At 47.5% G+C, this 144,179-nt stretch overlaps 2 protein-coding genes across 3 annotated transcripts in view; both read right to left on the reverse strand.

Annotated features, from left to right (window-relative positions):
* Positions 1-5,939: 5,939 nt before the first annotated feature.
* Positions 5,940-91,895, reverse strand: LOC134351199 (alpha-tectorin-like). The gene is made up of 14 exons (XM_063057310.1): positions 90,549-91,895; positions 50,675-50,734; positions 29,702-29,838; positions 22,406-22,536; positions 20,631-20,912; positions 19,916-20,053; positions 19,204-19,363; positions 16,426-16,835; positions 15,475-16,045; positions 12,477-12,676; positions 10,563-10,943; positions 9,559-9,833; positions 7,466-7,734; positions 5,940-5,968 (listed from the first exon to the last, which is right to left on the reverse strand). Exons 1-14 carry the CDS (start codon positions 91,817-91,819, stop codon positions 5,940-5,942), a joined length of 4,314 nt encoding a protein of 1,437 aa, XP_062913380.1. The 5' UTR covers positions 91,820-91,895.
* A 2,108-nt stretch (positions 91,896-94,003) lies between these two features.
* The window catches only part of lsr (lipolysis stimulated lipoprotein receptor), a 70,448-nt gene continuing 20,272 nt past the window's right edge, over positions 94,004-144,179 (reverse strand). Inside the window, exons 2-10 of one of the 2 annotated variants that reach the window (XM_063056705.1) lie at positions 133,715-134,056; positions 118,902-119,021; positions 116,218-116,274; positions 115,123-115,269; positions 114,293-114,472; positions 107,441-107,494; positions 104,404-104,532; positions 98,200-98,876; positions 94,004-97,245 (exon numbers count right to left, since the gene is read on the reverse strand). In XM_063056705.1, coding sequence (XP_062912775.1) covers positions 97,210-97,245; positions 98,200-98,876; positions 104,404-104,532; positions 107,441-107,494; positions 114,293-114,472; positions 115,123-115,269; positions 116,218-116,274; positions 118,902-119,021; positions 133,715-134,056 — 1,742 coding nt within the window. In that variant the 3' untranslated portion in view covers positions 94,004-97,209. The remainder of the gene's footprint in view (positions 97,246-98,199; positions 98,877-104,403; positions 104,533-107,440; positions 107,495-114,292; positions 114,473-115,122; positions 115,270-116,217; positions 116,275-118,901; positions 119,022-133,714; positions 134,057-144,179) is intronic. The other variant, XM_063056706.1, reaches the window with a different exon arrangement.

Genomic DNA, 144,179 nt, shown 5'->3' on the forward strand with positions numbered 1-144,179 from the left:
TCACCACCTGGTACAGAAGCTCCCGAGCACAGGATCGCAAGAGGCTGCAGTGTGGTGAGGTGAAGACCCAGCTATCTCGATCAGGAGCACTGCCCCTCAACCACCGGGGACTCTTCGACAGGAGGTGTTTCAAGAAGACAGGATCCATCACTCAGTGTAAGAAATGCCCTCTTCTCATTACTAGAGAAAGTCCCACACTCAATGGTTTAGGAACAATTTCTTCCCTATCACCATCAAGTTTCGGCTGCTTCCTAAACACTTAGATCACTCTTCCTCTTTTGCACTATTTACGTATTTACAGGGTTGAAAGGTCAAATGCTAGAGGGCACGCATTTAAGGTGAGACGTGGTAAGATAATTGAGATGTGAGGAGCAAGTTTTTTTTTATGCGAGGTTGGTGTGTGCCTGGAATGTACTACCAGGAGTGCTGGAAGTGTTATTTAGATAAATAAGCGCATGAATGTGTTGAAGTAAAAGGAACCTGCCAGTACGCTATGGGATAAAGGGCAGGAGGTGGATAACCAGAGGGACACAGCAGCGGGTGAGGGGAGGCAGAAGAATGAGAGAAATCAACGGGGGAATTGGAATTTGCTGTTGGAATTGGTTTATTGTCATCACGTGTCCCAAGATATAGTGAAAAGCTTGTCTTGCATACTGTTCATACAGATAAGGTCATTACTCAGTACATTGGGGTAGAACAAGGTAAAACAATAACAGACTGCAGAATAAAGTGTTACAATTACAGACAAAGTGCAGTGCAGGTGAATGATAAAGTGCAAGATCATAACAAGATAGATTGTGAGGCTAAGAGTCCAATTCGTTGCATTTGGGAACTATTCTATAACAGCAAGATGGAAGCTGCCTTTGAGGCTCAGGTGTACTCTTAGGCTTTTGTATCTTCTTTCCCAGTGGGAGAGGGAAGAAGAGGGAGTGTGCGTGATCTGGGGCTGGGTGGTCAGCTGGATGCTTTACCAAGGCAGTGGGGAGCATAGACAGAGTGAAGCTGATTTCTGTGATGTGCTGAGTTGTGTCCATGATTCTTTGGACGTTTCTTGCGGTTATGGTCAGAGCAGTTGCCATCGCAAGCCGTGATGCATTCAGATAGGATGCTGGCATGGGACATCGATAAACGTTGGTATAAGGTATCAGGGACATGCCAGATTTCTTTTTGTAAAGACAACCGCAGAAGGACTAGTATATAAAAGCAAGGATGTACAGCTTAGGCTTTATAAGGCGCTGGTCAGACTGCATTTGGGAGTTAGTACTTTGATAAAAATTGGTAAGGGTGGACGGGGACATGCCAGATTTCTCCAGCCTGGGTCTGACATCATTGTGGCAGTAGAGGAGGCTATGGACAGGCATGTTGGTGTGGGAATGGCATATGGAATTGAAATTATGGCTACCGGGATCAATATATAATTGGTATGTAATTACCTTGAGCTTCGAGCTGCAGGATCTTTGATGGCTGTTGAAAGTGAACATAGTCCTCCCGTGGCTGAGACTGGCCTTGCAGTTGGGATCATTCAGGTGAAGAGATTGAGCCACCCACCCATCGCTGAATAAAAGGCAGCGTGCGAATGAGATGCTGCTGTTGGAGCCACTGCAGGTTAGCTTGTAGTCTGCAAAAGGAAGGCCATTTCCGTCAGTAACTGAGGATTGACAGGGTCAGTTTCCTGGGGAGTAAACAACACCAATAGCCTGCCCAGGTACAAACAGGTCTACACCATGAACAGTAAAGTTCACCAACACTTCCAATCCTTCAAGGGGGTAAAGATATTTGACATGCCCTATTAAACCTCTGAAATGTTTATCGATGAGGGTTCTTATTAATGGATACCGCCTTCCTGAGGCATCACCTCTTAAAGATGTTCTGGATGTTATCACTGCACCATGAATGGATGTGTCATGTCTTGTACTGCAATTGCCCTTCCCATAACCACAAGAGACTGCAGAGAGCTGTGGACACAGCTCAGCACATCACGGAAACCAGCCTCCCCTCCATGGACTCTGTCTACATTTTTCACTGCCTCGGTTAAGCAACCAGCATGATCAAAGACCCACCCACCCTGGAAACTCTCTCTTCTTCCCCCTCCCATCAGGCAGAAGACACAAAAGCCTGAAAGCACAAACCACCAGCTCAAGGACACCTTCTGCCCCGCTGTTACTGGACCATTAAATGGTTCACTAGTTTAATGAGTTGCACTCTTGATCTTGCAATCTACCTTATTGTGACCTTGGACGTTATTGTTTATGTGTAGTAGATAGTATATTGACTGGCTGCATCACAGCCTGGTATGGAAACACCAATGCCCTTGAATGGCTCGATCATCAGGCTTTTGAACGAAAGGGCATAACTTCACTCATCTTCACTTGCCTCATCATTGAAATGTACTAACAACCAATGGGCCCACTTACCAGGACTCTGCATCTCATGTTCTTGATATGGATGTTTTTATTTATCTATCTATCAATTAATCTGTCTATTTGTTTGTTTTATTCACTCATTCATCCATCAATTAATCTATGTATTTGTTGATTGATTGATAAATGTTGTCTTTTGCACAATGATTGAATGCCCAAGTTGATGAGATCTTTCATTGATTCTGTTATGTCTAATATTCTATTATCAATGTATTGAGTCTACCCGCAAGAAAATTAATCTCAAGGTTATATATGTTGACATACGTACTTAGATAATAATTTTACTTTGAACTTTGAAACCAGTGTATGACCAGAATACAAAATCAAGGATGTACTGCTGAGAATTTATAAGGCACAGGCTTGACCACATTTGGAATATTGTGAACAGTTTTAGGCCCCGTATCCAAGGAAGAATGTACTGACATTGGATAGGGTCCAGAAGAGGTCTACAAGAAGGATCACCGAGAAAAGCTTAATTATGAGGAGCGTTTGATGTCTTTGGGGGTTTACTTGATGGAGATCACAAGGATGGGGAAGGGGGTCTATCTTATTGAGACTGTCTGATAGTGGAAGTCCTAGATAGAGTGGACGTTGAGGTGATTTTTCCATCTCTATGATGCCACAGCATCAGAGTCTCTAGAACTAAGATGAGGTGGAATTTCTTCAGCCAGCAGGTGGTGAATCGGTGCAATTTGTTCCAAATTTGCGTGTATTTAAGGTGAACATTTTTAGATTTTTGATCGGTAGGGAGTCTTGAGGGTTATGGAGGGAAGGAGGGAGAGTGGAGTTGAAAAAAAATGTTTGAATGGCAGACTCAACGGGCTAAATGGTTCAATTCTTCTCCTAAACCTCACATTTCACCTGTGCATGCATGCACTTTGCTCTTTACACTAAAATGGGCTTTATTTCTTGTTCTAATTGTGTTCTTTCTTCGAAAAATATTGTTTAATTTATGCCTAGTTTGTAATTTTTTCTGAACGCCGCTTCCAATGTCTTTAATTTTAATTTAACTCTGGGGTTATATGATTTCACTGCACACGTGCCTGACAATACAGTAGACTTTGACTTTGACAGCCTGGTATCGCAGAGAGTTACAGGTTCAGCCACCTCCATCATTATTGAGGACATCTTCAAGTGGCTGTGTCTCAAGAAGGCGGCACCCATGGTCGAGTACCCTCGCCCTCTGGAACATGCTCTCCTATTATTAACATAATAAGGGAGGAAGCAGATGAGCCTGAAAATTCACTCTCAATGAATCAGGTACAGCTTCATCCCTTCCGCCATTAGATTCCTGAACAGTCCATGAATACTACGGTATCTTGCTCTTCCTCTTTCATACTAATTATCTTTTGCTACTTGCAGCATTTTTGTGTCTTGCACTGTACTGTTGCCGCAAAACAACAAATTTCACAGCGTAGGAATGTCAGAGATAATTAATGTGATTAACATTCTCGCTACTTCCAGAGTAACGTGTACCCTATTGGCCTCCATCAGCCTTGTAGTACTTGCTGTAATAAATAAACATAATTGCAAACTTATCAGCTGTTCGATAGCGAACAAATCTAATTCAGGAAGAAGAGTTTGCTCTATTACCGTAAGTGGTGTGATTGGCGATATTGGTTGTCGTATTACAGAAGCAGCCATAATTGCCTCCTCGCTCTCCACACCACTCTTCAGCCGTGCATTCCTGATCTCTGCATGGATTGGTTATCGCTGAGGAAAATACCAGTGCGTTAGTTCACCGCGAGAATCAAATCTTAGTGGATCTACACACACAGACATTGAACATTGACACAAACCTGGCTAAATAGTCTACCCCTCCCCGCTCGCCCCCCGTGGGTCGTGGGGTGATACACAAGGTTACGTAGAACTTTAAACACTGTTGCACAGAGTCAGAGGGACAGCGGGGTATATTACCCTGACAGCAGCATCACAGGTATTAAAGGTTAGACCACACTTGGAGAATTGTGTTCAGTTCTGACCATCTCATTTTAGGAAGGATGCGGAAGTTTTCGAGAGGGGGAAGACGAGTTTTACCAGGACACTGCTATGATTAGAGAACATGTCTTAGGAGGAAAGGTAAAGCAAACTAGGCTTTTCTCTTTGGAATGAAGAAGGATGTGAGGAGACGAAATAGGGGTGGCTAAGGTTATGGGGGCACAGATGAATAGACAGCCAGGGACATTTTCCAGAGTGACACTGGCTAATACCAGGGGGCATTCCTTTTAAGGCAAGTGAGGAATATTTAGGGGAGATGACCGAAGAGTGGGCTTTTACACCGAGAGAGGTAAATGCATGAAACACACTGCTGGAGTGTAGTAGAGGCAGATACATTAAGGACATTTAAGGGCCTCTTAGGTAGGGATATGAATGAAAAGAAAAATGAAGGACTACGTGGGAGGGGATGGTTATACAGACTGTGCAGTAGGTTAAAAAGTCGGCACAACATTGTCTTATGAGGATAGATTGAGCGAGCTAGGGCTTTTCTTTTTGAAGTGAAGGAAGATGAGAGGCTACTTTATGGAGGTGTACAAGATAAGAGGGATCAATAGAGTAGAGAGCCAGAGACATTTTTTCCAATACAAGGGGGCATAATTTTAAGGTGTCTGGAGGTGGGGGTGTGGGGAAGATGTCAGAGGCAATTCAAACGTAAGTTTTTTTGCAGAGAGTAGTGTGTGTGTGGAACACACTGCCAGCATAGCGGTAGTAGATGAAAATACTCAGGAGATATTGAAGAGACTCTCAGATAGGCAGATGAATTATAGGAAATGGAGGGCTATATAGGAGGGAAGTGTTAGATTGATCTTCGGCTAGGTTAAAAGGCCAGCACGCATCATGGGCCAAAGGGCCTGTACAGAGCTGTTGATTCCTAGGTGTGTAGGGGAATGAAGAGTGGCTAAAATGGGGTGGATAATACCATGAGGGGAATAGGCAGGGTGAGGGCATCGTCTTTTCCCCTCATTCGGGAAAATCAAGAACTAGAAGGCAGAGGTTCAGGGTGGAATGGGAAAGATTTAATAGGACCATTTTACTGAAAGGGCAGCTTAGATGTGCAGTGAGCTGCAAGTGAAAGTGATTAGGGCAGGTATAATAACAATTTTAAAAAGACGTTTGGAAAGGTAAACGGATAGGAAAGGTTTGAAGGGATATAGACCAAATGCAGGAAAATGAAACTAGCTTGGACTGGACACCGTGGTTGGCATGGATTGGTGGGGCTGAGGGGCCTGTTTCCTCTAACTCGATGAGAAACTGAATGAGCGGAGCTTGCTCAGCCAACAGAGGCTGGGTCTGTCCTTCCTGAAGGCTGAAGGGGGGACTTAATCGAGGCATAATAGGTCACCAAAGGCAGATCAGATTTAGTAACCTTCTTTCCAGAGCAGAGATGGCTAAAGGTTTAGGGTGAGCATAGGCCGGTTTGGAGGAATCTGTTTTTATAATCCCTCCCTCACCAGACGGTGTTTGGGATCTGGGAAACCCTGCCTGAGCACCAGTGCTTCCCAGCACCCCTTCATTCACTGTTCAGAGTAAACTCTTCACCATCCTCTGACCTACATGAGAACATGAGAAAATCTGACTGAATGGTGCCACGACAACAATCTCTCACTCAATGTCAGCAAAACCAAAGTGCTGATTGTTGACAACATGAGGAGGAAGTCGGAGGCCCATGAGGCAGTCCTCATTAGGGGATCAGAGGTGGAAAGGGTCAGTAACTCTAAGTTGTTTGGCATTATCATTTCAGATATCTGTCCTGGAACCACCACATAAATGCCATCAAAAAGAAGGCACGACAATATCTCTATTGTCTTAGAAGTTTACGTAGATTCAGCTTGTTACTTAAAAGTTTCGCAAACTTCCATAGATACACAGTGGAGAGTATCCTGACTGGCTGCGTCACAGCTGGTACAGAAACACCAATGCCCAGGATCAGAAAAGTACACTGATTTTGTTCATTTACTAATCAATCAAAAGCACGCATACCTGGATGAATTCCTCCATCGATAACTATTAGGAACTAGTACACAATTTTATAGCGCTGTAGCAGTATTGGGAGTGTTCTAATTGACTCCATATTTCATTTAAATACATAATATATTACTCAGTTAAATGGTAGTTTGTCTTTTTATACCATTTTAATTATTTCTATGAAACTTCAGCTAATAAAGACAGATGCTTAATTGATCTAAAACGTACTGGTCCTGATGTTCCCCAATGAACTAGAATCCTTTGTATTGTCATTTGAATTTTTTTGTATTTGCACACTTTGTCATCTCTTGCACATTGGTTCTTTGCCAGTCTTTATTTATGTCCAACTTTTCATAAATTCCATTGTATTTCTTTTTATATAAATGCTTGCAAGAAATTGAATCTCATGGTGGTATATACATACTTTGGTAAGAAGGACCTGCCCAAAGTCCAGGGAATTTTGGTAAATTATCACAAATATATCTATTACAACTACTGCCAATTCTTTCAGTGTCCTTAAATGTATCCCACCAGGACCAGCGGACATGTCTACCAGTTTGTTGATCACTACACTCTTTAGTGTCAATGACTGTATCGAGGTCCTCACTTCCCATTGCAGCCCTAAAATCTCCCTTTGTCATGTTCGACGTGTCTTTGTGAAAACTAACAGAAAATGGTCACTCAAGGCCTCAGCGATATCCACATAAACTATTATAAATTACCCCTTCTCATCTTACAAGTTCCTACGTCCACGTAAGCAACCTTTTCCGTTTTATACAATTACCAAAACTTGTACTGTCCTTTTTTTATATTTTGCGTTACTTTACTTAGATAATCATTCTTCTGTTTCTTTATTGATCTCTTTATGGTTCTTTCTTTCTTTATAAAGTCTTCCTAATCTTTCAGTTTCCCACTAACTTGCTCTGGAACTAAGGTCACCCTGACCAAAATAAAATTGAGAAGAATTCCTCCCAAGACCCCTTGCACCTGAAGTTATGCCCCCTGATACCACACACTTCTTTCATGTGGCGGGAGACTTTCTAGAATATAGGAATGAACAAAAATATATTTGTAGTTCTTACGGCAAATTCTGGGATTGCGCCAGGCGGGAATATGCACCCCCTCGAGGATGCATCCTTTCTCGTAAGTGGTGATGGCTCTGCAAAGCCGTGTACCATTCGTGCCATGGAGGCACAGGTCGTACACACAGGACTTGTAAAAGTTCTCAGGGTCCAGATGACGGTGACAGGCAGTGAAGGGTCCGGCGATGTCGAGGATGATGGAGCACAGGGACTCAAAAGAGGGAGACTGGGGGCACCGAAGTTCGGTCATGTTGGAGTTATCTTCACATCTACAGGAGAACAGAATTCAGTGCATGGCAGGCCAGTTATGGTAGGAGGCCATTTTGTCTGCGTGTGACCCGTTCCCCCGTGAGATTGTGTGTGTGCAGGAGGGGTACCCCATGTGTGTGTGAGCGATTGACAGAAGGAGACAGAGAGATAGAGAGAGAGAGAGAGAGAGACAGACAGACAGACAGAGACAGAGACAGACAGAGAGAGAGAGAGAGAGAGAGAGAGAGATCCCCTCCAGTGGTGGGTCAAAGGACCTGTTTCTGTGCTGTACAACTTGATGCATCTGATACTCAGTGATGCTAATCCCATTTCCTTCACCTTCACATTCTCATCCGCTGTTGCCACCAAACCCTTCCCCTCCACCTCCAAGAGTCTCCCCTCGCCCAGACTCCAGCTGGAAATTTACAGTGATTGGTTAATCCTCTGAGCCCGGATCTCTAGGTTGTGGGACAGAACCGCCTCCTCCAGGAAGCAGTTAAGCAGTTACACAGATTGCGGGGGTGGTAAAGAATGTAGACAACAGGCTTGTCTTTATTAGTCAGTGAATGTAGGTATAAAACTCTGGTCTAGAGTATCGCATTCAGTTCTGGTCACCATAGTACAGGAAGGATGTTGAGGATTCGAAGAGGATGCAGAAGAGGTTGCCCAGGATGCTATTTGTATCAGAGGGTATGAACTATAAGGAGTATTTGGACTAACCTCGGTTGTTTTCTCTGTAGGGGCCGAGGCTGGGGGAGAGCGGATGGAAGTTTATGAGATTACGAGAGAGGTAGAAAGAGTAGACAAGTAGAATGGTTTCCTACAATCTAGAAATATCTAATATCAGAGGATATGCATTTAAGGTGAGAGGGGGAAAGTTGAAAGGAGGTGTGCGGGGTAAATTAAACTGCACTCAGCCCCTCTTACACAATGTCCATATCCCTGTATATTCATGTGTGTCTCTCTCTAAGAGCCTTGTAAATGCACCTATCGTATCAGCCTTCACCAACCCCCTCCCCCCAGCAACGCATTCCAGGCCCCCACCACTCTCATTGACCCACACAATTGCTTTGAACTTCCCCCTGCTCACCTTAAATGTATGCCCTCTAGTATTAGATATTTCAACCCTGAGGAGAAAGAAACCACCAGTCTACTCCTTCTATGCCTCTCATCATCTTATAGACTACTATCAGGCCTCTGCCACTCCAGAGAAGACAATAGGGCGGGGAAGAGAGTGTTTGGCACTCTTCCTTCATCACTCCAGGCACTGAGTACAGGAGATGGGACATCAATCTACAACCTATACAAGATGTTGGTGGGACAGCACGGAGTACTGTACAGTATGCAGTTCTTGCCACCCAGCTATGGGAAGAATGCCATTAGACTGGGGAGGGTGCAGGAACGACTCACAGGGATGTTACCAGTGACGGAAGGCTGGACAGGCTGGGACTGTTTTCCTGGAGTGAAGGGTGCTGAGGGGTGACCTGATAGAGGTTTATAAACCATGAGGGGGAAAGATAAGGTGGATGGTCACAGTATTCCCCTGGGGTCGGGGAATCTAAAACCAGGGGGCAAGACGGGAAGGGGAAGATTTAAACGTACAGGTTTCTACAGACGACGAATGGAGGAAGTGTCAGAACCAGGTACAACAAAGATCTTCAGAAGATATTTGGACAAGTACTTGGACAGGAAAAGTTCAGAGGGATTGATCGTGGAGTGGGTTAGTAGGTTGACTCAACACTGTGGGCCGAATGGCCTATCCTGGCTGTTCTGCTCCATGTTCTAAGATGCTTTCCCTCAGCGAATGGGACTGTATAAACAAGTGTTCTGCAAGCCGTTCCCACCTCTGAGAGCTGTTGGTGATTCCCCAGGCGTAGCCGGGCTCGCTGCCATTTCTGGAAGGCTCCAGATCATCATCAGAAGGATCGTCATTCCAGTTGCCACACATCCCACGCAGGAGGCCGGCGTAGGACGGCCCCACCTTCACAAAGATGGTCCCCTCCCCGTCGAAACGCACTTCCAGCTGGGACGCTGTGACTGCTATGACATCACCACCCACACTGGATACGCGGGCGAGGGAGGGGCTGGTGAAGGGGAGAGAGATGAGTGCCCCGTTCATCTAAGAGGAAAAGCAAAGTGAGAAGTTAGTTTGGTTGTCCACTTGATAGCATTCTGTCTTCCTCCACACCGTCCCATCACTCACGCTCGAGGTCAGACACAGAGTAAAGATCCCTCGACAATGTCCCATCACACACTACCGGGGTCAGGCACAGAGTAAAGCTCCCTCCACACTGTCCCATCGCATACTCCTGGCATCAGATGCAGAGTGAGGCTCCTTCCACACCGTCCCATCAATTTTGAGTTTATTGTCTGATGCTCAAGCCTATGTGTGCACAGGTGCAAAGAAAAACTTGCTTGCCGCAGCATCACAGGCACTGAGCGTCGGAGACACAACATTCACAAGCACGGCAGTATAAAGGTCAGCGCAGCATTTTACAGTACCAGCCTCACTGATCGTGGTCCAGTTCACGCCGCTGTCTGTGAGGAGTTTTCACTTTTCCCCATGACCGCATGGGTTTCCTCATGGTGCTCTGGTTCCTCCCACAGTAACCAAAGGGTTGGTAAGTTGTGGGCATCCTATGTTGACACCAGAAGTTTGCAACACTTGCGGGCTGCATTCCGCTGCACAATACTCTATGCAATTACTACTACACTCCATGACAGTCACTATTCCGGTCTATGCTACTGACTCCCCTCCTCTCCACCTCCTACTGTACGCTGCTCACTGAACTGACTACGCTACTCGCCGCGTTGCTTGGCTCTTCGTGGTTCATCCCTCGCCACTCACCGTCGGCGGCCTTCCCCTTTCAAGTACGAAGTCGGCGCCCACCAGCTGGACCTTGACACGGGTGACCCCCTCTGCCATCTCGCCCTCCTGCCACTTCTCCGCCGTCACTCGAAACCAGGGGGCGGAGGAATTGCACCAGACCTCGGCCAGCGTGTGTGTGCAGTAACCCCGGAGGCGGGTCGGTCGACCGTCGAAGGTGAGGAGGTGGGCACCTCCACCTGTGACGGTGCAGAGGGCCTGGGCGGTAAAGCAGCCCCTCCTGCCCCCGCGAATGGTGCACACCTCCCCGGCCCCGCAGCCCAAGGGGACGCACTGGACCCTTCTTCCCTGCGAGCACTGGCACACCTCCTCACACTCTGGAGACACCCTTCGCTCTCCCAACTGCAAATAACAGAGAGACATTAGTTCCTGGCTGAGGGACAGCCACTGTAACAGTGTGTAAAGACACTGGCTCGAATCTCCGGAATACAGGTTCGATTCCAACCTCCTGCTCTGCGTGGCAGAGTATTTATGTGCAAATTAGAATATGTGTGTGCATTAGAGACAGTGTGTTTATGTGTCTGTGTGTGCGTGTGTGTGTGTGGGTGTGTGTGTGTGTGTGTGTGTGTGTGTCTGTGTCTGTGTGTGTGCGCGCTTGTGCGTGAGAGAGAGACTGAGAGAGACGCATGGAGATAATGCACGTGTTTATGCATGTTAGAGACCATGTGTGCGAAACACAGTTTGGGAGTGAGGAAACTGCATACGTGTAACAACTCACACAAAATGCTGGAGAAACTCCAGAGGCCAGGCAAAAGAGTAAAAGAGTTGACGTTTCTGGCCCAGACCTCGTCGACTGTTTACACTTTTCCATAGATGTTGCTTGGTCTGCTGAGTTCCTCCAGCATTTTGTGTGTTGTTTTGGATTTCCAGCATCTGCAGATTTTCTCGGGTTTGTATACGTGTATGTGCTGGTGAAATAGGTAATGTGTGTGTACTTTAGATACAGTACATGAGAGAGACAGACAGATCGGGACAGAGACAGATTCAGAGAGCCAGAGCAATTGAGAGAGCGAGAGAGGGCCAGAGAGAGCCAACGAGACGACACAGTGCCAGAGCGATAGAGAGCCAAAAAAAGCCGAGAGCGAGAGCGCCACAAAGAGCCGAGAGCGAGAGCGCCAGAAAGAGCCGACAGCCAGAGAGCCAGAGAGAGCCGAGAGTGAGAGAGCCAGAAAGAACCAGAGAGCGAGAGAGACAGAGAGCTCTACACAGAGCCAGAGCGAGAGAGCCAGAAAGTGCGAGAGAGCATGACGTAGAGCCAGAGCGAGAGAGAGACAGAGCGACAGAGAGCGTGACACGGAGCCAGAGTGAGATAGCCAGAAAAAGCCAGAGAACGGGAGAGACAGAGTGTGTGACGCACAGCCAGAGCGAGAGGAAGCCCGAAAGTGCCAGATAGCGGATGCATTGCCAGAGCGAGAGAGCCAGAAAGTGCGAGAGAGCGTGACGCAGAGCCAGAGCGAGAGAGAGAGCGCCAGAGAGGCGACACAGGGCCAGAGAGAGAGCGCGCGACGCAGAGCGAAGGAGGGAGAGAGCTAGGGGGGAGCGAGAACGGGAGGGGGGAGAGCGAGCGACAGAGGGAGAGTGCGCGCACCACACGGAGGAGATGGAGGGGGAGAGCGCGCGCACCACACGGAGTGAGCGGGAGGGGGAGAGCGCGCGAGCCACACGGAGCGAGACAGCGAGAGCGCGAGATATAGAGATAGAGATAGAGACGTAAAGCCAGAGCGAGCGAGAGAGGTAGACAGCGAGACGCTGAGCCACTGTAAGCGAGAGAGCACGAATGAGTATGTAAATGTGTGCGGAAAAGCTCGCAGCATTGGGCCACAGTGGATCACGGGCCCAGTTGTGGGTAAGACCGCGACGAGACTGAGCTCTTGCCTTCATGTAGACACCGTGATGTAAACAGCCGCAGCGATCCGGGAGGACGCATTCGCTCCCGTCGCGGATGTAGCCGTGATCACAGAAGCACCCTTCCGAGCACGACTCGTTGCAGTGTAAAGCGAGGGAACTGAAGACACAATCCCGGCCGCACTCATTCCCACACGCCTCATAGTGACTGTTGGCTGGACACCGGATGCCTGGAAGAGAGAACGACAGAATAATCCTCGCCAACGCTCTGCGCAATGCTCTCAAACCTTCTCTACAAGACTCTGTACATTTTGCTGCCTCGGTGAAGCCAGGAAAGCTTGCCGTACCCCTGCTTCCCCCGGAAACTAAAGAAATTCAGCGTGTTCCCGATACCCCTCCCCCCGATTTATTACCATCATCCATAGAAAGTACACCGCGTGAGGCGGGGTCTTTGACTTATTGGCTGTTTTTCCAAGGCAGCGAGGTAACCATGCGCTATGAAAAACTTACTTGCAGTAACATCACAGGCACCTGTCAGCATCAGATAAACCATATTCACAAGAAAAAACATATATTCTACAAGGAAGAACACAATTAGAACAACAAAAGTCCATTGTAGTGCAAAGTTGATATACTGAGGCGGTGATTAGGGGTTGTGCCGGTTGGTTCAGGAACCGAATTGTTGAAGGGAAGTAGCTGTTCATGAACCTGGTGATGTGGGACTTCAGGCGTCTGTATCTCCTGCCCGATGGTAATTGAGAGAAGATGGCGTCGCCCGGATGGTGGGGATCTTTGATGACGGATGTTGCCTTCTCAGGTGGGACATTCGGGGGCTGAGGCGTGACCTGACAGAAGTTTATAAAGTCACGAGGGGTTCTGGATCAACAAAGCAAGGTCCCCTTGTGACTTATCTAATGCCTTTCTGAAAACCATATTACCAAATATGGTACCCCTATGCCATATCTGGTTTTTCCAAGGCATTTGATAAGATACCCCATGCAAGGCTTATTGAGAAAGTAAGGAGCCATGGGATCCAAGCGGACCTTGCTTTGTTGATCCAGAACTGGCTTGCACACAGAAGGCAAAGAGTGGTTATAGACTGGTCAAATTCTGCATGGAGGTTGGTGATCAGTGGTGTGTCTCAGGGATCTGTTCGGGGACCCCTATTCTTTGTGATTTTTATAAATGACCTGGATGAGGAAGTGGAGGGATGGATTAGTAAATTTGCTGATGACACAAAGGTTGGGGGTGTTGCGGATAGTGTGGAGGGCTGTCAAAGGTTACATCACGACATTCATTGGAAACAAAACTGGGCTGAGAAGTGGCAGGTGGAGTTCAACCCAGATAAGTGTGAGGTGGTTCATTTTGGTGGGTCAAATATGATGGCAAAATATAGTATGAATGGTAAGACTCTTGGAAGTGTGGAGGATCAGAGGGATCTTGGGGTCCAAGTCCATAGGACACTCAAAGCTGCTGCGCAGGTTGACTGTGTGGTTAAGAAGGCATACGCTGTATTGGCATTCATCAACCATGGGATTGAGTTCAAGTGCCGAGAGGTAATGTTACAGCTATATAGGACCTTGGTCAGACCCCGCTTGGAGTACTATGCTCGGTTCTGGTCATCTCACTACAGGAAGGATGTGGAAACTATAGTAAGGGTGCAGAGGAGATTTACAAGGATGTTGCCTGGATTGGAAAACATGCCTTATGAGAATAGGTTGAGAGAACTTGGGCCTTTTCTCCTTGGAGCGATGGAGGATGAGTGATGACCTGATAGAGGATAAGATGATGAGAGGCAATGATCATGAGGATAGTCAGAGGCTTAATCCCAGGGCTGAAATAGCTAACACAAGAGGGCACAGTTTTAAAGTGCTTGGAAGTAGGTACAGAGGAGTTGTCGGGAGTAAGTTGTTTTTTTTTTAAACGCAGAGAGTGATGAGTGCGTGGAATAAGCTGCCGGCGACGGTGGTGATGTGGATGCGATAGGGTCTTTTAAGAGACTCCTGGATAGGTACATGAACGTTAGAAAAATAGAGTGCTATGGGTAACCCGAGGTTTTTTCTAAAGTACATGTTCGGCACAGCATTGTGGGCCGAAGGGCCTGTATTGTGCTGTTGGTTGCCCATGTTTCTAACAATCCCTCGCGAGACATTCCACCCATTCCAGAGATTAGTTCGTTGTGACCCCAGTCTTATCCTGGTAACACGAGATCTTGAGGGATCCAGGGAGAGCTGGCTAATTAGATCCCGATTGCTCAGTGGTAGGAAGCAGAGGGTGCTGGTTGTTTCTTGGACTGGAAGCCCAGGACTGATGGTGTTCAGCGCTCGATGTTGTGACTATCTACTTCAGTGTTTGTCATTGTGATCGACATTATTAATTTGTAGAAGGCACGATACATGAATTTGCGGATGACACCACAACAGGCAGTTTCGTTGACAGCAAAGGTGGTCATCAGGATTTACAAGATTGACTGCGTAAGTGGGCTGAGAAAGAGCAAGTAAAGTTTAATTCGGGTAAGTGTGAGGTTTTGCTTTTTGGGGAGACAAAGGAGCGGGAAGGGTTTTCACAGTAAACGTTAAGGTCCTGGAGAGCGGTGTAGAACGCAGGGACCAAGAAGTACAGGTACATTGGTCCCTAAAAATGATGACACAGGTAGACAGGGCAGCGAAGAAGCCGGTTAGCACGCTGCTTTCATCAGCCAGGGCTCTGAGTAGAGGAGTTGAATGTAAGATGTTGTTGCGGCCATGTTAGAAATGTTGTACTCACCCTATTGTAGGACAGATGTCATTAATATGGAAAGGAATCAGATGAGATTTACGAGGATGTTGCCGGGACTCGAAGACCTGAGATATGGGAGAGGTTGGGCAGGTTGGGACTTCATTCATTGGATCGTAGAAACTCAGGAAACTCTTATAAACCGAGCATAGATGGGGTATACGCATAAAGTTCCCGACCCCCAGGGCTGGAGAGTCAAGAACTAGAGGGCTTCGCGCTTGAGACCGTGGTATTTCCGACAGGCGGAACCTACCGCAGAATGTCTCGGTCCTCCAGGGCTCTGGCCTCATCCCGACTGAGCGGCAAGCCTCTGCATAGCTGGAGAGAGCCTGGCAGAGGGAGGCCTCCAGGCCGCCGGTGGCGCATAGGTCATAGACGCAGCTCTGCTCGAAATCCCGAGGGTTGATAGCGGCATGGCAGAGTCGGAAGGGCCCGGCCTGGGCTCCGAGGAGGCCGCAGGAGGACGGCAAGGAGTAGCGCTCCGCCTCGGGGCAGACTCCGCACCTACCGGTGCAGGAGTCCCGGCATACGTCCCCTCCGCTACCGCCGTCCGCCCTCCAACTGGCCCCGAATATCCCCAGCGAGGTCGTAAGGTTCCCGCTGCGGGTGCGCATGTCGTCGGAGGGGTCCCCGTTCATGTTCCCGCACATCCCACAGACGGCTCCGTGATAGGATCCGGGCAGGGTGATCGATGCGCGGTGGAATCCATCGTAGGTCACGGTCAGTCCGAAGTCCGCTGTCGCCCTCATAGTGAATCCGTCCGTCTGGACTTGGAGTCGGCCGTCCTCGAGGAAGACCGGGACGGAACTGCGGGTCCCGTTCACCTGCAAGAAAATCGTCAGGGCTGTATCAGTCCCAAGACAAATCGCACAGCCCCGCATCAGTCCCAAGACAAATCCAACAGCCCCGAATCAGTCCCAAGACAAATCCCACAGCCCCGCACCAGTCCCTCAACTCATCGCACTGCCTCCTTCTCTCCCACAGCACTGTCAGTCCCTAAACCATGCCCATTGCCCACGCTCTCCCCATAGCCTTATCAGTCAGCCCTGAACCTAATCCCACTGTCCCATTTCAAACCGCAAACATTCAATCCCAATCTAATCACAATCACTCTCCGCCGAGTGAGCGTCCGGCATCAGGACGAATTCCACCTATTTCAAGCCAAAGTTAATTGAATAAAACAATTATTCTCCCGCCGATTTACCAGGACGTAGTCGGCAGTCCCCTTGAGCAGGATAACTTCAGTTCCGTAGACCAGGAGACGGACGAGTCTCACCCACGATACGGCCTCGCTCCCGCGGTTCTCGTTCTCTCCCTCCACCCTGTAGTAGGTCAGGTTGGACAGATCATCACACAGCTCGGACAGGACATAGGTGCACGTCCCCTGGAAGTGGATGACCCTCTGGTCGAAGGTGTAGTAGTGGGGGTCTCCGTAAACGTTGCAGGTCTTCATCGAGACTGGGCGACAGGCGTGGAATGGTGGAGCAGGGACGCAGATTTCGACCGCGCCGCACGATTCAGAAACACACGTTAGCGACCCCTCCGAGGAACATTTACATTTGGTTTGGCAGCTTCCATTGACCCACACTGTCTGATTTTCCCGAATGTACTTTCCTGTGGAAATATTTAATGCGTTACACACTTACTCCGGAGCAACCCCTCAGGTTAACAGGAATCAGAATCCGGTTTATTGTCATTGACATATGACACGAAATTTGTTGCTTTGATTTCTGAATGCTTCGTGAACCCATAAACACTGCCGAGATATTTCTCTTTTGCACTATCCAACTTCTCTGTCGGTCTCTTTATCTATCCAACTATTTATCCATCTATCTATCTGTTTGATTTATTTATTTATGTACAGTATGTATTTAGTCCATATTTATTTATTCATTCTCTAATTTAGTTGTTTATTGTAACGTATAGTACGTTTAAGTACTGCACTGTACGGCTGCAACAGAACAAGATTTTTCACAACGTATGTCAGTGATTTAAAAAAAACTGATTTTGATTCTAATTTTTTGCAGGAGGGGTGCTTTACAATCTCCTCCCTTTCAGGATTGAGGGCAATATTGAACATCAGAACAGCGAAACGCTTCTACTGCTGTTGCCTTGCGTTCCGTACTTTACCCTCCAGCCTGCAGCCTTTTGATTCCTACCACTGATTGATTTTGGGTCCAATTCTACACCTTCCCTTCATTCATGTTCCTCGAGTTATAGAACCATAGAAAAACACAGCACAGAAACAGGCCCATCGACTTATCTTAACCATGTCGAACCATTTAAACTGTCCACTCGCATCAACCTGGACCGACACCAGAGCCCTCCATACCCCTACATCCAGACTTCTCAAATTGACATGCACCGTTTGCGCTGGTATCTCGTTACCTTCTGGGTGAAGAAGTTTCCTCCCATGTTCCCCTTAAACTTTTCACCTTTATCCCTTAACCCACGACCTCTAGTTGCAGTGCCACAACCTCAGTGAAAAAAGACGGCTTGCATTCACCGTATTTATACCCCTAATAATTTTGTATATCTCTATCAAATCTCCCCTCAATCTTATACGTTCCAAGGTTTCAAGTCCAAACCTTGTACAATCTTTCCTTATAATTCATGTCAACCAGACCCAGTAATATACTTGTAAATGTTCTCTGTACTCTTTCATCCTTATTAACACCTTTTCTGTAGGTAGGTGGCCAAAACTACACACAATACTCCAAACTAGGCCTCATTGTTGTCTTATACAACTTCACCATAACATCCCATCTCCTGTAAGCAATACATTGATTTATGAAAGCAAATTTGCCTCTTAACGATCCTATCTGTCTGTGATGCCATTTTCAGCGATCTAATCTATCTAAGCTTCTCTTAAATATTATAATTGAACACGCACCTACGACTTCCACTGGCAGCTTATTACACACTCACACCTCCCTCTTAGTGAAGAAGTTCTCCTTTAGATTCCCCTTAATCTTAAGTATTTTACTTTAACGGATAACATCTAGTTCTGCACGCACTCACCCTATCTATACCCCTCAAACTTTATACACGTCTATTCAAGCTCTACCCCCTCACCCCGCCATTCTCCCGCACTCCAGCGAATAAAGTCCTAACCTGCTCAGCTGTCTGTGTAACTCCAATCCTCATGTCCCGGCAATATCCTTGTAAATTTTCTCTGCATTCCTTCAAGCTTATTTCAATTTTCTTGCAGACCAAGACCCTCATTCAAGCCAGCTCCACATGCCAGCGTTTGGCCCACATTCCTCAACACCTTTCCTATCCGTGTACCTGTCCGAGTGTCTTTTGAACTGTTGTCAATGTACCTGCCTCAGCAACTTCCTCTGGCAGCTAGTTCCACATATGGACCACCCCCTAAGTGAAAAATGCCCTCAAATTCCTGTTATTTTTTCTCCCCTCTCACGGTAAATCTGTGCTCTCTGTTCTTGTTTCCCCAGCTCTGGGGAAAAGACTGTTTATTCACCATATCTATAACCTCATGGTTTTATACTCCGCTATACGATCACTTTCCAGTGTCCTACACTCCAATAAATAAAGTCCGAGGTTGTCAAACCTGTTCCTATATCTCAGTTCCCCGGGTGCTGACAACATCCGTGTAAATCTTTTCTGCGCTTTTTCCAGTTTAGTAAGTGTTCATACGATCTATGCTCGTCGTGAGTTTAACATCACGATAAGATCGCCCCTTAGGCTCAATCGCTATCAGATTAATATCAAATTAAAAGCCCATTGAAGCATAATTAAGTTGATATAATCAGTTCAGAGTGTATCTGTGACCACAAGAGCAAGAAATGGGACTTAATTGCAAATTATATTCTCCGCAAACTAGAAATCGGGCGCTGGGGGTGGGGGGTGGTGGAGGGGAAGAGAGAGAGATAGGAGAGAGTGGAAGTGTGTGTGACAGGAAGAGAGCTATTCTAATTAAAAGCACTGGTTTAATTCACTAATTTAATTGAATATTCCTTACCATTATATATACAACCCCCGAGTGCTTCGAATGCATCCGTCCTGAAGACCCACCGACCAGGTTCGTCCACGTTGCTAGTTGTCTCGATATCGATGATCTCTGACGTCTGGGACCCAGGAATCGTGAAGAATCTCGTGGAGTCCCCGCTGTTGAAGCCAGCCTGTTTGGGGATGGGGTGGGGTGGTGTTGGGGCGGGGGGAAGACATTAACTCCGACAATCCGTTATCGCGGATTCCTTTATCTTGAAACCTGCCGGAACCCCACTTCACGCTCGCTTTAAACTCACCGAGAACCCGTTTCCTGCTCGCATTTAACCCAACGGGAACCCGTTTGACGCGATGGAGTGGACGGGATAATTTGTTTCTTATAGTGCGGGAGTCTACCAAGAGCGGGCACAGCCTCAAAATAGAAGGTCGTCTCTTCAGAACAGATGTGAGGAGGAATTTCTTTAGCTATTGGACGGTGAATCTGTGGAAGTCATTGGCACGGGCGGCTGTGGAGGCTAAGTCATTGGGTATACAGTATTTAAAGCGAGGTTGATAGGTTCTTGAGTAGTAAGAGTGTCAATGGTAAAGGGCAGAACAGAGGAGAATGAGTTCTGAGGGACAATAGAGCAGCGACGATGGAATGGCGGAGCTTACTCCATGAGCCTCATGGCCCAATTCTGCTTCAATGCCTTACTGTCCCGCTTTCCTATTCTGATCACATATACCTGTGCTGGGGTCCCGCCAAGTCCAGTCGACGCGTTGCCACCACTCGCTGTTCCGGTAGTCCATTCAATATTCCCGTAGTTAAAGATGATAAATGATTGTAACCCATCGGTAATCAGGACCGCCTGGAAACTGTTCACCTACAATGTAAAAATAGTCTCACTGTGACGCCAAGTGTGAAAGGGCGGCGAAGATTCGATATTACATAGGAGAGAATAGCTGCAGATGCTGGAAATCTAAGCAACACAGACAAAATGCTGGAGGAATTCAGCAGGCCAGGTACGATCTATGGATAAGAGTAACCGGTCGAACTTTACTGATGTCCTGATGAAGGTCTCGGCACGAAACTTCCCGAAAATCTTTTCCATCGATGCTGTCTGGCCTGCTGAATACCTGCGATATTACATAGACGTATTACACTCAGAAACAGTTTTAATTCACAATTTTTTAATCTAATGCGGTAGTATAACATCGAGGTTAAATCAGTGAGGGCAGGAAACGGGGTCGGGTGGGTTTCACGGGAGCAGGAATCGGAGTCTCCGTGTGTTCAAAGGGAGCGAGAAACAAGGTCTCAGCTGGTTTTAGGTTTAAGGGGGCGAGGAACATCAAGAAATAAACTGCTTGACGAATAATTGAGTTCTCAAATGGCACGAGACCGGATTATTGGAAATGGATCTCAGAACCCATACTGGGTATTCGAATGTACTGAATGAATACCTTGGAGGACTGGGAGCCATAGTAAGTAACGTTATCCCAAGTAGCCACAAACACCCAGCGGGCTTGAAATTCGAGTCCGGGTGAGTACTTGCGGACGTCCGCGGTGGCCCGTTGCAGTAACGCTTCCTCGGTACTCTCGCGATAGTAGATGTTACCTCGCAGGGTATTGTCTACATCTGCCCAGAACGGGGCAATGAAGGCGCGCCCATCCGGTAGTGGGAATGTGGTAGAGGTGTACTGGCTCACGGGCACGACAAAGGAGATGACACCGTTGTTGTTGACCTGTGGGGTTTAGCATTAGTAGCATTAATCGGTGCAGCATACCCCACGCCTTACCACAGAGGGTAAGAACGGTTCCAGGGCCGACAGTTCATTCAATTCCCCGCAAACACAGACATTTCTCGACCCGCTGAGGTCCTCCGGATTGTTTGTTGCTCCAGATTCCACCCCCATATTCTCTCTCTTGTCTCTTTTCAGAGTCACTTTGTAACAGAATCGAGCTATTCGCACCATCAAGCCTCCTCCGCCATTCCATCGTGGCTGATTTATTATCCTCGTCAACCCCACTGACTGAACAAGAACCTATCAGCCTCCGCTTTAAATGACTTAACCTCCTCAGCTGTCTGTGGCGCGATTTCCACAGATTCACAGCCCTCTGGCTTAAAAAAAATTCCTAAATTATGTTTTCAATGGACGTCCCTCAATTCTGATGCTGTGTCCTCTGTTGTTAGACTCCCCCATTATGGGAAACAGCCTCTCTACATTCCACTCTCTTTGGGCCTTTCACTTTTCGACAGGTTTCAATGAGACCCCCTCTCATTTTTCTAAACTCCAGCGAGTACAGGCCCAGAGCCATCAAACGTTCCTCATACGTTAACCCTTTCACACCCAGCATCATTCCCGTGAACCTCCTCGGGCCCTCTCCAATACCAGCGTATCTTTTCTTAGATAAGGGGTCAAAAACTGCTCACAATGCTCCAAGTGCAGTCTGAAAAATGTCTTATAAAGCCTCAGTATTAAACACTTGCTCTTATATTCTATCCTCTTGAAATAAATGTTAATATTGCATTTGCCTTCTTCACCACTGACTCAATTTACAAGTTAACTTTTAGGGAATGCAGCACAAGGACTCCCAGGTGTCTTTGCAGTTCTGATTTCTGATTTTTCTCCCCATTTAGAAAACAGTCTACGTTTTTATTCCTTCTACCAAAGTGCATGACCATGCACTTCCCAATACGATATAGCAGCTGTCTTTTCTTCGTCCATTCTCCGATATTATTTCAATCCTTCTGCAGACTCCCTGCTTTCTCAACACCACCGACCCCTCCACCTATCCTTGTATCATCCTCAGTTTTGGCTACAAAATCGTCAATTCCATTATCTTAACCATTGGCACATATCATGAAAAGAAGCAATCGCTACACCAACCCTGTGGCTGTGCTGAACTAATTAAATTGGCATCTCAATGCCTAACTAAAGTAATCCTGCCTGCCAAGACAATACCCATATCTTTCCATTCTCTGCACAATTATCGACCTATCGAGGAGCCACTTAAATGCCTTTACATATTTGCCTCCACCACCATTCCTGGCAACACATTCCATCCACCCACTACTCTGTGTGTTAAACATTTGCCCCCACATCTCCCATGAAACTACCCCTTCTCACTTTAGAAACAGGCCCTCTACCCTGGGGAATAGATACTGTCTGTTCGACTCCATCTATGCCTCACCAGGGAGAAGCCGCCTCATCCCAAAACCCACCAGTGCACTTACATACAAGGAGTCGTAGGATCTTTCAAAGAATGGGAACGATGTTGAGATAGATATGCTTGGGGAGCTTCCATCATCGCTGACTGGAGTGGTGATATCGCCACTACCGTTACCAAATGGGTAGAACAAATCGCCTGTAAAATATTGAGTTCACCATTGCAGAAATAGGCAGCATTAAAATTATTCTTGAGTATGACATAAGAATCAGCCAGTGTAATCAAAGACCCCAGCCACCCCAGATGTTCTCTGTTCTCCCCACTCCCATTGGGAAGAAGACACGAGTACTTGAAAACATGTACCACCTAGCTCAACGACAGCTTCTACTCCACTGTTATGAAACTATTAAATGGTTCCTTAGTGCAATAAAATGGACTCTCAGCCTCACAATGTCTTCTTCTCATGGCCTTTGCACCTTATTGTCTGCACTGTGCTTTCTCTGTCGCTGCTAAACTTTGTTCTGCATTCAGTGACCACTTTACTTCGTTCTACCTCAAGGCACTGTTTAATGTGAAGACCAGCTAGCTGAGATTCTCACTGACATCTTCAGCATCTCCCTGAGCAGCGCCGTCGTTCCTACGTGCTTCAAGGCCACCACTATCGTCCCCGTGCCGAAGAAGCCTTCAGTGTCCTGTCTCAACAACTACCGTCCCGTCGCACTCACATCCAGCATCATGAAGTGTTTCGAGAGGCTCGTCATGAGGCACATCAAGACCCTGCTGCCCCCCTCACTGGCCCCCCTGCAGATCGCGTACCGTCCCAACCGCTCAACAGACGACGCCATTGCCATCACCCTCCACCTGGCCCAAACCACCTGGACAGAAAATAGACGTACGTTCGAATGGGTTCATAGACTTCAGTTCAGCATTCAACACAATCATTCCTCAGAAACTGATTGGAAAGCTGAGCCTACTGGGCCTGAACACCTCCCTCTGCAACTGGATCCTAGACTTCCTGACTGGGAGACCTCAGTCAGTCCGATCGGAAGCAGCATCTCCAACATCATCACACTGAGCACAGGGGCTCCCAGGGCTGTGTACTCAGTCCACTGCTGTTCACTCTGCTGACCCACGACTGTGCTGCAACACACAGCTCGAACCACATCATCAAGTTCACCGATGACACGACCGTGGTGGGTCTCATCAGCAAGAACAATGAGTCAGCATACAGAGAGGAGGTGCAGCGGCTAATGGCTGGTACAGAGCCAACAACCTGTCTCTGAATGTGAACGAAACAAAAGAGATGGTTGTTGACTTCAGGAGGACACAGAACGACCACTTTCCGCTGATCATCAACGACTCCTCCGTAGAGATCGTTAAGAGCACCAGATTTCTTGGTGTTCACCTGGTGGAGAATCTCACGGGCTCCCTCAACACCAGCTCCATAGCAAAGAAAGCCCAGCAGCGTCTCTACTTTCTGCGAAGGCTGAGAAAAGTCCATCTCCCAGCCCCATCCTCACCACATTCTACAGAGGTTGTATTGAGAGCATCCTGAGCAGCTGCATCACTGCCTGGTTCGGAAATTGCACCATCTCGGATCACAAGACCCTGCAGCGGATAGTGAGGTCAGCTGAGAAGATCATCGGGGTCTCTCTTCCCGCCATTACAGACATTTACACCACACGCTGCATCCATAAAGCAAACAGCATTATGAAGGACCCCACGCACCCCTCATACAAACTCTTCTCCCTCCCGCCATCTGGAAAAAGGCACCGAAGTATTCATGCTCTCACGACCAGACTATGTAACAGTTTCTTCCCCCAAGCCATCAGACTTCTCAATACCCAGAGCCTGGACTGACACCAACCTACTGCCTGCTACTGTGCCTGTTGTCTTGTTTATTATTTATTGTAATGCCTGCACTGTTTTGTGCACTTTATGCAGTCCTAGTCTAGTAGTCCAGTACTCTGTAGTCTAGTGGAGTTTTATGTTGTTTTACGTAGTTCAGTGTAGTTTTTGTATTGTTCATGTAGAACCATGGTCCTGAAAAACGTCTCGTTTTTACTGTGTACTGTACCAGCAGTTATGGTCGAAATGACAATAAAAAGTGACTTGACTTAACTTGACTAATGATCTGATCTGTGTGGACTTTACGCAAGATACATCTCGATACATGTGACAAGAATATTCCAATTCCAGTTCGTCTGGTAGCTCATTCCATATACTCACACCCTCTCTGTGAAAAACATCCCCTTTAAGTTTCACCCTCTGCCCTCTAGTTTTGTATTCCTCTACCCTGAGGTAAACAACTGTGAGTCCTATCTATAAACCCGGTAATGCGTATTGGTTAATTAATGTCACGTGTGACCTGTTATAATAAAAAAAACTTTGTTTTGCATGCCATCCATACAGATCATTTCATTGCAATGGTGCATTGAGGGAAAAACGAATAAAGTGTTACATTTACGAAGAAATTGCTGTGCTGGTCAACAATAAGATGCAAGATCATAACGAGGTAGATTGTGAGGTTAAGAGTCCATCTTATCATATGAGGGAACTATTTAATAGTCTTATCACCATGGGGTAGAAGCTGTCCTTGATCCTGGTGATACATGCTTTCAGGCTTTTGCGCTTTTGGCCCAATGGGAGAGGGGAGAAGAAAGAATGTCGAGGATCGCTGGTATCTTTGATTGTAGAACACAGAACAGTACATCACAGCAAAGGCCCTTCATCCCATGATGTTGTGTGACCTGTATAAACCCACTCCACATTCAATCGATCCCTTCCTTCCTATAGAGCCCACAACCCGGCAGTTTTCTATCATTCATGTGCCTATCTAAGATTTTCTTAAATGTCCCCAATGTACCTGCCTCTACCACCACCCCAGGTACTGCATTCCTCACACCCACTACTTTGTGTAAAATACCTACCACCGATATCCCGCCAAACATTCCAACACTGTCCTTGAACATGTACAAGAAACCTTACCCTGTACATCCCCACTTATTTATTGGCCTCTGGTGACCTGGGGAAAAACATGTTGGCTCTCCGTTCGATCCATGCCTCTCCTAATTTTATACACCTCTATCAAATGCCTCTTAACTTTTGTCATTTCATAAAGAAAAGACCCATCTTATTCAATGCAATGCACTCAAAATGTGTGGGAACTCAACAGGCCAGGCAGCGTCTATGGAAAACAGTCACCAGTCGACGCTCTGGGCCGAGACCCTTCAACAGGACTGGAAAAAGAGACGGGAAGTCAGAATAAGAAGGCTGGGAAGGGGGGTGAGTGGAGAGTACAAGGTAGTAGGTGATATGTGAAACCAGGAGATGGAGAGCGGGTGAAGTAAAGAGCTGGGAAGTTGTTTCATGAAAGAGAAAAAGGACCGGAGGCGGGAGAATCTGATAAGATTGGGTAAAAGACCATGCCAGAAAGAGAACCGGGACAAGCTCCAGAGGGAGGCGATGGGTTCGTGCCATCAGATTGGAGGCTACCCTGATGAAATATAAGGTCTTGCTCCTCCAGTCTGAGTGTGGCCTCATTGCGGTAGTAGAGGAGGCCATGGACTGACACGTTGGAATGGGATTGGGAAGTAGAATTGAAATGGGTGTCTACCGGACAATCCTGCTTATTCTGATGGATGGAGTGTAGGTACTCAGTGAGTGATCTCCATATCTGTGTCAGGTCTCACCAATAACTCAAGAGGCCATGATGGGAGCACCGGATACAGTGGATCACTACAGCAGATTCACAGGTGAAGTGTCGCTTCACCTGGAAGGACTGTTTGGGGCCCTGAATGGTCGTGAGGGAGGTGGTGTAGGACTAGGTGTGGCACTTGTGCCTTTGCAGAGATACATTCCAGGAGGGAGATCGATGGGGAGGGACAAGTGGACAATGGAGTCATGTAGGAAAGCAGAAAGTGTAAGGGGAGGGAAAGATGTGCTGGTGGTGGGACTCCATTGGAGATGGTGGAAGTTACAGAGAATTCTGTGCCGCATGCGGAGGCTGGTGGGGTGGTAGGTGAGGACAAGATCCCATTCACTGGCGTAGCATTTGGAGAATGGGGTACGTTTGCAGATGTACGCGAAATGGAAGAGATGCGGGTGAGGGCAGCCTTGGTGGTGGAGGAAAGAATAACTCTTTCTTTGAAGAAGGAGGACATCTCATTAGTTCTGAAATGAAAAGCCTCTTCCTGAGAGCAGATGCGGTAGAGACAGAGGAAGACAAGTGACAGGGAGGGAAGAGGCATAGTCCAGGTAGCTGTGAGAGTCAGGGTGTATAAAAGATAGCAATAGATAGACAGTCTCCAGAGATAGAGACAGACAGATGGAGAAAGGGGAAGGAGATGTCGAAAATGGACCAGGTAGATTTGAGGGCAGGGTGGGAGTTGATGAAGTCGACTGGCTGAGCATTGATGCAGGAGGCAGCATCAATGCAGTTGTCGATGTAGTGTAGGAAGAGTTCGGGAGTGATACTAGTGTAGGCTCGGAACATGGACGGTTCCACCCACCTTGTTCAATGTTTCTTCACTGAGGCAGTGAGATTGTCACTCCTCAACTTCCTTTCCTCCAGGGAAAACGGTCCCTGTCTATCTATCATTTCCTTGTACCTCAAGCCTTCCAGTCCCGGGAACATCCTCGCGAGTCTTTCCTGTATCATCTGCAGTTTTATGACATCCTCCTGTAGTTGGGCGACCAGAACCTAACACAATACTTCCTGCAGTCTCCTGATGTCTTGTGCAACTGTAACACAACGTCCCAACCCCTTTTCGTATTGCTCTGACCAGAATAACAAACGTTCTTTTCACCGCCCTGTCCACCTGTGTCACTACTTTTAGGGAAGCTTTATCTATCTCTCTTTCTTTGATTCTATCTAGTATTAAATACATATCTGCCCAGAAATGTCAGCACTCTTTTTCTGCATAGGGAGAGGCTCTTGGCCCATCAAATCTGTGCTGACAATTTTAGTCAAGGCATTCAGTTAAAGAGTAAGAACATTGCGTTACAGCCTTATAAAACAGTAGTTAGGTCACATTTGGGGCATTGCATTTAGTTACGGTCGCCCATAAACAGGAAGGATGTAAAGGTTTTGGAGAGAGTGCAGAAGAGTTTCATCAGGATGCTGCCTGGTTAGGAGGGCATGAGGTATAAGGAGAGGTTGGACAAACTTGTGTTGTTCCCTCTGGAGCAGAAGAGGCTGAGGGGAGATCTGAAAGAGGTTTATAAGATAATGAGAGGCATAGATTAGAGAGATGGTATCTAATACTAGAGGATGTGTGTTTAAGTTGGCGGGGGGGGGAGTTCAAAGGAGATGTGCGGGGCAAGTTTTCTTACACAGAGAGTGGTGGATACCTGTAATATGCTGCCTGAGGTGATGGTGGAGGCAGATATGATAGGGGTGTTTAAGAGACTCTTAGCTAAGCACATGAATGTGTAGGGAATGGAGGGATATCGACATTGTGTAGACAGAAGGGATTAGTTCTGTTAGTTTGGCAGAACATTGTGGGCTGAAGGGCTGTAATGTTTTATGTTTTATGTACAGTTATCACGTGGAGTGATTTTGTGTGCTTTTAACTCTTACCATGGTAGTTCATAGTTAGCCCGATACTATTACAGTTCAGGGTGTCGGAGTTCAGAGTTCAATTACGGCATCCTCTATAAGGAGTTTCTACATTCTCCCTGTGTATGTGTGGGATTCCTCCAGGCGCTCCAGTTTTCTCCCACAGCCCAAAAATGAGTACTGGTTAGTAGGTTAATTAGTCAATAACCTACTAACCAGCAAATTATCCAATGATTAGACTAGGTTTGATGTTTGACTTGTAGGGCTGGAAGGACCTGTTCCTCGCTTTATCGCTAAGTAAATAAATAAATCTTATTATTGTCTTATGGACACCTGTAACATCTCGTCGAGGAGTACAGAGTATAATATGGGCAAACACGATTAGCGTGTTTGCAGCAAATATGATTATAATTGTTGTTGCAGGTTTGTCTGGATAGTGTGTTTTGAGATGGGATTCACAAAGCTGAGATCAAGGAGATAACTAGAATCAATTCTTCTTGCGTTCGATGTGGAAATTACAGCTCGTGTCATCTGCAGCCAAGCATGAAAGGGAAGTGGCCCAGAATGGCAATTCAAACACTCAGCAGTGCCGGGGTCAAGGTCACGGTCAAGTTTATTGTCAGGTGCACAAGTACACGTGTGCACTGGTGCAAAGTAAAACTTGCTTGCAACAGCATCACATATGCGGAGCATCAGATGGACAACATTCACAGGGAAAACATGAATTTGTACAAAAACACAACCTTACAAAAAAAAGAACACAAAACGAAAATAAGAGTCTAATTATAGTACAAAATGCTACTCCTGTTGCCGTACTGAGGTAGTGATTAGGGTTGTTCTGGTTGGTTCAAGAAGCAAATGTTTGACGGTAAATAGCTGTTCCTGGACCTGGTGGTGCATGGGCTTCAAGCTCATGTACCTGCGGAGAAAGGAGGACTCAGCTCAATATATCAGGGGTACATCCCGCTGCACCATCAGTTGTTTCCACAGGAGATATTGCATTAAAACGGCAACGAAATGTATCAGCTATCACAGAGTGAAGCAAATTCAATGGGCTGAATGGCCTACTTCTGCTGCTATGTTTTATTAATATCCATCATTAAGTATCCTCACCATCTGGTCTAGGCCATGCCATCTTCATACAGGTCCCACTGGCAGGAGGTACAGAAGCCTGAAGTCCCATACCACCAGGTTCAAGAACAGCTCCTTCCCTTCAACCAACCATTCGGTTCTTGAACCATCGGGCACACCCCTAATCACTACCTAAGTATAATAACACTGGAACCACAAAGGGCTTCGCTGTTTTGTTCTGTTTCTGTTCTTTCTTACAACAATTGTGCATAATTTATGTTTGATTTCGTTTTTTTCTTCTTGTGAATGTTGTGTCTCTGATGCTCTGTGTCTGTGATGCTGCTACAAGTACGTTTACTATTGCACCTGCGCACACGTGGACTTGTTCATCTGACAATAAACTCCAATTCAACTTTAAAAGTTCAAAGAAATTTTATCATCAAAGTGCATTTGCTTTACCATATATTGTATAACCCCGAGATTCAATAAATCTAATAACCATAACAGAATTAATGAAGGATCGCACCCAACAGAGCGGACAATCAATATGCAAAATATAACAAACTGCGCATATACAAAAGGAAAAAACAATAATATTAATAATAAATAAATAAGCAATAAATATCGATTATATGCTGTGAAGAGTCCTTGAAAGTGAGTCCATAGGTTGTGGGAACAGTTCCGTGATGCTTTAAAATGGCAAAGTTCATCCTTCCAACCTATACACAATACGCGGGTGGGCCTGACGCAGGTGGTGAAGATGTCGGAGGACGGACAGGTCGATGTAGGATCGGGGCACGGAGTTGAAAAGGTGTATAACGGAGAGCTCCGGATAACCGCTGCGCTCAGAGCGTAGGCGCCCAACAAACCTCGCAAAGGAAGACAAGATAATAATTTGCAACGACTTACCCAAAGAGCACACTGTTAAAGCTACCTCCGATAGGAAAACTGTGATGGAGATGGAAACGCGCATTAGACAGATGCGGGAGTTGTTTCTAAGTAGGCAGTGTCATGGAGTTGTATAGAACGATAACAAACCCCTCAGACTATCGAGTCCACGGCATCCATCAGACTCACATTGACGTCAATGCCATTTCATTACCCTTGAATCCCACCGACCCGTAGGGGGGTGTCGGCTGTTCACAGTAGCAGATTAAACCTATTCGTCTATTTTAGGTAGATGGGCGGAAACAGCAGCTCCCGAGTCGAACACTCGAAATCTCCCTCTTCTTCTCCCTCCCCTCTTCCTCTCCCACTCCCTCCCCCCGCCCTCGCACCCTCCCTCTTCCCCTCTCCCTCCTTCTCCTTCTTCCCCCTCTTTCCCTGTCATAAGTACACACACACACACACACACACACACACACACACACACACTGGTGAAGGTTGAGATCCAACCCGCGTCTCTAGATCTTGGATCTAATAGAAAAGATATCCGCGTTCACTTCATGTTTAGTAACAGTGGCCTGCACAGTAATATCATATTTGGCAAATCTTCTTGTTCCAAACACTCACCGTAACATATTAGCAACAGTCTTCCTGACTGGATTCCCATGGTGAAGCTAAACAAGGAAATAGATCATAGATATATTAACTATCACTAAAACTCCACAACAATGCATAAATCTTCTACAGAAATCAACAGAGTGCAGGTCTTTACTAAAGGAGGAAATAGTAACATTGTTTAAATGTCACAAGTGAAGCCCAATGAGATATTCCATGGGATGAGCTTTTGTCATGACATTGAGTGGGGTTGGTTTGGCTCTGATACAGGGTTGTTTGGGGATTGACACAGGGCTCGGGGACTGATACTGCCCACTTCACTCTATCAGTAGGGCTGAAGGCCCTGTTTCTGTGCAGTGTGATACACCCTGCCCTGTCCGTTGAAGATCTGCAATGTTTCAGTATGGTCACTCCCTGTTCTTCTAAACTCCAAAACAAGTAGATTGAATTTCATTTGCCCCTGGAGCTAGGACTACCCTTTTAATGAAGAAATTAGTTCCGTAATGCTTTCCTAGACTGCAGTCAACATCATATTATTGTTAAATAAGAGTAATGGTACTATGCCCCAGATGGGACCTTACTAAATGCTACACAGCTATAACATTGCCATGGTGATTTCATGAGAAAAAGGAGGAATAGTAGAAGAGAACAATTCATAAGGAGATTGTTAGCCCGATCTTAAACTGGGGTAAAACTGAGATCCAATTACAACAATGGTATTTTGGGATTACTTGATACAATCCGATGCTAAGATACAGATGCTTGTATATAATTATTCCTAAATTATATTACTTGGTAGAACACAGAACAGTACAGAACAGGAACATGCCCTTCAGCCCAATGTCTGTGCTGATCATGAGGGTGAATTGAATTAAATCTCTTCTGCCCACATGTGATCCATTTCCTTCTGTTCCCTACACATTCCTGTGTCTGCCTAACAGCCTCTTAAATGCCTCTGATTTATTTGAATTGGTAAATTGGTTTATTATTTGGTAAATTTCTTCCACCATCATCTCTGCCAAAGCATTCCAGGCACCCACCACCTGCTGTGTAAAAAACATGCCCATACATTTCCTTTGAATTTCCCCCCTATCACCTTAGATGCATGCTCTCTAGTATTAAATATTCTGACCTTGGGAAAAAAAATACGACTGACTACTCTATCTCTACTTCTCATTATCTTACACAGCTTTGAAGCTTTGGACACTACCTCATTTTTTTAATATACAGTATTTCTGTTTTTGCACATTTTTAATAATCTATTCAATATTCATAATTGATTTACTTATTTATTTATTATTATGTTTTATTTTATTTTTTTTTCTCTCTCTGCTATATTATGTATTGCATTGATGTGCTGCTAAGTTAACAAATTTCACGTCAGATGCCAGTGATAATGAACCTGATTCTGATTCTGAAGCTCCATCACATCTCCCCTCAGCCTCTGCTACTCAAGGATGACAGCCCTGTTTGTCCAACCTCTCCTAATTACTCAGGCCCTTTAAACCAGGCATCATACTGGTGAACCTCTCCCAGACTTTCTCCAAACTCTCCATATCCTTCCAGTAATAGAGTGACCAGAACTGCAGACAATATAATGTATGATGCGTTAGCCTTCATCAGTTAGGGGATTGAATTCATCACCCATGAAGTAATGTTGCAGATTTATTATTCTGTTGGACCACACTTGGAGTACTGTGTTCACTTCTGGTTGCCACATTATAGGAAGGATTTGAACGCTTTAGAGAGGTTGCAGAGGAGATTTACCAGGATGCTGCCTGAATTTAAGTGCATGCCTAATGAGGAAAGATAGAGTAAGCTAGGGCTTTTCTCTTTGGAGTGAAGGAGGATGAGAGGTGAAGTGATAAAGCATATAAGATGATGAGAGGCATGGAGAGAGTGGACAGCCAGCACTCTCTTTGTAAAAAAAAAACTTGTTCCATACATCTCATTTGAACTTACCTCCTTCCCCTCACCTTAAACCCAAAGCAGAAATGGCTACTACTAAATGATGTTAGTTTAAGGTGACTGGAAGAAAGTACAGGGGAAATGTCAGAGGTGTCTTTTCTTTTACACAGAGAGTGGTGAATCATGGAACACATTTCTGGGCCTGATGGTAAAGGCAGACACATTGGGGACATTTAAGAAACTCTTAGATAGGCAAGAAAGAAAGTAAAATGGAGGGTTATGTGGGAAAGGTTAGACTGATCTAATGATTGGTACAACATTCTGGGCCAAAGGGCCTGTACTCTGCCATACTGTTCTCTGTTCTAATACTCCAGGGGAAGCCCAAACAGAGTTTTATACAGCTGCAGCGTGTCTTCCTGAGTCTTGTACCCAACGCTCCAACCCAGCAAACCCTTTTTGCTGTTGGACTCCGGCCATATTATTTGCCAAGGGAAATCTCACATGCAACTGTGGTTGTTGGGTACATTGCTCCCTCTGCCAACCCAAAGTCAGCGTGTAACATCAAATACACCGTCATAGCCAGATTACAAACCCAGCACCTGAGTGCCCTCATTACCATCTCGGGTGACTTCAACCATGTTACCATGGCTAGAACACTGCCCAACTTCACGCAGTATGTGAGCTGTACAACCAAAGGGGAGAGGACTCTGGATTTGATGTATGCTAATGTTAAGGATGCATACAGCTCCTCTCCCCTCCCCCCACTGGGAAGGTCAGATCACAACCTGGTGCATCTAAAACCCTGCTACGTGCCTCTGGTGAAGAGTAAACCTGCAACCTCGAGGACAGTGAGAAAATGGTCAGAGGAGGCTTATGAGGCACTCCAGGGTTGTGTTGAGGTGACAGACTGGCAGGCACTCTGTGAGCCACATGGAGAGGATATTGATGGGCTCACAGAGTGCATCACTGATTACATCGACTTCTGTGTGGACTGCAATGTTCCGACAAGAACTATCCTTTGTTATTCAAACAACAAGCCATGGGTAACAAAGGACATCAAGGACATCCTGAACGCTAAAAAGAGGGTGTTTAGAGACGGAAATAGGGAGGAGCTGAGGGCAATACAGAGGGACCTGAAAGCCAGGATCAGGGAGGCTAAAGACAGGTACAGGAGGAAGCTTGAGTGGAAACTCCAGCAGAACAACATGAGAGAGGTCTGGAGGGGGATGAGGACCATCACTGGGTTCCAGCAAACTAGAAACAGAGCAGCTGAAGGCAGTGTGGACAGGGCCAAATAACTTAACCTGTTCTTTAACAGATTTGACATTGTGGCCCCTGCCCATCCCCCACATGAGCCATCTGTTGTTGGCCCCCAACCAACACATATTCCACTCTCCCTTCCTACCCCTCCTCACAGTCCCCCACACTGCTCTCATGACCATACCCCTTTCCCACACGAAACCACCACGGTGGGGTTCACAGCTGAACAGGTGAGAAGACAGCTGAAACGTCTCAACCCAAGCAAGGCTGCAGGGCCGGATGGTGTCAGTACCAGGGTGTTCAAAGCCTGTGCCCCTCAGCTATGTGGAGTACTTCGCCATGTATTCAACCTGAGCCTGAGGCTCCGGAGGGTTCCTGTGCTGTGGAAGATGTCCTGCCTCGTCCCTGTGCCGAAGACGCCACGCCCCAGTGTCCTCAATGACTACAGACAGGTGGCATTGACCTCCCACATCATGAAGACCCTGGAGAGACTTGTTCTGGAGCTGCTCCGGCCTATGGTCAGGACACACTTAGAGCCCCTCCAGTTTACCTACCAACCCCGACTAGGAGTTGAGGATGCCATTGTCTACCTGCTGAACCGTGTCTATGCCCACCTGGACAATCCAGCGAGTACTGTGAGGGTCATGTTTTTTGACTTCTCCAGTGCGTGCAACAACATCTGCCCTGCTCTGCTGGGGGAGAAGCTGACAGCGATGCAGGTGGATGCTTCCCTGGTATCATGGATTCTTGTTTACCTGACTGGCGGACCACAGTACGTGTGCTTGCAACACTGTGTGTCCGACAAAGTGATCAGCAGCACTGGGGCTCCACAGGGGACTGTCTTGTCTCATTTTCTCTTCACCATTTACACCTCGGACTTCAACTACTGCACAGAGTCTTGTCATCTTCAGAAGCTTTCCAATGACTCTGCCATAGTTGGAAGCATCAGCAAGGGAGATGAGGCTGAGTTCAGGGCTACGGTAGGAAACTTTGTCGCATGATGTGAGCAGAATTATCTGCAGCTTAATGTGAAAAAGACTAAGGAGCTGGTGGTAGACCTGAGGAGAGCTAAGGTACAGGTGACCCCTGTTCCATCCAAGGGGTCAGTGTGGACATGGTGGAGGATTACAAATACCTGGGGATACGAATTGACAATAAACTGGACTGGTCAAAGAACACTGAGGCTGTCTACAAGAAGGGTCAGAGCTGACTCTATTTCCTGAGGAGACTGAGGTCCTTTAACATCTGCCGGATGATGCTGAGGATGTTCTACGATTCTGTGGTGGCCAGTGCTATCATGTTTGCTGTTGTGTGCTGGGGCAGCAGGCTGAGGGTAGCAGACACCAACAGAATCAACAAACTCATTCATAAGGCCAGTGATGTTGTGAGGATGGAACTGGACTCTCTCACGGTGGTGTCTGAAAAGAGGATGCTATCCAAGTTGCATGCCATCTTGGACAATGTCTCCCATCCACTACATAATGTACTGGGTGGGCACAGGAGTATATTCAGCCAGAGACTCATTCCACCGAGATGCAACACAGAACATCATAGGAAGTCATTCCTGCCTGTGGCCATCAAACTTTTTTCAACTCCTCCCTTGGAGGGTCAGACACCCTGAGCCAATAGGCTGGTCCTGGACTTATTTCCTGGCATAATTTACATATTACTATTTAACTATTTATGGTTTTATTCCTATTTATTATTTATGGTGCAACTGTAACAAAAACCAATTTCCCCCTGGATCAATAAAGTATGACTATGACTATGACTATGAAAGCAAGCTTCTGTATCACCATTTCTAATTGTGTGGCCACTTACAGAGTGGACCTGGGCCCGAATCTCTCACTGTCTTACTGCGTGTCAGTGGGAACTCAACCCCATCTCCTGCCAGTAAAACAATCCACCACCTTCTTTTTGAATCTTGGTGATGTTGGAGATAATGTTGTCCAGGAAGATTTTTGAAATTCAAGAACAAGGCACAAATCTCATTGTTGTGGCTATTTTATTCAATGTTCATCGAAGTAGTGGTTAACCAGTGCCACTTTGAACAGTGAGTAGTGCAAAGACAAAGCAGGCAAGCAGGAATGAAAAGTAAGGCCAGCAACAAAGAAACTGGCGATTGTGTCAGAAAAACTCAGCAACGCCTCTACTTCCTCAGGAGGGTAAAAAAGGACACGGCCCCCACAGATGGAGACCATGTGTCATGAAGTTTCACCAAAACCTTTACTTCCTCAGGAGTTTAAAGAAATTGGCCAGGTCCTCTTCGAAGCCTACCATATTTATCAATACACCATAGAAAGCGTTCTGTCCGGATGCATCACGGCTTGGTATGGCAACTGTCCTGCCCATGACCCCAAGAAATTGTAGAGAGTTGTAGGCACAACTCAACACTTCAGGGAAACCAGACTCATCTCCATCGGCTGTCTACTCTTCCCACTGCCTCAATGAAGCAGACAGCATAATCAAAGACACAACCCACCCTGGACATTCTCTCTTCTCTCCTCTCCCTTCGGGCAGAAGATACCAAAGTCTGGAAGTCTATACTACCAAGTTCAATGGCAGCTTCTCACCTGCTCTTATCAGACATTTGAATGAATCTCTTGAATGATAAAATTAGACTCTTGACCTCACAATTTACCTTGTTATGATCTTGCACCTTACTGTTTACCTGCACTGCACTTTCTCTGTAACTGGTACACTTTATTCTGCATCCTGTTATTGTTTTACCTTGTTCTACTTCGATGCACTGTGTAATGATTAGACAAGCTTTTCATTGTATCTTTAGTACATAAAGATACCCTTAGTAATAAATCAGTTCAAATTCCAATTTATAGGCATGCCAGGTGTATCTCAGCCTCCTCTGCTCCAGAGAAAACAACCCATTTTTGTCCACCCTCTCGTTATAGCTCATACCTTCTAATCCAAGCAGCATCCTGGTGAACACCTTCTGCACCCTGTCCAAAGCTTCCACACTCTTTGTGTAATGGGGTGACCAAATCTGCACAATGTACTCCAAGTTTTCTAAAGCTGCAATGTGACTGCCTGATTCTTCTATACTCTATGCTCCAACCAATGAGAAGCCTTTTATCTAATTATCTGCATTTAGAGAAGCCTTCTATATGCCTTCTTTACCACCCTGTCTACTTGAAACTTGGTACACAGGACAATAATAAACCAGCACCAGTCTATTGCAAACTAGTTTCAGCAGGTTAGATAAGGGAGCCTTCCCTCATAGGAATAGTCTTGGCAAATACTGCCTTGACATGTCAAGCTTGCAGATAAAGAAATTTGAAAATCTACAGAATAACGACAGCCAGACAGTTTTATTCTATAGGCAGATAATCAAGCATAAAGAAGCTGACACTGCACTTTCCCTGTTTCTCTGCAGCTATTGAACTTTATTCTGCTATTATTTTACTGATGCAGCCACACCCGCAGTCTATTTCATTAGGAGCTTGCGGAGATTTGGCATGTCTCCAAAGACCAGCAATTTCTACAGAAGTATGGCACAGAGCATTCTGACTGGCTGCATCTCTGCATAGTATGGAGGCTCCAATTTATAGGATCGCAAATGGTTGTGGAAGTTGACATCTGAACCAGGTACAACCCTTCCCACAATTGAGGACAACTCCAAAAGGCAGTACCTCACTATGAACCCTCAACATCTGAGACATGCCCAGTTCACCTCAGTAACATCAGGGAGGAGGTACAGGAGCCTGAAGACCAACACTCAACGATTCCGCGACAGCTTCTTCCCCTACACCATCAGATTTCTGAATGGTGCATGAAACCATGAACACTGCCTCACTATTCACTTTTGCACTATTTATTTTTGTAGCTTATAGTTTTATTATGTCTTGCACTGTACTGCTGCTGCAGAACACTAGATTTCATGACATGTATCAGTGATAATAAACCAGATTCCGATTCTGACAATTTTTTCACTGTACCTCGGTACCTGCGACAATAACACACCAATTCCTATTCCAATTTAAAATGACAAGAAAAGTATGATTTAAGTAACAACTAAAACCTTATTTCAATAAAGGCAAGTATTAAGAAATGTAGTAACTGATTGATACAATAGCAAAGGTCAACAGTTGGTTTATCACCAGTGCTCTTCCCCAGTAGCAACACATTCAACGTTCAAAGCACAAAGTAAATTTTATCATCAAAATACACACATATCACCATATTAACCATGAAATTTTCTCATGCGCATACTCAACAAATATATAGAATAGTAACTATAACAGAATCAATAAAAGACCACCCAGCTAGGGCATTCAATCAAAGTGCAGAAGACAACAAACAGCAAATGCAAAAAGAAGAAAAAATAATATAAATGAAAGAGCAAGGAGAATTGAGAATATTCCAGAACAGTGCCCTGCATGACTGGGAACCCATGCCTCTTATTCCGTGGAGTTGGCAGACAGATTACCTTCTCAGGCCTCAGTTGGTCTCCAAGATAAAGGATGCACATGGTGTTCCTGATGACCAAGGTTCCCATATAAGCTATCTCCATTTGGCCATATTTGGCCAATACCCTTCTAAACCTTTCCCATCAATGTACCTGTCAAGGTGTGTATTAAATGTTATTATTGTACCTGCCTCAACCATGTCCTTACACATCATAACACCCTTTGTAAAAATGTTGCTTATCAGGTTCCTGTTAAATATTCCCACTCTCATCTTAAACCAATTCCTTCTGATTCTTGATTCTACAACTCTGGGGAAAGGACTGTGTGCATTCACCCTATCTCTGCCCCTTATAATTCCTCACATCCTCTAAGATCACCTCTCAGTGTCCTGTGATCTAAGGAATAAAGTCCTAGCCTATCCACATTCTCCCTGTAACTCAGCCCCTCTTGTACAGGCAATTTCCTTGAGAAACTGTTTTGCATTCTTTCCAGTTTAATAACATAGGTACTTTCCCCAAGCAGTAAGGCTGATCAGCAACCCCACCCCACCACCACTACTTTATTTCTTACTGTCTGAGTCACCCTATGTACAGACACACCTGTGCCGAGCATTATGTACCTATGTAGATAAACTATCTTATGTATTCATATCTATTCTTCTTTCATTATTGTGTTTGTTATCTGATTGTGTTATTTTTGTGCTGCAGATCCAGAGCAACATTCTTTCATTGTCCTATATGTCTATGTACTGGAAATGACCGTAATCAATCTTGAGTCCCGGAATTTAACATAACACTATGGGAGATACACCCTTGTGTGTTGACATTTTAACCTATGTAAGATTATCCTACCTCTTGCGTTCCTGGTGACTCATGCCTCTTATTCCGCAGAGCTGGCAGACAGATTACGTTCTCAGGCCTCAGTTGTTCTCCAAGATAAAGGATGCACATGGTTATCCTGATGACCAAGGTTCCCATATAAGCTATCTCTATTTGGCCATATTTGGCCAATACCCTTCTAAACCTCTCCTATCAATGTACCCGTCAAGGTGCGTGTTAAACACTGTTATTGTACCTGCCTCAACCACGTCCTTACACATCATACCACACTTTGTAAAAATGTTGCTTATCAGGTTCCTGTTACATATTTCCACTCTCATCTTAAACCAATTCATTCTGATTCTTCATTCTACCACTTTGGATAAAGGACTTTGTGCATTCACCTTTATAATTCCCTACATCTCTAGAAGATCACCTCTCGGTGTCCTGTGATCTGAAGAATAAAGTCCTAGCCTATCCACATTCTCCCTGTAACTCAGCCCCTCTTGTACAGGCAATTTCCTTGAGAAACTGTTTTGCATTCTTTCTAGTTTAATAACATAGGTACTTTCCCCAAGCCATAAGACTGATTAACAACCCCACCCCACCACCACTACTTTATCGTTTACTATCTGAGTCACCCTATGTACAGACACACCTGTGCCGAGCATTATGTACCTATGTAGATAAACTATCTTATGTATTCATATCTATTCTTCTTTCATTATTGTGTTTGTTATCTGATTGTGTTATTTTTGTGCTGCAGATCCAGAGCAACATTCTTTCATTGTCCTTTATGCCTATGTACTGGAAATGACCATAATCAATCTTTAATCCTGAAGCTAGAATGTAGCATTACAGCACAGTATGCATTCTTGTGTGTGGATGATTTAACCTATGCAAGATTATTCTAACCCCCCCCCTTCAACATCATTCCTCAGCAGGGTGTCAAGATCTGAACAGCATTCTCCAAGTGTTGACCCACATAGAGCGTTCTGTAGAATCACAACATGATCTCTCAGCATTCGTACTCATTTCCCTGTCTGTTGGAGGCTGACATGGCTAGCAAGACGTTGTGGGCTGAAAGGCCTGTTGTTGTGCTACGTTTATTAATGTTCGAGATGTTCGAAGTCCTCACTACCTTGTTTAAATCACAGACATCTCAAACTGCTCTTCTGGAATACTCCTTTAATATATTCAGGTCTGGCATTTTGCAAGAATCTATTGCCCCTCTCACCGTGCCCACTGGAGATGGTGGAGTCAGCTGTCTCAATCCTCACAGCACCACAGTCCATGTAGGAAAGGGATTCCCACGGAGCTGATAGAGTTTGGGGATAGCCTGCTCGTGGTGGTGTAGTACCACTACAAAGGCAAGCAGTGTGACCTGTAGTGACTGATCAATACGATGGCATGGAGATCAATAGATGGCTTCACATTAGTGATCTACTCCAGCAGTAACACATTCAAAGGTCAAAGTTCAAAGTAAATTTTAATCCAAATACATATGCGTCACCATATTAACCGTGAAATTCATTTTCTTGTGGGCATACTCAACAAAGCTATAGAATAGTAACTATAACAGGATCAATGAAAGACGGTCCAACCATAAACCAAGATTCCCATCGAAGTTAGCTCTATATGACCCAATTTGACCTATATCCTTTAAAATCTTTTTCTTCCTTGTACCTGTTAAAGTGCCTTTTAAATGTGATTGTAGCTGCCTCAAACAATTCTTTGAACAAACATACGACCACTTGTAAAAGTGTTGCCATCAGGTTTATATTCAATCTTAAGCATCACATCAAAATGCAGGAGGAACTCAGCAGGTAAGGCAGCATCTGTGGCAAAGAGCAAACTATAGGTGTTTTGGACTGATACCTTCATCAGGGCTGGAAAGCAAGAAGAGAAGTCAGAGTAAGAAGCTGGGGTTGGGAGTGGGGAAGAAATGCAAGCTGCAGGTGATAGGTGAAACGGGGGTGCAGTGGGTGAAGTAAAGAGCTGAGAAGTTGATTGGTGAATGAGACAAAAGGCTAGAGAAGTGGAAATCTGATAGGAGAGGACAGAATATCATGTAAGAGAGGGAAGGGGAAGAGGCACCAGAAGGAGGTGATGGACAGGTATGGGGATAAAGAGAAACAGGAAAATAGGAATGGAGAATGGAGAAGGAGTGGGGTGGGGGGGATAATTACCAGAAGTTCAAGAAATGGATGTTACTCAGATGGAATACAAGGTGTTTCTCATTCAACCTGAGTGTGACCTCATCACAGGAGTAGAGTAAGCCATGGACAGACATGCTGGTATGGGGATGGGAAGTAGAAGTGAAAGAGCTGGCCACTGGGAAACTCTGATGTTTGATGTGGATGGAGCAAAAGTCCTTGGAAAGGCAGTCTCCCAATCTATTTCATGTCTCAGTATTAAACAGGAGGCCACACTAGGCGCACTGGACACAGTAGGTGACTCCAACAGATGTGCAGGTGAAGTGTTGCCTCACTTGGAAGGATTTTTTTGGCCCTCAATGGTAGTGCGGGGGGAGGTGTAAGGGCAGGTAAGGCACCTGTTCTGCTCGTGAGCATATGTTGCAGGAGGGAGATCAGTGGGAGGGACAAGTGGACCAGGGTGTTGTGTAGGGGATAATAACTGTGGAAAGCAGAAAGTGGGGAGGGGGAGTTGTCTTTGGTTGTGAGATCCCATTGGAGATGAAGGAAGTTGTGGAGAATTATCTGCTGGATGCAGAGTCTAGTAGGTTGGTAGGTGAGGCCATGAGGAATATTCTCCCTGCTGTGGTGGCAGAAGGATGGTGTGTGGGCAAATATGTAAAAAATGGAAAAGATTAGGGTGAGGGCAGCATTGATGGACAAGAAAAGCAAGCCCTTTTCTTTAAAGAAAGAAGACATCTCAGTAGTTCTGGATTGAGAAGCCCCACTCTGAGGACAGTTCCGTTGGAAACGGAGGAACTGAGTGAAGAATCTGGCATTTGTACATGTGACAGGGTAGGAAAGGGTATAGTCCAGGTAGCTGTGAGAGTCAGTGGGTTTATAAAAGATATCAGTATATCAGCTGTCTCCTGAGTCCAGAGTCAGAGAGATCAAGGAAAAGGAGAGAGGTGATGAAATGGACCAAGTAAATCTGAGGGCAAGGTGGATGTTGGACTCAAAGTTCATGAAGTTGATAAGCTCAGCGTGGCTGCAGGACACAGCATCAATGCACTGATCAATGTAGCGCAGGAAGAGTTGGGGTGTGATTCTGTTGTAGGCTTGGAATTTGGACTTTTCCACGTATCTGATGAAAAGGCCTGCAATGCTGGGGCCCATGTGAGTGCCCATCCCTACACCTTAGAAGGAGGTAAGGTGAGCCAAAGGAGAAATTATGGAGGCTGAGGACCAGTTCCACCAGGTGGAGGAGAGTGGTGGTGGAGGGGATCTGGTTTTGGTCTATTGTCCATATACAAGCCGAGCGCATTTATGACCTCCTGATGGGTGATAGAGGTGTATAGGTTCTGGACATATGTAGTGAAAAGGAGATGATCAGGGCCAGGGGACCTAAAGTAATTGTAAAGACCAGGAGTCTGTGAAGTGTCTCGCATATAGGTAGGAAGGGACTGATCCAGGGTTAATAAAACAGAATCGAAGTATCAGGTATGCAGACGCAAGTTCGGAGCAGGAGCAGGCAGAAACAATGAGTTTACTGAAACAAATAGGTTTTGGCACCTTGGGTAGGAGGTAGAACTGGGAGGTGTAAGTTGAGGAAGCTATGCAGTTGGTGGCAGTGGATGAGAGATCCCCAGAGTCAGTAAGGTCAGTGATGGTACAGCAGACAATGGCCAGGTGCTCCTTAGTGGGTCTTACAAATCTTTCTCTTCTCATCTTGAACTGTGATCTCTGGTTTTTGATTCCCCAGCACTGGGGAAAGGACTGTGTGCATTCACCCTATGTCAGCCCTGCATAATTTTCTACATCTCTATCCAATCACCTCTCAATGTCTAATGCTCTAAAGGATGAAGTCCTGGCCTTTCAACACTTCCCCTTAAACTCGGCTCCTATTGTCCTGGCAATTTGCTTGAGAAACTGTTTTGCATTCTTTCTAGTTTAATAACATAGGTACTTCCCCCAAGCATTAAGACCGATCAACAACCCCACCCCACCACGACTACTTTATCGTTTACTGTCAGAGTCAATGTATGTATAGACACACCTGTGCTGAGCATAATGTACCTATGTCGATAAAACTATCTTATGTATTCATATTTATTCTTCTTTCATTATTCTGTTTGTTATCTGACTGTGTTATTTTTGTGCTGCAGATCCAGAGCAACATTCTTTCATTCTCCTTTATGCCTATGTACTGGGAATGACAGGAATCAATCTTGAGTCCCGAAATTTAACATGACACTATGGGAGATACACCCTTGTGTGTTGACATTTTAACCTATGTAAGATTATCCTATCCCTTGCGTTCCTGGTGACTCATGCCCCTTATTCCGCAGAGCTAGCAGACAGATTACGTTCTCAGGCCTCAGTTGTTCTCCAAGATAGAGGATGCACATGGTTATCCTGATGACCAAGGTTCCCATATAAGCTATCTCTATTTGGCCATATTTGGCCAATACCCTTCTAAACCTCTCCTATCAATGTACCTGTCAAGGTGTGTGTTAAACGCTGTTATTGTACCTGCCACGTCCTTACACATCATACCACACTTTGTAAAAATGTTGCTTATCAGGTTCCTGTTACATATTTCCACTCTCATCTTAAACCAATTCATTCTGATTCTTGATTCTACCACTCTGGGGAAAGGACTTTGTGCATTCACCCTTATAATTCTCTACATCTCTAGCAAATCACCTCTCGGTGTCCTGTGATCTGAGGAATAAAGTCCTAGCCTATCCACATTCTCCCTGTAACTCAGCCCCTCTTGTACAGGCAATTTCCTTGAGAACCTGTTTTGCATTCTTTCTAGTTTAATAACATAGGTACTTTCCCCAAGCCATAAGACTGATTAACAACCCCACCCCACCACCACTACTTTATCGTTTGCTGTCTGAGTCACCCTATGTACAGACACACCTGTGCCGAGCATTATGTACCTATGTAGATAAACTATCTTATGTATTCATATCTATTCTTCTTTCATTATTGTGTTTGTTATCTGATTGTGTTATTTTTGTGCTGCAGATCCAGAGCAACATTCTTTCATTGTCCTTTATGCCTATGTACTGGAAATGACCATAATCAATCTTGAATCCTGAAGCTAGAATGTAGCGTTACAGCACAGTATGCATTCTTGTGTGTGGATGATTTAACCTATGCAAGATTATTCTAACCCTCCCCTTCAACATCATTCCTCAGCAGGGTGTCAAGATCTGAACAGCATTCTCCAAGTGTTGACCCACATAGAGCGTTCTGTAGAATCACAACATGATCTCTCAGCATTCGTACTCATTTCCCTGTCTGTTGGAGGCTGACATGGCTAGCACAGACATTGTGGGCTGAAAGGCCTGTTGTTGTGCTACGTTTATTAATGTTCGAGATGTTCGAAGTTCTCGCTACCTTGTTTAAATCACAAACATCTCAAACTGCTCTTCTGGAATACTCCTTTAATATATTCAGGTCTGGCATTTTGCAAGAATCTATTGCCCCTCTCACCGTGCCCACTGGAGATGGTGGAGTCAGCTGTCTCAATCCTCACAGCACCACAGTCCGTGTAGGAAAGGAATTCCCACGGAGCTGATAGAGTTTGGGGATAGCCTGCTCGTGGTGGTGTAGTACCACTACAAAGGCAAGCAGTGTGACCTGTAGTAACTGATCAATACAATAGCATGGAGATCAATAGATGGCTTCACATTAGTGATCTACTCCAGCAGTAACACACTCAAAGGTCAAAGTTCAAAGTAAGTTTTAATCCAAATACATATGCATCACCATATTAACTGTGAAATTCATTTTCTTGTGGGTATACTCAACAAAGCTATAGAATAGTAACTATAACAGGATCAATGAAAGACGGTCCAACCATAAACTAAGATTCCCATCGAAGTTAGCTCTATATGACCCAATTTGACCTATATCCTTTAAAATCTTTTTCTTCCTTGTACCTGTTAAAATGCCTTTTAAATGTGATTGTAGCTGCCTCAAACAATTCTTTGAACAAACATACGACCACTTGTAAAAGTGTTGCCATCAGGTTTATATTCAATCTTAAGCATCACATCAAAATGCAGGAGGAACTCAGCAGGTAAGGCAGCATCTGTGGGAAAGAGCAAACTATAGGTGTTTTGGACTGATACCTTCATCAGGGCTGGAAAGCAAAAAGAGAAGTCAGAGTAAGAAGCTGGGGTTGGGAGTGGGGAAGAAATGCAAGTTGCAGGTGATAGGTGAAACGGGGGGCAGTGAGTGAAGTAAAGAGCTGAGAAGCTGATTGGTGAATGAGACAAAAGGCTAGAGAAGTGGAAATCTGATAGGAGAGGACAGAATATCATGTAAGAGAGGGAAGGGGAAGAGGCACCAGAAGGAGGTGATGGGCAGGTATGGGGATAAAGAGAAACAGGAAAATAGGAATGGAGAATGGAGAAGGAGTGGGGTGGGGGTATAATTACCAGAAGTTCAAGAAATGGATGTTACCCAGATGGAATACAAGATGTTTCTCATTCAACCTGAGTGTGACATCATCACAGCAGTAGAGTAAGCCATGGACAGACATGCTGGTATGGGGATGGGAAGTAGAAGTGAAAGAGCTGGCCACTGGGAAACTCTGATGTTTGATGTGGATGGAGCAAAAGTCCTTGGAAAGGCAGTCTCCCAATCTATTTCATGTCTCAGTATTATACAGGAGGCCACACTAGGCGCACTGGACACAGTAGGTAACTCCAACAGATGTGCAGGTGAAGTGTTGCCTCACCTGGAAGGATTTTTTTGGCCCTCAATGGTAGTGAGGGGGGAGGTGTAAGGGCAGGTAAGGCACTTGTTCTGCTCGTGAGCATATGTTACAGGAGGGAGGACAAGTGGACCAGGGTGTTGTGTAGGGGATAATAACTGTGGAAAGCAGAAAGTGAGGAGTGTTTGGTTGTGAGATCCCGTTGGAGATGAAGGAAGTTGTGGAGAATTATCTGCTGGATGCAGAGTCTAGTAGGTTGGTAGGTGAGGACATGAGGAATCTTCTCCCTGGTGTGGTGGCAGAAGGATGGTGTGTGGGCAAATATGTAAAAAATGGAAAAGATTAGGGTGAGGGCAGCATTGATGGACAAGAAAAGCAAGCCCTTTTCTTTAAAGAAAGAAGACATCTCAGTAGTTCTGGATTGAGAAGCCCCACTCTGAGAGCAGTTCCGTCAGAAATGGAGGAAGTAGGTGAAGGAACTGGAATTTGCACAAGTAACAGGGTGGGAAGGGGTGTAGTTCAGGTAGCTGTGAAAGTCAGTGGGTTTGTAATAGACAACAGTAGATAAACTGTCTCCAGACATCGAGATTGAGAAAAAGGGGGTGGTGTTGGAAATGGACCGAGGAAAGTTGAGGACAGGGTGGGAGTTGGAGTTAAAGTTGATGAAGTGGATAAGTTCAGCATGGGCGCAGGAAGCAGCTCCAATGCAGTCATGAGTGCAGTGCATAAAGAGTTGGGGAGTGATGCTGGTGTAGGTTTGGATTATGGACTGTTCCATGTATCTGATGAAAAGGCCTGCAAAGCTGTCGCCCATGTGAGCGCCCATGCCGACACCTTTGGTTTGAAGGATGTGGAAGGAGCCAGAGGAGTAATTATTGAGCGTGAGGACTAGTTCCACCAGGAGGAGGAGAAAGGTGACGGAGAGGAACTGGTTTTAGTTTGTTGTTCAGGAAGAAAAAGAGGGCTTTTAGGACCTCCTGATGGGTGATGGATGTTTATAGGGACTGGTCATGCACAGTTAAAATGAGAATCAGTGCCGGGGAACTTAAAGTCATTGTAAAGACCAAGAGTGTGTGAAGTGTCTCGCATATAGGTAGGAAGGGAGTGAACCAGGGTTAATAAAACAGAGTTGAGGTATCAGGTATGCAGACACAAGTTCGGAGCAGGAGCAGGCAGAAACAATGGGTTTACTGAAACAAATAGTTTCAGGCATCTTGTGTAGGAGGTAGAACTGGGAGGTGCAAGTTAAGGAAACTATGTGTTGGTGGCAGTGGATGAGAGATCCCCAGAGTCAATAATGTCAGTGATGGTAAAGCGGACAGTGGCCAGGTGCTCCTTAATGGGTCCTACAAATCTTTCCCTTCTCATCTTGAACTGTGACCTCTGGTTTTTGATTCCCCAGCACTGGGGAAAGGACTGTGTGCATTCACCTTATGTCAGCCCTGCATAATTTTCTGCATCTTGATCGAATCACCTCTCAATGTCCTATGCTGTAAAGGATAAAGTCCTGGCCTTTCCAGACTTTCCCTATAACTCAGCTCCTATTGTCCTGGCGACATCCCTGAGAAGCTTCTCTGCATTATTTCTAGTTTAATATAGTTACTTTCCCCAAGCAGTAAGATTGATCAACACCCCCACCACACCACCACTATTTTGTCATTTACTGTCAGCGTCACTCTATGTACAGACAGTCCTGTGCCGAGCATTATGTATTTATGTGATAAACTATCCTATGTATTCATATTTATTGTACTTTCATTATTCTGTTTGTTATCTGATTGTGTTATTTTTGTGCTGCAGATCCGGAGCAACATTCTTTCATTCTCCTTTACGCCTGTGTACTGGAAATGACAGGAATCAATCTTGAATCCTGAAACTGTAATGTGACATTACAGTACAGTATACATTCTTGTGTGTGGATGATTTAACCTATCTAAGATCAATCTCATACATCAATCCTATAGCAGGGTGACAAGATCTGAACAACGTACTCCAGGTGTTGACTCACCAGTGTTCCATACTGTTTCCCAATATTCGCACTCATTGTCCTGTCTGACCTGCTACTTACTCTTTATATGCCCCTTATGATTCTGTGAAATCACACCTTAATCTTCTGCACTGTAAGGAATAAATTCCCAGCCTACCCAACCTTTCTCTTTAACTCAGTCAACCTGAGAAACCCTAAAACTAACTCAAACTTCATTTCTTTTTCTCCGCAAACACAAGGAATTCTGCAGATGCTGGAAATTTAAGCAACACGTATCAAAGTTGCTGGTGAATGCAGCAGGCCAGGCAGCATCTCTAGGAAGAGGTACAGTCGACGTTTTGGGCCAAGACCCTTCATCAGGACAAACTGAAAGAAGAGCTAGTAAGAGATTAGAAAGTAGGAGGGGGAGGGGGAGATCCAAAATGATAGGAGAAGACAGGAGGGGGAGGGATGGAGCCAAGAGCTGGACAGTTGATTGGCAAAAGGGATATGAGAGGATAATGGGACAGGAGGCCCAGGGAGAAAGAAAAGGGGAAGGGGGGAAAAACCTAGAGGATGGGCAAGGGGTATAGTCAGAGGGACAGAGGGAGAAAAAGGAGAGTGAGAGAAACAATGTGTGTATATAAATAAATAACGGATGGGGTACGAGAGGGAGGTGATGCATTAGCGGAAGTTAGAGAAGTCAATGTTCATGCCATCAGGTTGGAGGCTACCCAGACGGAATATAAGGTGTTGTTCTTCCAACCTGAGTGTGGCTTCATCTTTACAGTAGAGGAGGCCATGGATAGACATTTCAGAATGGGAATGGGACGTGGAATTAAAATGTGTGGCCACTGGGAGATCCTGCTTTCTCTGGTGGACAGAACGTAGGTGTTCAGCAAAGCGGTCTCCCAGTCTGCGTCGGGTCTCGCCAATATATAAAAGGCCACATCAGGAGCACCGGATGCAGTATATCACCCCAGCTGACTCACAGGTGAAGTGTCGCCTCACCTGGAAGGACTGTCTGGGGCCCTGAATGGTGGTAAGGGAGGAAGTGTAAGGGCATGTATAGCACTTGTTCCGCTTACAAGAATAAGTGCCAGGAGGGAGATCAGTGGGGAGGGATGGGGGGGGGGGGACGAATGGACAAGGGAGTTGCGTAGGGAGCGATTCCTGCGGAAAACAGAGAGGGGGGAGGGAAAGATGTGCTTAGTGGTGGGATCCCGTTGGAGGTGGTGGAAATTATGGAGAATAATATGTTGGACCCGGAGGCTGGTGGGGTGGTAGGTGAGGACAAGGGGAACTCAATTCCTAGTGGGGTGGCAGGAGGATGGAGTGAGAGCAGATGTGCGTGAAATGGGGGAGATGCATTTGAGAGCAGAGTTGATGGTGGAGGAAGGGAAGCCCCTTTCTTTAAAACAGGAGAACATTTCTCTCGGCCCAGAATGAAAAGCCTCATCCTGAGAGCAGATGCGGCGGAGACGGAGGAATTGCGAGAAGGGGATGGCATTTTTGCAAGAGACAGGGTGAGGAGAGGAATAGTCCAGATAGCTGTGAAGGTCAGTAGGCTTATAGTAGTCATCAGTAGATAAGCTGTCTCCAGAGATGGAGACAGAAAGATCTAGAAAGGGGAGGGAGGTGTCGGAAATGGACCAGGTAAACTTGGGGGCAGGGTGAAAGTTGGAGGCAAAGTTAATAAAGTCAACGAGCTCAGCATACGTGCAGGAAGCAGCGCCAATGCAGTCGTCTATGTAGCGAAGGAAAAGTGGGGGACAGATACTATAATCGGTTTGCAACATAGATTGTTCCACAATTATGACATGATTATGACTTCTTTCAGTTAGTCCTGACGAAGGGTCTCGGCCCCAAACGTCGACTGTACCTCTTCCTAGAGATGCTGCCTGGCCTGCTGCGTTCACCGGCAACTTTGATGTGTGTTGCTTTCTTTTTCTCCATTAACTTTTCAATCCTAGCCTGGTGGGTGCCTGTAGTACGCTGCCCCGGGTGGTGGTGAGGCAGATATGAGAGAGGTGTTTAAGAGGCCTTTCGGCAGGCACGCAGATGTGGGGGGAATAGAGAGATGGATCACATGCAGGCACGAAAAAAACCTTCATTTGGCATCGTGTTCGGTATAGACATTGTGGCAGAAAGGCCTTTTCCTATGCTACGAGATGGTCCAAGTTGTACCCAACTTATTTAAATCACGGACATCTCAAACTACTCTTCCGCATCAGCTCTTTAATCTATTTATTTCCGTCCTTTGGCCAGAATTTATCGCCCCTCTCTCCACGCACACTGATGAAGTGGAGTGGGGAGGGTGGCGAGGGGGTGCCAGCTGTCTCCACCCTCAAACCGTCACAGTCCGTGTAGGAAAGGGGTTTCTCCGGAGCTGTCGGGGCTGAGGGATAGCCCGTGGGTGGTGTATACCATTACACCCAGCACGACAAATGCCAGTTGGCCCATCAGTCCATGCCTTTTGTTGACCTGTATTTGAGCTACCATTGACTTCTGACGCAGGGAGACACCGACTCAACCCGCCGCCCCACCCTGCCGTTCTCGACCCTTTTATATGTGGGAGAGTTTGGGAGATCGGGAACGGTTTTCGGAGTATCCCTGGCCAGTAAGTGAAGTTCGTTCAGTTCGGGGCGGACACTGAAACCGCAGCGTCTTCCTGGACGCTTGATTTTACCTGCCCACTCCTCCCGGTGCAATAAACCCCTTCCCTTAAAAATCCCCTGTTCTCGCGTTTTTTTTTACCACTCACTCACCTGCAGCGTGTCACGTCCAGGGCGCTCGAGGATCGTTTGAGAATTTCGTCCCGACCAGCCTTAAATAGCGGCGGGATGCGCTGTCATCTCCCCGTGCTATTCCCTCCGGCGATACCCACGGATTGGATCAGCAAAGTGCTGATAGTCAGTGTGCAGCACGGAAGGATTCAATTTCCTTGGGTTTTCCCCACACTCCTGGTAAATTTCCGTCATGTGACTGTGTATGCCCGTAGCTGTGACGGCTCACTGACCTATATAGTTTCGAATGAATGGAATGGAGAAAACTTAAGAAACGATTAAGGAAATAAGGACTGCCGGGAGGGGAGGTGTTGATGTACACAGTTAGCTTTCATCTCCTCCACCCGCAGTACCTCCTGTTCTTAACTCCATCACTCTCTTTACAACTTTTAAAAAAGCTAGATTACAATTTTTTGTAGGTCTGATGAAGGGTGTTGACTTAGTTTCTATCCTCCACAGATGCTGACTGACCTGTTGGGACTTTCCACCATTTTACCAACCCTGAAATGTTGACAGTGATCATCTTCCAACCGACCCAAGGCAGAAACTTAAACACAACCCCAAACCCACCACCACCCCCCGCCCCGCCGCCACACACACACATACACACACACACACACACACACACACACACACACACACACGGTCATAGACCCACACAATAAACCGAAACGTCGACTGTACGGATAGAATCAGAGAGTATAGGAACATTTTTAATTGGGGAAGGGCAAATTATGAGGCTATAAGGCTAGAACTTGCGGGTGTGAATTGAGATGATGTTTTTGCAGGGAAATGTACTATGGACATCTGGTCGATGTTTAGAGATCTCTTGCAGGTTGTTAGGGATAAATTTGTCCCGGTGAGGAAGATAAAGAATGGTAGGGTGAAGGAACCATGGTTGCCAATTAGGTGGAAAATCTAGTCAGGTGGAAGAAGGCAGCATACATGAGGTTTAGGAAGCAAGGATCAGATGGGTCTATTGAGGAATTTAAGGAAGCAAGAAATGAGCTTAAGAAGGGGCTGAGAAGAGCAAGAAGGGGGCATGAGAAGGCCTTGGCGAGTAGGATAAAGGAAAACCCCAAGGCATTCTTCAATTATGTGAAGAACAAAAGGATGACAGGAGTGAAGGTAGGACCGATTAGAGATAAAGGTGGGAAGATGTGCCTGGAGGTTGTGGAAGTGAGCGAGGTCCTCAATGAATACTTCTCTTCGGTATTCACCAATGAGAGGGAACTTGATGATGGTGAGGACAATATGAATGAGGTTGATGTTCTGGGGCATGTTGATATTAAGGGAGAGGAGGTGTTGGAGTTGTTAAAATACATTAGGACAGATAAGTCCCCAGGGCCTGACGGAATATTTCCCAGGCTGCTCCATGAGGCGAGGGAAGAGATTGCTGAGCCTCTGGCTAGGATCTTTATGTCGTCGTTGTCCACGGGAATGTACCGGAGGATTGGAGGGAAGCGAATGTTGTCCCCTTGTTCAAAAAAGTTAGTAGGGATAGTCCGGGTAATTATAGACCAGTGAGCCTTACATCTGTGGTGGGAAAGCTGTTGGAAAAGATTCTTAGAGATAGGGTCTATGGGCATTTAGAAAATCATGGGCTGATCAGGGACAGTCAGCATGGCTTTCTGAAGGGCAGATCGTGTCTAGCAAGCCTGATAGATTTCTTGGAGGAGGTGACCAGGCATATAGATGAGGGTAGTGCACTGGATGTGATCTCTATGGATTTTAGTAAGGCATTTGACAGGGTTCCACACGGTAGGCGTATTCAGAAAGTCAGAAGGCATGGGATCCAGGGAAGTTTGGCCAGGTATATTCAGAATTGGCTTGCCTGCAGAAGGCAAAGGGTCGTGGTGGAGGGACTACATTCAGATTGGAGGATTGTAACTAGTGGTGTCCCACAAGGATCTGTTCTGGGACCTCTACTTTTCGTGATTTTTATTAACGACCTGGATGTGGGGGTAGAAGGGTGGGCTGGCAAGTTTGCAGACGACACAAAGGTTGGTGGTGTTGTAGATAGTGTAGAGGATTGTCGAAGATTGCAGAGAGACATTGATAGGATGCAGAAGTGGGCTGAGAAGTGGCAGATGGAGTTCAACCCGGAGAAGTGTGAGGTGGTACACTTTGGAAGGACAAACTCCAAGGCAGAGTACAAAGTAAATGGCAGGATACTTGGTAGTGTGGAGGAGCAGAGGGATCTTGGGGTACATGTCCACAGATCCCTGAAAATTGCCTCACAGGTAGATAGGGTAGTTAAGATAGCTTATGGGGTGTTAGCTTTCATAAGTCGAGGGATAGAGTTTAAGAATTGCGATGTAATGATGCAGCTCTATAAAACTCTGGTTAGGCCACACTTGGAGTACTGTGTCCAGTTCTGGTCGCCTCACTATAGGAAGGATGTGGAAGCATTGGAAAAGGTACAGAGGAGATTTACCATGATGCTGCCTGGTTTAGAGTGTATACATTATGATCAGAGATTAAGGGAGCTAGGGCTTTACTCTTTGGAGAGAAGGAGGATGAGAGGAGACATGATAGAGGTGTACAAGATAATAAGAGGAATAGATAGAGTGGATAGCCAGCGCCTCTTCCCCAGGGCACCACTGCTCAATACAAGAGGACATGGCTTTAAGGTAAGGGGTGGGAAGTTCAAGGGGGAATATTAGAGGGAGGTTTTTTTTACTCAGAGAGTGGCTGGTGCATGGAATGCACTGCCTGAGTCAGTGGTGGAGGCAGATACATTCGTGAAGTTTAAGAGACTACTAGACAGGTATATGGAGAAATTTAAGGTGGGGAGTTATATGGGAGGCAGCATTTGAAGGTCGGCACAACATTGTTGGCCGAAGGGCCTGTAATGTGCTGTACCATTCTATGTTCTATGTTCTATGTACACTTTTCCATTGATGCTGCCTGACCTGCTGATTTCCTCCAGCATTTTGTCTGTGTTGCTCGGAACTCCAGCGAAGGATGTGGCTCTTGGACCAGGTTTGGCTCGGTTCTTGGACTCGGCTTTACTAGGCTCTTGGGTACGGAGCGGGATCCTCCTTGAAGCGCAAGGCCGGGACCCTTCCAGGAAGCAGGGCCGGGATGACTGCGGAGGATACTTGCCGAGGTGACCGCCAAGGAGACTGTCAGGGATTCAGATCGGGAGGGGAAAGGAACATTCCAGCTGGGAATCTTTGGTTTGCAGGGGTATTTATGTGCCAGCCCAAAACCAGAATCAGGTGCCTCAATTAAGGCACCCAATGGAACAAGGGCAAACAGAAAAACCCGGAATAAGGGTCGATCAACCGGACCGTGAGCCAGAACGCAGATTTCACGGACCGGACCATGACAGCAGATTTTCTCTTGTTTGTAAAGAGGTGCAGGCGTGATCTCTGTAAAGCCACCTCAAGGGTGAAGTGAATAGCACTGTAAAACCATCTCACGGGCCCACCAAACTGGAATCAACGAGGAATGCTTGAAAACTTTGGCAGGGTTTGAATGCTACCACCTCTACCAAGATAAATCAAGCAGGAGACAATAGAGCTTCACTCCCAGCTGAGTTCAATGCTTCTATGCTCCCTTTGACTGTCCGTACATGGGGGAACTATTGCAGACCCCCACATCTCCCGGTGATCCTATGATCTGAGGCTGACATGTAGCTGCTCTCAGGAGAGTGAATCTAAGGAAAGTATTCGGACCGGACGCGGTACCTGGTCATGCTCTAAAGACCTGCATTGGCCAACTGGCTGGTGTGTTCACTGAGAACTTTAAACTCTCGCTTGGCAATGTGAGGTACCCACTTGCTTCAAGCAGGCTTCAAGTATATCAGTGCCCAAGAAGTTCATGGTGAGCTGCCTCAATGACTATCGCCCGGTTGCACTTACATCCACAGTGATGACGTGTTCTGAGAGGCTGGTGATGGAGCATATCAACTCCTGCCTGACCTCTTGCTCCATTCCCATTTGCCTCCCGGAGCAACAGGTCCACAGAGAATGCCATTTCGTTGGCTCTTCACTCACCATTTGGACAGCAAAGATACATACATCAGGATTGTCTTCATCAATTACAGCTCAGCATTTAATACTACCAACCACTCAAAACTAATCAATAAGCCCCAAGACCTTGGCCTCAGTACTTCCTCGTGTAATTGGATCCTGTATTTCCTCACTTGCAGATACCAGTTAGTTCAGATTGGCAGGAACATCTCCTCCATGATGTCTATCAGCACAGGTGCACCAGAGGGCTTTGTGCAAAAGGTAGAAGGCCCTGCTTTACTTACGTTACACCAATGACCGTGTGACTAAGCACAGCTCTAATCATATATACAAGTTTGCTGATGACCCCACTGTTGTGGACCAGATCAAAGGTGGTGATGGATCAGCATACAGGAGGGATGTTGAAAATTTGGCTGAGTGGTGTTGTAACAACCTCTTACTCAATGTCAGCAAGACAAAGGAACTGATTGTAGACTTCAGGAGATGGAAACAGAGGCCCAGGAGCCAGTCCTGATTAAAGGATCAGAGGTAGAGAAGGTTAGCAACTTTCAATTCCTGGGTGTGACTCTTTCAGAGAACCTGTCCTGCACCCAGCATGTAAGTGGAATTATGAAGAAAGCACGGCAGCACCTGTACTTCATTAAGAGCGTGCAGAGACTTAGGATGACATCTAACAATTTGACAAACTTCCTTAGATGTGTAGGAGAGAGTGTATTGACTGGATGCATCATGGCCTCGGATGGAAACACCAAAGTGTTAAATGGAAAATCGTACAAAAGATACTGGATCCAGCAGAATACATCATGGCTAAAACCCTCCCAACCATTGTGCAAATCTACATGAAATGTTGTCGTAGGAAAGTAGCATCCATCAGCAGAAATTCTCAGCACCCATGCTCGTTTCTCACTGCTGCCATCAGGTAAAGGGTAGAAGAGCCTCCAGACTCATATCACCAGGTTCAAGAACAGGTGCTACCCCAAAACCATCAGGTTCTTGAACAAAGGGGTTAACCACACTCACTTATCAATCCATTGAGATGTTCCCACAATCAATGATCTCACTTTAAGGACTCTTTATCTTGTTATTTCATGTACTCGTTATTTATTGCTATTTATTTATATTTGCATTTGCACTGTTTGATGTCTCCTGCTATCTAGTTTTTTTCACTGATCCTCTATAGATTTGCTGAGTATGCTTGCAGGAAAATGAATCTCAGGGTTGTATATGGTGACATATATATACTTTGACATACCTTGACCAATACACCATGTGCTCTCCTAACCACTTTATCAACCTGCAAGACAACTTTGAGGGATCTATGGACTTGGACCCCAAGTTCCATCTGCTCCTCCACATTGCTAAGAATTTCACCATTAATCTTTTTGTCTATCTTCAAGTTTGACCTTCCAAAGTAAATCACTTTGCACTTCACCAGATTAAACTCCATCTGCCACTTCTCAGCCCAGCTCTGCATCCTATCAATGTCCTATTGTAACCTACAGCAGCCTTCTACACTCTGATGACACTACCAACCTTTGTGTCATCTGACAATTTATTAACCTAGCCTCCCATTTCCTTATCCAAGTCATATATAACAATCATAAAGAACAGGGTTTTCCAGGACACCACTGTTCTTCGAACTCCAGGCAGAATACGCTCCATCTACTACCACATCTGCCTTCAGTGGGCAAGCCAATTCTGATTCCACACATCTAAATTCCTCTGTCTCACACCTCCTGACTTTCTGAATCAGTTTCCAATGGGGAACGATGTCGAACAGCTTAATTAAATCCATTCGCATCCACTGCTCTGCCTTCATCAGATCGTTTTCCCAATTCCTCGAAGAAGTCAATCTGGTTCTTGAGGCACAACCTGCCATTTCACAAAGCCACGTTGATTATCTCTAATCAGACTATACTCATAAATTCTCTGTCTGAGCATACTCACCAATAATTTTCTCATGACTGATGTAAGACTAACTAGTCTATAATTCCCAGGGTTATCCCGATTAGCCGTTAACAATGTGGAGGAATAGCATTTGAAACTGTTTTTCACTGTGACAATAATAAATTGTCCCAATATGATCACAAATTACAGTCACAATTTGCAAACGGATGTGGATGTAAACACTGTAATACAACATATAACATTAGACATTGAAGGTAGAAAATTCCAGCACAGGAACTTGGCGCTTTAGCCCATGATAGCTGTGTCAAATACAATTCCAAATTGAACTACATCTCTTTTTCTTACAAACTGTCCATTCCCCGCACACTTCTGTGTCTATTTAATAAACTCTTAAACACCTCTATCGTATCCACCTCCATCACCAACCCTGCATATCTTCTTCGAACCTTCCTCCTCCCTCTGTAAATTCAGGCCCTCTAGGATTAGTCAGTTTAACTCAAACCAATTACTATCTCTATGCCTTTCTTGTGTTTTGATTTCATAAATCCCTTTATGGGCCTCAATTGTCTTCCCACTCTGTGATTGACAGATGTAGGTCTGGATGTAAAGTGACCCAATATTCAGCTATCGACACAAAAGATAAAGTGTTTTAATCCGAAAGGCAGTAATTCAGAACAAAACACAGCAGTCTGCGGCCACTTTATTAAGTATCTCCTGTACCTAATACAAGCGGCCACTGAGTGTATGTTGATGGCCTTCTGCTGTGGTAACCCATCCACTCCAAGACTTGGTATGTTGTACATTCAGTGCTGCATTTCTGCACACCATTTGCAGTGATGCATGTTTATTTGAGTTACCGTGGACGTCCTGTCAGCCCGAACCAGTCCAGCCATTCTCCTCTGACCTCTCGCGTTAACAAGGGATTTTCACCAAAGAACTGCTGTGGACTCGATGTTTTTTTTTGTTTTTCACACCTTTGTCTGTAAACTGACATAATTATGTAACGTGCTTTTACCGCGCTTTGTGTTCAGTGTTTGGAGTGAATGAGTGGTTACTGTATTTCATAAACATAAAATGCTTTCGTCGTTTTTATTTGCGAAAACCTACATTGGTGACCCCGATGCTCGAGAACGATTCCAGGGTTATTGAACATGTCGGCTAATGCAATCGCTTTCAAACTGCTGGAGTTTGGCAACAAAATGCCGTTGCTTGGTCTGCACAAACCGAGGCCTAGTTCGCGCTGCAAGAAAGCTCCACCGACAGTGCCAAAAATTTCAATGTGGTAGCATCGCTCAGCAAATCCACTGCTGCTAGAGAGGCGAGTCTACCAGAACACCCGCCTGAACACGATAAATACCGATCTCTGAAAACTCTCCTTGTGCGGACATTTGGACTATCGGAGTCCGAGTGCGCCAAACAGTTGCTCTCCTTGGTCAGCCTCGGAGCTAACTGACAACATGCTGTCTCTCCTGGGAAAGCACCATCCTTGCTTTACACTCAGCCAGGCAGTGGTGCCTCCTTCCTCTACCTCAATAAACCCAGTCAGCAAGGCCGCCAACATAAGAACGTCTGTGACTGCGAGCTGACGAGGCCGGGCCTGTGTATATGCCACGGTCGCTTTGGTACGAGCGCTACCACCTTGTGGTTTCAACAGTGCCAGCACGTCTGGGCATCAGAGCTCTGAGCACCGGCTGCCAGGGTCGTGTACTGTTCATTACGAGCGCCCTTTCGGGGCGACGTTTCTTGTGTGAGACGGGTGCACAAGGGAGTGAGATGCAGCATCGCCTGTTGATGAGACGGCAAAGAACGACGAAACCTCGCTGGAGGCCGCAGGATCCAGACTTACGGGTGACCCTCTGCTTCAGTGGCTAAAGTGGCTACACCTCTGCTCGGAGCAGATTTCCTGTCTGCCAAGGACTGTTAGTCGACCTTACGAACTACCGGTTTCTGGATGTCAAGGACTTTGAGTCGTTACCCTGCTCCCCGAGTAAGTTCTTCACAACTACTCTGTCAAGTGTATGCACCACTGCATGTGATTTTACTCGACTACTGGACGAATTCCCAAACCTCACCAAGCCCACATTCTCCACTACAGCCACAAAACATAGGGCAGAGCCCCACATTTCTAAAGCCCGCGCTCATAGACTGGACCCAGAAGAGCTGGCAATCATGAAGGCCAACATGGAAAGACTCACCATTGTATGCTGGTCGAATAGCCCCTGGGCTTCACCCTTCCATATGGTCCCTAAGTCCGATGGTGGTTGTCGCCCAAGTGGCGGTAATCGACGCCTTAGTGAGGCCACCACCTCCCCCCGCCTCCCCCCCCCCCCCCCACCCACCATCGTTACCCGGTTCTACAAATCCAAAACTTTCCGGCACATTTAGCCTGGAATTTAATGTTTCCAAGGTCAATCTAGTTGGGGGCTACCATCCGATATCTGTGTTCTCAGAAGTCATTCCCAAAACGGCTGTGATGCCATTTGATCTGAAGCATAGACATTCCAACAACTGATGGACTCTGTTTTAAAAAGATTTAATTTTTCTTACTTGTCACCATTGCATCCAAAACCTAACATGTACCTCATCTCCGCGCACTTTCCAAGCGCTGAAGCCAACACGGGTTGTTTATTAACCTTGCTAAATGCAATTTTGGGCTGTCAACAACTGACTTTCTCGGCCGTCACATCTTGCAGAAGCTACGAAACCTCTCCCATCAAAAGTAGCCACTACTAATACTAAAAATATTACAGAAGTTTTGAGGCATTGTGTATTTATCAGAATCAGGTTTAATCTCACTGGCATATGTCATGAAATTTGTTAACTATACAGCAGCGGTACAATGCGAGATAAATAAACAAAAAAATTGAATCACAGGAAGCATATATCTCTATATTTTATATTTAAATTAAGATAAGCAGTGCAAAAAAAATAGAAATAAAAAGTAATGAGGTAATGTTCATGTCTTCAATGTCCATTTAGAAATACGATGGCAGAGGGGAAGAAGCTGTTACTGAATCACCGAATGTGCGTCTTCCGGCTTCTGAATCTTCTTCCTGATGATAACAGTGGGAAGTGGGCATGCCCTGGGTGGTGCGGTTCTTGCTGATGGAAGCTGCTTATCTGAGGCACTGCTCCTCGAAGATGTCTTGGATACTATGGAGTTCGCAGAGCATTCCGCGAGCTGCTGAAATTGTGCTCCCCTGTATAGTGCGCATGGCGTACCCCTAGTCACATGCTTGACTGGTCAGCGGACATGACTAGGGCATTTGATGATTCCAAACGAGTTCTCTCCATCGTGAGCCTACTGGCGCACCCACTCCTCAATGCACCCATAGTCATTACAACTGATGCTTCAGACTGTGCTGTGGGTGCTGAGCACGAACAGTTAGTCTGAGGCGTGTGGCAGCCGCTCGACTTCTTCAGCCAGCAGCTTCGTACCCCCCGAAAGGAAGTACAACACTTATGACCGTGAGCTTCTCAGTCTCTATCTGGCTGGCATCCATTTTTGTGTTCTTCAGAGGGTCGCCATTTCACAGCGTTCATGGACCACAAACCTGTCATGCATGCATTGGCCAAAATATCAGACCCTTGGTCTGCAATGCAGCAACGCCAACTGGCCTATACATCAGACAGGATCACAATGCTGCTTTTTGTAAATTCTGTTGGGGTGGTGTGGAAGAGTTGTGCAGGGTAGCGTAATTGGTGGAAATGTACATAATTCACAACCACTGAGGTTGAGTTGGGGTTCACTTTAAGAGGGTGGCCTGATGTGATGACATAATTATATAAAGTACCTTTACCACACTTTGTGTTCAGTGTTTAGATACAATACATGCGCGGTTACAGTTTTTCTTAAACACAAAATGTCTCCGTCATTTTTATTTGTGAAAACCTACAGTCTTTCACTGTGGGGCAAAAGCTGCCCCTGAGCCTGATGGTATGAGCTTTCAGGCGTTTGTAGTTTCTGCCTGATGGAAGAGGGGAGAAGAGAGGATATCCAAGGTAGGTGGGGTATTTGATTCTGTTGCTTCTCTATTGAGACTGTCAGAAGGAGTTAATGGAGGGGAATCTGTGCTCTGCTGAGTTGTGTCAACAATTCTCTGGAGTTTCTTGCGATCACATGCAGAATAATTGCAGTACCAAACTGTGAAGCCTCCTGATAAGATTCTTTCTATAGTGCATCGTTAAAAGTTGGTGAAGGTTGATGGAATGAGTTATGTTATGAATAGGTTCCATTTTTACAGAAACCCACAAGTCTTGATCACCTGGATAAGTTTACGGAGGAATGGCAAATTGGGTTTAAGTCAGATAAGTGCAAGCTGTTGGATTTTAGGAAGGCAAATCCAGATGGGACTTAACCAGTGAACAGTAGGACCCTGGGAAGTGTTGTAGAACAGGGGAAGTCTGGAGTACAAGGGTATTGTTCTCTGAAAGTGGAGTCACAGTTGTATAGGATGATGAAGAAGGTGTTGGCATGCTAGCCTCATCAATCATAGCATGAGTCTAGATATTGGGATGTCGTGGTGTTGTTGCGCAAGACATTTTTGAGGTCACACTTAGAGAATAGTCTACAGAATGCTGGAGACTGAGGTACGATCTTATTATTTATATTTATAGGCATCCGTTAGTCTCATGAGACCATGGATTTGCGCCTTGGAAGGTTTCCAGGGTGCAGGCCTGGGCAAGGTTGTATGGAAGACCAGCAGTTGCCCATGCTGCAAGTCCCCTCTCTCCACGCCACTGATGTTGTCCAAGGGAAGGGCATTAGGACGCATACAGCTTGTCGTCGCAGAGCAATGTGTGGTTAAGTGCCTTCCCAAGGACACACACGCTGCCTCAGCCAAGGCTCAAACTAGCGACCTTCAAATCACTAGACGAACGCCTTAACCACTTGGCTACGCGCCAACACTGTAACCTTATGGACGTGTATAAAAGCACAAGAGACAGAGACAGGATAAATACTTAGAGTCTTTTTCTCAGGGTTTGGGGAATCAATATCTAGGTTTAAGTGGGAGACAGAGTTAATAGGAAGCTAGCGGCAAGCTTTTTCCAAAGGGTGTTATGAAATTGGAATAATCTTCCAAAGGAAGTGGTTGAACAGGTACACTAATAGCAGTTAAAAGACAACAGGTACATTAACAAAATTTAAAGGATGGTGTACACTGCAAACATCATGCACCAGTGGTAAAGGGAGTAATTTCGGAGAATAGATGGGGTGCTGATTGAACAGACTACTCGGTCCTAGATGGTGTCAAGCTTCTTGACAGTCATTAAGGATGCGCTCCCCCAGAGAAATGGGAAGTGGCCCTTCGCACTCCTAACTCATGCCTTGCAGACGTGGGAGAGGTAATGCAGTGGATGAGGAGTGCATGGACTAACTCCACCCAGGCAAGTGGGGAGTGTCCCATCACACTGCTGGTTTGTCCCTTGTGGGAGGGAGGTAAATGTTAATGCAGTGGATGTGGAGTGTGTGGATGAACTCTGGCATGGCAAATGGAGAGTGTCCCATCATACTCCTGACATGTGCCTTGTTAGATTGGTGGTGGTGGGGGGATGTTGGAAAAGAGTCGGAGGTAATGTGGCGGATGCAGAATGCAAACAACAGGAATTCTGTAGATGCTGGAAATTCAAGCAACACACATCAAAGTTGCTGGTGAACGCAACAGGCCAGGCAGCATCTCTTTGAACCCTGAACTGTTTGAAGTGTGATGGACAGGCGATACCCCAGCAGGGGGATAAAAAGGGACAGGTTCACTAAGGCAACACACACACGACACCACGAGGTAACGAGACCCTGTAAGCGGTGCGCCTCCCACAAGTCAGTGGGAGTTTTGGAGGGCTGTTCACGGGACCAAGCCATAGGCGCACAGGGTGGAAAGGTACAATCGGCGGGAACCTGGTGTGTGTCCGCCCTTGCCTGGGTGCCAGGTTCACTGCAGAGGAACGATCGAATCTGAAACGGAGGGGTCACAGTCGGTGACCTCAGAAGACATTACAAAGGGCTTGCCCGAAAGCTAACTGCGGAAGAATATCGAAGGTCTGTTTGGAATCCGATTTGAATATTCATTCGCTTTCGCTCTCTCTCCCACGGCAGTGATTACTGTGAACTGAACTGAACTCAATTGAACTGAACTTTGCGTCACTTTGAAACTGGTCATTTACCCCTAGACGACGATAAAGCTTGATTGATCCTATTATCCTAGTTCTGTGTACATGTGTGTTTATTCATTGCTAACCTGGTGCATTTATATCCTTACTATTAGAGTACTGTGTTGCTTATTTCTTTAATAAAACTTTCTTAGTTCCAGTAATCCAGACTCCAACTGAGTGATCCATTTCTGCTGGTTTGGCAACCCAGTTACAGGGTACGTAACTCTTGTATTACGAAATAAATATAAATCCTGCTGTTCCAGACCACCCTTCCCTTGTAATAACCTTGTGTAATCTGAGAAATGCCTGCACTGTTATGAACAATAGATGCCTTTGTCTTACTGACATTAAGAACAAGATTGTTGTTGCAACACCACTCAACCAGCCGATCTATCTTACTCCTGTACACCTGCTCCTCACCTGATCAAGTGTCTTTTAAATGTCATCGTTGTATCTGAGGGGACCCAATATCCTGGCAATGAGGTTTACTAAGGCTATCGGGGAGAATTTAAACTAAAATTGCTGGGGGCTGGCAACTGAACTGAAGTGAGGAGGAAAGGAGGTTGGCTCACAAATAGACAAAGCTTGGAGATAGTGCGAAAGAGCGGACAGGCAGGTGATAGAGAAGGGACGCACTCAGTCTGATGGTTTGAGATGTGTCTATTTTAATGCGAGGAGTATTATGAATAAAGTGGATGCGCTTAGAGCGTGGATCAGCACTTGGAGCTATGATGTTGTGGTCTTTATGGAGACTTGGATGGCAGGGGCAGGAATGGCTACTTCAAGTGCTAGGCTTTAGATATTTCAGAAAGGACAGGAAGGAAGGCAAAAGAGCTGGGGGCGTGGCACTGTTGATCAGAGATAGTGTCACAGCTTCAGAAAAGGAGTAAGTCATGGAGGGGCTGTCTACGAAGTCTCTGTGGGTGGAAGTTAGGAATAAGAAGGGGTCAATAGCTCTACTGGGTGTTTTTATAGACCACCCAATCGTAACAGGGACATCGAGGAGCAGATAGGGAGACAGATTCTGGAAAGGAGTAATAGTAACAGGGTTGTTGTGATGGGAGATTTTAATTTCCCAAATATTGATTGCCATCTCCCTGGAGTAAGCGGTTTAGATAGGGTGGAGTTTGTTAGGTGTGTTCAGAAAGGTTTCTTGACGCAATATGTAGATACGTCTACGAGAGGAGAGGCTGTCCTTGATCTGGTATTGGGAAATGATCCTGGTTAGGTGTCAGGTCTCTCAGTGAGAGAGCATTTTGGAGATAGTGATCACAATTCTATCTCCTTTACCATAGCATTGGAAAGGAATAGAAACAGATAAATTAGGGAAACGTTTAATTGGAGCAAGGGGAAATATGAGGCTATCAGGCAGGAACTTGGAAGCAGAAATTGGAAACAGATGTTCTCAGGGAAACGTAGGGAAGAAATGTGGCAAATGTTCAGGGGATATTTGTGTGGAGTTCTGTATAGGTACGTTCCAATGAGACAGGGAAAAGATGGGAGGGTACAGGAACCATGGTATACTGAGGCTGTTGTAAATCTAGTCAAGAAGAAAAGAAGAGCTTACGAAAGGTTCAGAAAACTAGGTAATGATAGAGACCTAGAACATTTATGAACATTTGAAGAAGAATACTATGATTAGGAATAGTCAGCATGGCTTTGACAAAGGCAGGTCGTTGATGGTGTGGATAGTCAGAGGCTTTTTCTCAGGGCTCAAATGGCTAGCGAGAGAGGGCATAGTTTTACGGTGCTTGGAAGCAGGTACAGAGGAGATATCACGGGTAAGTTTTTTACGCAGAGAGTGGTGAGTGTATGGAATGGGCTGCCAGCGGCGGTGGTGGAGGCCTGGATAGGTACATGGAGCTTAGAAAAATAGAGGGCTATGGGTAACTCTAGGTAATTTCTAAGGTCAAGACATGTTCAGCACAGCTTTGTGGGCTGAAAGGCCTGTATTGTGCTGTAGGATTTCTGTGTTTCTGTGTAAGTGCCAGAACGTTTTGTGTCTGGTGGCTTGTTCCATATACCCACCATCCTCTGTGTGAAGCGCTGTACAAGATATTAGTGTGACAGCACTTGGTGTACTGTGTGCAGTTCTGGTCGCCCAGCTTTAGGAAAGATGTCATTAAGCTGGAGTGGGTGCAAGAAAGATGCACGAAGATGTTGCCAGGACTGGAGGGCTTGAGTTATAATAGTCCCTGAATACACTGGGACTATTTTCCTGGAGTGAAGGCAGCTGAGAGGTGACTTTATAGAGATTTATAATATCATAAAGGATGTATATAAGGTGGATGGTCACAGTCCCGTGGAAAGGGAGTCAAAAACCAAAGGGCATAATTCTAAGGTGAGATCAGAGAGACTTAAAAAGGAGGGACAATTTTTTCCACTCAAAGAGTGAACTGTGTATGGAACAAGCTGCCAGAGAAACTAGTTGAAACAGGTAGAATGACTTGGAGAGGTACATAGAGATGAAATATTAAGAGAGATATAGGACAAACGCAGGTAGATGGGGTTAGTCTGGATCGGAATCTTGGTCAGCAAAGAGCAGTTGAGCCAAAGGGCTTTTTTCTCTGCTTTGTGACTCTGTCAGAGTCTGGGGAGTGAGGTGGATCGACATTGCCCTCTGGTGGCAGTGTAGATTGTGGCTCCTGGCTCCTGGTATTAATATAATCTGGCTTTTTCAGAATCAGAATCAGGTTTATTAGCACCGACACTTGTATGAGATTTGTTGTTTTTTTTTTGTGGCAGCAGTACTCCGCAAAACATAAAAGTGTACAAGTTACAAAAATAATTAACATGCAAAATGTGAATAATGAAGCAGGGCTCATGGGTTCATGGCCGATTCAAAAGTCTGATGGCAGAGGGGAAGAGGCTGTTCCTGAATTGTTGAGTGCGGGTCGACAGGCTTCTGTACCTCCTTGCTGATGATAGTAATGAAAAGAGGGCATGTACCAGATGGTGAGAGTCCATAGTGATGGATGCTGCCTTCTTGAGTCACAATATCTTGAAGATATCCTCGATGGTGAGGAGGGCTCTGCTTCTTCTGCACTCTCTCCAAAGCTTTCCTGTAATGGCATGACCAGAACTAAATGCAATACTCCAGATGTGGCTCGACCAGAGTTTTATAAAGCTGTGACGTAACTTCTCGACACTCTGGATCTCATTCTGTGAGATTACAGCCGAACTGCCCGTTGCTTCAACTCCTCTTCTGTTCCATTTATCCTGCTCCCTCTGCCAGTCATCCAGCCTACACCTACACCACATGCCGGGGCAGAGAATTGCCGAGATTCCCCAACATCTGTGTAAAGTTCTGATGTGTCCCAATTATAGATGACCACTCCCTGATCTTGCAACTGTCCACTTGGTTGAGACTCTCCCACTGGGGAAAGCAGATCTTCATCTCCCCTATCCTGTCCCTTTTGGGACTGAGATGTTTCAGTAAGGTCACCATTCAGTTTACGAAACCCTGACCAATGTAGAGTTAGAGAATTATACAGCACAGGAACAGGCCCTTCAGCCCACATCCTCCATGCCAACCAAGTTGTCTACTTGAGCTTTTCCCATTTTCTCAGTTTGACCCATATCCTTCTAAACCTTTCCCATCCATGGATTGGATCAAATATATCTTAAACATTGTAATTCTACCAACATCAATCACTTCCTCTGGCAGCTTATTCCATACACCCAACGCACTCTGGGTGAAATTTCTTCCCCATTAATTCTTACCTCTCCCACCTTAAACCTGTGTCCTCATGTTTTAGACTCCCCTACCCTGGGGAAAAGACTGTGAGCATTCACCTTATCAACACCCCTCATGGTTTTATAAACCTCTAAGGTCACCCCTCAGCCTCCTTCACTCCAGGAAAAAATGTCCCAGCCTGTCCAGTCTGTCCTTATAACTCAAGCCCTGCAGTCCCAGTAACATCTTTGTGAGTCTTTCCTGCACTCTCTCCAGTTTAATAACACAGAAACAGAATTAGGCCATTTGGCCAATGGAGTCTGCTGTGCCATTCCATGTCTGATGATAGGTCTGAAGGAAGGTAAGTCACCTGGACCAGGGTTCTGGAACAGCTGGCTGAAGTAGGCATTGGTAATGATCCTTCAAGAATCTCTTGATTCTGAAATGGTTCCGGAAAACTGGAAAATTGCAAATGTCACTTCACCAATCAGCAGTTGCCTGACACAATTACCAATGGTAGGTAATGTAGATGGTTTCGATATGATTCAATGCAGGACAACATACCACTGATCAATAGACCAATGGTAGGAACTTTCTTGCTTCCACAACATTACATTTGGATTGAACAAAACACCTCAATGTGTTCATTGTCCAAATTTCGGAAGAGTGTTCCTATGTGACAGTAGCAGCCTCACACCTCCCAGGCTCCCTAGAATTAGATTCCAATCTGGGAATGTGTGCCAGCATCCAAAACTCCATACATAAACCCCTCAAAACTGGGCTGTCTGCTATTCCATTTCTCAATATAAACTCATAAGCACCTCGATAAGATCCCAGCCTGTAACCCATTGCCGTGGATCTGTTACTCTCCATATAAACTCCCACCCCACACCTCCCCCCGAACCCATGGATTAGATCTGAGACTGTAACCAACTCCTGGGGGCTATGTTCTTCTATATATAACCACCCCACCCAAGCCTTGGATTAGATCCTGCTGTTTACCCCACTTTCTGGGATCTGTTATTCTATTTATAACACCCCCACCCAGCCCTGAATTAGGTCCCAGCCTGTAACCCACTCTGGAAATCTGTTATACTATATATAACCACCCTTGAAACCCTATATTAGATTCCCTACTCCCAGGAATCTGTTACTTCATATATAAACCGCCTGAACCCTTGGATTAGATCCCAGACTGTTACTCTACATACTGAGTCACCCAGAATGTAGATGCTAATAGGAGGATTGTTACAGGGAAAAAAAAACAGGATTACGTTGCATTTGAACAGGACATTGGCGAGGCTGCAACTGGAGCACTATATACAGTTTTGTTCAGCCTGTTACAGAATGTAGAGGATAGAACTGTGCAGCACACCGGGCCTTTCAACTTACATAAAACAGCTCCACAATCAACCTAACGCTTCCCTCTTACACAACCGTGAACTCTCTTGTTTTTCTTTCATCCATGTGCCTATCTAAGAATCTCCTAAATGTCCTCAACGTATCTATATGCCTCTATCACCACCCCCGGCAGTGTGTGCCATGCACTTAACACTCCCTGTAAAAACAATCTATCTCTGACATCTCACCTAAACTTTTCTCCACTCACTTCTTCCCGATGTCCTCTGGTATTACCCACTGCCAGCTTGGGGAAAAAAGGCTCTGGCTGACCACTCTGTCTGTACCTCATATAATCATATACGCCTCTATCAAGTCACCTCTCACCCTCCTTCACTCCAAAGAGATTGGCCCTCACTCCCTCAATCGTTCCCCATGAGATATGTTCTCTTATGCAGGCAGCATCCTGGTAAACTCCAAAGCTCTCACATCTTTCCTAAAATGAGGTGACCAAAAATGAACACAATACTCGGTGTGGTCTCACCATTGTTTTACAGAGCTGCAGCATTCCTCTGTGCAGCTTGAACTATCAAGTTGGCTCTCATCCTTCTTCACTCCAAAAAGAAAAGCCTTAGCTAGCTCAGTCTTTCCTTATAAGGCAGGATTTTGCAATCCAGGCAGCATCGGGGTAAAACCCCTCTGCACCCTCTCTGAGGCCTCCACATCACTCCTATAATGAGGTGACCAGAACTGAACACAATGCTCCACGTGTGGTCTAACCAGAGATATATTGAGTTGTAACATCACCACGTGGCTCTTCAACTCAATCCTCCAACTAGTGAAGACCAACACACCACATGCCTTCTTAACCACCCGATCAGCTTGGCATGGCAATTTTGAGGGATCGATGGACATGGACCCCAAGATCCTTCTGTTCCTTGACACAGCCAAGAATCCTGTAATTAGACTTGTAATCTGCGTTCGGCAGTACGGTAACGCCGAGGTTAGCACAATGTTTTCCAGTATAGGTGACCCGGGTTCAATTCCCGCTATTGCCTGTTAGGAGTTTGTACGTTCTCCTGATAACCACATGGATTTCCTCCCACAGTCTAAAACCTACCAGTTGGTAGGTTACTTGGTCATTGTAAATTGTCCAATGATTAGGCTAGGATTAAATTGGAGGATTGCTGAGTAATGTGGCTCGAATGGCCGGCAGGGCCTTCTTCACACTGTCTCCCAAATAATTAATAAATAAATAAACAAACAAACAAACAAACAAACAAACAAACAAATAGAGAGATAGACAGATAGATAGATCTGACCGTCTAAAGTGCATCACTTCTCATTTTTCTGTACTGAACTCTATCTGCCAATTCTCAGCCCAGCTCTGCATGCGATAAGAACAATATCATTAAACTGGAAAGAGTGCAGAGATTAACGAGAATATTGACGGGACGTGGGGGCCTGAGTTGAGAAGTTGAACAGGCTGGGTTTTTATTCAATGAAGTATAGAAGACTAAAGGATAATCTAAAGATGTTTCTACCACCACTTCCAGCAGTGTGTTCCATGCATTTACTATTCTCTCCGTGGGGAATATTGACAGGGGAAATGCACACAGTCTAAAAACTAAAAACTAGAGGGCGAAGTGAGAGCACAAAATTTACAAGGGGAAACTTCTTCACCCAGAGGGTGGTTGGTACTTGGAAATCGTTAAGGCAGATACATTAACAATGTTTAAGTCATACATGGCTGTAGGGGGAATATGGGCCAACTGCAGGCAAGTGGGATTAGCTTAGATGGGCATCTTGGTTAGCAGGGACGAGTTGGGCCAAAGCGCCTGTCTCCAAGCTGTATTACCTTAAAGAGTAAATTACCTTCTCCTGAGTTGCAAGTAGTTAATAAAAGTGTACATTCTCAATTAACCACACTCTTTAACATAAGACAACTTTAATGAAGTGGAGAGCACTGATTAATTAAGACCATCCTGGGATAAAATTTCAATGAGAAAGTTGAACGTTGTTTGTGAAGGCAGCCACGCATTCAGTTCAGAGTGGGAACTAGGGAGCGGAGATCCGTCCCCTCGTAAGGAGCTTTTGCCCGCGTGTGTACGCGAGGAATTTTCTCATTCTGTCTGTGGGATTACTTCTCACACTCCAACAAAAAGTGTGTTTATTACACTTGAGAGTATTGCGTGAATGGTAGAGAGCGGGGCAAGATGAGAGAGACAACAGGCAACAGGGAGGGAGGGAATCGATGCTACCGCTTTGAGGGCTGGCAGGAACTAAAACGGGCTGAATGCCCTTCTGAATTACAACCGGACAACTCGTTACGGGTGCATTGCTACCAGTGCACGACCTGGTGCCGCCGCACTTGGCTATAGTAGATGTACAGAAAGCTCAGGAATCCGAGGAGAACGAAGGTAATCGAGACGGCAGCCAAGAAATACCAGACAGCGATCATGGCGTTGCTCTCTGCCGCCGCTCCTCTCCCGTAAGGATCTAGCACTTTCAGGTGGAAAGAAGCGGCCAGTTCACCGGACACGTAGCACCTGTACACCCCCTCGTCGTCCTTCAGCGCTCCGGCAATGGTGTAGGTCCTGCGCCCGGTGAGCTCGTCTAAGGAATGGGCGCTCCTTCGCCGTCCAGAGAGCTCGTCCCGCGTTATGTAGACGGAGTCCCTCCGCCAGGAGACCGGCGTGAAGGCGGAGGCGCCGGGACACCTGAGGCTCGCGTTTCCGTTGACGTAGACCAGGTAAGTCTCGATAAGGAGGGTGCGGGGTAGGTCGATCGGGACGAATCTCCGACCCGGCAGCTCCAAGCGCTTGACGTGCGCTTCGTAAGGCGATTCTGTGAGGCACGGAACCTGGCAGGGTTCCAGCGCTATCTCGGGACCCCGACTGGCCAGCTCAGGACGCCCGGCTGAAACCGAGATTCCGCAGGGCACGGCTTGCTCCTGCCCAACGACGGGACGGGCGTAGCAGAAACCAAGGCGCCTCCTTTCCCCCGGGGCGCCGCACCGGTCGCAATCTTGCCAGGCATTCCAGACGGTGAAAAGTTTCCAGTGCTGCCCTTTTACTTCTCGGAAGGTGCTGGGTAGCGCCGGGACTCCGACGGACTTGCCCGAGAGGTGCGCTTTGTCCACATCCTGGACGTCCGCCTCGTAGTAAGCCAAGGTCTTGCCGTCCATCTGACACAGGTAGACGCCGGAGTCCCGCACAGTGGCGGGTCGTATGGAGATGTGCGGCGGGGAGAACCGGCAACGGGACTGCAGATCGCCCAAGCGTCCTCCCCTGAGCGGGACGGCCCCCGCTCCCACCAGCACCACCGCCACGGAGCCGGGGTCCGAGCTGTTGGAGTACGCCCAGGCCACCTCTCCGGGCCGGGACGGGACGTTGGGACAGATCAGAATGGCCGGGTTGCGGCTCAGAAACGGGATTAGGCACGACCGGTTCGGGTCGCAGGAGATCGAAGAACCAGCGGACGCCGAGAGAGCGCTGGTCAGAAACAGCGTGACTGGAAGGATTGGGGACACCACCAATGTGACCCAGCTGAGCCGTGTTTCCATCTCCCCAGAGTCCTAAAGCGAGAAGAGGGCGATCTGGTTCCCTACCGCATCCCCTCAAATCGCCTTCGTTACATCTCCGAGAGACGAACAATGGTCTTGTACCTCAACAATGGAAACAGTGCGTACGGTTCGACGACATCCTGGGGCAGAACCAGAGGCGGGAACATCACACTGCACGTGTCCTGAAAGGGAAAAGTAGCGCTGATTTCTGACCCGGTTTTAAGATAGTCCCTTCCAAATTTGCACGTCCAAAACAAAGTACCCACGACCGAAACAATCCCTTTGACAGACCCTTGAATGGGTTACAGTCTAGGATCTACTCTATGGATTTCAAGGGGGTTATATATAAAATAACAGATTCGTTCGAGTGAGTTACAGTCTGAGATCTAATCCATTGATTGAAAGGTTTATCTGCAGGGGAGAAGTTAGTTACAGGCTAGGATCTAATCCAGTCGTTCGGGGGTTTATATATAGATTAGCAAATCCCCAAGGGCGGGTTACAAACTGGGATCTAATCCAGGGGAGGTTCTTTTGTAGGCGGATGTAATTAGTGTAAATGCACATGATTTTCAACCACCGACATTAGAGTCGGCGTTTCACTTTAAGAGGCTGGTCTGACGTGATGACGTACCGACGTAAAGGGCTTTTGCCGCGCTTTGTGTTCAATTTTTTGGAGTGCAATAAATCAGCTGTACGGTTTTTCTAAAATTAAACAGAAAACAACTCATGTCGTTTTATTTGTGAAAACCTATATTGGTGATCCCGATTCCCTAGGACAATTCCAGAGTTATTGCGCATGTCGGCCAACGCAAACCTCACTAAGGCCACATGCTTCACTACAGTGTCTAAGCAGGGTGCTGAGCGCCACATTCCCATAACTGGCCCGCCAGTCCGTGCCGCACGCGTAGAATGGGCCCAGAAACGGTCGCAAGGGGCTGAGTTTGCCAACATCGTACGTTGGTCGAATCGCCCCTCCTTATAGTTCTTAAATCCGATGGTGGTTGCTGCCTATGAGGCGATTACCAACGCCCTAACAAGACCAGCACTCCGATTGTTACGAGCTGTCTCAAATCCTAGAATTTCGGCACGGTCAGCCGGAAATTTATTTTTGCCAAAGTCGATCTAGTTGGGAGCTGCCATCAGGTGTCTGTGTGCTTGGGGGACCTTCCAAAAAACGGCTGTGATAACCCCGTTTTGCCCCCTTTTTCTGCAAATGCTGTTGGGGCTAAAAATGCAGCACAGACTTTCCAACGAATGATGGACTATCTATAGAAACTCTTAGCTTTTCTTTTTGTTTACCTGGATGATATACATAGGCCATTGATATAGGCGCAGAAATAGGCCATTTGGCCCATCGAGTCTCCTACATTAATTCATCATGGTTGATCCAATTGTCCTCTCAGACCCAATCTCCTGCCTTCTTCCTGTAATCCTTCATGCCCTGACCAATCAAGAATCTCTCAACCTCTGCCTTAAATGTACATAAAGACTTGGCCTCCACAGATTCACTACTCTCTGGTGAAAGAAATTCCCCCTCATCTCCATTCTAACAGGATGCCCCTCTATCCTGAAGCTGTGCCCTCTGGTCTAGACTCTTCCACATCCACTCTATCAAGGCCTTTCACCATTAGATAGATTTCAATTAGGTGACCACTCATATTTCTGAATTCTAGTGAATACAGGCCAATAGCCATCAAACGGTCTTCATACGACAAGCTATTCAATCCTAGATTCATTTTTGTGAACCTCCTTTGAACCCTCTCCAGTTTCAACACATCCTTTCTCAGATAAGGGGTCCCAAACACGCTCACAATACTCCATTTGAGGCCTCAGCAGCGCTTTATAACGCTTCAACATTACATCCTTGCTTTTATCTATTACGCTTGAAATGAATGCCAACATTGAATTTGCCTTCCTCACCACAGACTCAACCTGAAAATTAACCTTAAGGGAATCCTGCACAAGGACTTCCAAGGCCCTTTGCACCTCAGTTTTTGTTTGTATTTCTTTCCATTTAGAAAATATTCAACCCTTTCATTTCTTCTACCAAAGCGCATACACTTCTTGACACTGTATTCCATCTGCCATTTCTTTGCCCACTATCCTGATCTGTCTAGTAAGTCCTTCTGCAGCCTCCCTACTACCTGCCACTCAATTTATCTTCAAACTTTGCAACAAAACCATCAATTGCATCATCCAAATCACTGAATTATAATGTAAGAAGAATCAGTCCCCGCACAGGCCCCTGTGGAACACCACTTATCAGGGGCATCCGTTCAGATAATGCTCCTTTCACTCCCACCCTTTGCCTACTGCCAATCGGCCACTGCTTTATCCATGCCAGAATCTTTCCTGTAACACCATGGGCTCATAGCTTGGTAAGCAGCCTCGTGTGTGACAACTTGCCAAAGCATTCTGAAAATCCAAGTACACAACATCAACAGATTCTCCTTTGTCTATCCTGCTTGTTATTTCTCCAAAGAATTCCAATAGGTTTGTCAGGCAAGATTTCCCGTTGAGGAAACCATACTGAGTCGGGTCTCAGTATGCTGACATGCGCAATAACTCTGGAATTGTCCGAGGGATCCGGGGTCACCAATATAGGTTTTCACAAATAAAACGATATGCTCTGAAAAGCCATCACATAGGTACTCTAGAAATTCCCTCTTCTGGAAACCAGCACCAACCTGATTTTCCTAATCTGCCTACATATTGAAGTTCCCCATGACTATCGTAACATTGCCCTTTAGGCATTCATTTTCTATCTCTCATTTTAATTTGTAGCCCACAACCTTAACTCTGTTTGGGGGTCTGTATACAACTCCCATCAGGGTATTTTTACCCTTGCAGTTCCTCAGCTCTATCCACAATGTGTCAACACCATCCAACATTTGTTTCTAACGATTTCATTTCCTTTTTTTACCAACAGAACAGCGCTGCTCCCTCTGCCTTCCTGCCTGTCCTTTCGATACAATGTGTATCCTTGGACACTAAGCTCCCACCTATAATCTTTCAGCCATGATTCAGTGCTGCCTACAACATCAGACCTTCCAAACTGAAACTATGCTGCAAATTCATCTACCTTTTACCGTGTACTGTGCAAATTCAAATAGAACACCTTCAGTTTTCACCCTTTTTGATTTTGCCCATCTTTTACAATGCAGCTCATCTTGTTGACTACAATTTCTCCCTATCCTTGCTACACATCGCCTCCGTTTGTAAACCAGCTGCCTCATCTTCAGCACTATCATCCACCTTTCCTACGATACTTCTTGCGTTGCAATACAGGCAGCTCGGACACCGCACCATGCTCAAATTTTTGATTCCTAACTCTGTCTGAGGTCTTACCAACCTCTGCCTCCACAACCTTTACTCTAACACTGGCACTCTGGCTCCCATCTCCCTGCAACTCCAGTTTAAACCCCATCATGCAGCATTAACAAGCCTTCCTGTTATAGTATTTGTCCCCCTTCAGTTCAGGTATAAACCATACCGTCTGTATAGGCCCTACCTTCCCTAAAAGAGAGCCAATGATCTGAAAATCTTATGTCTTCCCCCCCCCCGCCCCCGACCACACCAACTCCTTAGCTGCATATTGAACTGTATAATCTTTCTAGTTGGGCATCATCAGCACATGGCATGGGTAGCAATCCTGATATCACAACCCTGGAGTCTCTGCTCTTTAACTAGCACCTAACTCCCTGAACTCGCTATGCAGAACTTTGTTGTTCATCCCACACATGACATTAGTACCTATGTGGATCACAACTTCTGGCTATTCACTTAAGAATGGTGAGGACTCGATTCAAGATATCACAGATCCTGGCACCCGGAGGCAACATACCATCTGGGAATCCTGTTCTCGCCCAAAGAACTTCCTGCCCATTCCCCTAATTAATCAATATCCTGTCACCACAGCGTGCCTCTCCTCCACCCTACCCTTCTGAATCAGACTCAGCGGGATGATTATTAATGCTGCTCATTGCCTGTTTAGGTTGTCAGTCACAAACAGGAGAACATTTACAGATGCTGGAAATCCAAGCCACACACACAAAATGCTGGAGGAACTCAGCAAGCTAGTCCGCATCTACAGAAAAGAGTAAACAGTTGAGGTTGCAGGCTGAGATACTTCAACAGCGCTGGAGAAAAGAGGTGAGAAGTCAGAGTAAGAAGCTGTGGGGGCGGGAAAGGAAGAATACAAGATCGTAGGTGATAGGTGAAACTGAAAGGGGGTGAAGTAAAGAGCTGGGAAGTCGATTGGTGATAAAGGGATGCAGAAGGGGGAATCTGATAGGAGAGGACAGGAGGACAGGATGTCATGGAAGAAAGGGAAGGGGGAGGAGCACCAGAGGGAGGTGATAGACTGGTACGGTGTTAAGGTGAGAGAGGGAAATTGGATTGAGGAATGGTGAAGGTGGCGGGGGGGGGGGCACTCATTGCCAGAAGTTCAAGAAGTCGATGTTCATGCCATCAGGTTGGAGGCTACCCAGGTGGAATATAGGGTGTTGCTCCTCCAACCTAAGTGTGGCCTCATCGCAGTAGCAGAGGAGGCCATGGCTGAGAAAAAGGCAGGTATAGCTGGGACCCATGTGAAAGTCGACAAAAAGGCAGAACTTGCATGGGTCACACCTATCCCTGCATTTTTGTCGGCCACGTTGAACAGTCTATGTTCCAAGCCTACACTGATATAACTTCCCAACTTTTCCTATGCTGCATTGATGTCTGCATTGGTGCTGCTCCCTGCACCCATGCAGAGCTCATTGACTTCATCAACTTTGCCTCCAGTTTCCACCATGCCTTCAGATTTACCCGGTTCACTGTTGAAACCTCCTTCCCCTTTCTCGATCTCTCTGTCTCTGTCTCTGGAGACAGCTTATCCACTGATGTCTGTTATAGGATACTTTATACTTTATTGTCGCCAAACAATTGGTACTAGAACGTACAATCATCACAGTGATATTTCATTCTGCACTTCACACTCCCTGCATTACAAATATTAAATAATAAAAATATTTAAAATAGTTAAAATTAGTAAATATTAAAAATTTAAATTATAAATCATAAACAGAAAATAGAAAAATGGGAAGTAAGGTAGTGATTCTGTGAGAGCATAAACTCACTGACTGTCACAGCTACCTGAACTATAACCCTTCCCACCCCGTTACTTGTAAAAATGCCATTCCCTTCTCTCAATTCCTCCATCTCCACCGCATCTGCTCTCAATGAGACTTTTCATTGCAGAACTGTCCTCCTTCTTCAAAGAATGGGGCTTCCCTTCTTCCACCATCAACGCTGCCCGTAACCACATCACTTCCATCTCACGCACGTCTGCCTTCATGCCATCCTCCCACCGCCCCACCAGGTATAGGAATCTCTTGTCCTCAGCCACCACCCAATTGCCTCCGCATCCAGCACATAATTCCCCTTAACTCCCGCCACCTCCATTGGGATCCCACCACCAAGCACATCTTTCATTTCCACCCCCCCCCAACACTATCTGCTTTCTATAGGGATATCTTCCTACGTGACTCCTTTGTCCATTCATTGCCCCCCCCCACCCCAACACATCATTGCAAGCAGAACAAGTGCGACAACTGCCCCTGCACCTTGTCCCTCACTACCATTCAGGGCCCCAAACAGTCCTTCCAGGTGAGGTGACACTTCACCTGTGAGTCTGTTGGGGTCATCGATTGTATCCGGTGCTTCCAGTGAGGCCTCCTGTATATCAGTGAGACCTGAGGTACATTGGGAGACCACCAATCACCGAAGCTCTGTCACCAAAAAAAAAGAGGCCACCATTTTAATTCCACTTCTCTTTCCAATTCCGATATGTCAGTCCGTGGCCACTGTTGTGATGAGGTCACAATCAGGTTGGAGGAACAACACCTTACAATCCACCTGGATAGCCCCAACCTAATGGCACTTCTCGAACTTCCGATAAAGTGCCCCTCCCCCCTTACTATTCCCCATTCACGTTTTCGTCTCTCACCTTATCACCTTACCTGCCCATCAACTCCTCCTCTGGTGCTTCCTCCCCTTTTCTTTCTTCCACGGCCTTCTCTCCTCTCCCATCACCCCCGTGCACTTCTCGGTCAGAACATCACTCAGGGACCTCAGAAAGTTTGCGTGGCACGGCCTCTGGAAGGACATGTATGACTGGGCTGCAGCCTGTGTGGGGTGCCAGTGTTCAAATATTAACCATCACACCCAGGCGCCATTAACACTTTCTGAGGCCCCTGAGCGACGTTTTGACCACGTCCATGTGAACCTTGCTGGTCGTCCCACCCCCCACCCACAGTTTCACGCACCTCATTACCATGGTAGAGGGTCATCCCTCCAGCATGAACGACAGCTGCAGACGTGGCTCGGCCATTCATCAGCACCTGGGTCGTTCTATTTGGCACCACATCTGATACTTCCCCTGAGCCCAATTCATATCAGACCTCTGGGCTGCGATGGCCTAGAACCTCGGCGTCCCATCACAGTGTACAGCACGTGTGGGTTTCTGTTAACCGACACTTCGCCTCGCTTGTTTTCGTCCGCCATTATGTACGCCAGTATCCTCTTAGGCCCCCTTACAATGGTCCGTTCCGCGTTTTGGAACGAGGAGAAAATCCGTGCAGCTGGTGGAACTCAGCAGGCCAGGCAGAAGTATTTCGGTACGTCGCCAGAAACCGGTCCACCAGGATTTGGAGGCATCCGCTACCATGCCCCTGGCGACACGACATAACCATGACACACCTCTAGACGAGCCAGAGGCACCCGCTGTTTCTCCACCCATGGACCACAGGACCCCGAGCCGGGCAGCTCGTCCGAGCTCCGGACAGGCTCACAATGCCGGTTTCAGTGAACTCTGGGGGCGGAGGGCAATGTGGGGTAATGTAATTTGTGGAAATGTACATAATTTACAACCACCGACTTTGAGTTGGAGTTTCACTTTAAGGGGCTGGTCTGGCGCGATGACGTAATTACGCCGAGCGGTTTTACCGCGCTTTGTGTAGAGGTTTTTTTTTGGCGTTCAATGAATGAGCTGTACTGTTATTTCCTAAATATAAAACACCTTATATTGTTTTATTTGCGAAAACCTACTGTTACGAGAATACACATAAAATTAAGATGTTTGCTGGCCTGGGCTAGCATCAGTGGCATCAGCAGTTGGTCTGCCACCTGCCCTCAGGGGAAGGAGAGATAAGGAACAATGGAGCAGCGTCTGGAGATGTGTAATGAAGGGACGTGGGAGAGAGAGAGCTGTCTGGAGCGGCTCCCCCTTTGAACCCTGAGCTGTTTGAAGTGATGGACAGGCGATACCCCAGCAGGGGGATAAAAAGGGACAGGTTCGCTAAGACAGGGACACACGCCACCCGAGGTAACGAGACCCTGGAAGCGGTGCGCCTCTCACGAGTGGGTGAGAAGTATCAGACAACGACCAGGGTGGAAAGGTACGATCAGCGGGAACCCGGTGTGTGTCCGCCCTTGCCTGGGTGCCGGGTTCACTGCAGAGGATCGACCACATCTGGAGGAGGGGTCACAGTCGGTGACCTCAGGTGACATCACCAAGGACCCGCCCAAAAGCTGCTTGTGAGCCATCTCGCAGGTCTGTGAGTGAAGCCGTTCTGAATGATCAGTTGTTCCTGTTCTCTCTGTCTCTTCCCCCCACGATGTCCATCGCCATGGCAACGATTACTGGACTGAACTTTGAGTCACTTTGAAATTTGGTCATTTACCCCTAGACAACGGTAGAGCTTGATTGATGCTGTTATCTTAATTCTGTGCACATGTGTGTTTATCATCGCTGAACTGTTGCATTTATTATCCTTTCGATTACTGTGTTGCTTGTTTCTTTAATAAAGCTTTCTTAGTTCTAGTACTCCAGACTCCAACTGAGTGATCCATTTCTGCTGGTTTGGCAACCCAGTTACGGGGTACGTAACACTACAATATATACAATAAAAGATCCCCGGAACTAGGTTACAGACTAGGATCTGATCCAGGATTCAGGGGTTTATATATAGATTAAATCCCCAGGAGTGGGCTATAGGCTGGGATCTAATCTATGGATTGAAGCGTTTATCTACACAGAATAACAGATACCCAGGAATTAGTTACAGACTGGTATCTAATCCAGTGGTTTGGGTGTTTAAATATTAAATAATAGGTCCCCAAGGGTGGGTTACAGGCTGGGATCTTATCGAGGGGTTTATATAGAGAATAATATATTTCCGGGAGAGGATTACATGTTGGGATCTAATACAGAGGTTCCGGGGGTTCATATATAGGATAACAGATGTCCGGAAGTGGCTTACAGACTGGGATCACAGATCCTCAAGAGTGGGTCACAGGCTGGGATCTAATCTGGGGCTCAGGGAGATGGGTCTTATACAAAGAATAATAGATCTCCGGGAGAGGGTTACAGGATGGGATCTAATCCGGGGCTCATTTGGTTTATATATAGAATAATAGATCCCCGGGAGTGGGTTACATGCCGTGATCTAATCCATAGGTTCGGGGGTTTATATATAGAATAGCAGATCCAGGGAGTGGATCACAGACTGGGATTTCATCTAGGGGTTCAGGGGTTTATATATAGAAGAACGGATCTCTGGGAGAGAGTTACAGGCTGGCATCTAATCCAGGGGTTCGGGGGGTGGGGGGCGTTATAGAATATTATAGATCCACGGGAGTTGGTTATAGCTGGGATCTAATCCAGGGGCTTGTGGGTTTCTATTTATAGATAAACTAGTGGTCAGCCCGATTTCGAGGTGTCTACCTACGGAGTTTCCGATGCTGGATCGGTCCCAGACTGGAATCTAATTCTAAGGAGTCCGAACGGTGTGAGCCCTGGTATTAGGACACTGAACACTGAGGTGTTTTGTTCGGTCTAGATTAAATATTGTGGAACCAAGAATGTTCCTGAGCTTGGCGATTAGACTAAGAGCCTGTTGATTGGCGGTATTTCCTCCTGCCTCTAAACCGTCCAACCCGTTTGCACCACCTCCCAGTGACTCCAATACGACCACGGACATCCGTTGCGACCAACTGATACTTCCGCGGGTTCTGATATTCTGCGAGTGTGTTAATTTCAATCTCCCAATCTTCTACTAAAAATATCCAGCTCGGATGGACAGCTAGAGTCAAATAATCGAGACTTGACCGCCGTTCACAGGAATCAACCTGTCGCCACTCCGGGAGACCTCGCTCCCCTTCTCTTGCCACCGAACACTTGTATAAACCTCCACAGATATCCTGTTCAAAGTATCCCGACTGGTTGCGTCACCGTCCGGTACGGCAAGTCGAATGCACAGGAATTTAGGAATATCCAGGATGTGGTGGATTCAGCACAATACATCACAGGCACATCCCTCCCCCTCCCTCCCTCCCCACTGTCGGCAGAATCTACAGGCGGCGCGGCCTCAACAAGCAAAGATTCCCGCCATATGAACCATACCTTCTCGCTGCTCCGTCCAGCCAGGCAGAGCAAGAAACCCGAGGTTCCACATCACCAGGCACAGCTACTTCCCTTCAGCCATTCGGTTCCTGAACCAACCAGCACAACCCGAATCACCACCTCAGTATAGCAACACTAGAACTACCTTGCACTACACTGGGCTTTTTCTGGGTCTTGTAAATTGGTGTATAATTTGTGTTTATTATATGTTACATTTATAAACAATATTGTATATGTACATATTAAATAATATAAAATATAATTATATAGCTATGTTTTTCTTGTGAATGTCGTGTCTCTGATTCTGTGTGACTGTAATGCTGTTGCGAGTGAGCTATTCATTGCACCTGTACATACATGGACTTGACAGTAAACTTGATAATCCATGGCCTCCTCTACTCTCAAGATGAAACCACACTCAGGTTGGAGGAACAACACCTTATATTCCGTCTGGGTAGCCTCCAACCTGATGGCATGTACATTGATTTCTCTAGCTTCCGTTAATGGCCCTCCTCCCCTTCTTACCCCATCCCTTATTTATTTTTATTTCCTCCCCCTTTTTTCTTCTCTCTCTGTCCCTCTCACAATCACTTCTTGCCTGCTTTCCATCTTCCTCTGGGCTGCCCTCCCCCTTTCTTTCTCCCTAGGCCTCCCGTCCCATGATCCTCCCCCTTCTCCAACTCTGTATCCCTTTTGCCAATCAATTTTCCAGCTCTTAGCTTCTTCCCTCCCCCCTCCTATCATTTCGGATCTCCCTCTCCCCCTCCCACTTTCAAATCTCTTACAATCTCTTCTTTCAGTTAGTCCTGACGAAGGGTCTCGGCCCGAAACGTCGACTGTACCTCTTCCTATGGATGTTGCCTGGCCTGCTGCGTTCACCAGCATTTGTGTGTGTGTTGCTTGAATTTCCAGCATCTACAGATTTTCTCGTGTTTGCGCAGTAAACTTGACGTTGACTTTTTCTCCCTACTTCATATCTTACCTTCTGCATATTATTTTTGAACGGTAAATTAGTCCTCAACACGCATGAATTTCTGAAGGCATTAAAGAGGCAATTGATTTATTACTGTCACTAGTCACGTGGAGGCGCTACCGTGGCATAGCGGTTAGTGCGACGCTATTACAGCTCGGGGCGCCGGAGTTCGGGGTTTAATTCCGATGCTGTTAAGGACTTTCTACATTCCTTCTCGTGAACGTGTGGGTTTCCTCCCACAGTGCAAACCCCGCTGGTTAGTATGTCAAAATACTACAGGAATTCGGCAGGTCAGTCAGCATCTATGGAAATGGATGTACTGTCGGCGTTTTAAGCCCAGGCCCTTCTTTAGGATTGAAGAGGATGGAGGAAGACACCAGAATTAAAAAGTGGCTGCCGGGGATGGAGGACCAGCTGGGTGACGGATGAAGCCAGGCGGGTGGAAAGGTAGGGGCTGGAAAGAAAGGAATTCGAGTAGCAAGTTAATTGGTCGTTGCATATTGTCCTGTGATTAGGGTAGATGGTGCGACTTGTTGAGCCGTAAGGGCCTGTTCAACCCTGAACCTCTAAATAATTAAATAAAGCAAACAAATAAATGTCCATAAGTACAGCGAAAAGCTCCACTGACCGTTTCAAAACATCTGTGCATCAAAGGGAAAGGAAGAACATAATAAAGTATTACAGTTACAAAGTGCATTGCAGGTGCAAAGTAAGAAGCAGGAGCCACGATGAGGCAGGTTGGGAAGACAAAAGACAGAAAAGGTTCGTTCAAATCTGAAAACAGCGGGGTACGAGCTGCCCTCGACCCTGGTGGTACGTACGTTTTTATCTTCTGACCGGTGAGAGGGAGAGAAGGGTGAGAGGCCGTGGGGGGGGGGGGGTGAAGTTTTTAATCATGCTGCCTGCTTTACTGGGGCAGCGAGAAGTGGAGCGAAGCCTGGTTTCCGTAATGTGTCCAGAACTCTCTGCAATTACGTGCGGTCACGGTCGGAGCAGTTGTCGTACCATCCCGTGATGGATCTGGATGGAATGCTTTCTAAGGAGCATCTGTTAAAATTGGTGCGGGTCGACGGGGGCATACCGGCTTGCGACAGACATCGTTTTCAGTGATGGTCAATAAGTTGTGCAAGACAATGGTGAGGCCGCCGCTGTGTAGTTTTGGTCACCCTATTATAGGAAAGCGTGCAGAGAAAATGTATGGAGATGCTAAGAAGGTTTGAGGGCCTGAATTAGACGCAGAGATTGGGAAGGGTAAGCGTTTATTTCTTGGAGCATAAAGGGCTGTGGGGTAACCTTTTCGAGAGACAGACGGGGTGAATGAACAGTCTTTTCTCGGAAAATACAAATTAAAAAAACTAGACGTTACAAGTTTAAGATGAGGGGGAGAGGTTTAAAGGGGATCTGATGCGGTAACTTCTTGACACTGGGGCTGGTGGGTAAGTGGGTGGTGGAGAGGCCAGAGGCAGGTACACAATGACAATATTGAAAAGACAGTTGGATAAGAACGTGGTTTAGTCTAGAGGGACAAGGCCAGAGGTACATGAGAGTGCGAGAGTGACGAAGACAGAGAATGGAGCATTGATCTATTGTGACGATGATGCATAGTCTCAATTATTAATCCTTTGCACCGTTTCAACGTCTTGATCTTTCCTTCTCCCTCTCTCTCCTTCCCCAATCGCCCCTCGATCCTTCTCTCATCTCTCTCGCTCATCCTCTCCCCTGTCCTCTTCCCTTTCGTCCCTCCCTCCTCACTTATTGCTTTTCCTCCTCTTTCCACCTTCCCCTCCCCCCGTCCTTCCCCATCTTCTCCTTCTCCCCCTTTCTCTTCTTCCTCCCTCCTCTCACCACAAGGCGATTCTGCTACACATAGTTCAAATGGGAACGAGCAGCAACAGCTGGTGATCCGCTCTCCACAGCTGCTCGGTCGGGATCCAGTCCAACCCCCCTCTCAAGCTTCCAGCCAGTCTGAACACCAGCCGTCTTTCACCCCCGCGCTGGGTCTCGAAACTCCCTGACTTTTCACAGTGCCTTTGTCTTCTCCACTTACCTGGCTGGATTTCGCCTCAAAGCACCAATGCGGAGCAGTGGGTAGAGCTAGTGCCTCCGTGATCCAGAGACACAAACTAGAAATTAACAGCTGGAAGGGAAGGGAGAGGGGGGTGGGGAGAGAGAGAGAGAGAGAGAGAGAGACTCCACCAATGAGGGTCGCTCACTATGAGTGTGTGTGTGTGTGTGTGTGCCTGTGTGTGTATGTGCGTGTGAGTGTGTGTGTGAGTGTGCCTGTTTGTGTGAGTGTGTGTCAGAGAGTGTGTATGCGTGTGTATGTGTGTGTGTGTGTGTGTGTGCGCGTGTTTGTGAATGTGCCTGTGTGTGTGTGTGTGCCTGTGTGTGTATGTGCGTGTGAGAGTGTGTGTGTGAGTGTGTGTCAGAGAGTGTGTATGCGTGTGTGTGTATGTGTGTGTGTGTGTGTGTGTGTGCACGCGCTCTCCTTGAGAGCCCCAGTTTTCACAGGGAGCTCTGGTTTTCTCCCACCCACATCCCAGAGACAAGAGACATGTAGGAGTGGTGGGTCAATTGGTTGCTGTATATTACTCCGCCCCCGCCCCTGGTGTGTGGGTGAGGATTACAATCTGTGTGTGTGTGTGGGGCGGGGGGAGGAGTTGTGTAGTTGACAGGAATATGGGGAGAGTGTAATGGGTTTGGGTGCAAATGAGGGACTGTGGTCGGAAGGACTTGATGGGCTGATGAGCCTACTTACGTGCTACATTACTCTATAACATTGGACAGGCCATTTATACCTCTATTAACCCGTTCTACTTTAACTAGTTTTACATCTTCTCACCTCAGCTTCCCGACAGGAGTACACTCTGCCTTCTTCCTACCGTCTGGCATGGGGCATCTCTTCTTGAAATCTAGCAGGAGTGACTGTCTGGACCCCCGTCAGGTCCCTGCCTCATCCCCCTCTGCTTAAAGTTAACGTTGTTTATTGACAGACGCACAAGTCCCTGTGTGCATAGGTGCAATGAAAAACTTACTTGCAGCGACTTAATAGGCACAGAGTATCAGAGACACAACATTCATAAGGAAAATATGAATTGCACATCAATTACAAGAAAACAGAACTGGAACAAAAGAAAAGATCATTTTAGTGTTTTGCTATACTTAGGCAGTGATTAGCATCACGCCAGTTGGGTCAAGAACCAAATGATTAAAGTGAAGTAGTTGTTCCCGAACCTGCTGTAGAGGGACTTCAGGCTTCTGTACATCCTTCCCAATGGAAGCTACGAGAAGGCATGACCCAGATGGATGTTATCTATTGAGGCAGTGCCTTATGTAGATACTCTCAATGGTGAGGACAGACGTTATAGTCATGTATTGGGCTGAGTTCACAACTCTCTGCAGCTTCTTATATTCCTGCATATTGGAACTGCCATACCATATCATGATTCAACCAGCCTGAACACTTTCAAAAAAACATCTGTAGAAGTCTGTAAGACTGTTCAGCGACAAGCCGAACTTCCTTAACCTCCTAAATTAGGGAAAGCAGTGCAAGAGGATGGGCAGCTTGTGCTTGGTAGGGTTGAAGAGGTGTAGCTGGACAACACCTGCAGGAGAATGAAAGATGGAGGCAGAAAAAGAGGGAAGGTTTGTGAGACCCATCCTGATTTAGGGCTTCAGCTACTCTCAATAACTCCCTCCTTCCCCAACAGATGCTGCTCAATCTGCTATGTTTCCTCCAGCCGCTGGTTTGATAATCCAGTTCAAGAATCAGGAGATTATGTGTCCACTTTATGAAACTCTGGTTAGGCCACATTCCACGTATTGAAATTCTGCTCTGGTCACCATTTTACAGGAAAGATGCGAAGGCTTTGGAGAGAGTGCAGAAGAGATTCTCCAGGATGCAGCCTGGATTTAGAGGGCATGAGCTTCTGGAAGAAGTCAGACAAACTAGGTTGTTTTCTTTGGAGCAGTGGAAAGTGAGGAGGAAATCTCACAGACTCCTAAGTGACAGAGAAAGGTTGAACAAGTTGGGTCTTTATTCTTTGGAGCGTAGAAGGTTGAGGGGGGGACTTGATAGAGGTATTTAAAATTATGAGGGGGATAGATACAGTTGACGTGGATAGGCCTTTTCCATTGAGAGTGGGGGAGATTCAAACAAGAGGACATGAGTTGAGAGTTAAAGGGCAAAAGTTTAGAGGCAACATGAGGGGGAACTTCTTTACTCAGGGAGTGGTAGCTGTGTGGAACGAGCTTCCAGCAGAAGTGGTTGAGGCAGGTTCGATGTTGTCATTTAAAGTTAAATTGGATAGCTATATGGACAGGCAAGGAATGGATGGTTATGGGCTGAGTGCAGGCCGGTGGGACTAGGTAAGGGTAAGAATTCGGCACAGACTAGAAGGGCCAAGATGGCCTGTTTCCATGCTGTAATTGTTATATGGTTGTATGGTTTTATAAAGTTATGAGAGGAATGGATATGGAATTTCCAAACGACTGGATGTTACAACTGTTAATTGCCAAACACACCTATATCTCATTTATATTTTTACATATTTTACTGTAGAATATAAAACTGTACAGGGAGCCCACCGAGTGTAAAGAGTGACGAAAATATACCAGGATTCCGGACACTGGATTTGGCTGCACTTTCAGGTCCAGAATCCAGAATCTGGCTCTGTACACAGTATTGAGTACTGGCTCAGAGTTCAGACTAATTCAGGAGTTCCAAAGTCCTGGTGGGTTGTTCTTAACAGAACAGAGTTTCTGAGGTTTACAAGTTTCCAGCTTCATGTAGACAGGGTGGTGAAGAAGGCATTTAGCACACTTGCCTTCATCATTCAAGGCACAGAACAGGGGTCCCCAACCTTTTTTGCACCGCGGACCGGTTTAATATTGACAATATTCTTGTCGACCGGCCGACTGGGGCCGGGGGTGGCGGGGGAGGGGGTAGTGTTCAAGTAGAGTTAAACTCACCTCAACATGTCTTTTACAGTTAGGGTTGCCAATTTTCTCACTCCCAGATAAGAGACAAAAGTAGCAGTCAAATCCTGGGAGACTTTACCCCAGGAAAGACTACCATGACCATGAAGCCTTGTGTGGGCACCTGTGTGCGCATGTGATGTGTGCATGCGTGTACATGCCGATTTTTCCCCCTCACAAATCGCTTTTGCCTTCATCTTCCCGACTATACTGTACATACAGTATTTCTACTTTATATAGGCTGTGTATTTATCATATCATCCTGCTTTTACTATATGTTAATGTTATTTATTTTCGGTTTTATGTGTTATTTGATATGATTTGTTAGGTTATTTTTTGGGTCTGGGAATGCTCAAAAACTTTTCCAATATAAATTAATGGTAATTGCTCCTTCACTTCACGCCATTTCGGCATGAAAGGTTTCATAGGAATGCTCTACCTTGGCGGGGGAAATACGGGACAAACCAGTTTAGCCCAATATACGGGATGTCCCAGCAATACGGGACAGCTGCAACCCTATGGTCAAGTTCAACAGTGCGTGACATGGAATGAGGAAAGATGAAGCTGACTCATATCGTTTCCTCACGGCCTGGTAGCACATGCTTTGAGGCCCGGTACCGGTCCGCGGCCCGGTCGTTGGGGACCGCTGGCATAGAATACAGGAGTTGGGACGTCACATCACAGCTGTACAAAGATGTTAGTGAGACTGTACTTATGTATTGTGTGTAGTTCTGGTTGCCCAGCGATAGGAAGGGTGTCATTAAGCTGGAGAGGGTGCAGGAAAGATTCATGAAGATGTTAACCTGGACCAGAGGGTTTCTGTTATAAGGAGAAGCTGGGGCTGTCTCTCCTGGAGCAACAGAGGCTGAAGAGGATCTTACAGAGCTTTTTAAAACAATGAAGGGGGTAGATAAGGTGGATGGTAAGTCTTTTCTCCCCCAGGGTAGGTGAGTCTAAAACTGGAGGGTACAGGTTTAAGGTGAGATGGGAAAGTTCTTTCTCTCCAAGAACAGGCGCTAGTTTACAATATACATTATACATTAATGATTTCAATGAAGGGATTAAAAGTAACATTAGCAAATTTGCAGATGACACAAAGCTGGGTGGCAGTGTGAAATGTGAGGAGGATGTTATGAGAATGCAGGGTGACTTGGACAGGCTGGGTGAGTGGGCAGATGCATGGTAGATGCAGTTTAATGTGGATAAATGTGAGGTTATCCACTTTGGTGGTAAGAACAGGAAGGCAGATTATTACCTAAATGGAGTCAAGTTAGGAAAAGAGGAAGAACAACGAGATCTAGGTGTTCTTGTACATCAGTCACTGAAAGCAAGCATGCAGGTACAGCAGGCAGTGAAAAAAGCTGATGGCATGCTGGCCTTCATAACAAGGGGGGTTGAGTATAGGAGCAAAGAGGTCCTCCTGCAGCTGTACAGGGCCCTGGTGAGATCACACCTGGAGTATTCTGTACAGTTTTGGTCTCCAAATTTGAGGAAGGACATTCCTACTATTGAGGGAGTGCAGCGTAGGTTCACAAGGTTAATTCCCGCGATGGCGGGACTGTCATAAGTTGAAAGATTGGAGCGACTGGGCTTGTATACACTGGAATTTAGAAGGATGAGAGGGGATCTGATTTAAACATAAGATTATTAAGGGATTGGACACGCTGGAGGCAGGAAACATGTTCCCGCTGAGGGGTGAGTCCAGAACCAGAGGCCACAGTTTAAGAATAAGGGGTAGGCCATTTAGAATGGAGTTGAGGAAAAACATTTTCACCCAGAGAGTGGTGGATATGTGGAATGCTCTGCCCCAGAAGGCAGTGAAGGCCAAGTCTCTGGATGTTTTCAAGAAAAAGATGGATAGAGCTCTTAAAGATAGTGGAATCAGAGGTTATGGGGATAAGGCAGGACCTGGGTACTGATTGTGGATGATCAGCCATGATCACAGTGAATGGCAGTGCTGGCTCGAAGGGCCAAATGGCCTACTCCTGCACCTATTGTCTATAGTGTGTATATGCAACAAGCTGCCAGAGGAAGTGGTAGAGGTGGGAGAGGAAGATTTTAAAGCAGAGGTTCCCAACCCGGGGTACACAAACCCTTTGCTTAATGGTGTTGGTCCATGGCATTTAAAAGGTTGGGAAATCCTGTTTAGAGGGATATGGGCCAAACACAGGATAATAGACATCTTGGTCAGAATGGATGAGTTGGGCCAAAATGGCCTGTTTTGAGTGCTGTAAATACTTTGTGACTTTCACTCCACCGTTACTGTGTGCACACCAGCACCCAAATGCTCCCAAAAATACAAATAAGTTGCTCATACTGTAAATGTGCATGAACCTCAGTTGTTTTAATCAGTTATCGCAGTCATCTATAAGTCTATTCTTGGGAGAAGCATCCTGTGGTCAATATCTGGAATCTGGGAATTGGTCTCATCGTTCGAGGTGCTTTGACAGCTCAGAACAATTATTAGGGTCCAACTGGTATTGGGCATGGTGACACCTCTCCAATGGGTCCTGGGCATAGTCCGCAGCACAAAGCAAGATCTTGGGAATAGCTTCATCGGTTCTGGTGACACCATGCATTCCTGAGGAATTCGAGCAAGACGCAGCCTGACGCCAGGAGATTGCCCACTAGAAGTGGCATGAGCTGGCTTTTCCAGCAGGACAGGCACTCCCCAGTGCATCTGTACATGTGGTGAAATTGTCCTCCAGAGCCTCCCATGCAGCCTAGTAAAGTGTCAACCAGTGCTCACCCTCAACGGAGTTTGCATTCAATGCAACTTTCCAGGGCAGGCCAGGGACGTTCCCTCTCCAATGCATACAATCTCCTAATGCAGCTCAGTCGAGGCATCTCCACTGCATCTCAGCCTTGGTGCTCAGCAATGAGACCCCCAGCTCAGGCTCCCTTTGACCAATGCACATGCAGCTGCTTCATACATTGCGATGTCACTGAGGGTTTGTGGCTGCATCAGATCCTATCAATGGACCTCAGTCCTGTCTATAGGCCAGTCTCAGTGCCACCAATGCAACCATGCAGCCTGCATGTAGCATGCTGTCATGCTCCTACCAATGCAGCTACCAACATTTGTAAGTATCTTTACTCATCTCAGTGTGATCACCCGCTCAGATCTTTTAACCTAAGACTGAAGCTCTTCCAAGGTAGCTTAATGTTGGCATCTCGTGCAGCTCTGAGGCCAAACGTCAAATGCAACACAGTTCCATTGCACCTCTGTCCTTTCAACAGAGTGTCTTTCCTCTCATGCAGCTGCTGGCTCAGTCCAAATCACTTTGCATCACAATGCAACACAGCCCCTTCAGTGCAGCTCTTCCAAATGCAGACCAATTATCTGATGTTGCCCAGTCTCACCAATGCAGTTGAGAGCTGGTGTTCTAAATGCAGTTTGCAAATACACCTCAGCGTGCCATGTGTGGTCCATGCAATCTGGTCTCTGGAGCAGAATAGTGGCACCAATGCAGCTCAGAAGGTCACCCTAATCCAGCTCTCCTGCAGCCAGTTTGATCAGTACCTTCAATGCATAAAACTCACACCAGTGCATCCAATGCTGTGCTCTCCCTAGGGCGGATCAGCAGTGGTGTCCTTCAGGGACAATGGCAGTGCTCCCAGTGTAGCGTGCACCAAAGCAATTTGGTCTCTCTGATGCAGCACAGTTACACCAACACATTTGGTCCCTTCCGATGAAGCTCCCTGATGCCGCTGACGTCTGGCGTCTCCTCACCTAGGTCTGCCTTTGTCAAAGCATCCGCCCAGACACTCCAACGCATTCTGGTGTCTGGCACAGCCACTCAGGTGCGCCAATGCATGCCTGCCTCTTCCCATGTGGGACACTCAAGGCTTGCTGCTCAGATGCACCAACCTCTACCCATGCATTCCAGCGACACTGGTGCACTCCCACATCTCACAGTCTCTGTAATGCACTCCGCCCCCCCCCCCGTTCTTCTATCCCCATTCCCAGTACGACCCTCTCCAAACCCACCCTCTGCACCTCTCGATCCCGGGTGAAGGAGGGGCTGAACTCACATCATCTCGCACCAGCAGGCGTGCAGCAGTTCGGCCAGCGCGCCAACCGTGAAGGCCAGGATGAAGGAGCCGATCAGGGCACGGACAATGGCGAGCAGCTGGCGGATGTACCGGCGTCGGCTGCCGTCGACGGCCAGTGGCTCGGGTAGCTCGAGGTGGAAGATGGCGACGCGGCGCCCGCGTACCCAGCAGCGATAGACGCCGCTATCGGAGGCGCGCACGCTGACGATGCGGTAGACCCCGCCGCCCGTCGCGTCGTCCAGGCGATGGCGGCTGCCCTTGCAGGGGTGCAGAAGCTCATGCCGGGTGAGCGGAGCGGCGTCGCGTTGCCAGGAGACAGGCGTGTACACGGAAGCGCCCGGGCAGATCATGCGTGCCTCCTCGTGCGGCTCCAGCAGCATCGTTTCCAGGAGCAACGTGCGGGGCTCCAGCCAATCGAGGGAGGAGGAGCCGGCGTCCGTCGCCCCGGGCAAGCCCAGGCTCCGTTCCTTAGCACATGCGCGCCGGCAGGTCTCATAGCGGAGCTCCGGGCCGCGCCGGGGCAGTGCCTCACCGAGCCGCAGTTGCATGAGCCCACAGGGCAGGGCTTCCGCTTCTTCCTCCTCTTCTTCATCTTCATCGCCGGCTCCCACTAGCATCGCGTAACAGAAGCCGAGCCGCTTGCGCTCGCCGGCGGCCCCGCAGCGGTCACAGTCCTGCCAGGGCGCCCAGTGGGTATGCAGGTGGAGGGTGCTGAGGCCGGGCGCCAGCTGCACGCTCTGGTTGTCCAGCGGGGCCTGGTCCAGCGCCCGGTGCGAAACGTGCAACAGCGCCGAGTCCTGCACGTCAACACGGTAGGCGGCCAGGGTGGCGGCACCCGCCTTGCACAGGTAGAGACCGGAGTCAGTGGGCCGGGCCCGCGACAGCACCAGCACGCCTCCCCGCATCGTGGCCCGGCTGCCCAGTTTGCCCAGCGGGCCCCGCACGGTGCGCAAGCCGCGCGGCCCGGCGATGGTGCGCGGCTGTGATCCCGACGACGGACTCAAGTTGAGGTACTGCCAGTGTACCGTGCCCTCCTCGGCCTCCGACGCCCCCGGGCAGTGCAGGTTCAGCGGGTTGTGCGAAAGGAAGGCCAGGGGGCAGGGCGCGCTCCCGCGGCTGGTGCCCCGGTCCCAGTTGCCCCCCGGCCCCGGGCACTCGGCCACGCCGCCGTTCCGTTCCAGCAGGTGCGGCAGGCCACCGAACAGCGCCAGCATTGCCAGCGACAGCAGCAGCGGCGCATGGCCATACATCGGGGAGGAGGGTGCGCGGGCTGGGGTAGCCCCGATCACTCAGAGGTGCCCGGTGACGTCAGCGACAGCAGGGCGGGGGCACTGTGACGTCATCAACGGACTGGGTTGACGCTTCCGGGTTGCTGTCATTCCGAATTCTGCTTCTTCCTCCTCTTCTTTTTCCCAGGCTGCCACAAGAGGGCACAGGTTTAAGGTGCTGGGGAGTCGGTACAGAGATGTCAGGGGTAAGCTTTTTTACGCAGAGAGTGGTGAGTACGTGAAATGGGTTGCCGGCGACGGTGGTGGAGGCGGATGCGATAGGGTCTTTTAAAAGACTTTTGGATAGGTGAATGTAGCTTAGAAAGAGAGAGGGCTATAGGTAACCCTTATGATTTCTAAGGTAGGGACATGTTCGGCAGAACTTTGTGGTTGTATTGTGCTGTAGGTTTTCTATGTTTGTGCTGGCGCATGGCCAAGTGGTTAAGGCATTCGTCTAGTGATCTGAAGATCGCTAGTTCGAGCCTTGGCTGCGATAATGTGCTGTGTCCTTGAACAAGGCACTTCACCACACATTGCTCTGCGACGACACCGCCAAGCTGTATCGTGCCCTTCCCTGGGACAACATCGGTAACGTGGAGAGGGCCAACTTGCAGCATGGGCAACTGCTGGTCTTCCATACAACCCTGCCCAGGCCTGCACCCTGGAAACCTTCCAAGGCACAAATTTATGGTCTCACGAGACTAACAGATACCCATTAATTTCTATGTTTCCATGAATTCGGCGTTTCAATGGGTGTGGCGGGGAGGGGGGTCAGAGTCGCATTGTGACCCATGGTACCATGGTAACATCAACGTGGGTGAGTACCGTGACGTCAACGCTGGTGGGCAGACTTTGTCGTTGATGGGGAAGAGCTCAAGGGGTGTTGCTGCGCAGTGCAATGAGGGATTTGGGCTGGTGTCACAATGGGCTCTGTGATGACAACGGGGCAATGGGTAGATGGGTTACTCTCAGGGGTGGGGATACTTCCATGATGGCAAGGGCCAACACTCACGGCAGCATAGGTGTGCACTGGGACAGTGATACCATGTCATGGTTGAGGCTGCTGTTCTGTGGTGACATCACAGTTGGGAAAAGTGACATCAGTGGCTGAGGTGACATCACTGCAGACAGGCCACCATGATACCATTAGTGGACACTCAAGTGGAGGATGTCCCAGGAGCTGGAGGACCCATCCGATTAAGGACATGGTTGGAGATCATGGGCATGTCCAGTAGGTGGTCAAGGGTGGAGGGAATGAGAACTGCCCTGCCTGATGCACCATCCTTGGGGTTTGACACCCCTTACATGACACCATTGTTTGGTGCACACCAATACGTGGCAGCACAGGCTCCTGGATGCGGCAAAAACATTGCACTCAACGTCTGCAAATCAAAGGAAACGATTGTGGACTGCAGGGAGGGGGAAGTTGGGAGAACACACACCAGCTGTCATGGGGTGGGGGTGGTGTGGGTGTGCAAGGTGAGCGGTGTCAGGTACCTGGGTGCCAATAGCTCAGACAATTTAGCCTGAGATCATGCAGAAGGCACACCGGTAGCTCTTCTTCATTAGCTTGAGGAGATTCAGAATGTCATTAATAATCTTTGGCATAATTTATTTATCTTTTGGAATTTACAGTCATTTTTATGTCTTGGACTGTACTGCTATTGCAAAATATGACATGACATTTGATGACATCTAATTCTGATACTGAAGATGGCACATGGAATACTTGCCTTCATCAGCTTGGGCACTAAATAATTAAGAAAATTGGTTATGACCCAACACGCTGGCCAATACTGCTCGAATACTGTGTGCATTTCTAGAGGAGTTGACTGCATCCGAAAGGAGAAGCCTGGATCACAGCACTCCACTGATGAAGAGTTGAGAGCGGAGGAGGCTGAGGGTGACCTGATACAGGTGTACACCATATGTTGGGGGAGGGGTGTATAAGGAATCTCTTGCACTACAGCAAAGATGTTTAAAACCGATGGGCATATGCTTAGGAAGAGGGTTTAAAGAGGGATCAGTAGGGCCATAATTTTGCCCCCGAGGAGGGGATCAGAGGGGTTGGTTGAGACAATGACTTTCACAGCACTGACAAAGTATTCTGATGTGAATGAAGTGATTGGTTAAGACATACAGAATGTGAATCAAGTTTATTATCTCTGACTTAAGTTGTGAAATATTTCAATTTGTGGCAGCAGTACAGTGCAAGACAAAAATTACTACAAGTTGTAAAAATTAATAGTTCAAAACAGGGATAGTGAGGTAGTGTTCACAGTCTTAAACACAAAATGATCTGCAGATGCTGGAGTCAAAGCAACACTCACAACACGCTGGAGGAACTCAGCAGGTCGGGCAGCATCCATGGAAAAGAGTCCTGACGAAGTGTTCCGGCCCGAAACGTCGACTGATCTTTTCCACGGATGCTGCCCGACCTGCTGAGTCCCTCCAGCGTGTTGTGAGTGTTCACAGTCTGTTTGGAAATCCGATGGTGGAGAAGAAGCTGTTCCTCAATCATCGATTGTCGATCTTCGGGCTTCTTTTCCTCCTTCCTGATGATAGTAATGAGAAGAGGGCATGTCCCAGGTGGTGAGCGTTCTTACTGGGGCATTGCATCTTCAAGATGTCCTTGACGGGTTGGGAGGGTAGTGCTCAAAATGGATCTGGCTGAGTCCATAAACCCCTGCAGCTATTTGTGATCCTGTGCATTGCAGCCTCCATACCGGGTGGTGATGCAACCAGTCAGAATGTTCTCCACTGTGACATATGTAAACTTTGCAAGTCTTTGGTGACATACAAATCTTAACCTCTAAATGAAGTAGAGCCACTGGTATGCCTTCTTCGTGATTCCATCAACGTGTCTGAAACCGCTCACGCTTTCTACCGGTGACGCCTCGGTGAGGGTGGTGTGCGTTCTCCCGCCTTCCCTTTCCTGAAGCCCACCATCAATTCCTTGGTCACAATGCACTGAGTGCAATGTTGTTGCTGCAACTCCACTCGACCAGCCAGCCGGCTTCTCTCCTGTGCACTTCCTGGTTTTGCCAACAATATTGTCATCAGCAAATTTATAGATGGCATTGGAGCTGTGCCTAGCCATGTAGTTTTGAGTGTAGAGGTTGTAGAGGAGTGGGCTAAGCATGCATGCTTGATTGTTAACAGGGAGCTGTCCCGATGAGAATGTCAAAGGTCCGGGAGCCCAAGTTTAGATTAATACTGAGTGTTGGTGTTGATTGCCGAACTGAAATCAATGAACAGCAGTTTGGCATAGGTACTGTTGTTGTCCAGGTGATCTCAGACCAAGTGGCGAACCAGTGAGATTGCATCTGCTGTAGATCTATTGTGGCAATAGACAAATTGCAGTGGGTCTGGGTCCTTGCTTAGGCAGGAATTAATTCTAGCTATGAGCAATCTCTCAAAGCACTTAATCACAGTCGATGTGAATGCTACCGGATGATAGTTGTGAGGCAGCTTGCCTTGCTCTTGGGCACTGGTACGATTATCGCCCTTCTGAAGCAGGTGGACTGAAGATCCCTCATTGGTGCCCGTCAATGGGTCAAGCAGGGAACACAGCAGGCTTATGGCCTCACACAGCTCTGGAACAGCAAGATCTCAGGCACGGGGCAGTCCAGTACGCAGGTACTCGTCTACACCAGAGCTGCTGGTCAGAGTCCCAGGGGTTTCCCTGCATGCTTCTGCTGGCCTACAGCCACACTCCCCCCACCCCACGTCCTCACAGCCCACAAGACTACAGATCACCAGCTGATACAAATCCTCTCTTTATTTTTACCAATTCTACAATGGATCAGGAAAACCTCTTACTGTAGAAAATCAACATGAAATAAAATATATCTTTAATATATGCAGGCACTCTCCAGCGTCCAGTCACTTGATTCGACAGGTTCTGGGGGTAGGGGAGGGGGTATTCCTGATCCAACTGATGGCTCTAAATCTTATCCTCCTACCAGCCACACCCCCAACACATATACACACTGACCTTCACTGGGGGAACATGTCACTCACACACACACCTTCAGTGGGGTATGGGTCCCACTCATTAAAACACACATACGCATAACACCAACACCATACACACAACCTGAGTCAGTTCCCCTGAAGCCTACAGGCACTGAAGCCCCTCACAGCTCTGTCGGCATGACCCTGCCCCACTCCGCACACGAGCAACTCCACCTGTTGCAGGATTCCATCCCCTCTGCATTTGTGGGCCTGTGGAGATTCACTCACAGCCTCGTTATAAGCCCCCAAACGGTGACGGATCAGTTGGTCAGAGGACAGAGGAAGCCTCCAGCACAAGGATCAGTGCCCTAGAACTGTCCCACCCTCTCCTGGGACACTGGAGAATGCACAGGACTGTAACACACCCATCTCCATGCCCTCAGTCACAATCTCACCCTCAGAGGAACCAGTGGTAGATCTGTACATTTAAAAAAAAATTAAGTTCTTTTTCTTTCAAAAAGTTTTAAAAAACACATTTACAAAATAAAGAAACCATCAGTAATCTCACTGTGCTATACAAGTGTTTGCAATTAAACATGCGCACAGAAGTTTCCATAATGTCTCAGTCCGGAAGTTGCTGACGTACAGATGATATCTCAGGATATCACTGGCATTTGAGAATGGCCTCCAGCAATTAAATCTCTCAGAATATTGTTCCAGTGCTCTGGAGTTTCCCGGGTCGTGCCTCACCCAGAGTGGGTCACACGTCACGTAGGGTCCTCCGGGAGGGAGGGCAGGATGGTACCATGGGTGGAGACACAGCCTCAAGAGTCCAGAGATCTGGGTTTGATCCCAGCTTCCGGCACTGCCCGTGTCTGGGGAATTATCATAGGGGTAGGGGAAGGGAGGAGGGGGAGAGAGAAAAAGCTGAGGAAAGAAGTTGGTGAAGGAGAGGGAAGGGAGTGGGAGAGGTGGGAGTAAGGGGAAAAGGGAGACTGAGAAATTCAGTGGGGATGTGAGGAAAAGATGAAAGAGAAGGGGAGAGAGAAAAAGGGAGAGTGAGAGAGGGGGAAATGGACTGGGAAACTGGGAGTGGGAGGTGGGAATAAAAAGAGGGGAAGGGGAGAGAGGAGGTTGAAGGGAAAAGGAGAAAGGGGAGAGAAAGGAAGTAGGGAGGCGGGGGAAGGCAAATGTGGCTTGAGAAAATATCCAGTGGATCTTGTTAGACTCCAGTTTGAGGAAAGTGAAACTGATTCTTGGCAAGTACCCTTGCTGGAACTAACAGACGGCATGTTGCTGGTGACAGAAAGGGCAGGTGTGGATGGGATCCTGCTGTGTATAAAAACATTGGAGTTGAACAGAGCTGCCTGAAGCTTTAACTTGGGTTGTTCCACTTGATCTCACCCGTCCACTTGCTAAACCACCAAACTCTCCCGGCTGACGGCGTCATTCTGTAAACAAACGAGGAGGATCGTTAAGCATGGCAGGTAACAAATAAACTGCCCCAACACCTCGCACACTATCAACTCTCCACTCTCCTCCTTCCTGTAGAGAGACAACAAGCCATTTAGCCTGAGTCCCTGCTGACCCTCACATACCCATCGACACTTCCTGTTTCATTCATCCTTGCATTCCTGTCAACTTCACCCCCACCCCCCCCCCAGGGTCTACGCCTCACCTGTACACACTGGGGGTGGGGGGAGGGTAGTTTAACTCACCTGTCTTTTTTGGGGGACACAGGAGGAAACTGCAGAACTTAGGACAAACCCACTGGGTCCCAGGGAGAAGATGTAATTTCCACACGCACATTCAATGCCAGAGGTTGGGATTAATCCCTATCTTTAGAGGTGAGAAGGAATGTGTGTCCCAGACCACTATACTCCAGCACCAATCCTATCAGTAATGCTGATCCCCTACCATGTCCATAATCCCAACCCCATTCTCAATACCACAATCTCCTTTCTACTCCCATCTCTCACTTCCTAATCCCACTACCTTCAACCACAAACCTAAATTCTAAAACCCAATGCTAAACCTTCCTCAGCCTAACACCATTTCCATCACCTTTGCCAGTACCGATCCCAACACCACCCTATTCCCAACTCCAATGTCCAAACACAACTACCAATGGTCTACCCCATTCCCAACATTGAACCCATTTCATTTCCCAGACCAACTCAACTGCAAGACAACCCATTACATTTCTGAAACCCCAAGTACCAACCCTAATCCAATTCACGACCTAACTGGCAGTTTCAACCCAATTCCGTTTGCCAAGACCAATGGCCAACCCCAACCCAGTTCACAAACCTTACCAGCACCTAATGGACAACCAAACTGCCAGCTCCAACCCAAATCTAAACCCCGATCCCACACCCACCGTATTCCCTCCATCCAGTCCTTACCTTTCTCAGTTTCCTCTCATTCCTTCCTCTGGCTGAGGATGTTACCGACTCGGTCTCGGTGTAGGGTGGGGGCAACAGCAGCACCTCCTCCTCCTCCCTCGGCCTCCTCCGGTTCCCTGAGTGGGCAGTGGAGGTGCTGCCGTTATCCGAGCCCCTTCGCCCTCCTCCTCCAGCCTTCCGGCGCAGCACGTCATCCAAGAAGGGGTCACCGTGGCGGGAATACGGGGCAGAGATGCGCCCACGATCCCGTTCCCTCTCCAGCTCGGTCAGGTCGTCTCGACTCCTGCTCCTCCTGGCATAGGGTCCTCGTCGTTCAGGGGAGCGGTCCCGTGGATAGCCGCGGTAACCGCTGCCCGCCTCGCTGTCCGACTCAAGTCGTCCCCGGCCTCTCTCCCTGTCTCGGTGGTAGTCCCGGTCCCGGTCCCGGTAGCCACGATCCCGCCAGCTGATGTCGTCTAGGCTGTCCATGGAGCGAGCACGTTGGCGGTACCCGCTTCCACTGCCGCCCCACCGCTCACGATCCCGGCGGGGCGTCCAGCCGCTGGCCTCGCTTTCCTCATCCACATCACGGAGTGGCGGCAGCGCCCCCTGCCTCACCCGGCCCAGCTGCTCACGCAGATGGTCCCGGCCAGGGGCGTGGTCCTCGTGGAGGGAGGAGATCTCACTCATGGCAGAGGCTGGCGGGGAAAGGGGAGGAGAGGGAGACATGATCAGTGATTGTATCAGGATGGTGTAGACAGAGCTTCACTCTGTGTCTGACCCCCGGAGTGTGTGATGGGACGGTGTGGAGGGAGTTTCACTCTGTGTCTTACCCGGGAGTGTGTGATGGGAAAGTGTGGAGGGAGCTTCACACTGTGTCTGACCCTGGGAGTGTGTGATGGGACTGTGTGGAGGGAGTTCCACTCTGTGCCTGACCCCGGGAGTGTGTGATGGGACAGTGTGGAGGGAGCTTCACTCTCTGTCTGACCCCGGGAGTGTGTGATGGGACGGTGTGGTGGGAGCTTCACTCTGTGTCTGACCCCCGGAGTGTGTGATGGGACGGTGTGGAGGGAGCTTCACTCTCTGTCTGACCCCGGGAGTGTGTGATGGGACGGTGTGGTGGGAGCTTCACTCTGTGTCTGACCCCGGGAGTGTGTGATGGGACAGTGTGGAGGGAGCTTCACTCTGTGTCTGACCCCTTTTTTTTTAAACAAAATTCTTTATTACAAATGTCGGTGCTATACAATATGCACAAAAACAGTGACTAACACATTTACTTAACTACAAATAGACAATACATGTTAAACCAACATATTACCATCCTCATCAATGATGGCATTTACACCCCGCGGAGCCCAAAGGTCCCGGAACACCTCTACGGTCGCCATGGACTGTGCGTATTCCTTTTCAACGTTCACCCGGGCACGAACATACCCCCTAAACATAGCCAGGCAGTGCGCCCGGGGAGAACCTCCTGCCACCCTTTTCCAGGAGCCATGGATGGCAATTTTCGCCAGCCCCAGGAGCAAGTTGACAAGGACATCCTCATCCCTCTGTGCCCCCCTCCTTACTGGATGACCATATATAAATAGGGTGGGACTGAAATGCAACCAGAAGGTGAGAAGCAGCCCACGCAAATACGCGAAAAGGGGCGGCAGTCTCGCGCACTCCATGTACATATGGTACACCGTCTCCTCCAGCCCGCAGAAGTGACATGCGGCTGGGAGATCCGTGTACAAACTAAAGAACTTATTGCAGGGCACCGCTCTATGCAGCACCGATATCCCCAAGGTGCATAGGAAGAACCCCCTCGTGAAGGGACTTCCACTGGGGACCCCCCTCACCTCCAGGTGGAAAGACCGACCGCCATGGCGCGTCGGGACAGTGGATAAGGGCAAGGAAATGGAGGGTGTGGAGCAGCAGCCCATAAAGGTACCTCCTGCTTGCATCCCTGAATGGGATTGTGGGTGTCGATGAAAGACGGCTCAAGTTGTGTGGACTCGGCCCTTGGACAAGATTGCAAGGCCTGGGCCCGACGAGCAGCTCAGCTTGAGTTGTTCCACACACCTGAGCCGCACTGACATCCGTTGAGGCAGGGCGAGGGTCAGCCAGGACTCTGCCCTCTGCCAGAGGAGGGGATTCCCGGCCTGAGGCAACCATGTTCCAGAGTCTCAGTAGGTCCTGATAGAAGCCGGGCAGACTCCGCAAAGCAGCACGGCTGACGCCCGCTGGTGGTAGCTGCATATCTTCGTGAAGACAGCGGCCCCTCCGGAGGAAGAAAGTCGACAACACGTGCCACCTGGGAGGGTGCTCGGCGTACAGGAATCTCTGCAGAGTCCTGAGGCGGAGAGCCGCCAGTCATGTGCGTACACACACCAGCGACTGTCCGCCCTCTCCTACTGGGAGACTCAGAACCGCTGCAGAGACCCAGTGCTTCCTGTTTCCCCAGAAGAAGTCCACTAGCTTCCTCTGCATTCTCGCGACAAAAGGGGCAGGAGGGGCCAAGGTGACCATCCGGTACCACAACATGGAGGCCACCAGCTGGTTTATGACCACCACCCTGCCTGGATAGGAAAGCACCCTGAGAAGGCCTGACCAGCGCCCCAGCCGGACCATGACCTTTGTCTCCAGGTCCTGCCAGTTCACCAGCCAGACCTCCCCAGAAGGACTCGGGTAGACTCCCAGACAGAGGAGATGCCTGGTGCTCCACTCAGATGCTCTCATCTCCTCCGGCAGGGAGTCCACCTGCCACTGGCCTACTAAGAGTCCGGAACATTTCGCCCAGTTGATCCTCGTGGAGGATGCCGCCAAGAAAACATCTTGGCACTTGCGCATCCCCCGCAGGTCACAGGGGTCTGTCAGCATGAGGAGTACGTCATCGGCGTAGGCCGAGAGGATGACCTCCATGTCCGGTTCGCACAGAACCAGACCTGTCAGCCTTCGCTGAAGAAGGCTGAGGAATGGCTCGACACAGATCGCATACAGTTGACTGGACATGGGGCACCCTTGACGCACTCCTCTTCGGAAGGGAATAGGTGCTGTCAGTGATCCGTTAATCTTAACTAGGCACTCTGCGGCAGAGTACAGGAGCCAAACTCGGGCCACAAAGTGTGGTCCGAGCCCAAAAGCCTGTGCTCTACCCGGTCAAATGCCTTCTCCTGGTCAAGAGAAAGAAACGCTGCCGGGGACCCAGTCTCCTGGAGCAGGTGGATCAGGTCCTGTACTAGGTGGACATTGTCCTGGATGGAGCGGCCCGGGACTGTGTAAGATTGGTCAGGATGGACCACCTGTCCAATTACCGAACCCAGACGGTTGGCCATTGCCCAGGCGAAGATTTTGTAGTCCGCGCACAAGAGGGAGACCAGCCGCCAGTTCTTTAGCAGGCGGAGGTCTCCCTTCTTGGGCAGTAGGACCACAACATGAGAGGGGCATTTCTCCGGTGACTAGGCTCTCCCCTAGGACAAAGCTGTAATCATCCCCCAGGACATCCCAAAAAGCTTGATAAAACTCAACACTCAGTCCAACCAAGCCAGGGGACTTACCCCTTCGGAGTTGCCGAAGGGCAGTGGACAGCTCCTCCCGAGTCAGGGGGGCGTCCAGACGCACTGCATCCTCTGGGCTGACCTTAGGCAAATCCTTCCAGACCTCATTACACGCCTCCGCATTTGACGGATCAGGCGAGAATAAGGACCGATAGAATGAATGGACTTCGTTGTTAGTTTCTTCAGGGTCCGTGATGGAGGAGCTCGGAACGAATCCCGGAATCGGCTGTCCTCCAGCAGCCGGTTGTTAAAATGCCAATACCTGGATCCCACCCGAGGGTGTAGTGGAATAAATTCCATCCGAACAAGGTGATGATCCGAGCACGACACTGGCCGCATGGAGGACGCCGACACGTGGGAGACATAGGCCCGAGAGATATACATGTGGTCTATCCTGGAACTTCCCTCTCTAGACCTTCTCGAAAAGGCGCTAGAGTCGGGGTGAAGATTCCACCAGCTGTCCACCAAGTCAAAGGAGCCGACTAGCTCCTTTAACTTTTTTGCCGATGCTGGGTCGCGTTGGAGGCCCGAGCGGTCCTCCGCCTCGAGGGTACAATTGAAGTCTCCCCCGAGGATGACGCAGTCCCCAGGATCGTTGGAGCTCAGCAGGGTGGACAGCTGACAGAATAGGCGCGTCTGCATCACACTGCGCCTCGGAGCATTCACATTGACAAAATGCAATGGTACGCCATCCAGGCGCACAGCCAGGTGGAGCAGACAGTTGGGCACAACGTCTTGGACCCTTTCGATTTCTGGCTGGAAGGTCGGGGCCAACAGGATCGCCAGCCCGCTAGAGTTGGAGCTGAAGTGGCTCATGTAGACCCCGCCCTGCCACTCCAGGAGCCAAGCAGACTCGTCCCCCGGGATGGTATGGGTTTCCTGCAGGAAACTCACCGCATACCGTCCATCCCTGAAGACTGAGAGATTGTTATGCCTGCGAAGAGGACCCCTGCTGCCGTTTACATTGAGACTAGCTATGGTACACTTCATGTCGGGAGTACACTAGGCCTCAGCAGCTGTGCCCATTCCGGTGAGAGCGGAGGCGCCCTCTACCACACTGTCCCGAAAGAAAGCAGGGATACTTTTTGCTTAACGGGCTCGAGCGGTACCAACGCCACCCTGTGACCCACCATCCCCCGTAGGAGCGAGGCTGTTTCTCCCTCTGATGTCCCTTACTAGGTCATCCAGGAAAGATTTTAGTTGCTGTCTGTCGTTCCCCGCCACCGCATTCCTCTTTCCCTTTCCCTTTCGTCTGAGGATGACTCGCAGGGACCTCACCAGCCTCGGCATGCTGGGCCAGCGAAGCGAGGCTAGCTGAGGCCGGTGCTTGGCACCCTCAGAGGTGAGAATGAAATGCTTAATTTCCTCTACAGGTATCAGTGGGGACTTCTCAGGAGGGGTGAGGATGTCCATTGTCTCACTATCGAAGGAGTGCCCCTCCAACCCTTCACTGCAGATATATTCCCCATCGTCCTCCCCGCATGCTCCAATAGATGGCTGCGCTTGTGACCCACACTGCGCAGCGGGTACCTCGCTCTTACCCGCCCGCTCCACCGTCGCATCAGTCTCATCCATATTTGCGACAGTGGAGGGACAATCCCCAGGGACTCCCTGCAAGTCATTAATTGCTGGGGTCGAGGTGCATAGAATATCGTCCTCCCCAGGGGGCAGGTATGAAGGGGAACCCGGCACCTTTGGTCCAAGGGATTCACAAGCAGTCTGGTGCTGAGAGTGAGAGAGCTTTGTCTCGTCTCCTCTTACACTATTCGATACACTTGCCTCCAGGGAGGCGCTGACTAGTAAGTCCTGGGAGGAGGCCTCCAGAGCTGTCTCATTTGTGCAAACAGGGCTATCACAAGCACGGCCTTTATCTCTCAGGGTAGGGGAGTTTAAAACTAGTGGGCACCGGATGAAGGTGAGAGGGGAGACATTTAAAGGGGACCTAACGGGCAAGATTTTCTACAAACAGGGTGGTGGGTGTCTGTAGGCATGTAAAATAAAGGGGTCGTGGGGTTCCCTATGAGACAGGGTAGGTTGCACGGGTACAGAGGAAATGTGGGACAGAGATTTGCTCCACCCAGTGGGGTAAATGGTCTCTTTCCGCATCTGTATAAGGTAACAAGTCCCACAACCAGTATTCCACCCCACAAGGTCCAGCAAGCAGGACTGGAGAGATTGAGTCAGGACTCAAGGCACCGATTGCGGGGAGAAACTGGGGCTTTGTTCCCTGGAGTACAGGAGATGGAGGGGTGTTCTAACAGAAGAGTATCAAACCGTGAAAGGCGCAGATAAGGTGAAAGTACAGTCTTTCTCCCCAGGGTTAGGAAGCCTAAAGCTCACGGGCACGGATTGATATTGAGTGGGGAGAGATTTCAACTGAGGCCAATGAGTACCTGTAATAAGCTAACAAAGATGTGGGCACAGTTGGAATCAGAATCAGGTTTATATCACTGGTATGCGTCATAAGATTTGTCATTTTGTGGCAACAGTACAGTGCAAGGGAAAAGAGAACTACAAGTTACAAAACCACATCTAAACAGTGCGCAAGAGGAATAGCGAGGCAGTGTTCGTGGGTTCAAGGGACATGGGTACGTGGAAGGCAAAATGTGACGAGCTGATGGGAGGAGGAGGGAGGGGCAGTGGGAGGCATCAGCCCACATCCACCTCCCAGTCAAACACTCACCGTTCTCATACTTGCTGCTGGGATCTCCAGGCGAGCGAGGGTCGAAATGCGCCAGCTCCTTCTCCACATAGTAGAGCACCCGCATGTCGTCACTCTGTTGGTTGGCCTGGATCCGATAACCACTGCGGACTGGGGTGGGGGGGGGAGGACAGCAGATGTCAGGATGATTCCATTGGGGGGGGTGGAGAAACAGCGGAGGGAGAGATGGACAGAGGGTGGGAGAGAGAACAAGCAAGCGACAAGGATGGTGGGTACAGCGGGTTAGGAAAGACGCAGTGTGGAGAAGGGACAGAATGGGGAGGGGACATGGGATGTGGACAAGTGATGGCGAAGGATAGGAGAAGGCAGAAGCGAGGACGGGTGAGAGAGGATGGATGAATGGAGAGTGGAGGGAGGAGAGAGTGGAGGGAGGGAAGAGTGGAGGGAGGGAAGAGGGGAAGGAGGGAAGAGAGGAGGGAGGTGTTAGAGAGAGGAGGAAGGGTGTTAGAAAGAGGAGGGAGGTGTTAAAGAGAGGAGAGAGGGTGGGAGTAGAGAGGAGGGAGGTGTTAGAGAGAGGAGGGAGGTGTTAGAGAGAGGCGAGAGGGGTCAGAGAGAGGAGGGTGTGGTTAGAGAGAGAGGAGGGAGGTGTTAGAGAGAGGAGGGAGGTGTTAGAGAGAGGACGGAGGGTGGGGGTAGAGAGGAGGGGTGGTTAGAGAGAGGCGGGAGGGGTCAGAGAGAGGAGGGTGTGGTTAGAGAGAGAGGAGGGGTGGTTAGAGAGAGAGGACGGAGGTGTAAGAGAGAGGAGGGAGGTGTAAGAGAAAGGAGGGTGTGGTTAGAGAGAGAGGAGGGGTGGTTAGAGAGAGGCGGGAGGGGTCAGAGAGGCAGGAGGGAGGTGTTAGAGGAGGGAGGTGTTAGAGAGAGGAGGGAGGTGTTAGAGAGAGGACAGAGGGTGGGGGTAGAGAGGGTGTGGTTAGAGAGAGAGGAGGGGGTGGTTAGAGAGAGGAGGGAGGTGTAAGAGAGAGGAGGGAGGTGTAAGAGAGAGAAGGGTGGGGGCACAGACCCAGCTCTCAACTCCTGGCTGCTGTCGTTTTGTATCTCCTCCCACTACTTCCGTGACCAGACTCCATGATCCAGCGCTTCACCAGGGCCGCAAGAACTGAGCTCTGCGCAGCTTTCTGCACGGAGCTGCTCTCTGCAACTCCTGCAGCAAATATTGCCTGTCTCCAGGCGCGCGCACGCGCGCGCGCGCACACACACACACACACACACACACACAGATTCTCTCTCTCTCTCTCTCTCACACACACTCACTTGGGGAGGGCAGGTCAGAGGGCTATCTTGCTGAGCTAGAAATGCAGAGGGGAACAGGTGCATCACCCAGCTGTGATGGAGGGGGACACTCTGGAATCCTCCTGTGCAGTAACCAACACTTCAGAGGAACCTATGCTGGGGTTTTGGGAATGCCCTGCTGCCCCTCCCTCTGAGCTGGGTCAGACACACGAATCTCCCTGGCTTGGGGAAGTGTCTCACAGCTGTGCTTGTGTTGGGTTTAGCTCAGAACTCAGAAACAGGGAAATGGCCACGGTGGTTTGAGTGAGGCGATCAGCTGTGGGATACTGACTTAGGGGGGAGTTTGTGTACGTGCTGAACTGGAGGGGTGGTCAGAATGACATGACAGCAGTAGGACCAGAGTTACGCTATCTGACCCATTGAGCCTGCTCCACCATCTGATCATGGCTGATTTATTATCCCTCTCAACCCCATCCTCCTGCCTCCTCCCCCAGCCCCTCTAACCTTGGACACCTTGACCTATCAACCTCCACTTTAAATATACCCAACGACTTGACAGCCATTTGTGGGAGTCAGTTCCACAGATTCACCACCCACTGGCTAAAGAAATTCCTCCTCATCTCTGTTGAAAAGGGATGTCCCTCTATTCTGAGCGGTAGCGTAGCCGTTGGCGTGTAGCTGTTACAGCTCAGGGTGTTACGGAGTCTGGGGTTCAGTGTCCGTGCTGTCTGTAAGGAGTTTGTACGTTCTCCCCTTGAACCACGTGTGTTTCCTCTGCGTGTTCCACTGTCCTTCCACAGTCCAAGGACATACCGGTCAGTAGGTTAAGTCATCCTGTGATTAGGCTAGTGTTAAATAATTGGGCTGCTGGGTGGTGTGTCTTATTAAGCCAGAAGGGCTTATCCCACACTGAATTTCTAAAAAAAAATTAGACCTTTATTTCCCCAGGGTCAGAGTGTTTAATACTAGGAGGTGTGTGTTTAAGGCGAGAGGGGGAAAATTCAAAGGCGATGAGTCAGGCAAGTTTTTTTATGCGGAGGGGAGAGTGTCTGGAATATGCTGTGGAGGCAGATACAGTGGAGGTGTTTTAAGAGTCGACAAGACAGACATATGAAAGTACTGGGAATGGAAGGATCTGGGTGACGTGCAGGCAGAAGGGAGCTGATCCACTTAGTGAGCTGAGCACAAACATTGGGTGTTGTACTGTCTGTTTTGTGTTCTAGGCCACAGGTTTACGGTGAGAGTGGAAAGTTCTAATCGGAACTGGAGGGGCAACGTTTTCAGCCAGTGCTGAAGTGTGGAATGTGCTGCTGGAGGAAGTGTTCGAGGCTGGGGAATTAACAACATTTTAAAAAAGCATTTGCACAGATATGGGAATAAGGAAGGTTGGAGGGACGTGGGCAAACAGGAGTAGTTTGTTTGGCCAACATGGACTGGTTGGGCAGAAGGGCCTGTTTCCAATACAGAGGCCAACATAAAACCAATCACTCCGATACACAGACCAACGCACACGCTGCCTCACTCCAATACACAGCCCAACGCACACGCAGTCGCACTCCAACACGCAGCCCCGTGTAACACACCTCACTCCGATATCTGGGCTAAGCTAATGTAACACAAACTTATTCCAATACGTGGCCCAGCATACATACAAGCTCACTCCAGCAAGACACAATCTCACTCCAGTATAAAAGCAGCCCCACACCAATACACAGCCTGGAGTAACGCAACCTCAATTCTATACGTGATCGGCCACATACGCACTCACCTGAACTGGCAGCGTCCTGGTCGTGGAGGAGAGGAACGCGGCTGTGGTTTCCAACTGGACGACAACAGGTCAGAAGAGGAGAGAGTTGTCAGTGCGGGTGCGCGAGTGATGGCAGGACAAGTGAACAGCACAACCCCCAAGCGATCATCGGCGCTCCCCGACCCCATCTCCCGCAAGCCCCTTCACCTCCTCCCCGCCCCCTCCCGAGACCCTGCACATCAGCTTTCGCGGTTCCGATGTTTCGCACAAGCGGGACAGCGAGATGCAGGCAAACGGTGCTTGGACTCTTGACAATAAAAGCAACACTTCTGCCAGGACGCGCACTTCCAGAACGGGAGCTGACCACGCTCCTGTCTGCGTCAGGGGTTCTGAGGTCAAGAGGGTTGGGAGCTTCAAGTTCCTAGAGATTGAACATTGCAAGTGGCCTGTCCTGCACCAACCACAGAGATGCCACAGCCAAGAAAACTCAGCGGCCCTTGCAGTTCCTCCGGACACTAAGGAAATTTGGCATGTCCTCGTTGACCCATAATGATTTTTATCAATACCCGATAGAAAGCATCCTCATCTGAATGCATCACAGCTTGATCTCGCAACTGCTCTGCCTGTGACAACAAGAAACTACGGAGAGTTGTGGACACAGAAACCAGCTTCCTCCCTATGGACTCCGTCTACACTTCTCACCGTCTCTGTAAAGCAGCCAGCATAATCAAAGACCCCCACCCACACCAGACATTCACTCTTCTCCCCCCTCCCATCAGGCAGATGATACAAAAGCTTAAGAGGATGTACCACCAGGCCCAAGGACAGCCTCTAAACTGCTGTTATAAGTTCCCTAGTACGATAAGATGGACCCTTGACCGTACAATCTACCTCATTATGATCTTGCACTTTTACCTACACCACACTTTCTCTGCAGCTGTTACACTTTATTCTGCATTCTGTTGTTGTTTTACCCTGTTCTACCACAATACACCGTGTAATGCTCTGACCTGTATGAACAGTATGCAAGAGCAAGAAAAGTTTGTCACTGTACCTCTGTACATGTGACAATAACAAACCAATTCCATTTCCCCCTTAGCACTCATCCGCCCCTCTTTCAGTCCAGATGAAGGGTCCTGACTGCCCATCTCCCCTCCCCAGATGCTGCCTGACCTGCCGAATTCTTCCAGCACACTGCATGTTATTTCTCTCCCTTTCCCAGTCCTGACAAAGCGCCTGTCCTAAAATGCTGAATGGTTACATGTGGTTAAACTGGAAAGAGTGCAGAAAACAATTATAAGGATGTTGCCGAGACTAGACGGGCTGGGTTATCAGGAGGTGCTGGCCAGGCTCTGTGTTTATTCCCTGGGACACACAGTGCTATAAAAAGTATTCACCACCTTAGAAGTTTTCATGGGTTATCATTTTACAACATTGAATCACAGTGGATTTAATTTGGCTTTTTTGACACTGATCAACGGAAAAAGGCTCTTTTGTCTCAAAGTGAAAACAGATCTCTACAAAGTGATCTAAATTAATTACAAATATAAAACACAAAATAACTGAATGCAGGGTATTCACTCCCCTCCCCCCCCCACCCTTTTAATATAACACACCAAATCATCACTGGTGCAGCTAATTGGTTTTAGAAGTCACATAATTAGTTAAATGGAGATCTGTTTTTGGAGACCAGTGTGCAGTCAAGGTGTTTCAATTGATTGTAGTAAAAATACACCTGTATCTGGAAGGTCCAACTGCTGGTGAGTCAGTATCCTGACAAAAACTACACCATGAAGACAAAAGAACACTCCAAGCAACTCCGTGAAAAGGTTATTGAAAAGCACAAGTCAGGAGATGGATACAAAAAAATTTCCAAGTCACTTAATATCCCTTGGAGTACAAAAAGTCAACCATCAAGAAATGGAAAGAATATGGCACAGCTGTAAATCTGCCTAGAGCAGGTCATCCTCAAAAACTGAGTGACCGTGCAAGAAGGAGGCCTCCCTCACAAGTCCTCAAGAGACCTATTATAACTCTGGAGGAGTTACAAGTTTCAGTGACTGAGATGGGAGACTGCACATACAACAACTGTTGCCTGGGTGCTTCACCAGTTGCAGCTTTATGGGAGAGTGGCAAAGAGAAAGCCATTGTTGGGAAAAAAAACTTGCATGAAAGCTCTGCTGGAGTTTGCCAGAAGGTACGTGGGAGACTCTGAAGTCAGCTGGAAGAAGGTTCTATGGCCATCAGACTAAACGCTGATTGGTGTAAGCCAAACACTGCACATAATCAAAACCATATCATCCCGACTGTGAAGCATGGTGGTGGCTGCATTATGCTGTGGGGAAGTTTCACTGTAGCAGATCCTGGGAGGGTTGTGAAGGTAGAGGGTAAAATGAATGCAGCAAAATACAGGGAAAATCCTGGAGGAAAACCTGATGCATTTTGCATGCGACTTGGGAGAAGATTTGTTTTCCATCAATGACTCGAAGCATAAAGCCAAAGCTACACAGGAATGGCTTAAAAACAACAAAGTTAATGTCCTGGAGTGGCCAAGTCAGAGTCCAGACCTCAATCCAATTGAGAATTTGTGGCTGAACTTGAAAAGGGCTGATCACTCACAATTCCCATGCAATCTGACAGAGCTTGAACAGTTTTGTAAAGAAGAATGGGGAAAGACTGCAGTGGCCAGATGTGCAAAACAGATAGAGACCAATCCACAGAGACCCAAAGTGGTAGTTGCTGCCAAAAGTGCATCTACTAAATATTGACTCGAAAGGGGTGAATACCTATGCAATCAATTATTTTGTGTTTTATATTTGTAATTAATTTAGATCACTTTGTAGAGATCTGTTTTCACTTTGACACAAAAGAGTCTTTTTCTGTTGATCAGTGTCAAAACAGCCAAACTAAATCCACTGTGATTCAATGTTGTAAAACAATAACACATGAAAACTTCTGGGGAATGAATACTTTTTATAGGTACTGTAAGAGAATGAGGGTGAACTTTTTAGAAGTGTTTAAAATTAGGCGAGGTATAGTAAAGGGAGAAGGTAAAGTAAAGGTCTTTCCCCAATACAAAACTAAGGGGTATAGATTTAAATTGAGAGTGGAAAGATTTGAAAGAGATCTGAGGGGGCAACTTTTTCACATTGAGGGTGGTGAATACATGGATTGAGCTGCCAGAGGAAGCGGTCAAGGCAGGTAGAACAATATTGTTTAATGATAGGAGGGTAGGGGTTTGGAGGGACTGAACACAGGAAATTGGGACTAGCTGTGTGGGTGCAATGGCCAGCATCGACTGGATGGGCCGAAGGGCCTATATCTGTGTTATATTGCTCTGATGACTCTTGCACTATCTCTTCCCTCCTCCTGGCCATCTCCCTTTACCATGTTCAGTCTCAGAGCAAAGGGTTTCAAATCTGAAACGCCCCTCCCCAACAGAGGCTGCCCAACCTTCTAAATTCCTCCAGCACCTTGGGCAACTCTTTTCTCCTCCCTCCACTTTTCCCTCCTCATTCTGAAATGCAGACACTGAACATACACTTTCTAAACCAGTGAGTGTCTGCAGATTCAGCCAGCTCCATTCACAGAAGCAACTCTTCTCATTATTGAGGATACCTTCAACAGGCAGTATATCAAGAAGATAGCATCCCTCGTTATCCGAATATGCCTCTTCTCATTGCTAGCCACACACTCAACATTTTACAAACAGTTTCTTTCCCTCCACTGTCCGATTTCTGAACAGTCCATCAACACTACTTCGCTATTGGTCTCTTGTACTATACTTTCTTTTAATCGTGTGGCGTGTGGCCAAGTGGTTAAGGCGTCGGTCTAGTGATCTGAAGGTTGCTAGTTCGAGCCTCAACTAAGGCAGCGTGTTGTGTCCTTGAGCGAGGTACTTAACAACACATTGCTCTGCGATGATACCGGTGCCAAGCTATATCGGCCCTAGTGCCCTTCCCTTGGACAACATCGGTGGCGTGGAGAGGAGAGACTTGCAGCATGGGCAACTGCCGGTCTTCCATACAACCTTGCCCAGGCCTGCGCCCTGGAAAACCTTTCAAGGCGCAAATCCATGGACTCACTAGACTAATGGATGCCTATTTTCTATTATTTTCTTTTAATCTTACAGTAATTTGTGCCGCTACAAAACAACTAATGTCATGATGTATTCAGTGATACTAAACCTGCTTATTCCCAACACCCCATGTTTTTAGGCGCACACACAGAATGCTGGAGGAACTCAGCAGGTCAGTCAGCATTACAGAAATGAACTATCAGTTGGCGGTTCAGGCCAAGACCCTTCTTCAGGACTGGAAAGGAAGGGGAGAAGACACCAGAATAAAAAGGAGGGGAGAGGCGACGGGCAGGAGGATAGCTAGAAAGTGATAGGTGAAGGCAGCTGGGTGGGAAACGTAAAGGGCTGGAGAGGAAGGAATCTGATAGGCGAAATGAGAGGTGGGGCAGAGATCCAAGGGGTGGTGATAGACAGATAGACAGACTGACATACTTTATTGATCCCAAGGGAAACTGGGTTTCGTTAAAGTTGCATCAACCAAGAATAGGTGAGAAGAGGCAAGAGCCCTGAGTGGACAGGGGAAGGGAGTGTTTTTTTTTAAACCAGAAGGAGAAAACAGGTTGGAAGCTACCCAGACAGAATAAAATCTGTTGCTCCTCCACCCGGAGGATTCCATGCTTTTTATCTCAGATTTGCAGCGTCTGCACTTTTCCTGTTATTGTTGACATTCTCCGTTTAATAATAACAGCCAACCTGCTTATTACAGTCAGCTGCGTGGAGCGTACTTACAGAACTTAAACTGAGCTGTGTGCGGCGAGGAATCGAGGAGTGGGTTATGAACCGAACAAACACGCTGTGAGCTCAAGGCACCAAGTCTCGGCTTGCTTTAGTGACACAGTGACACACAACGTGGGTGTTTGACTGCACTCAGAGAGCTGTTATTAAACAGGCCACACAGTAGAAGAGACAACTGAGATTGCAGAGGCTGGGAACTGAAGCAAGAAACAATCCGCTGGAGGAACTCAGCGGGTCGAGCAGCATCTGTTGCAGAGGAACTTTGGATATTTTAGGTCAAAACCCTGTACTGGGATGGAGTGCAGAAAGACAAGATAGAATACAGAACACCACAGTAGAGGAACAGGCCCTTCGTCCCACGATGCTGTACCCAACTAACAAAAATCCTCACTGCCTACACAATGGCCATACCCCTCCATTCACTGCACATTCATGTCCCTCTTGAAGGCCTCTATCGTATCTGCCTCTACCACCACCCCAGGTAGCACATTCCAGGCATCCCCTCCCCACTCTCTGTGTTAAAAAAAATACTTGCCCAGACAAATCCTTTAAACTTTCCTCTTCTCACCTTAAATGCATGCTCCCTAGTATCAGACATTTTGGGAAAATAATACTGGCTGTCTACTCTACCTGTGCTTCTGATAATTTTATAAATCTCTATCAGGACCCCTCAGCCTCCGCTGCTCCAGAGAAAACAGCCCAACTTCTCCTGAAAGCTCATGTCCTCTAATTCAGACAATGTCTTTGTGAACAACTTGTCCACCCTCTCCAAAGCCTCCACACCCTTCCGGTAATGGGGAGATCAGGACTTCACACAATATTCCAAATATGGCCTCACTAACATTTCATATAGCTGCAATCCTTATACTCAATGACCTGACTGAAAAAGGCAAGTGTAACGCCCGAGTAAAGGTTTTACTGCCAATGTTGCAGGGTATTTCCCGTAATGGTTTTTCTGTAGAAGCAGTGTGTTCTGCTGGCGGTGTTTGGGTTACCGTTAAAGATAAGGAATGCTTAGGAATGAGTGTCATCCAATCAGGAGGGTGGGACTAGAGGTTCTAGAAAACGCTGGGTCAGTGACGGGCACTGAGGTGGGTCGGGCTCTTTGTTCGGCAGGAGTTAGAGAAAGGAGCTTGAGAGGATTGGCCATAGGATTCAGTCCAGCAGGAACGTGTGATCCAGTGGAGACCAAGAGGGGAACTATTACTGGGGAGCAATGAATAGGAGATGTTACAGCATCTACATCGAAAACAACAGCTTCTGGAAGATTTGAGCTCCACCATGCACATGTTACCTTTCAAGTATAATGGACTGTTCTTGTTTTTTCTCTTTCCTACCTTTAATAACTGTTTGCCTAAGTTAATGTTCTTAAAAAATATTTATCATTGTATACAGTGTACGATCTGTTATTTCTTGCTGACGGGCAGTTGCCAGGGGGTAGAAAATCAACAGCATTCACACAAACCAGGGTTTGGGGTGAGCGAGACATCCCAGCCTCACAGATTAGGTGGGACCAGAGTCAATATACACCCTAGACATCTGAAGCTTGAGAAAGGTGGGTCTCTTGCTGCAGAGTCCAGTGGATGTTAGCACGGGGCTATATTTCAAGAGACGTCCAGTCACAAGCATGCCATATTCCTTCTTTACCATAACTAATAATTTTACAAACTTCTATTAGGTCTCCCCTCAGCCTGTGAGGTTCCAGGAGAAATAACCAAAGTTTGTCCAAGCTCTCCTTATAGCTCATGCCCTCTAACTCAGACAGCCTCCTGGTGAACCTCTTCTGCACCCTCTTCAAAGCCTCCACCCTCTTCCTGTAACGAGGAGACCAGAACTGCACACAATATTCCAATATGCTTCCATGTAAAGCTGATCTTTATCTTTATGATCATTATTCCTTACCACGGATTTTGTGGGTAAGCTGGGATGCCCCCCGTGTAGGAATGGCAATGGAGCCACGGATGTTGAAAGAGGTTTGGTGTTTGTCCCAGGAATGAAAGGATTATGCAAAGTGGACCACTCGTTTGCACACAGAGCATTCGCAAAGCCGGTCACCTCACCTGAACTGGCTGCGTCAAATTCCGACCCGTAGCTTCCGTCGAACTGAGTCATGGGGACCATGATGGGGTGGGGGGCGGGCACCTTCATCTGGCTCGGGTGCGAGTAGGCACTGGGAGCGTAGGAGCTCGGGGCGTAGAGGCTGGGGACTCCAGCTGTGGCAGCCTTACCAGCATGGTACACTGAGAGGGTGAAAGAGAGATTGGGTGGGACGGGAAGGGAGTGGGTAGGGAAAGGAGATGAAGAGGGGGGGAAAGGGGGGAAACGGGATGGAGAGCAGGGACAGGGCAGACAGAGAGGAGAGGCAAGACCAGGGCATAGGGAAGGCAGGGAGTCGGAGTGGGAGAAGAGGGGTGAGGGAGGGTAAGGGTGAGAGAGGATAAGAGTTGTGGGGGGAGGGGGAGGTGAGAGGAGGGAAAAACAATGTCAGACGACCGAACATAAATCTCCATCCCAGGGCGACAGCAACATGCCTTCAGCCCGTTAAAGCCATGCAACCATTGTGACACCATCCTCTATCCCTCCCCCACCCCCCACCCCCAGAGCTCGAGGAGGTGGGGGGAGTAAAATTCCCATTAACTCCACCCTCTGAGACCAGGTCACCTCACCTCCCACCTCCCCAACTCTACGCTTCCCACTTCATCCCCTCCCCTCTCTCTCCTTACCACCCTCCCTCACTCCCCATACGTACCCCTCTCTCCCTCCCCCCCCCACCAAGCCAGGCGATCCAAGCCTCATTCCCCTCCCAACCGCAGCCCCTCACCGTCAAGTTTTCCCCTCCCCCTGCTCCCCCCCCCAGATGGCACAGGAAGAGCCTAGAGTCGCTACTCACATGCGTAGGGGCAGCAGCACTTGTCGGGGCAGCAGGGGCAGCGGACGTAACAGCAGCAGGAGTGGGGGCAGCACTGGCACCAGCAGATGCCAATCAGGATCAGGAGCAGGATGGCCCCCAGGATCACCAGCACCACAAACAGCCAGTCTGCAGGGGCAGGGAAGGCAGGGTCACTCTCACTCGCTCAGTACCCCAACGCCAACTCCCATCAATCTCTCCCTCCCAAACCACCACCTCCCATCACCTTCCCCCTCCCCCTCCCTACCCTTCACACTCTCTCTCTCCCCCCTCCCTCCTTCATCTCCATCCATCCACCCCGCTCCCTCCTGACCCTTTCCTTTACTCCCAGATCCTGCCCACCATACCCCAGCACTCTCCCTCCATTCCACTTGCCCCATGTCCAATGTAAATCTAGGGAGAGGCACTGGACAAAGATCCTCACTGGCGTCAGGTCATGGACGCGCGCGCGCACACACACACACACACACACACACACACACACACACACACACACGTGCAAATCCATCCCCCCACACACATTCATTCTCAACCCTTAGCAAACCCTTGCACTACTTATGGGTGTCACAGTGGCGCAGTGGATAGAACCACTGCCCGACAGCTTCAGAGGCCCTGGTTCGATCCCCGTCGCTGGCGCTGTGTGTGAGTGACAGGGGAGTGTGGGGTGGGAGGTGGCAGACAGAGAAAAGGAGATCATGAGTGGGTCAGGGTAAGAGAGAGAGAGAGAGAGAGCGCAGGAGAGAGGAAGGGATGGGGGAAGAGGAGAGAGGGCACAGAACTAGACAGCTAGAGAGAGTGCAGAAGAGAGCGGAACAGAGGAAGTGAGACAGAGAGGAGAGAAAGAAGGAAAAGAGGGAGGGTACTGTTAGTCAGACACATGATTGTACAGGGAATGGAGTGATACAGAACACATGCAGGCAGAAAGGATTTAGTTTAATTCAACTTTGTGTTCAGCACAAACACTGCAAAGGGCCGGTTGCCGAACTCTGTCCCCAGAGAGCCTGCTCCCCGTCCTGTTCTACGTCAGCTACGCTGCATCCTCGTCCCCCACTGCCCCGCCCTGGTGAGGGTCAGTACCTGGCATGTCCCCTATCTGTACACCCGGCAAGAAGTCTGAGGTCTCTCCTGTTCTACCTGGAGAACAAAAGAGAGGAGAGCTCAGTTACCGGGAAAAGTCCACCCAACCCTGGGGCTTTCCCTCCCCACATCCCTCAACGCCTCCCTCCTCCCAGTTCCTCACCAGCTCCTCAGACAACTGGGCTGCAAGACCCAGAAGACACCCACCCCCATCACCTGAGATGTCCTCTGAAGCCTGTAACTTTGACAAAGTATACCTTCACCTCCTGACATGATCTGTGTTTCCGTGATAATCTCTTAACACGTCACAGTCACATAGCCCGGCTACAGGCACTTTGGCCCGGCAAGTTCATACTGCCTCTCAACTGTTGTCGTTCTCCCCATTCCTGTCAACTCTCTTCCCGTGAAGCTACCCCTCATCCCCACACACAGAAGGGGGGATTTGAAGATGATTCCCCCATGCACCTTGCACCTCTCCATTTTGGGATGGGGGAGTGAAATTGGGCCTCAGGGGGATCCCAGGGAAAATGTGCAAACCACAGTGAGAAAGAGAGAGAGAGAAACAGACACACAGTGCTGGAGGTCAGGATCGAATCCAGGTTGCCGGGGTCCGGAGAAGGCAGCTCTACCCACTGCTCGCAGTCCTTATTACAAGGAGTTATTCAACAAGGAAATAGGCCTTTAGGCCGAACGTCCATACTGACCAAGTCCCGTTTGCCTGCACTTAGCCCATATCCCTCTAAACCTTTCTTATCCATGTAGTTGTCCAAGTGTTTTAAACATTGTATATATACCCACCTCTACCTCTTCCTCTTCCTCTTGCAGCTCGTTCCACACACCCACCACTCTCTGGATGATAAAGTTGTCCTTCAGGCCCCTTTTAAATCTTTCTCATCTCACTTTAACACTGGGTCCTCTAGTTTTAGACTCCCTTCCCCTGGGGGAAAGCGACTGTGACTGCCCATCTTATCTATGCCCCCTATGACTTTATACACGTCTATAACAGAAACTCCCAACCTTTGTAATCCTGCCATTAACCAAAGGGTCATGGACCCCGGGATGAGAACCATTGCTCTCTAACGAATCCTACGCTCCAGAAAAAAAGCCCTATCTTATCCAGTCCCTCCTAGAAACATTCTTCCTGCACCATCTCCAGCCTAATGCCATCTCCCCTATAGCTGGATGACCAGACTGTGCACAACACTCCAAGTGTGGACTCACCAATGTCTTGTACATTGTTCTGATTTTAGTACTAGATACTCTCTCTCAGCACTGACACTCATTTAAATCTCTCTCCCTCAATGTCAGCAAAACCAAGAGCTGGCCATTGACCAGGAAGCAGGGCAGAGTACACACCCCTGTCTGTATCAATCGTGCTATGGTGGATAGGGCTGACAGCTTCAAATTCCCAGGGGTAAATATCACCAACAACCTTCCTGGTCCAACCTTGCCACAGATGAGACAAGAAAGCTCACTAGTGCCTCCACTTCCTCATGAACCTAAACAAATTTGATATGCCCTCATTGACCCTCACCAAAATTTGTAGATGCAAAAGCATCCTATCCGGATGCATCACAGCCTGGTACAGCAGCTGATCTGCCTGTGACCACAAGAAACTGCTGTGAGTTGTGGACACAGCTCGGCACATCACAGAAACCAGCCTCCCCTCCATGGACTCTGTCTACACTTCTGACTGCCTCAGTAAAGCAGCCAGCATAATCAAAGACCCCACCCACCCCAGACATTCTCTCTTCTCTTCTCTCTCGTTGGGCAGGAGATACAAAAGCCTGAAAGCAAGTACCACCAGGCTCAAGGACAGCTTCTAACCAGCTATTGAACTGTTAAAAAATAACTTCTTCAGCTCTCAATCTGCCTCGTCGTAACCCTTGTACCTTATTGTCTGTGTTGCATTTCTCTATAACTGTAAAACTTTGTCCTGCATTGTTTTATTGCTTTTCCCTTGCACTACCTCAATGCACTGATGTGGTGAATTGATCTGTTTGAACAGCAGGCAAAGTAAGTTCTTTCTCTGTACCTCAGTACATATGACAATAATAAATCAATTCCAGTCCTCTTTTCTTTCTGCTCTACCTCAATGTACGCAGTGAGCTTTCTGGATAGCACACATAAACAAGAGATTTTCCACTATAGTGATAAACTAACTATAAATTAGTGCCTCCAGGAGGACCACATCCTTGTCATAGGGTGTGGAGGCTTGCGTTCCTCAATGACCTGGAGAGCTATGTTGGCTGGAGTCAAGGCATTATCCTTTGGCTCTTGGTAGGGTCACCCATGCCAAACAGGTCAAAGGGTAGAGGCCAGAATAAGAGTGGTCCACTGGTCCTCCAGGTTTGGGGGTTCTGCTCAGGGCTACAACCCTGACTGGTAAAACAAAATTGTTATAGAAACAGCAATGAAGAATCCTTCCACATCTGAGTGTTATGATATCCCAGCTGGGACATGCATGACTGTGAAAACCAGAAGGAAGCTACTGACTTGATGAAAGTCCTGAACACCATCAGAGATGGAGGACCTTCTTTGCTGCCTTACAAGACCAGCAGCGTAACGGGCAGGAAGTACAAGTTAGTGGTATATCCTGGATGGGTGATCTTACATCGATGTGATTTGGTCCTGGGGGAGCCCGGGTTTTCCCTAGTGAGAGTTTCTGTGTGGAGGCCACTTACCAAGGACTAGCAGTTCAACATAAGCCTCGTTGTTCCCCGACAAGTCTTGAAAGGCGGTCACAGTGCAGTAGTAGACCCCACTGTCTCCCCAGGCTGTCTGCTCTATGCTGAGGTCGGCTTCTGAGGAAAGAACACATCAACTCAAGTTTCACCAGGCACCTTCGCATCCTCAGGCATGGGTCTCAACAGTCCATCAATCCCCACCCACGACATCCTCCACGTGTCCATGCTGGACATTAGCCATTCATTTACATGGACACCATCCTATTCTCCCACTGGATCTCAGAACCAAAATCCTTATCATGAACATAGATCATGAAGTCTGTTGTTCTGTGCTAGCGGTACAGTGCAAGACACAAAAATTACTATAAGGTGCAGAAATAAATAAACAGCAGACAAGAGGAGTTCCACTAGATGGTTGGGTTCACAACGTTGGTGGAGCTGTGGGACAGCGAATAAGGTCATTAAAGGATAACATGGGATTTGGATCGGTCACAGGTACATGGGGGGTGGGGGTGGGGGTAGGGGTCGGGGGGGGGAAGAGATGGAGTTTAATCTGAACAAGTGCGAAGTGCTGGGAGGTCAAATGTAAGGGAAAAGTACACCATTAACGGTGGGATCTTGGCATCCAAGCCCACGTCCCCCTGAAAGTGGCAACACAACCAAAAGGCTTTTGATGTGCTTGCCTTTCACGTGACAGTGTTGAGGGCAAGGATCAGGAACAACACACAAAGGTGCTGCAGGAACTGAGCAGACCAGGCAGCAACTGTAGTCAGCGATTTGGGTCGTAACTCTTCATCTGGACTAAAATTTGGGAAGTTGCTTTGCCTTTATGCAAAACCTTGGCCGGGCTGTGCTTGGAGTACAGCGCGCAGTTACGGCTGCTCCATCACAGGAAGGATGTGGAGGCTTTGGAGAGGGTGCAGAAGAGGTTCCCGTGATGCTGCCTGCATTAGAGGGCGTGACTCCGGACAGACATGAGTTGTTTTCTCTGAAGTGGTAGACGCTGAGGGGAGACCTGATAATGCTTTATTTTTTTAAACAAAATGAACTTTGTTCATCATAAAAAAAACTTGCAAGAATAAACCGTTCAATGCCTTTTCATTCCTTACATTCATTGACCATGTTTCCCGTTCAATTTCATTCATCCCTATCAACGGCACTTCTACCACTCATGAGGCACTCTGGGGTGGAATACTAAAATAATAATTGAGGGGCTTGTTCCCCCAATCCAGCTTGTCCCTGTCCAGTAGGAGAAGAACACGACACTGTGCTCCTTCTCCACCAAGCCGTTACTGTGACACTGAGCTTCAGTTCACCACTCAACACGCACTCATGCAACCAGCCTTCCTCCACGGACATCTCGACGTGTTGGCAGGCCAATGGGCGTCCTTCACTGAGCTGGTGTCCGCCTCCGTCTGTGTCCCTGCGAACGGCCCAGAGACCAGAGGGTCCCCCGTCGCACGGCTGCTGGAGATGATCTGTGACACGGGCCCTTGCCTCTCTCTCCCCACATCCTTGTCGCAAACCCACAGTCCGCAAGTCGGCGAGCTACTCTCTCTTTCCCAGTAAAAGTCATCCCGCGGGCAGCGCGCTGCGGGAGCGATCTCTGGTCATGCAGGAAGGGTCTGACTGGGAAGGCCCCTCTCACCACCAGCCAGGTTAGGTCTTGACACCTGATACCGGTTTATAAGATTATGAGAGCTCTAGGCAGGGTAGACAGTCAGAATCTTTTTCCCAGGGTAGAAATATTTATTTTTATTTTATTTTATTTAGAGACACAGTGCGGAATAGATTCATCCACTCCTTCGAGCTGCACTGTCAGGCAAACCCCCTGCAACCCTGACTTAACCCAAACACAATCACGGGAGAACTGACAATGACCAATCAACCTAACCAGTAGGTCTTTGGACTGGGGAGGAAACTGGAGCACCCAGAAACAAAGCATGCATTCCACGGGGAAGACGTACAGAACCCTTACAGAGGACGGCAGGACTGAAGCCCAAACTCCGTTGCCCGGGGCTGTAATAGCGTTGTGCGAAACAGTACGCTACCCTGGCGCCCTTTCAAATACTAGGAGACGTATCCTCAAGGTGAGAGGGAGTGAGCTCAAAGGCAAGCCTCTTTTTTTGAACAAAGAGACGGGTGGGTGCCCACAATAGGCTGCCTGGCGTGGTGGAGAGTGGTGTCCAAGAAGCTTACAGACAGGGTTAGGGATGCAGGCAGGTGGGATTTAGTTTAATTTGGCATCATGGGTCGGCACAGGCCTTGTGGGCCAAATGGCCTGTTCCTGAGCTCTGCTGTTCTCTGTCCTAGCTTCTCTACGTACCAATTGCCCCCCCCCCCCCCCGGTTCTACCCCACACCCACACACCAGGAGGACAATTCCCTCTCCAACCTCCCATGTCTTTTGTCTGTGATGTGGGGGGAAGTCAGAGAACTCAGGGGAGCTTCACACACGATAAGACAGCATCTTGCCCTCAGTTTACCAGGTAATGAACTCACACCTTGTCACTCCGCACTTTCTCTGTAACACTTCATTCTGCATTCTGTCACTCTTCTCCCTCGTTCTACCTCAGTGCACTGTCATAATCTGATCTGTTTGCATGTATGTGTTTCACTGTAACTTTGGACAAGTAACAACAGAGATTCACTCACACACACACACACACACACACACACACACTCTGACCCTGACCACACACACACACACTGACCCTCACCCCACACACACACACACACACTCTGACCCTGACCACACACACACTGACCCTGACCCCACACACACATACACACACTGACCCTCACTGGGGCATGGGTTCCCCCACCATTAACCCTCACCCCACACACACCCACACACACACACACACACACACACACACTCACTCTCACTGGGGCATGGGTTCCACCCCCCCCCCATACACACACGTGTCTATACCCTGATCTTCACTAGGGGACAGGCCCCTTCACCCACACACACTTGACTTTCACTGGAGAACAGAATATACACACATGGACTCTAATCCTCATTTAGGGACAGGTCTCACACACACAAGCCCTCACTGGAGGAGGGTATGGTTGGGTCCCACACATAGCAACACACTGGAGGTTGGGATCGAACTCGGGTCTCCAGACCTGTGGGGTGGCGGCTCTGACTGCCATGCCAATTTGTCGCCTGGTGTACGGAAGCCAAGAAAGCGTGTGATCTGCCCACCGTGAAGGGAATCAAGCAGACAGGTCAGGAAGCAGTGCTTATGTCACACGGGGTGTTTGTGAGACCACATTTGGAGCAATGCTCCTATTTCAGGAAGGCAGTTATTGTATACTGAGCAGCCCCAGAGTTTTTACAGGGTTGATATCTGGAAATAGGACAGTTGCCTTATGAATGTCGGACGAGCCAGGCTCGTATCCGTTGAGCTGAGAACAAGGGGAGGCGACTTGACTGAAACTCAAGACCCTTAGGGAGGTTGACAGAGTGCCTGTGGAGAAGATGTTTCCTCCTCAGGGAGAATTTAGAAGCTGTGGTCACTGTTTAAAAATAAGACTGAGGTAAGATGATTTTTTTTCTCTCAGATGGTGGTTTTGGAAATCTCAACCTCAAAGGGTGATGCAAACAGAGTCCTTTTAGCAAATAACAGAAGAGTCCCAGACAAGTTAAGCATCTTTGAACCCCAGAATGGTCATGCCAACTATCCAGGGGCAGAGGTTTATAGTAAGAGGGGGAACACGTAAAGGACATTTTAGAGAGGTGATGCCTCAAGATCTTTAGTCAAGAGTCCATCACTAAGGACTTTTGCCATCTGGGACATGGAGTATCACCAGGGAGAAGATACAGGAGCCTGACAACCCACACTTAATGTTTTAGGAACAGCTTCTTCCCCTCTGCCGTCAGATTTCTGAATGGTCCGCAAACACGGCCTTGCCAACAGTTTTGCACTGTTTAATAATTTTGTATTTTATAGCAATTTCAAGACGACTAGTCTATAAAAGCAAGGATGTAACGTTGAGAATTTATAAGGTATTGGTCAGACCATGTTTGGAGTACTATGAACAGCTTTGAGCCCCATAGCTAAGAAAGGATGTACTAAAGGTTTATGAGAAGGATCCCAGTGAAGAAAGGGTTAAGGTATGAGGAGTATTTGATAGCTCTTCGCCTTTGCACACCAGAGTTTATAAGAATGAAAGTGAGAGGGATCTTACTGAAATCTACCAAATATTGAAAGGCCTAGATAGAGTAGAGGTGGGGAGGGTGTTTCCTATAGTGGGGGAATCTAGGACCAGAGGCCACAGCCTCAGAACAGAGGGACATCTTGTTAGAACAGAGATAAGAAGAAATTTCTTTAGTCTGAGGGTGGTGAATACGTGGAATTCATTGCACAGATGGTTGCGGAGGGTAAATCACTGGGAAAATGTAAAGGGAGGTTGACAGATTCTTGATTAATAAGGCATCAAAGGTTACGGGGAGAAGGAAGGAGAATGGGGTTGAGTGAGATAATAAATCGGCCGTGAAAGAATAGTGGAGCAGACTCGATGGACCAAATTGCCTAATTCCATTCCATGTCTTATGGTCTAATTTTATGTCTTTGCATTGTACTGCTGTTGTAAAACATGCGTCAGTGGTAATAAGAGTATTACTATTTTTTTTATACACTGAAAATGCTGGGTGCCTGGAATGTGCTGCCCAGGGAGGTGGTGGAGGCGATATGATTGCATCTTTTAAGAGGCCTTTAGACAAGCACGTGAACAGGCAGGGAAGGGAGAGATACTAACCACGCAGAGTTTAAATTGGCAGGAAGCACAGCCGTCGTAGGCCAAAGGGCCTGCCCTTAAGCTTCTCTATGAATGCTGACTGGTTGCGCCATGGTCTGCTACGTTCATCTGAATGTGCAGGAATGTACAAAGCTGCAGAGAGAAGAGAATTCAGCCCAACACATCCCTCCCCACCATCAGAAGTATCTTCAGCAGGTGCCACCTCAAGAAAGCAGCATCCACCAAAGATCTCCACCATCTGGGCCATGCCATCCTCTTGCAGATCCCATCAGACTGGAGGTACAGAAGCCTGAAGTCCCACATCACCAGGTTATTGAACCAAACGTGACCCCACAGGACATACGAGCTCCGTTCACTCCGTCATTCCATCATGGCTGATTTATTATCCCCATCAAACCAATTCTCCTGCCTTCTCACTGGAACCTTTGACACCCACACTAAATCCACCTCCGCTTTAAATATACCCAAGAACTTGGTCTCTACAGCCATCTGTGGCAATGAATTCCACAGATTCACCACCGCTGGGCTAAAGAAATACCTCCTCACCTCTGTTCTAAAGGGACATCCTTCTAGGAGGATGATGGTGCCCAGGGCCACATGACCAGCCGCTTTTCAATATGCCAGGGACACGGCCTGGAAGACCAGCACGCCTTCAGCGTGCCGCATTTTCGTGGCTCCGGAGGTGGGCAGACTCAAGGCCGCTGCCTGATGTGCCGTGGGGGACTGAAGACCGTAAGCAGCAAGCTGGCTGCTCGCTGTGTACCCAGAGACCTGAATTCTTTGGGCACAGAGCTCGGAAAAAGCGACGCAACAGACTTTTAACATCATAAATCAGCCAGTTGGTAACACCATAAATCAATGTCTCCCCTCTCGCTGTGAAATGGGACACCTTTTTTCCCGTATTAGGGAGAGAGAGAGCTTGTGGTATGTTGAATACTGGGTGAACGAGTAGTCTTTGGGATACTGCAAGTCTATGTCTTTATTGATGCTTTGCTGCACACTTGAGTCATCAGTAGGGGGTGCTAAATGCTTTTTGCTGGTGGGGCTTTGGGGTTCTAACATTTAACTGTCACTCATTCTTCGGGGCACTCCTCTGTTTTCATGGATGTTTGTGAAGAAAAAGAATTTCAGAGTGTATATTGTATACATTTCTCTGACGTTAAATGTACCTATTGAAACCTATTCTGGGGCTATGTCCTTTGGTCTGAGACTCTCTCACTATAGAACTATCCTCTCCACATCCACTCTATCTGGGTATTTATTTGCACCACCACCAACTGCAGTCCCAAAGACCCCAGAAGCCTTCAGACTGCAAATTGCATGGCCTCTAGCTTCTGCTCCACTTCTTTCTCAAAAGAACCAACCAGTTTCCCATCACCACCACACTCCTCCGCCTGGTAGAAGTGGTCCTCACCCTCAATCATTTCTCCTTTGCTTGTCCCATTTTCTCTAGACTCAAGGGGTAGCCACGGGCACCCACATGGGCCCCAGTTATGCCTGCCTTTTTGTTGGATTCGTAGAAGAATCTATGTTCCAAGCCTTCCCTGGTAATGCTCCCTAACTCTTCCTTTGCTGCATTGGCAATGCATTGGTGTTGCCTCATGCACCCTTGCTGAACTTGTCAATTTCATCAACTTTGCTTCCAGCTTCCACCCTGTCCTTAAATTCATTTGCTCCATTTCTGACACTTCTATCTCCTTTCTCGATCTGTCTCTGTCTCTGGAGACAAGCTGTCTACTGACATCTTTTATAAACCTATCAATTCCATTAATTATCTTGGTTAGACCTCTTCCCACCATGTTTCCTGTAACAACGCCATTCCCTTTTCTCAGTTGTCTCCACCGCATCTGTTCTAAGGATGACACTTTCCAGGACATCAGAAAATAGGGTTTCCACTCCTCCACCATTGATGCTGTCCTCACCTGCATCTCCTCCACTTCCCGGACATCCACGCTCACCCCATTTTCCTTAATAGGGATAGAATTCCTCTCGTCCTAACCAACTGCCCCATGACCATCTACATCAACACATCATTCTCCACGACTTCTGCCACCTCTAAAGGGAACCTACCACTAAACACATCTTTACCTTCTCCCCACTCTCCACTTTCTGCAGGGATCGCTCCCTCTGTGATCCCCTTGTCCATTCTCCCCTCCCCACTAATCTCCATCCTGGCACTTATCCCTGCGAGTGGCCAAGGTGCTGCACCTGCCCATGCACTTTCTCCCTCACCTCCATTCAGAGCCCAAAACATTTCCTCCAGGTTGATCTGCGAATCTGCTGGGGTTGTCTGTTGTGTCCGGTGGTCCCAGTGTAGCTTCATCTACTTTGGTGAGACCCATCGTAAACTTGGGGTCCCATTTATCGAGCCCTTCCTCTCCATCCGCTAAAAGTAGAATTTCCCGGTGGACAACCATTTTAATTCCTATTCCCATTTCTGTTCTGGCATGTTGGCCCACGGCCTCCTCTTGTGCCATGATGAAGCCACCCACAGGGTGGAGGAAAAACACCTCATATTCCGTCTGGGTATCCTCCAACCTGATGGTATGAACATTGATTTCTCCTTCTATTAAGAAAAAACTCCTTCCCACTTCTTCAATTCTGCACTGGCTTCTCACTTCTCACCTGCCTATCATCTTCCCTGGTTCCCCTCCTGCTTCCCCATCTCCCATGGTCCACTTTCTTCTCCTATCAGATTCCTTCCTCTCCAGCCATTGATCTTTCTCACCCATCTGGCTTCACCTATCACCTCCAGCTGTCCTCCCTCCCCTCCTTCTGCCTTTTTATTCTGGTGTCTTCTCTGTTCCTGAAGAAGGGTTGCGGCTCGAAATGTCGACTGTTTATTAATTTTCCATAGATGCTGCCTGACCTGCTGAGTTTCTCCGGCATTTTGTGCCAGCTCCTTTAAATATTAAATAGGTTTTAATGAGAATTCCCCTCATTTGTCTAGAACTCCAGTGAGTACAGGCCCAGTGTGATCAAAAGCCCCTCATGCATTAACCCCTTCATTCCCAGGATCATTCTTTTAAACCTTCTCTGGTCTCTCTCCAATGCCAATGCACATCCTTTCTGAGGGTCCAAAGCTGCTCACTATATTCCAGGTGTGGTCTGATCAATGTTTTATAAAGCCTCAGCATTACATCTGTGCTCTTGTATTCTCGTTTTCTCAAAATGAATTCTAACATTGTATTTCCTTCCTTACTATCAACTCAACCTGAGATGGCACAACTCTAATCTCGGCCTCAGTATAGCGACACTAGGACCAGCTTGCACTGCAGTGGACTTTGTGCTTCTTTCCTCTTCTAATTGTCTTCTATTACAAAAACGATATTTTATCTCCTTGTGAATGTTATGTATCTAATGGTATATGCCTGTGATACTGCTGCAAGTAATTTTTTCATTGCATTTGTGGACTTGTGCATCTGACAACAATCTCGACACTGAAGAGTTTTAAGCAGAGGGAAGGTCTGGTCTCGGTAAGCCGGGGGTGAATGATTCGGCAGACTTGAGACTCCAGTCAGACCTGCCGAGACATTATCAATTGAGAGAGCAGATGTACAGGGCAAATCCTTTCTCTTCCCAATTCATATCAAACGTACAGGTAAGGGAAGGATCGGCAGCTGAACCCCACCCCTCACGGATCCTGGTTTCTTCCACCAGAGGCACATCACGGGTAACCGGGAGTGGTAAGTTAACTGGTAATGAGTCACCACCAGTGAGCTGTCCTTACTTAGTCACAGGGCTCTTCAGCATGGAAACAGGCCCTTCGGCCCAACTGGTCCATGCTGACCACTGCATCTTCCCTGCTCATCTCAGTTGCCTGCGTTCAACCCACAACCCACCAAGCCTCTCTTCTATCCAAATGCCTCTTAAATGTTGCCATTGTACCCACCTTGACCACTTCTTCTGGCAGCTCATTCCCGGTCCTCACTACCCTCTGTATAAAGAGGTTACCTCTCAGGTCTCTTTTAAATCTATCCCCTCTTTACCTTGTATCTGTGCCCTCTGGTTCTGGACTCACTAGCCTTGGGGAAAGGATTATGACCTTATCCATTCCTCTCATGGTTTTATAAACTTTCCTGAGGTCACCCATCATTCTTCTGTGTTTCAGGGAATAAACAGCCAGTGTGACCAACCTCTCCCTATAACTCAGGCCTCTTGTCCAGGCGGCATCCTCATAAATCTCTTCTGCACCATCTCCAGCCTGACAATGTCTTTCCCAAAACAGAATGACTAAAACTGGACATAATACTATGGAGTTCATTCTGTACCTCTTGAAAGACAAGGACGTTGCTGGGGCTTGAGGTCCCGAGTTATAGGGACAGGTCAAATAGGTTGGACTTTATTCACTGGAGGCATCTTATAGTGCTATACAAAGTTATGAAGGGGATAGATACAGTGAATGCCTGCCAAGTTTTTTCTCCTCAGGTTGGGTGAGATCACAGGTTTAGGGTAGAAGGTGAAATGTCTAAGGGGAACCTGAGGGTAGTGAGAGTGTGGAACGAGCTGCCAGCTGAAATGGTATAGACGAGGTCAATTGGAACATTTAAGAAAGGTGAGAGGTTTATGAATGAGAAGCATATGGAGATCCAGGGGCAGGGAGATTGGACCAGGCAGAAGATCTGTCTGGCATAGACTTGACAGATGGAAAGGCCTGTCTCTGTGCTCTTTGACCTGCCTGCCACTGGAGCAGTGTGACCTTATGGGATTCGTTTTGTACCTGCCTTGTGTAACTCACCCCGCCGATGCTGATAGCAGTGCTTACGACATCCCTCTCTCAGTTACAGCCTAAGTCAGTCACAAGATCTTGTTTTGGGCGCCAGTCGAAATTCGAGAGTCAGTGTCAAGGGAAAGTATTCCAAATCCTCAGGATAAACTTTAGGAGAGAGGTTGTTGAACTAAACAGCACAGAGTGCTTCAAGAAGAGGAGGAGGAAATTTGCACTTGTGGACGGACAGAAATCAGCCAGGACAAGAATTAGCAGACAGTTATTCATCATCTCATCGGGGATTAGGGACTGGGAACTCTCCCTGAGAAGGAGGAATGGAGAAGTATTTGGTTGCAGTCAGCTCACTTGGCATGAAGAGGTGCCACAGGGCCAGACTCACGACTAAAGTCCCCTACATTCTCCAGTTGAACATGTGCTGCTTGGCAGCCTTCTTGTTTACAAAGGCTGATTATTGGAGAAGGCTTGGGAGAACTTGGAGATGGCAAGATAAATGCCTCACAGCTGCAGAGAGAGGCTGTCTTCCCCCTCCCCCCTCGCTGCCTCCTTCTCTCTGTCACCTCTCTCTTGCCGTGCCCCTCACTCTCTCACCATCTCTCTCTCTTGCAGTGGACTTTGCAACTTGCTCAGAAACAGGCCCTTCGGCCCAACTGACTCATGCCAACTATCAAAGCTAGTCCCATTTCCCTGCATTTGTCCCACATCCTCTAAACCTTTCCTATCCATTAAGCATTGTAATTGCACCTGCCTCTATTATTTCCTCTTCTAGATTGTTCCACATACCCACCACCCTCTATGTAAAAAAACCTACCCCTTTTAAATCTTTCCACTCTCACTTTAAACCTATCCCTCTAGATTCAAACTCCCCTACCCTGGGAAAAGACTGTGATCATCCACCTTATCTCTGTCCCTCATGGTTGTATAAACCTCTATAAGATCACCTCTCTACCTCCTTTGCTCCAGGGAAAAACAGCCCCAGTCTGTCCTTACAACTCAAGCCCCCCTGTCCCGGTAACATCCTTGCGAATCTTTCCTGCACCCTCTCCAGCTTCATACCTCCTTCCTATTGCTGGGTGACCAGAACTGCACACGATACTCAGAGTGCGGTCTCACCAATGTCTTGTAACGTCCCAGCTCCTGTAGTCAGTGCCCTGACTGATGAAGGCTAGCATGTCAAACACCTTCTTCACCACCCTGTCTGTGTGTGTCACCACTCTCAGGGAACCATGTACCTGTACCCTGGGTCTCTTTGTTCCGCAGCATTCACTGTTATATAATTTTCCCAAGAGGTATCACCTCACAATTGTCTGAGGTTAAATTTCCTTGGTTATTCCATGGCCCACTTTCTCAGTTTTATTTTATATATTTATTGAGAGATTCAGTGTGAAACAGCTCCTTACAGCCCAATGAGCCACACAGCCCAGCAACCCACCTATTTCAACACCAATCTACTCACAGGACAACTTACAATGACCGATTAACCTAGTAACCGGTACGTCTTTGGAATGTGGGAGGAAACCGGAGCACCCGGCGGAAACCCACGCACACACGGGAAGCGAGTACAAACTTCTTTCAGAGAACGCTGGGACTGAACTTCTAACTCTGATTTCCCGAGCTGTAATAGGGTCACATTAACCGCTATGCCAGTGTGGCATCCCATTTGAACTGTTGGAACGTCCGTTTCTCCTCCATTTCTACCCCGATAACAGAACATTTATAACTCACGTTCTATCCCCTGATTGACCCAGTGTCTTACCAAACCACCGCATCCACCCCAACTCAGTGGGACAACTCTTAGATGCAGGAGTGACGAACCGATCGTACACTGAAAACTTTGATTGGCACAAGGCATATCTTGCTGCCCCTCAATTCCTTAAACCCCACCCATAATAAATAGATACACAAGGATTATCTTTAATGCCAAAGTAAATACTTTGGGCAATAAACCAGAGGTCCATGAGCCTGTCCTCATGAGAGGGGATCAGAGGTGGAGAGGGTCATTAGCTTTAAATTCCTTGGCATTAACATATCAGAGGATCTGTCCTGCGACCAGCACTTAAGTCTGATTTATACTTCTGCATCAACTCGATGCCATAACCTACGCAAGTGACCTACGCGCGTTGTGAGCATTTATACTTGTGCGTTGGTGTGTCTGCGTCGCTCTGCAATTCGCGCACGTCACGCATGCGCACACACCTGCCCGTGCAAGGCTTCATGGTCATGGTAGTCTTTCTCGGGGTAAACAAGAAGCGAGTGTCTTTTTTCGTAAAAGCGAAATGTGTCCCCATAATTTCGGAGGTCTGTAAAGCTTTATGGAAAGCATTGCAGCCAGAGTTCCTTCCCTGCCCTTCTGTCACCCAATGGGAAGCTATTGCAGCGTAGGATGACATGCGATGCTACCAAGCGGACCAATCACAGCTGTTGCGTTCTGCGTTGCCGCGACGCACAGTTACATTTTGGGAGAGGTGCACGTCAGGCCCTGGCGTAGGGATCCGCATCGGCTCTGCGTAGGGCTTGCGGCGACACTGTACTTACAGCGTCGAGCTAACACAGAAGTATAAACCAGACTTTAGGTGTCATCATAAAGAAGGTATGACAGTGCTTCAACTTTCTTAGATGTGGCATGTCACCAACACTTCTACAGATGCACAGTGAAGGGTATCTGGACTGGTAGCGTCACAGTATGGTATGGAAACATCGATGCCCAGGAATGGAATAGCCTACAGGAAGTGGTAGATACAGTCCAGTCCATCACAGGCAAAACCCTCCCCACCATTGAACACATTTACACGGAGCACTGCCACAAGAAAGTGGCACCTGTCGTCGAAGACACCCGCCATCCAAGGCCGTGTCCTCTTCTTGCTACTGCCACTGGGCAGGAAGTACAGCAGCCTTAGGTCCCACACCACCAGGTTCAGGAACAGTCAGTAGCCTACAACCATCAGGCTCCTGAAGCAGCGTGGATAACTTCATTCACCTGAGCTAAGTTGACTCAACAACCTAACGACCAACTTCGAAGAACTCTTTACAACTCCCGCAGTCAGTGTTACTTTTAATTGTGCAGTCTGCTTTCTTTCACACATTACCTGTCAGTCTTGATCTGTTTATGTATAGATTTTGTAAATTCTATTGAATTGATTTTTTTCCCTGTAAATCACTGAAAGAAGATAAATTACAAGACAGTGCATGGTAACATAGCTATACTTTAATAATAAATTTACTTTGAGCTCTGAAACTGTTTTTCACAGAGGGCGGTGAATCGGCGGAATTCTCTGGCCAGGGAAGCAGTCGAGGCTGCTCCATTAAATAATTTTAAGATACAGTCAGATAGATTTTTGCTAAGCAGGGGAGTTAAGGGTTGTAGGTAAAAGGCAGGTAGGTGGAACCGAGTCAATGGCCAGATCAGCCAAATTACTTTGAACTTTGCACACCGTCTTGAGAGCTCTGACTTTGACTCTTGCCTTACAGATGTTTCCGCAGTATATAAAGAGGCAGAGGGGGAAGGGGGTGAAGCAAGAGCTGGGAAGTGCGGGGTGAGTCCAGGTGAGGAGCATCCTCACACGGACACACACACAGGCGATAAGAAACTTAATTACAGACAGACAGAGCCACAGTAACAATGATATTTTAACCTGAAACTGTAAATAGTGCGTTCTATGCAGTCGTGAATGTTTTACAAACAAGAGATTCTGCAGATGCTGGAAATATTGAGTAACAGTACAAAATGCTGGACGAACTCAGTAGGTCAGGCAGTATCCATGGAATAGCAGGGGTTCCCAGCCTCTCTCTCTACCATGGAGCCTTACCATTAACCAAGGGGCCCGTGGACCCCAGCTTGGGAACTCCTGGCATAGAGTATTGTATTTATGCTTTTGTTGAGAAATTGTACTCACTACATAAACTTTATGTGTACATATATTCAAAAACAGCAGCAAAGCCTTTCCAAGTCTTTCCCCTATCACGTCCGCCCTCTCAGCACCTGTAATTTTTGACAACCTTCTCCTCTGTCAACAATGCTGCCCTTGTAGTCTCACCAACTCACACCCCTCCCTGCCCCATGACTGTAACCTCTGAACCTGGTTCGAGTCACCCCCACCATTCCCTGACACTCAACCCCAACCCCACAAATAATTTTCAACAACACCTCCCGTGTAAGCCTGGTTAACTCACCCAGGCCCCTCCAAACCCTGTGAGGGTGATCTTTCTAGCCTGGTGATAGTCATCCCCACCACACCCCTGCCCCCCCGTAATTTTCAACAACACCTCCCGTGTAACTCCGGTTAACCTGCCCAACTCCCCCACCCCCACCCCCGTGTCAGTGAGCTTTCTACCCTGGTAGTAGTCACCCTGCCAATCCCTACAATTCTTGATGGCATCTCCCATTAGGTCTTACCAACCTACCCCCCTCCTCCTTCCCTGGTAATAAATCCTCCCGGGAGGGGGGAGAAGATGGCGGCGTGGTGGCAACGCGTGCGGCCACTTCGATGAATGATATCTGTTATCTGTCAAGTAGGGGACTGTGCACAATTCTGATTTGATGCAGACAGACGTGAGAGTACGGAGGAACATCTGGAGAAACTTCCGAAATGCCTGCTTCGCTGCCGCTGCTACTGCGTGGTTCGGAATCTCCGGAGCAGAAGGCCCCAAAATCCTCAGCTTTGCGTGTTTCAGCAGCCGGGGAGAGGTCGAAGGCGCTCGGCAGAGGATGGCGCTCGGGAGGCTGTATCGGAGAGGCTGGTCGGAAGCTCGAAGTTTTCAGACGGATAGACTCAGTGTCGGCTGTGGTCAGCTGCTTCCAAGGTATCAGCAAGTTGACGGTGCCTGGAGGTTTATGGCAGGGAGTTTCTCCCTTTTGCCGCCTGCTATCGGGGATTCGGGAGTCGATCGACTCAGGACTTTGAGACTATTTTTTTTTACTGTGCCCATGGTTTGTTCTTCATCAAATTATGGTATTGCTTTGCACTGCTGTAACTATATGTTTTGGTTTGTCCTGTTTTCTGTGATATCACTCCAGAGAAACATTGTATCATTTCTTAATGCATGTATGCGTTTCTAAATGACAAGAGGACTGAGTGTTCTCATAATCTAAAACAGTCTCCCCTACCACCCCCCATTTTCAACACCTCCCGTGTAAGTCAAGTTAACCGCCACTGTCTGTTTCCCCGTGACTACTTGGGTTTCCACAGGGTGCTCTGGTTTCGTCCCATATTCCAAAGGGTTAGTAAGATAGCTGGTCACATGGATGTAATTTGGCAGTGTGGGCTTGTTAGGCTGAAAGGGCCTGTTACTCTACTTTCTCTCTAAATTAAAAAACTCACCGCCTGTGATGGTGATCTTCCTGCCCTGGTAGTAGTTGTCCAATGTAATGGATCTGCCCTGCTTGGAGGCCACAATCCTCACAGTGCGAGAGGCATCGGGGCAGTCCACGTATGGGTTGTAGTTGGGGTCGGCCTGCTGCAGCTGGTCGTTGACCTGGTTGGCAGTACTGCTGGGGTTAAAAGCATCTGCCACCCGGTCCCGGCAGAACGACTTGTACTTCCAGTAAACGGTGGGCGCCTGAGTAGCTGAGGTATCATACTGGCACTTCAGTACCACCGGCTGGAAGAGGAGTGCCACCTTCCACGGGTCCGGAGTCGTCACCTGGATCGCTGCAGAGAGGCCTGGGAGCAAGGGAGAGGGAGAACAGAATCAGAGATGGCATTAAATGAGATCACAGCCGTTCTGGCCATGGTCTCAGCTTCACTAACCTGCCTTTTCCCCAGAATCTTTAATTCCCCTGCAAAATAAATCTGCCTCACTATGTCTGAAATATAATTACTGAGGTTGCCACTGCTACTTCCTTAGGCAGAGAATTCCACAGATTCATCACTCTCTTGGGGGAAAAAGTATTTTCCCCTCATCTCCATCCTAAATCTATTCCCTGAATCTTGAGGCAAGGTCTGAAAAGAGTGTTTCATGTCTGTATTCACCATGGAGCTCAATCAGGGCAAATGACAGTGATGTCCTGAAACACGTACAGATTATGAAAGCAAGAGGTACAGGCAGTCTTGGGAATGCACAAAGTAGGACAAATCCCCAGGGCCTAGCTAAGTGTATCCTCTGAATTTGTGGGAAGCAAAGGGGAAATGTCAGAGATTTGGAAACATATGAAGATATAGGAGTAGGAGTTGGCCATCTGCCCTGACGAGCCTGTTCCACCATTCAATAAGATCATGGCTGATTGGACTATTGACCCAGCTCCAGCTACCTGCCTTTTCCCCAGAACCTGCAACTCCCTTGCTATGTAAAAATCCAACTGTGGATTAAATAAATTTAATTAGGTAGCCTCTACTGTGTTCCCTCAAACAAATTACTGATGTATATTGTGAACAGCTGTGGGGCCAGTATCGACCCCTGTGGCCCTCCGCTTAACACTGACCGCCAACCTGAGATCCACTTATACCATGTATTTAATATAAACTCAGTGGCCACTTTATGAGGTACACCCGTACGTTAATGCAAATATCTAATCGGCCTATCACGTGGCAGCAACTCAATGTATAAAAGCACGCATACACGGTCAAGAGGTTCAGTTGTCATTCAGACCAAACATCAGAATGAGGATGAAATGTAATCTCAGTGACTTTCACCGTGGACAGGGTGCACCATGGCCATATCGAGTGGTTTGACTATCTCAGAAATGGCAAATTCTCTTGGGATTTTCATGCAAATAAAGTTTACAAAGAATGGCGTGAAAAACGAAACAAAAACATTCAGTGAATGCAGTTCTGTGGGCAAAAATGCAGAGACCCTGGATAGAAAACCTGCTAGCCTCTGCTAGAAAGCTTAAACTTCCTTTGAAGTTCACCTTTCAGCAGGAGAACAACCCAAGGCACACTGCCAGAGTAACTATGGAGTGGCTTCAAATGAAGAAAATTGATGTCCTTGAGTGGCCCAGGGTCCTGACCTGAACCGAATTGAACATCAAGACTGCTCTCCACTGCCCTGAGAGAGGTCAGAGGAGAATGGCCAGACTGGTTCAAACTGACAGGAAGGTGACAATAATCAAATAAGCACGCATTCGAACATGGTGTGCAGAAGAGCATCTCTGAATGCACAACACGTTGAACCTTGTTGTGGATAGGCTACGGTAGCAGGAGACCATGAACAAACACTTAGTGGCCACTTTATTAGGTACTGCCACTTTATTGAGTGTATCTAATGAGACAGCCTCTAGTGCTTCCCTTGCCATAAAATTCCACAGATTCATTATGCTCTGGGAAAAGCAATTTCAAAGCTCAAAGTACCTCAAAGCCCAGAAAAAGTATTAAGCCCCAAACCCTTTGTTCACATAAATGAGTATGACAACCAGGGATTTTCATCAATTTAACTAAGATTTTTTATTTGTGAATCATACGCTCCTTTTTTTTAACCACAGAAGAGCACGAAAAAGATCAGGAAAAATTGTAAAGCATGAAAAACTAAAAATACAAATCCTGAATTTTTTCAAAATTCAGAAGTATTCATTCCCCTTTGCCCAGTATTTATTTGAACCACCTCTTGCAACTATTACAACCAGTACTCGTTTTGCACAATGTGATGGAGCAAGATTTGCCTCCCTGCAAAATTGCTCAAGCTGTGCCAGGTTAGTTGGGGAGCGGGCAGTGGAGAGAAGTCTTGATGTTCAATTCGGTTCAGGTCAGGACCCTGGGCCACTCAAGGACATCAATTTTCTTCATTTGAAGCCACTCCATGGTTACTCTGGCAGTGTGCTTTGGGTTGTTCTCCTGCTGAAAGGTGAACTTCAAAGGAAGTTTAGCTTTCTAGCAGAGGCTAGCACGTTTTTTATCCAGGGTCTCTCTCTGCTTAGCAGTATTCATCTTCCCATCAATCCTGACCAGATTTCCAGTCCTTGCTGTTGAAAAGCATCCCCATAGCATGATGCTACCGCCAACCAAACTTTACAGTAGGGATCGTGTTACCTGGCTGATGAGCAGTGTTACAATCGCACCACATTGTTGAGGCCAAAAAGTTCCACGTCAGTCACATCTGACCACAAGACCGTCTTCTACATCTTTATAGCATCTTGTAAGTGACACTTTGCAAAGCCTTTACTGGCAAGTATATGCCTTTTTTTTAAAACCAGGACTTCTTCCTTGCCACTCTTCCATAAATACCCTTTTTGTGCAAACCTTAGAGATTGCGGAGCCATAAACTTTTTATGTTTAGTGGGACAGCCTGACCTAGGCAGTGTACCCGTGACTTCATATTTTTTCCAGTTTTTCATGATGGACTGCACAGAACCTTTAAGATGGTATTGGACCCGTCCCCAGATTTGTGCTTCTCTATAATCAATCCCCTGACTTGTCTTTTTTTTTGGCGTGTGCCTGCGTGTGCACGTGTGATGATGTCATTTTCATGGCTTTTTACAAGGCGCAGAGTGAGAGAGACTGACTCTGTGGTGGGCTACTCCTCACACAGACATTTTCGCAGTATTTTCCCTTAAATTTACGAGGTCGAGTTGCGATCTCAACACTCAACCTGGCACGGATGGAAAGCATACTCGGGAGCGGACCGGACTAGTTTCGAACCTGGGAACCTCCATTCCCGGGTTCGGCGCCGATGTCGTTGCACCACCAGCCGCGCGTTCCCCCCCGCCCACCCCCGACTTGTCTTAAATGCACTTTTGTTTTCACCTTGGTTAGGTCTGTCGAATCTACCATTCTGTTGGACCTTACAGAGAGAGCGGGTATTTATTCTTATGAATTCATTGAAAACAGGTGATCCTCAATTTTTCTACATCAACAATTTGGGTGAGTTGGTAAGGTAATACAACATACTGCACTGGAGGGAAGAGTGTAATAATTACAAAGGGGATGAATACTTTTTCAGCCTCAACAATTTTGGTTTTTAATTTTTAGTAAATTGTTGACCGGTTTTGGAATCTTTCTTTTAAATTGATGTGATGCACAATGTTTTGTAGATTAGCTCAAACAAATCCTACTTCAATGTATGTTAAATTCAGATAAAAAGAGACAGTAAAATGTGAAAATAGTTGCGGGGTCTGAATACTTTTCCAAGGCACTGTATATGCTACAATATACCACCCTGAGATTCTTTCTCTTGCACTTACAGGGAAAAACACTATACATAAACAAAGACTGACAAACAACTAATCTGCAGAAGACAAACTGCAAATAACAGCAAGAACATGAGTTGGAAAGAGTCTTTGAAAATTCAGAGTAGTCGTGAATGAAGTTATCCCTACTGATGCAGGAGTCTGATGATTCTAAGATAATAACTGTCTCTGAACCTAGAGGTGTGGGACCTAAGGCTTCTGTACATCCTGACCGATGAAATTTGCGAGAAGAGGCCATGGGCTGGATGGTGGGGTTCTTTGATCATGTATTGTGGAAGCTCTCAATGGTGGGGAGAGCTTTGCCTGTGATGGGCCAGGCTGTATTCACTACTTCCTGCAGACTTTTCGGTTCCCGGGTATCAGAGTTTCCATATCCGGCCATGACGCACCAGTCAGAATTCTCTCCACTGTGCAACGATAGAAGTTTGCTAAGGTTTTAGGTGACATGCTGAACCTTCACAAACTTCTCGGAAAGCAGAGGTGAAACCATGCCTTCTTTATGATCCCAGTATATATTAACGCCAAAGAATTTGATGTTACTGCATTCAGTGTATTATGCTCCAGATTGTCTTTACACACCTGATTAACTTTACTACTGTGGTGGTATTCCTTTCAGCGGGATTGAGAGCTTTTAAAAGTGTTCCAAGAAACTGTTGAAAAGTCTCATGTTGACAATAATTTAACCCATCAAATATTTCAGCATTTCCAGCTGATGTAGGAGGAGGCAATTCCAGCTCAAGGAGCCTCTGTCAGCTCACAGGACAACTCTTAGTCCATGAGCCAGGACCCCAAATTTGGGCCACCGGTACCCATCTGGGGAGAATAATTCTTATCGTGATTTTTGGCAAGGTAACAACCCCTAGTGCTAGAAAATATGTGATAGCATTGCAGTGGAGATAGCTTTCTGTGAGGGGGACTGTGAGTTGCACCTCCATGCTATAAGAACCAAGATCCCATGCTGCTTTGCCTATGATAAGATGAATTATGCCAGGTACCTGTCCCCTTACTTTGCTCAGATGATGAAACTCCCAGAGAAGAATCCCTCTGTGTATGAGGCCTTCAAGACAGGCCAATTCTCAGTGTAGCTGTCAAGTAACAACCCCTTTGGGCAGATCCCTGTGGACCAGGCTATTGAAGCCACAGTGAACAAAGACACACAGACTCCTGGAGGCTCATCACGGCTCAGCCTGAATGCTGGGGCTATCAAGCGTTACTACATAACAGCTGAGCACTGCAGTGCATTCCTGGGACAGTTCAGGGAGATGGTGCAAGGCAACAAATCAGAGCTTTGTCATGTCGAGCTACAGCGGCCAAGAATCCAGAAAGATGAGGAAGCAGTTTTAGCAGTGATTCAAAAAAGGTGAAATCGAAAGTCATCAACTCCCACCATGCAAGGACTGCTTAACAAAACATGCACAGTGAGCCAACTACCAGGCTGGTATATGGAGAAGATGTTTGGAGAAGAACCCACAAGTGCCAAGCCCTGTTGGCAGAGGATGGAGGATGGAGGATGGAGAGAGAACAGGAAGATGAACCGTAAACACAAAATAATTTGCAGATGCTGGGGTCAAAGCAACACTCAAAACACACTGGAGGAACCCAGCGGGTCGGGCAGCATCAGTGGAAAAGATCGGTCGACGTTTCGGGCCGGAACCCTTCGTCAGGACTGAAGAGAGAAGGGGCAGAGGCCCTATAAAGAAGGTGGGGGGAGGGTGGGAAGGAGAAGGCTGGTAGGTTCCAGGTGAAAAACCAGTAAGGGGAAAGATAAAGGGGTGGGGTAGGGGAAGCAGGGAGGTGATGGACAGGAAAGGTGAAGAAGGAATAGGGGAAAACACAATGGGTAGTAGAAAGAGGTGGAACCATGAGGGAGGTGATAGGCAGCTGGGGGAGGGGGCAGAGTGAAATAGGGATAGGGGAAGGAAGGGGGAGGAAATTACCGGAAGTTGGAGAATTCTATGTTCATACCAAGGGGCTGGAGACTACCCAGATGGTATATGAGGTGTTGCTCCTGAGTTTAGCCTCATCATGGCAGTAGAGGAGACCATGTATGGACATATCCGAATGGGAATGGGAAGCAGAGTTGAAGTGGGTGGCAACCGGGAGATCCTGTCTGTTGTGGTGGACGGAGCGCAGGTGCTCGACGAAGCCGTCCCCCAATCTGCGTCGGGTTTCACCGATGTAGAGGAGGCCTCACCGGGAGCACCGGATGCAACAGATGACCCCAACAGACTCACAAGTGAAGTGTTGCCTCACCTGCAAGGACTGTTTGGGGCCCTGAATGGTGGCAAGAGAGGAGATGTAGGGACAGGTGTAGCACTTACGCTTACAGGGATAAGTGCCGGGCAGGAGATCCGTGGGGAGGGACGTCTGGACCAGGGAGTCGCGGAGGGACCGATCCCTGCGGAAAGCGGAGAGGGATGGAGAGGGAAATATGTGCTTAGTGGTGGTGTCCTGTTGATGGTGGCGGAAGTTGCAGAGGATAATGTGCTGGATCCGGAGGCTGGTGGGGTGGTTGGTAAGGACAAGGGGAACTCTGTCCCTGTTGTGGTGGTGGGAGGATGGGGTGAGGGCCGAAGTGCAGAAAATGGAGGAGATGCGGGTGAGGGCATCATTGGTGATGGCAGAAGGGAAACCACGATCCTTAAAAGAGGAGGACATTTGAGATGTCCTGGAACGGAAAACCTCATCCTCTGAGCAGATGCGGCGGAGACGGAGAAACTGGGAATAGGGAATGGCATTTTTGTATGTGGTGGGGTGGGAAGGGGCATAGTCGAGGTAGTTATGAGAGTCAGTGGGCTTGTAGAAGATGTCAGTGGACAGTCTGTCTCCAGAGATGGAGACTGAGAGATCGAGAAAGGGGAGAGAAGTGTCCGAGATAGACCAAGTGAATTTGAGGGCTGGGTGGAAGGTTAAAGTAAAGTCGATGAAATTGACGAGCTCAGCATGGGTGCAGGAAACAGCACCAATGTAGTCATCAATGTAGCGAAGGAAAAGTTAGGGAGCAGTACCAGAATAGGTTTGGAGCACAGACTGTTCCACATAACCAACGAAGAGGCTGGCATAGTTGGGGCCCTACCACATAACCAACGAACAGTTGAACCAGCTGAACAGTTGGTGGTGCACTGGATGGAAGGCCAGCCAGCACCCGATGCCATCCTGGACCTACTGGCCTGTAACTGTCCAAAAAAAATGTTCACTCCCAAGATGTATGTGTGTGGCAAATGGCCTCAGGTGTACTGACATGTGTAGACTGGCAGACTGTGAGAACCAGGCATCTACCTCAGAGAGTGTGGAAAGTTCAGATGAAGATGTGGAAGAGGTGGAAGTCTTGGAAAATTATTATGATGATTAATAGGTTATGAAAGTATGGAAAACGAAGTATGGAAAGCAGTTTTTGATTAAATATATTCATTTTACAACCAAATGGGGCCTAGGTTATGGCCGTGTGGAACCCTACATTTGAATTATTGTACTGTAATTCTATATGCTATGACAAAAGCTTAAGATTGTTTTGATTTGATACAACAATATGGAAAATACCGTGACGTTGATAAGACTCCAGAAATCTCTCCAAATAAGGTTTTTTACCTTTTGGAGGGGAGGGTGGGGTAACATTTTCTGCTGTACTGATGTTAATATGGAATATATACAAAAAGTGATCACTTATTTGAAGTAATAAAGCTACCACTGGTGCAATGCTATCACATATTTTCTAACTCTAGAGATTTATACCTTGCCAAAAATCACTATGAGCATTATTCCCCTCAGATGGTACCGACCAACCCTACTGGCTCACGGACTTTCTGTTTCCCTGAACGTTGCCCTGTAACCTACTCTCCCCACTCAACTGACCCAGGTTTACCACTGACAAACACTCAGTGGCCACGTTATTTGGTACACCTGCCCATTTTAAGAGATTCCTGGATAGGCACATGGAGCTTAGAACAATAGAGGGCTATGGGTAACCCTAGGTAATTTCTAAGGTAAGGGCATGTTCAGCACAGCTTTGTGGGCCGAAGGACCTGTATTGTGCTGTAGGTTTTGTATGTTTCTATTAATCAAATATCTTATCAGCCAATTATGTGGCAGCAACTCAATGCATAAAAGCATGCAGACATGACCAAGAGGTTCGGTTGTTGTTCAGTCCAAACATGAGAATGGGGAAGAAATGGGATCTTCCTGACTTTGACAATGATTGTTGGTGACTGATGGTTTGAGTATCTCAAAACTGCTTTTCTCTGGGGATTTTCACACACAACAGTCTCTACAGCAAGGGTTCCCAACCTTTTTTATGCCATGGACCAATACCGTGAAGCAAGCAATACAATAGACCCCAAGTTAGGAACCCCTGCTCCAGAATTTACAGAAAATGGTGCGAAAAACAAAAAACATCCAGTGACCACCAGTTCTGTGGGCAAAAACGCCTTGCCTGAGGTGAATAACTGACAGGAAGGCAACAGTAACTCAAATAAGCACTCACTACAACAGTGGTGTGCAGAAGAGAATCTCCAAACACACAATATGTCGAAGCTTGAGGTGGATGGCCTACAGGTGCAGAAGACCATGGACATCTACACAGTGGTCACCTCACTGGGTGTAGGAGAAACCCCAACAGCACTGAGTGCAGTGTTGTGTTCTGAATCAGTGACTTTCAGATTAAAACAGTGTCACTTCAGTGTATATTGTGACAGTAACTGAATATTGGGTCATTTTACACTGACTGTGGGTCTTCAGGCTCCTGTACCTCCTCTCTGATGGCAGCAATGAGAAGACCCCAAATCTCACTTTTTTAGATACCTACAGATTAGAAATTTTTTAATTACTGCTTCTCCTAATTTTCCACACCCATATCCAATGGATACTTTGGACAAAATTTTAGATCTAAATCTCTCTCAGAAAAGTGTTGTAGCAATTATTTATAACATAATTATGAATTTATGTCCTGATGTTTCCCATAAAATTAAAGCTGATTGGGAAAGAGAACTTTAAGATTATTATACCGATTGAAAAATGGGAAAAAATTCTTCAATTGGTTAATTTATCCTCTATATGTGCTAAACATGTGTTGATACAGTTTAACATAGTGCACAGGGCTCATATGTCCAAAGATAAACTATCTCGTTATTACTCTTATATTAATCCAATATGTGACAGATGTCATTTCGAGATAGCTTCTTTAACCCACATGTTTTGGTCATGTCCTTTGTTGGAAAAATATTGGAAAGATATTTTTGACATTATTTCAATGGTTTTGAATACAGACTTACAACCTCATCCAATTACTGCTATCTTTGGATTACCAATGATAGATTCAAATTATTTAACCTCTTCAGCACATAGGATGATTGCATTTCTTACTTTAATGGCTAGAAGATCCATATTGCTGAATTGGAAAGAGATTAACCCTCCTACTGGTTTTCACTGGTTTTCACAAACTATGTTGTGTTTGAATTTGGAAAAAAATTAGAAGTGTGGTTTATGACCCTTCCATTAAATTTGAAAAAACTTGTTGGAGGCCATTTAATCAGCATTTTCATATGATGTAATCTGACCATTTCCAAACTTATTTTACTTCTCTGTACTGTTGGTTGAGAGGAATGGAGTCGTCGACACTAAGGTTTTCTTCTCTACCATTTTTACTTTGTTAGAATTGCCCAACTCTTTTTAGTTTAGTTGACTAATTCTGTTTAGTTTTTTTTTCTTTTCATGATTTTTCTCCAGTTTTTTTTTGTCCTGTATTATTCATTCTTATCCTACACGACTGGGAGTTTTGTCAATTTATACTATTTGGTTCTATAATTACTTATTTTAAGTATAACAATGTATTTCCAACAATTTGTATTATTGCTATGTTATGTTTATATTTTATGAAACTAATAAAAAGATTGAAAAAGAAAGAAGGAACAGATGGTCGGGGTCCTTTGCGATGGGCACTGCCTTCTTGAGGTGCCAGCTTTTGAAGTCATTCTCAACGCTGGGGAAGCTGAATGACCTAACTCTCCTCCTATAGTTTGTCCTATGGTTAAAAAAAAAAGTGGACATGTCATGGCCAAGAAAGCTCACCGTCCAATGCCTCTACTTCCTCAGGAGGCTGAAGAAATTAGGAATATCCTTGTTCAATTTGACCAAAGTTTATTGATGCACTATAGAAAACATCCTACTAGATGCATCGCGGTTTGATGTGATAGCTGCACTGCCTGTGATTGCGAGAAACTGCAGAGGGTTGCGAACACGGTTCAGCTCATCACGGAAACCAGCCTCCCCTCCATTCTGTCTACACTTCTCACTGCCTCAGGAAAGAAGCCAACGTAATCAAAGACAGCACCCACCCCGATGTTCCCTCATCACCCCTCTCCCATCAGGCAGATGATACAAAAGCCCGCAAGCACGTACCACCAGGCTCAAAGACAGCTTCTTTCTTGCTGTCATCAAACTCTCGCACAGACCTCTTGTATTACACAAAGGACTGCTGGCCTCACAATCTACCTTGTTATGATCTTGCATTTTATTGTTTACCTGCACTGGACTTCTTCAGTAGGTTTTACACTTTATTCTGCATTCTCTAATTGTTTTATCTTGGTCTTCCTCAATGCATTGTGTAATGGTCTGATCCGTATGAAGAGAATGCAAGACAAGTTTTTCACTGTATCTCGATACTTGTGACA

The sequence above is a fragment of the Mobula hypostoma genome, chromosome 8, assembly GCF_963921235.1.
Source record: "Mobula hypostoma chromosome 8, sMobHyp1.1, whole genome shotgun sequence".
Taxonomy (NCBI): domain Eukaryota; kingdom Metazoa; phylum Chordata; class Chondrichthyes; order Myliobatiformes; family Myliobatidae; genus Mobula; species Mobula hypostoma.

Bases quoted from the DNA above. Each gene is read 5' to 3' on its own strand.
- LOC134351199 (XM_063057310.1), bottom strand. From the start codon at position 91,819: ATGTATGGCCATGCGCCGCTGCTGCTGTCGCTGGCAATGCTGGCGCTG. The intron at 16,046-16,425 runs GTAAATCGGCGG...ATTTTCTTGCAG, and splicing joins GGACTGCCGACTACGTCCTG to GTGAACGGGACCCGCAGTTC. The intron at 10,944-12,476 runs GCAAGAGCTCAG...TGTTATTTGCAG, and splicing joins ATCACGGTGTCTACATGAAG to TTGGGAGAGCGAAGGGTGTC.